Below are 121,221 nucleotides of genomic sequence, written 5' to 3'. Positions count from 1 at the left end.
TTTACTACTTCCAGTGAGCATAGTGTGCCTTGTTGGGCAGAAGGCAGTCAGTTCTTCAGGGGGAGCCAGCAGGTAAGAAACACCTCTCTTTTTCCACGTTCTTATATCTTAATGCAGTTACCCTAGTTCCTGGGCAGCCCATGGTACTCAGCCTTGGTTGCTCTGTAAAGACATACAGCCGACTTCGTAACTAAACCTTAGGAACAGTTGTATAGCACGTGGTTTTCTGCACAGGGATACTTAGCGGTGGGCCCACACTCATGAAGCTGCATGACTCTGCAGCCCCGCTGTGCTGGTAGCCTCTTCTCTGGGCCAGTGCTTCAAGCATTGTACCTGTTCCCTGGGCGCTGCCTCTAGCTGTAGTGCAAGCAGTGCTGCAAGGAAGAGAGCAGCAGGAGAAGAGAGCTCACAGCGAGCTAGGTCAGACTGTGGCCTTCCTTCTGTCAGTCTTTCCTACTACAAAAAAAAAAAAAAGTGAGGAAAAATGGCATTACATTAACTTCCTTCTGGATGCACAGGTCAGAGGAGTTGTATAACCAGACTCAGGAAGAAGCTTCAGCCAGTGCCTCATTTCAAAACAAAACCGAACCCCACACTTTGCTCGGAGAAGCCACTGCATCACAGAACCCAAATTTAAGCAGTGACTGGCTTCTTGCCTCCTGTGCCACAAATTCATGTTCCGTGCAGGTTCCTCAGCAGGTAAGTAGGAGCCCTACCGCTTTCATGACAAAGCGGCCTTTGTGTTATTTCCCCATCCCATGTAGTTCCATAGATGGGTATCTTAGTGGGAGCAAAATAACGTGGGGCACATTTTCTTGCGTAGAAAATACCATTTATTGTGGATATGAAAATAGCAATCTTGATTAAGAGCAGAGATGCAACAGTAGGTGGTACAATACAATTGGTTTGATCATCTACTGCTCAGCAGTAACTTACAGGAAGTTGGGTTTCGCCCATTGTAGATTAACAAATTGGGTATCTGCTGGGTTTTTATTTCTTCCTTCCAAACAAACCAATGCCGTACATTAACAGGTACCATAAAATGTTATATTTGCAAAAGAAAACATTCATATAAATAGGCTTTTTAGTATCAATTGAGGATTGTATTAAAAAAAAAAAGTTACATTAATTCAATACCAATAAAAATAAAACTTAGCTTTGATAGCATATAAAAACGCTTCAAAACAAGCATATATAAATAACTTAATTTGTAAACGTAGAAAAAAAAATTATGTATATATAAAAATAAACATCTGATGCACTGTACAATAAGACATTATCCTTCCTAGGCACTGGCATCGTTGATCAACAGGAGTCCCCCTAGATGTTTTTCCTACAAAACCTGCTTTATCACTAGTGCCATGTCCAAAATAAAAAGGGGAAAAAAAGCAAAGCACTGAGCAGATTTTTTGTGGACTGCACACGGACCTCCCCTACCCTCTTCTGGAACTCCATGGAAGCAGTGCTGGGGACAGAGCCGATATACTGTGCTGCTGCTTCTGCTCATTTTTTCTAGGGCTTTTACGTACTGCCTTGTTCGCTCTTCCTCTTTTCATTCCCACCAAAAGGTGGGGGAGGGGCTGTATGACAAGTTGCAAATCTGCTGCAACTGAGCAAAAAGGCAGATTTCCAAACTGTGAGGGGTTGCCCCTTTTTCCTTGAGGGGCTATGGAAGCTGCATGACACTTGAAGTGAACCATGCCCTGATGAAGTTTGGCAGGCTTTTAAGAAAAGGCTGAGCCTCACCAAAAGAGAACAGTAATAATTGGTGTTAAGTTTGTAACCATGACCACCTAAAGATAAAACAAAGCAAATTTGTAAGTGAAAGGTTTTGTTATCCTACCTGGTATAGTTTAAAGGGAGGGGAAAAAAGCCTTGGGCTGATATGTCTCAAAACTGCTATTTTCTTAAATATCAATTTAAAATAGCTATTACCTTTTCTTTTAAAACTTAGTAGATTAGTAACAGGAAGTAACACAGAAGCCGAGAGCCAAAATTACACCTGTGCAAAGATATAGTAAAAGTAGATCTTGGCTCTTGAACTCAAAGGTGGGGAGTGCAGCTGACTTCACTATATGCAGGGAAAATGCATCTTTTACTGAAAGTAACTGTGTTAAAGTAGCTGATGTTGGTAAGGTGGATGATTGAATACATATTTCTTACTTGACAAATTTAAAGTGCAACAGCTTCTTGAACAACGTGGGCTTTTTTTTGAGCTAAAGAAAGCATATCATAGCATCTTTTATTGCTTAGATAAGATATCTGAAGTGATTCTTTACTATTGTGCTGAAGAACTAAATGAAGTTATTCAGATATTTAAATTGGTTGTGGTTTTGTTTAATTTCAGGAATGTGTGACCAAACTGGGAAGCGTGTTGAACAAACATGTGAAGTGTGACAGCAGGATTGTTGGACTAAGTTCAACAGAAATACCGTGAGGTAATTGAAGGGGAAGAGTCTGCACTGACTGCAGTGAGACAGCTGGTCACCAACGAAGAAGCGCGATAAGACTATGCCAGGCTCGATTTTCAACTCTTGATGCATTTGGGTAAAAGTATAGAAGGACTGATGGAAAAAGTTCTTATTTGCAGGATTTAAATTCTAGAAAGAAGCTGATTACTCAGTACTACTCCCTATTAATGATAAAGTGTCACTGTTTACAACTGTCAGTTTGGTTTCTTTATTTCAAAGCACCTAATTCTGCAGTGCAGTAAAACTGTGTCCTGAGGTGTGGTGGTTTCCACTGATGCTGCATAGTGTAGTGGCAATCTGAAATACCTCACACTGGCTGCAAGTAGTCTGCCAATTACATGAGAAAAATCTATCCAGGGTGCAGGGTGACTAGTGGGTATCGTGCTGCTTTAACTTCCCTTCTCAAGGGGAAGTGTAGCCAGCTAGCTAAGTTAAATTATTTATCTACACCGTTATAAATTCTGCATTTGATACTTAGCTCAACATTAGAAAGTGGCTTCGCAGCTCTACTCGAGAGCTTGTAAAAGGTCTCAAGCCATACGTGTACTGTTTCCAGTTTGTAGTGCATTTCATTGCTTCTGTTGCCTTTTTCTCACTGCTGCCTAAACTTTCTTAAAGAAAGAAGGTTGATCTTTGAAGCGCCTTGGAAACAGAAATTACATAATACACTTCTGCACGTAAGATGCTGGCTATCCTACAGCAAAGTCTCTTCCTCTGCTCTTGATAGAGGCAGTGTGCCTTCCTGCTGCTGTTCCATGGAGGTCGTCCACAGCTGTCTCCCAGAGGACAGGTTCCCCATAAAACTTGCTGGATTTCCTCTGAGCAGTGGTGGCTAAAAGTGATCCTTTTTTCTAACTATACTTTTGTATAGTCCAACATTAGCAGTTAGGCTCCTCAAGCGAGGGTTGGTTGTGACTGTCTCATGAGCCAGCATTTGACATTACCCTTAGAGATGCTTGTGTCTCCTCATGAACTTTCAGCTGTTGTTTCAGTGTCCAGTTTTGTCCCAGACACTAACTCGCAAGAAAGTGTGCCAGCCGAGCAATCACCAGAGGCTGTCGCTTAGCAATGGAACTCAGGAGCCTTGCGGGGATGGCCGGGGCACCGAGATCCACCTGCGGGAATCAGAAGAAAGGCTGCGTGTTGGGGCTTGTACCTGGTTTTGAACAAAACAATTCTCCAGCCTGGAATAGTTCTGATGTTGCAAGTATATGTTTATGTTAAGCACAAAAGTAGTTCACAGCCAAATACTATCATTACTGTGTGGTTTTTATCTTTTGCTTCCCAATAGACTTTCAAAGCTTTGCTATTTGATGAGCTTAGATTAAATATTACTTGTTTGAGACAGATACAGTGTTACTGAAAGTGTATATGCATATACTAAAATGCAATATAAAATACATACAAAACTTTAAAATGGATATACATAGACATGCATTTTAAAATGCATATACTAATTACTACAATTTAAGGAGAATATTTTTTAAATTGTATGCTAAAAATAACTTTTATATAGATAAGTTTAAAGGACTAAAGCATTTCAGCTCTCAGATGAGTACTTTAAACTATACACATTAAAATGTCCAGAAGAAAATACCATAAAGTACTTGGTACCACTGTCTGAGAGCCTAGGGTTCAGATGAGTCTGTAAGAAATGGATGGTAGGATTTTCTTATTCTTAACTGGAATCCTAATCTTAACTTCTCTTTTGTATCTGTTAAGTGTGAAGAATTAACAACTTCAGTTAAAAAAGTTAACAAGTATTTCCATGCATTTTGAAAATAGTATAACCTGAGGTGGACTTCCTTCAGCAAGATGAAATGCAAATGGGACTCTCCATGGTGAACCAGCATGTGAGAACGCAACATATACTAAAATTGCTAATAAACATTTACAGAAGAGTCTCGGTATCTGAGGGAGCAGCTTTAGATACTGTAAAAACTTGTGTTTAAGCACACGATCCCAATGCTAATGAGATTCTCCCTGCATTACTGTACTTCATGCTAGATAAGTGTGAAGTGGAGGTGGCTTTTATAGTCACTTCATAAGCTTCGTGGAGCATAGCATAAGGATTATATTTTTTTGTTACTTACCAGCTCTCAAGTGTTCTAATATCATGGAATCATGGAATTTTCAGAGTTGGAAAGGACCTCTAGAGATCATCTAGTCCAACTCCCCTGCTAAAGCAGGATTGCCCAGAGCACATCACTCAGGACTGCATCCAGGCGGGTCTTGAAAATCTCCAGAGAAGGGGACTCCACAACCTCCCTGGGCAGCCTGTGCCAGTGCTCTGTCACCCTCACCGTAAAGAAGTTTTTCCGTGTATTTGAACGGAACTTCCTATGTAACGGCTTTTTGCCTTCACTGTTGGACATACAGCAAAATCTTACCTGTGCCATGTAAATAACTCTGGTGACATCTCTTCCGTTCACTACATCAGGTTCCAGTATCCAAGCACTTGGCAAAATCTCCCCTCTCACCACTTCTTTACAAGGGTGAGGCATGGATGCGTCATAGACAGACTGAATAGCCAAGACGGACAAGTTCTCCTGCATGTGACAAAGTGTACAGACGACAATTTGAAATTCTTTTTTATGCATCTAGTAATGTTTTCTTTACCATAACATGTATTTCTCATATTACTTACTTAAAAGAGCTTTTAGTAAGAAAGAACATTTCTCATGTTATTTATTAAATAATTTTTGTCATAATCTCGCATGTCTGTAACCAGAATATACTGTATAACACTTGTGTTACTGCCTAGTGGGGCTTGGTTGACAATTGTCATTCACAAGAGGGTTTTATACATAATTCCCTTGTGTCATATCAGCATGGCTTTTCTTCCTAATGCACTGCCACTTCTGGAAATACGAGCATGGACTTTCCTTCTTTCTATCCTTCCTCCTTGAACCATGAGCTCAGAACAACTACTCTTCTATGCTTCAGAGAGAATGGTAACTTTTTACCTCTTTGGCTTCTACAGTAATGCAGCAGAAATCCCGAGGTTGCTTTAGGTAACACAGGGAAGTATCGGTCACTAAATATACTATGGAAAAAAACACCCAAAAACAACAACAACAAAAAAAAAAAAAAAAGGAATTAGACTTCAACAACTTTAACTTGTCACAATTTTCCCCCACCCCTTAAATGCGCATGCAATGTTTTTGGTTTTTTTTTTTGACTTCTTGTTGCCTAAGAGCGGAGCTCTAGTTAATATACTATAATGTGTCACTGAGATGCTTTTTCAAGCCACTTAAGATATATTTTGACTTTCGAAGTGCTGTCTCTAGCTGTACTTCTGCAGTGAGATGTGTTTAATATTATCCTTACTTTGGAAAAATCTTGCAAATATTAAAAAATGAATTTGTTTATTCAAACCTGAAGAAATGAATTAAGATGTCTCTAAGTTTCTTCCTGCCTGACAACCTGAGCTGAGAAAGTACATAATGATACAATGGTGGCCAGTTGTTGCTGTTGACACTCACCCAGCTGAATATGGCTGGTTACCTTCCTGTGTATTCGTGCTGTGTTGATAGTTCTGTCGTACAGGTGCCGTTTGCCAGGATCCCTCACCAGTCCCCACACGTAGGGAAGCGGCCTTTCTATCACTCCTGCTCCCAGAAACCCGTGCCTTGTTGCTGAAGGGAAGACTTTGTAGTAAACCAGCACCTCTTTTTCTGTACATTGGTATCTGTCAAAGACAAACGAAAAGCATTTGCACACAAAAGGGCCAAGTACATAAAAAGCCCTCCCAGCCCAAAGACCTGCCATAAGCTTACTTCCAACCAGCTGCTGCTTGGCAGGTGTAGAGATTCCTCAGGTTGTGAGAGCAGGCTGCCATTACCTTAGAAAACAATGACAAACGTACAAGTAAGAGAGAGTTGTATAAACTATAAATTGTGTTCAGCTTCTACATGCTGCTACGCTTGTCTTCTACTCCAACTACTAAGCTGGCTTTACCACAAATAGTTTTACAGTGCTAGTGATCCTTAGGGAGTATTAACAGCCAGACTGACTTGCCTGTCATATTCTCTGCTGAAGGAGGAGATAGATATCTATATGTTGAAGCCTAAGCCGGTATACCAGTCTAAACTATTGTGAGCAAACAGGAGATGGGAAGAGATCTCCAAACGATGTTGAAGTGATTCTGCCTGTTCTGAAATAGGAAGTTGGTGTACTTTCCTTCTAGCTACACACTCACATCTTGCCATACACAGATACATAGAACTTGCCCTGTAGGAATTCTTGAACACTATAGAAGAGTTCAGCAGTTTCACCAACTTCACTCCAACGTTTCCGCTAACATGCAGCAGTCTCTTCTGAACCCCACTGCTGCAACAGTCCTCACTTTCCCCTGCCATTTAAAAATGGCTCGGTATGTGCCTCTCTCTGATGTATAGGAATAAGTGAAAACTCTGCTTATTTACTTACCTCAGTGGTAGCATTAGCCAAGATATGTTTGGATAAATCTTGGTATCCTTTCGTTGAAGAGGAGCTGACGGAAATAGTTAAGCCATGAGTGAACCTGCAGCTGCTGCTGCTAGAAGGAAGGGGTGGCTGAATGCTGCTGGCTTCTGCAGGAAACAAAAAAGCCATAGGGGAATAAAAAAAGATAAAAAGGAAACCCACCACTATTCTGCAGTTGTAGGGACTTACACCCTCCACTGGAGCACCCAATCCACCCGATCCTCATCAAGAGATGAACGAGATAACATCCCTTGTCTAGGCAGTCTGCATATTGGTAATTACACTGCAGTTACATCTTGCATTACTCAAGTTTAACCATTATTACCACATATAAGCTAATAAAATAACCTAAAGAAGAATAGGCAACATTAGTCTTCAGGATAAAAATAAGAACTTGCGCGTACAATCCTATACTCATTGCAGCTTTAGCCCCCCGCATGCTTCCTTGGTTCATTCAAAGCGTTATCCTCATCGCCTCTCAGAATGCTGTCCTTTGATGTTACCACATCAAAAGACGAGCTTCAGAGGGACCAAATCACCATTTAATTTTTCAAGAAATTCTAAGCAACCTCTGGCTACTGGTTGACAGTATTTTTCTGAAGTCATGGAATGGTAGGGGCATCCTCAAAATACCTAGAATCAAATTAGATTTTGATTTGCATAAATGACAAACATTAGCCAACGTATGTTTTACTTACCAATTGTTGGATCCTTCTGTAGTTGCTCTAACACATAAAGCTGACTATTTCTAACAGCTGAACGACCTCGCGTATCTCTTGAAAGCGAAGCATTTCCAGACAAAACCTGATTTAAGAAAGAGCAGAAGTGGGAGCTTTTGGTGTGAACTGGGAAAAATAAATTATGTACATAGGAAGCAGAATATTTTTAGCAAATCTGCCTTACAAGGTCGGAAGCTTCTCTATGATAAGGTAACTCCTTTGCCTTTCCCCTGGTTATGAAATTATACGTTGACTCAGGAACTATAGCAAACTGAGTGTGAGGAGCTAGCACAGGTGCATACATCAAAAAGTAACTTCAGGAAAGTTCATGTTCACACACACAAACTCTCAAGCCAATGCATGCATCATCAAGGGAGGCACACTGAGAATATCAGATTCTGGTTTATCCCAAGAAAAGGCTTATTGTTTCTAAAACATTTGACAAAGTGGCATTACTGACAATAGCAACACTATCTGTTTTTTATCTAAGAGTTAAAAAAAAAACAACACAAAACACAACACTCAAAAATAAGCGTCACTGTCCTTTGCAATTACATGGTAATGCTCCCTCCACCCCAAGTCACCCCTCTGTGTAGTAGTGACACAAACGCATCCTGCTTGAGAGCTGTGACAGAATACAAACCATCTCAAAAAAGGTTCCTGTTCTCACATTCTCTCTCTGTTATTGTTGAAGCATCAGGAGACATCAGCCTCACAGGCCACTTGTTTCTCACCTGCCCCTCCTGGCTGCTGAGGTTACTTGCAGTATACGTAGCAGTATTGCTGCTGTTGTAGCCAGATGTTGGGCCAGAGGAGAGGCTGAGGCTGGAGTCTGTACATAAAGTGCTTGTACTCGCAAGAGTCTTCAGCCGCGCTTCTTCCTGTAAGAGGTAGCGCAGCGTTACAAACACAAATACCACACAAACCACCTTGCGCAACAGCTAGCCAAATCAGTAACAGCACTGAAGCATGAAAGAGGAATAACCTAAAGAAGTCCAATTTCTTTCACGGAGCGTTGACAGGACAAAGCCGTTGCTTTACAGAAAGTATTAAATAAGGAGGCTCGTTTGAAAGACTAAGCCATAGGGCGAATCCCCTTGTAAAACCTGGCAGTCTGGGAAAATGCAGCGTCTGCTGCTGTTCTTCACATACGATAGTCCAGGCTATCAAACCAATGCTAGGATGTTTTTAAGGGGAAAAATAAGTTTAAAAAAAGACCTCTTTGCAGTCCCATGTGTTGCTCTTTGCCTACTTCTCGAGTAGCCCCTAACTTAACTTGCTGGTCAAATGTAGTTGTTAAAGACTGAAGATTTTATTTTAGCCAATGCAACTACTCAATGCCAGCCCAGAAGATGAAATAAAAGTTACATAATAAGAAAATACCGAGGATTCAAGATGATATATACTTTCAAGGGCAGTTTTAAGTTTGATTTTCCAACTCAAGTGAAGTATGCCTACATTTCACAAGAAAAATACGGCAGCGGATGTGGTAAGATCCAGTCATCCAGTGGAGGTGCCTGAATCTGAGCTGCCTTAATGGGTGCAGAGGAACGACATGAGCGTTCACCACGTTTCAAACCAGTTAAATGCATATGAGGAGAGGAGGTCGGCAGCTACAATGGCAACTGCATTGTCAGGCAGAGACAAAGGTTACTGCGTAAAAGTATAGTCAGAAATCGGGCAGAACAGACACATCCTAGTGAGGTATTCTCCTTGCATCTGGGAGAAAAATGCACACATTTGGACTGTACGAGATGGGTAAACAAAGTGCAGAAGAAAAACAAAAGTACAGGACAAATACACACATGGACGACAATCTAAAAAGAGAAACAGAAAAAAAGAAAAGAATAAAGGCCTTTGTGTTTAAGTACATTCTGAAATAAACTCAGTTTACCTTAGCTGAACTCTTCCCTGGACTGGGCAGATGCCCACCAGGGTGGCTGTGTAAGCTCAATCCAATGAGAAAACATTAGGGGTTTCTCGTACATAAAAAGTGGCTTCAGGAAGACGTAGTTCAGAAGCACGAACAGTATCAGTTCAGTATTACTGAGATTTTTTTAAGCACAAAACTGCATTTAATTCTTTATTTTTCTACGCTGATGTGCATCAAACAGGAGAATTACTTAGCCAGGAAAAAGTTTCTTTAAAAAAAAAAAATGCATTGATGTGAATAATGCATAACGGTTTCCTCTGTAATGCTCACCTTCTGTAACTGAGAAAATATTTGCTCCCGTATACGCCTTTTTTCTTGCTCAGCTCTTTCCCGAAGTTTGTCCCTAGCACGTGCAATTTCAGTTTTGGTTTCCTCTCGTGCCCTCTGGTAGTCTCGGAGCAGCAGTTCAATGTCTGAAGGATGCTGAATGCCTCTTCTTTTTGGTTCTTGAACTCTGTAAGGATACATGAATTGGGGAAAACACACATAATTACTTGAAATCAGCTCACCTGACAAGATACCATGAGAAAATCACCTTTCAACAAGGAACAGGAAAATTTGCCAGAAAAGCAATTAAAACCCACCACATTAGCCTCCAAAAAGTTTCTCTTTGCTCACTAAAGGCTGCATGGACATCAACCTTGGAAAATTATTCAGATTGCAAGTCCAGTTTACCACTGAGATTAATCCAGCAATTGCACTGGTTTCTAAGTCACCTCTCCATATGATCTAAGGTTACCACTTTGGCATATTACATGTAAAATCATTATGTTGGGAAAATAACTGTCTCCTGACAAAGGAAGCAAAAGTCATTTAGGGGATATGGTGGGGGATGAGAAACTCAAATTCTAAATGCTGAAGGGTTGCAGAACTTTTTTGGTATTTAACATGAAACTTAACTATTTCACGTGGCTTTTAAGTTAGCAAAGGAGTAAGAAGACAGATTAGTCTATAATGAGTCAAGTCTAAATACTTGTCTGTCCCCATACGTCGTACACATAAAATAAATTAGACATTTGTTATGGACTGAAATAAACTAGACGGAAGATTTTAATGAATGTTTTCTAAAATCAGGCACACATTTTTCCTGAAAGCACTTTCTATCCCAAAGTTTAACACTTCTGCATGGAGAAGAATTTTTCTGCCACAGAAGTCTCAGATGTCAGTAAGAACCATTAATGTGCATCCATTGTGAACACTGGTAACATACAGCAGGGCAGACGAGAGGCTTCTAATGCCCTACCTGGTATTTTCCACCACATCTCTTCTCAATTGTTGCAGATACTCTCGGCGTCTGCTGGGGAGATCTAGATCCCTCTGACTTGCATCCAGCGTCTGCAACAGACTCAAATGCTTTTGAGGACTCAGACTTCGGCTTCTTTGGTATCTTTGCAGCTTTTTTTCTCTTTCCTTCCTCAAAGTTTCAATAGTCCTCATGTGTCTGTCAGGGAAACATGATTACAGCAACAGAATGCACCCTGCAAAGTTACCCTTTCTGATTTTTTAAAACACTTAAATATTAGTTAGCTTTGTAATGTAAAATTTAGAGGAATCTAATAGCATACACTCCTCTGGCAAATACCCCTTTGGCCACGTGCTGACAGATGATGCTGAAATCCTAAAACTCCACTGCTTTTATAATAGTGGGAAATGCATAAGATGGTCTTGGTTACTGCTTGTAATGGCTGAGAGGTAAATTGAGGACAGAGACTAATGTAGCAACTCCTAGATTTTTTTAGTTACAACAGCTTCCTAAACTGGGGTCCATAATCCAATTGCAAGAATCTAGGATCTTGATTTTTTCATAATTTATTTTGTACAATTATGGAATTTAAAATATTTTTTGGCATATTCATACAGCAGCATTTATTCACAGAAGCACGAATGAGATATGAGAGTCCCATAAATAGGATGTATCGAATTTTTGTATCAAATAAACAAATTAAATATATTCCCATGATTACCAGGTACACATGATCGCTGTCATAGCTGCTAGAAATTTTGAGTGGGGTGACACTAGATTTGAATTACACTGGATCTTACACTTTTCACTATTTTCTTGAAGTAACCCCAAAATTTTGTCTTAAATGCATTACTTAACTGTATACAAAATAAGCTTAATACTATACTCTACACATATAGTTCACTCAGTGTGACTAAGTGATTAAGTGGTCATTATTAAATGTTGTTTATGCTGCATGAAGCGTACATAAAGCGTATACAAAATGCTCAATACAACACTACTTTAAGTAATTTACCTTTCATAAAGTTGCTGCTTCACTGGAATCGCCACCAGGTCATCTGCAGTTCCGCTCTGCAGGACCCTCAGCAGGGCGTCCGTTTCCCCGATGCCATAATTGAGCTTTGCTTCAGTCAGTTCCACAGTGAGGGGATGCTGATGCAGATCCAGGTGAACGCCAGACATGATCTGAGCGCGCTCTCTCTGAAGTCTCTCGATCTCTCTGCTCCTGCTGTCAGAAAGCTGGGCTTTCCCTTCCGTTTCTGTTGCTCGCGTGTTTCTAGATTTCCTTTCCGCCTGACTTCGTAAATCGGTCGCACTGCCGCTCAAGCTGAGTAATGAAGGAGAAGGGCTGCCCTTAACACCACACCAGTTGCTAAATTTGTTGTGTATGGGTAAGTCACGGAGACTGTAGCTCCGAGGCCTGTAAGGCTTTACAAAAGTAGTATTTTTGCCGAGAGGAATTTCAGTGTCACATTCGCTTTCAGTGACAGAATCTGTGTTGTCGTCCTGGAAGGAGGTTTGCACGTCGCTCACATCAGAGAGCGGGGGAGGGCAGCTGTTTTCATTTTTCCAGAAGAAATCATGAAATTGTAGAGAAGATGCTTCTACCAGAGGTTCTGAGGATGTGCCAGCATTTGTCTTATTTGAAGAAGTGGCACTAATTTTTTGATTAAAAAGTAAGTCAGCATTTGGAGGTAAGTAGTTATGAATCAAAGCAGTATCAGAATTACCAACATATTTTTCATGTCCGATTCCAGCCGAAGAGCCTCTTTCTCCCCTTGTGACATACGTACAACGAAGTGAACGTGCCAGTGGACTGTGGTCTCCGAGATCACCTGTTAAAAATTCCCTGTGGCCCGACACTTCCAACATACTACTAGAGTGATACAGTCGTTTTGCACAAATGGTAGTGTGAGTGTCAACCACGAGTCTATGCTGTTGTTCCAAGTCTTTTGAACCATCCTGTCCTAAAAGCTCTTTGGCTGCTTTCTTATTTGAGAAACTTCCGGATTTCTTTCTTATGCCCTTGTTGTCTTTAGAAGTGCTCGATTCACTGTCTGTTTCTGTCTGTGAAAAATTGTCCACATGAGGTTGCATGCTGGACTGCGGGCCTGTCCTCTGCTGTCTCTGGTTGTGAAGGGGACTTGAAGCACCACTGGAATATCCAAGAGTTTCCTTAATAGGGCAGACAGACTTGCTAAAAGCAGTCTGGCTACTGGGACTAGCACTAAGAGTAAGAATAGGGGAAGAGGCCCTATCGACTAGCAGGGTGTTTTTGTAAGAAAATTTTCTTTCTGCTGGAACCTCTAGTTCATTGTCACTTCTTTTATTCTGAGGGTAAGATGCTGGAGATTGAGAGTTACTATTAGTAGGGCTACTAACTACAGTGCATGAAGAACCATCTTGCCCTGAACTCAGCAAGGATGATGTGACAGATGAAACTCTGGTACTAGCAAAAGCAACGTTCTGCTCTGCTTTTAATGATGTTTTTTGAAAATCTAAGACAGGAGTGGAGGTTCTGGGTAAGAGAGGCAGATGCATGAAGGAGTCTTCCAAAATGCTGTCAAGACTGTCATGGAAGTCAGGATTGCCCAGATTTCTCATCCCTGTTCGTTCTTGTGTTCTTTCTTCAAGAGAGAGTGCTTCATCTTTCCGTTTGGGAATCTTACCTACTGCATTTGCACCTCTTCCTTTCCAATCAATGTTTACTACCTGAACTGCCTGCAATTCATTTTCCAGTTTTGCCTCCACTTGTTTTTCTTCCTGTTTGCTTTGATGTTCTTCTAAAATCTCAGTTTGAGTGCCTACATCTGCTGTAGTCTGAGTGCAGCTATCTGATCTAGTAGCCTTTACAGCCTCTTCAGTTCCTCTTTGGCTGATTTTGGCATTCTGCTCATTGTCTTTAACACTCTGTTGGGAGAGGTTTCCCAACAGCTCAGAAGTGTTCTGAAGAAGCTGTGACAGATGCATGGACAGGTTCTGCATGCTTGTCCAAGAAGAAGGTTGATGAAATAGATCTCGGTTTGTTTCCTGCTTTCTTGCAGAAACATCTGTATAGCTCCTCTGATGTCTTCTCTGCCTTTTATACCTTCCTGTAGTTGCTGTTTGTGTTCCCTGCTCACATGTAATCCCTGGTAGTTTTCTGGAAGACTTTTCAGACTCAGAAGGATACAACAGTACAATTTCATCAACCTGCATTGAAGAGTTACCAGTTTGTGCAGAAGGATTCTCAGATTCAACAGTGTTATTTTCTGGATTAGTTTCCAATGTTTCACTGGATACGTTGCTATACCGCTTGGTACTGTCACTTGAGTATGCAGATTGAAAGTCTTGTCTGACATTGTCCCATCCCTGAATACCTTCAATGCTGCTTAAAGTGCTTGATAAGACTTTTGCTGTAGCATATGAACTGAGATGAGAATGAAAAGGAGAATTTTGAGAATTTAATCCGTTATCTACACTGGAACATCTCATAACTTTACGATTTTCCGGGTTTAAAGGAATTTGATTGCAAGAGACATCACTTGCACTTCCAAAAACGTACTGTTTCCAGCCAATCTTGCATGATCCGTCTTGTTGCCATGGATGAATATATGGGTTGATATCACTTGAACTAAAATGCATTGTATCTTTATTGTTGTGCAAAACTAAATCTGTTTCCGGCTGGTATCCAGCTTCTTCAACTTTCCCTTCACTACACTGAACTACAGAACTACTCTTTGAACGGACATTTGCTTCTGCACCCACAGAACTTTGAGCTGTGTGCAGTAAGGATGATGGAGATTGAGTAGTATAGTCTTTTAAAGTCTGGCTGCTTTGGGTTCTCGCTGCAAATTTTTGTAAATTTTGGGGATCGCAGTTTGCAAGCTTCTTAGTTTGTGCCATTCTTTGCTGAAATCTGGGTTTACATTTAACCTGTAGAAAGTTCTTTGATTCCTGCTTTGAAAATCTTTCAATTCCATTAAGATCATCTTCAGTTGGTGATGGAGGCTCTACGCTCATATTTAAATCTTGTAGTGATTTAGATGCAGAATATAACAAAGGATCTGCCTTAGATGAAGCTTCCAAAGCATATTGAGTATCAGAGAAGACAGCAATAGCTGGGGCTGATAGTCTGTGACTTTGTAAATAAGGTCTCTGTTCACTTTGTTTATAGCTCTTCATATTCTGTGTAATAGAATACGACCTTTTGCTCCTGAATTGCACCAATTTGGATTCTTGAGGAAGAAAATCGTGGTTTTCTGGTAAAAACTTTACAGAGGTACTTTCATTATTCATTACAGAAAACTTCATTCTTTCTGATTTCAGAGTCTTATTCCTCATTATAGTGTCTCCTGTTGTTGAAAAATTGTCTGCATCTGCACCATCAGTGGGGCTATCAATGCTTGAACCTGTATTATTTTTGCAAAGTAAAATCTCTTTTCTATCATCTGTATTTGTTCTATCTGGCACCTGTTCTATCCGTTCATCTGTAGGCACATACTGACAATTATCTTGCAGATCTGCAGTGTTTTTTTCAAAACCCAAGACAGTGCGATACAGTTGTCTGGGATCAGTGCTTCTGCTGTATGTGGGATAGGTTGGACTAAGTGAACTGCAGTTGCATTCAGGATCCACACCAACATCTCCTGGATACAGATTTTCCAACACTGTAACTCCTGAGCCTATTAACTCATTTGCAGAATTTGAGGATTCATTAGTTTGCTTTTCAACAGGTTCTCTACTTAATGTTTTTCTCTGCTCTGTCTTTACAGCAAAATGTTCAGTCTCAGTATTCAAATGCAGTTCTTCCTCATTTCTGTTAAGTATTTTACTCATTTGTCCCTCTTTAACAAGGATTGCGCTTCTACTATCCCAAAAAGGTAATGATGGCAATAAAAGAGAATTATCATTTAGTACTTTCTCTAGGTGTTCTGGGCAAGCTTCTTGTGGTGGAGCTTTACCCCAGTGGTGCTGATCAACTTTTAGATCGTTGTCAAATTTTTTATGATCACTTCCATATACAGGTTCCCCATCTACAGCAGAATTTTTATATGAAGTAGAGTCTGTGTCTGATACTGGACAATGCCTGTTTTCTTTTGCAAGAGAAAGTAAAATACTTCCTGAAGCATGTATTGGCTCATCAAATACTACAGCCTTATCAGATTGAGTGTCTTGTACTTGCAAAACAGCAAATGGAGAATGTTTCAGTATATTTGTATGTAAAATATCATATGTACCAGTTTCACCATGGCCTATATCTGCATTTAAATAAGATTCTGAAAACGGTGTTAAGGATGGGTGATTGGCAAATGCTTGGGGAAAATCTTTTACAGAGCACACATCTGCAGAAGTGGAGGACACTTGCTCAGTCAAAAAAGTGTCTTGAAGCGAGTCCTCAAGCTGACCAAATATTAGAGATTTTGAGTCATCAAGTAAACAAGAAGTGTCAAAAGGACTGAAGTTCTTGGAGCTTTGAAATGGTGTATCAGTTGGAGTATCTTCTGCAAAGTAGGATGGAAGAGACTTTGATTCTTTACTGCCAGCCTGTCCTCGGCTCTGAAAAGTAAGCGAACCTGGTTCTGGCACAGTCACACTAGAAGTGTTACTGTAGTGTTCTGAGTACTCATGAACTTTATTTTCTTTTATGTCATTACAATTCTGGAAATAACGTTGAATTTTCTTCTCCTTTTGATCTGTTCCCACAACTTTTTCAGGGAGTTTATTATTCTGAGCATACGTGGCCTCTACAACTGCAGAATTATTTCTCCTTTCATCTCCTTTTTGAGAAACATCAGGAAAAGTTACAGATACACTTAAATCAGTTGATTCACTTTCAAAGTATTTTGTTTCTTCAGTGAGAACAGCATCATTTTCACCTTTGTCTCCATTGCTGGCAATGAAAACATCTGCAGATGATGCTGGACGATTCAGGAGACCAGGAGAACGTTCAGAAGTGCCTGAGGTCCTATTATAATTTAGGAACTCTGTACTATAATGCGTATCTTCCCATGGAGACTTGTTCAGGCCTTCTGAAAGGGTTGAAGCATTCTCAGAAACAGTGCTGCCTGGTTGGTCTACACAGCACTCTTCAGAAGTCCCATGTCCTTGATTTTCTCTGGGCTCATGCTGATATCCAGCTACACCAGCAAACTTTGCATTTTCATTTGTACTGTTTGTTGTAGTATAGCTTGCACTTAGAAAATTCTCCTTCTCATCACACTGTGATAAACTCCCTGAGTGAAGTACTTTCTGAGTTGTATTAATATTGTGAAACATTTTTTGCGAAGAGGTTTCTAGCAAAGAATGCATTTCCCCCTGCCCTGTATCTTCTATCATCTCTTCCTCTGAATAAGAAGGCAGGTTTGAATTATCCAGGAGCAGTGAATCAGGCACAATGGTACCCTTTTCCTTTTGAGCTGTATCTTCTATGGAATTAAGGCAGTCTTTTGATAGTTTATTAACCATTAAATCCACACTGTGATTTTCATAAGCATTGTTAACATCCTGAATTATATCTTCAGAAGAATCTAATTTTTCCAAGGAAAATGAGTTTCCTTTGGCCCCTTGTTGAAGTATCACAGTTTCAGACTCAGGACCACCTGCACTGTAGGGAGTGGAAGAGCTGTTCTCATTGACAGGTTGCCCAGATACGGCATAATCAGGTGCATTGTAAAATACAAAGGATTCTTCCTCCTGCCTGTCCTGTGTGGTCCTGGCTTGCAGAAAAGCTACATTCTTACTTTGCGTTTTATCAGAAAGATGTGTGTCTTCTCTCCCCGTTTTGTTGACTGTAACAGGCATAGCAACACAGACCTCACTCTCCATTAATGTCTCATAGTAAGGCAGAACAGCTCCAGTTCCAACACTGCTGTTAGATGGTTTTGTATGTCCTTTCAATGCAGTCGGAACACCTTGAACAAGATGAGAATCATCACTTACTCCAAGATATAAAAGGTGATTTACAGACTGGCATGGGGAGTCTTTCAGTGAACCTTCTTGGTTTTTTTCAATAGACTTCAGTGTTGCTGGTGGATTTTGTTGCTTGCTGATATCTTCATTATTTCTAGAAAAGCTGGTAGACACCCATTGGCTGTTTCTCAGGATTTCATTTAATCTGCTGTCATCATGTGTCATTTGGCAGCTGTCTTTGTCTTCAGGGAATAGCTCGTTCAGTTCTACCTCCTCTGTGTTTTCTACAAACATCTGCTTTTCTTTGTCTGTTTTGGCCATTTGTGCTAGATTCATCAAATGCACTTTCTCCTCCTCGACTCCGGAGCCTACTGGATCCAACTGACAAATATCAGGTCTTTTTCTAAGAATACTTGCATTCAGGTTTTCTGAAGTGCCATGCTCAGGACATTGCACAGAGCAACTCATATACATATGGCTGTCCTCTTTAACATGGAGACTTTTAAATTCTTGTTCAATTCTATATTGGTCAATACCAGTACTATCATCAACTGAATATTCATATGCATCAATATCTTTCATGACTGCATTTCCTGTATCTGTAACAGAATCCACTGAGACGCCATCTTCACTCATTTCAGAAGGATCATGGTATATTGAATCATCTTCTAACAGTATATTCTGTTCTAGTCCTGAAGCTGTCAGGTATCTTTCAGGGATCCTAAATTGAGTTAAAATTTCCTCTTTGTCCTCTCTGTCACAATACATCTGATGTACAGCTGGAGACTCTTCAGTAAATAAAACATTTTCATCTGTGCGTGTCACTTCTTGCCTTGTAATAATCGGCCCCTCAGTGTTTGTCGTGACAGTTTGTTCTTCACTCCCAGTCACTTCACATTCATTAACCTTGTCTTCCTGGAGCAAACAGTTTGGTACACAATGTTCAATTAAATTGCTAGAATTTACTTGTCCTTCATTTTCAGGTTTTGCTAAAATATTTCCTTGCCTACTTGTGATTAGTACCTTCGCAGCTACGTCCTCTGTATTAAACACATTTTCTATTGTTCTGTTCATCTGTAAAAGCCCCTCACAAGTATCAAGGAAGTGTGAAGTATTTGGAGTCATATCTGTTGTGTGGGAACACACAGCTGAAGGAGTGGTCTTGGGAGCAACAGAAAACTCCGGTGAATAAATACCTATTTCTATTTTCTCGCTTTTTTCTTTTTGGCAAAAGCTGCTTGTTTCAAGTTGGCTGCCAGAATGCACAAGTGCTTTTGATTCCTGAGTGAGTTCTACCCCAGTGTTGGCTACTTGCAGTTCATCTTCCTCCATCTCTTCATGTGTCAGGCACAGATTTGTATAAAACTCACACTGAACTTCACATGCTACAATATCAATAGCGTTCTTTGGATTCTCAGACAGACTAATTCCTTTAAAATCCTCTCCACTCCCATCTTCAGCTACACTTTGGACTTTGGCTACTAGGTAGTCAGGTAAACTTTCAATCTGTCTGGATTTAGTTTCCAATGCATTTTTTTCTAAGTTGATTGCACTATTCATTAATTTTGTTATTTCTTCATTAGTGTTTGCTTTTGTATTCTGATAAGGAACTATAGTTTCTTCTAGATTGGTTTCTGGGTTTCTTAAAAACTTGGATTCTTTATTTATATACAGACTCTCCTCTTGAGAAACAGCAGCTGATGTATTTGTGTTATATTCAAATACTCTTCCTGACTCTGAGTTTACATCATTTTCAACAAGCAAGATATCCTCTGGGCAATCACTTTCAAAAAAGGCTTCTTCCTCTTCTCTTGATTCAAGTAAAGATTTGTTCTGCGTTTCTGTTTCCAAGAGAACGGCTGCATCAAATTCCACAGAAATGTTGGTCATCTCATGCATACTGTTTTTCTGCTCTGTTGATTTTAAAGAGCACGTGCTGCAAAGGCAGCCAGAATGTACATCAGAGCAACTTTCCGTGGCACTGACTTCCACAGTAAGATTAGAGGTAGCATCACAATCTCCTTTCACTATTGTGACATGCTCCAATACTTCATCATAATTTTCAGTCTCAGATGCACTTTGAAAAAGATTAGCTTTTGTTGAAGCTTTGTAAAATATGCTTGAATTGGATTCTGGGAGAAAATCATTTGTACTCTCACAAATAGCAGCAGGGAAGGACTCAGTGTCTTTCCCGTTTACATTCACTATGAGGTAACTTACTTCATTTGCCACTAAGTTTTCATATTTGGATGAAAATTCTTTCTGAACTACAGCTTGAGAATTCAAGTCGTGTTCTTTGCTTTCACTGCTTTCTTCTCTTATATTATCAATGCATAATGTAGAATTTTCTGAAATTTGTTGGGATAAGCAACTTGCCTGACTCTCTGCTAGAGCACGTTCATGGGAATAATTTTTGGAAACAGGTTTGCTTTTGAATTCATAATGACTCAGTGAAGACAAGTCTTCATCCTTTGGTTCATATTCTTCATTACCTCTGAATGAAGGCACCTCTGGCACAATCTCTGCTAAGCTATCTGTGCTTATTTCCATACAGATTATATCTTTTTGAGACATCTCTATTGGTGTTGCAGATTGGTCGTAACTTGCACTGTGAGCAACAACTAAAGGGTTACATCGATATGTTGTCTTCTGTGAGGAAAAATCTGTCTCTGGAGTTATTTCTTCTGCAGATATTTGTTCATGATCTGTTTCTTGCATTGTTTCCAAATTACTCTCCCCAGATCTGAGGAGACCTACCATAACCGCCGATTCTGCTCCTTGTTCAGCCAATGTCTGAAGCTCATAACTGCTTACTACAGAACAGTTCTTATTCATTAAGTCACTGAGAAAGAAACCTTCATCACAACATGTTGGTATTTCCCTTAATGGAAAAAGCTGCCCATGGTTTCCAAATTGGACTTGTTTTACTGCAGTTGTCTGTGTTGAGATCATATTATGAGCAAGTCCTGTAGAAGATTCAGCATCAGGTGCACTGACAGATGCACTTCCACTGCCTGAATCTGTCATACTTGATTTTGTCATCAAGTTATTGTAGTCATTATCAAGGTTATCTTTTCCAAAAGTTCTGAGGAAATCATCCTCTAAGTCTGCATCTACGCAGCCATTTCTCTGCTCCAAAATGTGGACAGGCAATGCAGAAATAAAAGGTGTTTTTTTCAGATTGGGATCTTGTGGCAGTTCTGGATGAGTTGTGGGGAGAGAATCCTCCTCTTTCCTAGATATCAGTGACAAGCAGTCTGTGGTGGAGGTGCTTTCCAAACAGCTGAATGTTTGTGTACATTCGGTGGTAGACCCGTAAGTAGATAATTGTTCTTGTTCAGGATGATTTGACCTTGAATGTTCATAATAATCATGCTTTTCTGAAATAGGAACAAAAGAGGAGCTTGGTCCTACTGAGCTAACAAATGAGGACATTACATCTTGAGATTCCAAGGAAGAATTTTCGTTAGAGTTTGTCCACACCTTAAGAATCTTATTTAATGATCCAGTCTCAGAAACTCTGCTTGCAGTTGTTGTTGTTTCAGGTAAAGGTACTTCTGATGTGTCAGAGGTGAAAACTGTGTTTATTTCATTTATATGATGTGATAAATGAGTAATTCTGTGTATCTGCTTAGAGCCAGAAACAAAAGAAACTTCAGCAGCTGACTGCTTTAGATCATCTTTCTTCAGCCAAAGCTCTGGTTTGCTCAGAGAGCACAGGTGAGCTTCTTGAAATTCCAAATTTTCATGGGAAGAAGGTACTGTTATTCTGGGGCTGCTGATGTCAATCTTTGAGTCACAGGAAGACCAAGCATCAGTAGTAAGCAAAGGATTTCCACTTGCATAATACAGTCTTCTATCAAGAGACCTTTCATGTTCTACAAAGGAGACTTTTGTCCCCTTCAGCAACTGCTTGCAAGCATTACTGGAAGCAGGCTGTGGTTTAGTGTCCAAATAAAAGGAACTGCTCAGCTTCAGATCATAATTTTTCCCTTCTGTATCTCTGTCACAGGTCTTGGTCTCATGGTCTTCCTTACTCTGTAGAGTTGGTGATCTAGGAGTTTGTAACTTCCAAAAAATCTCTGCTGGCACTTCATCAGATGAATCAGATTTGGATTCTTCTACTGGATCTTCTGCTGGCATCTCTTCTCCATCAGCTAAGCTGTCCAGAGAAAAGCTTCTTTCAGGCTTTCCCAGTCTCCTATGAGATACGTATGATGTCACGAAAGATGAAATATGGTGATCAGTTCTGCTTTTGTGAAGCTTAGCTGGTTCATGGCGGGCCTTTGACTCACGAACTCGGCTTTTATTTTGCTTTTTGCCTTTGTTTTCCTTTTCTACCAGAGAGTCTTGTGACATTTGACTGTCATCGCTCTCAGAATCTTCTGCGTTGGCAAGACATTTATTTCTGTCACAATCTTCTTGTTTCAGTTTCTCTGTAAAAGCTTTTGCGTAAGCACAAGAGAGAGAATCAACAGAATAGGAACTGTCAGTATCAGAAATGTCATTTTCGTCATCCTCTTGCCAGTTCCCCAGCACATCTGTGGCTGTTTTGGACACTCCAGCACTTAGCAACTCAGCACTGTGCCACTTTTTTTCAACATAAGACAGCGGTGCCTGCGTGTTCATCTTAGTGAGATTTCCTACTGATGTCGCCACCATCAGAAATTCTTGCTGGTCCACTGATGATTTCTCATGACTTGGCAAGCTTGAGTTTGTCTCTCTCTTCCAGTTCTTTGCTGTTTGGTTTAGGTGCACTGATGGTGGGTTTCCATACACTGTTTTCTTCACTTCTTTAGGAAATTTTTCTGGAGAAGACCTGTGGTCATTTCCATTGATATGCATTCTAGTCTTTTTATTGGATACCTGAGCTCTATTTTGTTCTAGATTGCTACTTGCAGGCTGACTTAAATCTCCTAGCACCTTGGCTTTTGTCATTCTTGCCCCTGTAATAAAGGTTTCAGGCTCATCTTTCTCCTTAAAAAAATCAGGAGAGTCGCCTTTAGAAGTCTGGTTTTGAGATCCAGCTTGCCCTGCATTGTCATCTAACTTTCCAAATTTTTGATCATTTTTATTGATATAAGCCATGATAGCTGAATCATTAAAGTCTCTTTCTGATTCTTTTCTATTTCCAAATGAAGATGGTTTTTGTTTTTCAGTTAGCTGCCTCTGGACTGAAAAGGAGATCCCTTTTTCATCATTAAGGTCATCACTCCCAGAAACATCTTTACCTCTTCTGTAAGGATATTCTACAGATGACAACCTCCCTGTTGTACTGCCTTCACAGCATTGATCAATATTTGGTGAGGTAGATAACTTTGAGACAGTCTCCCTCTTCAACAAAAAGCTGTGGAAATAAAAAAGAAATAAAGCCCAATCCTTGCTTGAATAATATACTTAACAACACTTCCACATCAGTAATGTCTTGTAATTAAGAGTAACGATACATGAAGCAACAATCTTAATGCCTTTCAAAAGCAAATTCGAGCAGAGAGTAAAAAAAATAATAAAAGAAATCTGTCAATAACCACACAGTCCCCTAGGTATCCTGAACACAGGATATCCCCTAGATATTCTGCAACACAAAGGAATAGCTCGATGCTATGCAGTATAGCTTGGTATTCAGCCTCTGTAGGCTCAAGTAGCTGCAAACAGTTAAAAATAAAGGATGGTTTTAACTCACAGAAATCCACTTAGCAGAGTTTAGCTACTTCCAGCCTCCAGGACCAGGCTGTGATAGACACCCTAGCACCCCAACTTTTTACCATTGTGCAGACATGTTTATTTAGCTTGAGAAAGGCTGGCCAAATTAAAAGCCCAATCCAGAACCACCCCAATGATACAGATATTCTGAAGGAAGAGTTTGACCCTAGTCAAGATAAAATGATGCAGAAATAAGTATTTACCAACACTTTGACCACAGTAAGAACAAGCCAGTTCTGGGAAGCATTCACAAAGAGGTAAAAAGTACAGAAAAGGTTCACAGAGGAATTCAAAAAGCAGTAAGAAAGATCACATCAAAGACCTAAGCAGGGAATGCACTGTACAGATCCAAGAAAAAAGGACAAATGGCTGCAGTGTGACATACAATATAGTAAGTTCACTGATAGTGCAAGTTTTGGGATTGTTTCAATACATTGAAAGGCATTCTGGATTACAGGTGGCCACTGAAAATGCCTTGAATTTAAATTACTTTTGAAAATGCACAGGAATTGGCAGATGTTAACTTACCTGGGTACCTGGGGCAGATGTGAGTTACAGAACAAATGCTGCCTCTGCTTCAAGGAACTCGAACCCAATGACTTCCTTCTCTTTTGCAACTGGTGATCCAAAGAGGACCGTACAGCAGTATTTTCGTTTAGGACTTGGGATTGTTTCACACACTCTTCATTGAGCCAGCAGCTAGCTTCCAGCTGCTCTAGGTTTTGCTTGGCTTCCAATAACTTCTGCTTCTTGACTATCCTTTCCAGCTGGAATTTGACCTTTTTCCGTCTTATGTTTCTTTCTGCCCTTTTTAAGGAGTATCTTCGCAAGAGCTCCAGCTGTACCAGCCTTTTCTTGTCCTGCTGTAGCAGGGAAGGGCAGATTTCCAGCCCAATGGTACTCTGCACCTCAGCCTCTGCACACAGTGTAGACTCTGTTTGCACTGCAAACTCCCTCTGCTGTTGCTGAAGGGCAGCCAGTCGTTTATTCTCATTTATAAGCCACTGCTGGTCTGTAAACAAAACAATGATTGATATAAAGTAAAAATCATAGGAAAAACATTGTTCGTTACTATCTTGTTTCTTAATTTAATCAGCCTTGACAGCTCATTTGAGAACAGAATTTCTATGCATGGAGAGCAGAGTCTTACAAATCATTGAGAGAAAAATGTATCATTGCTGCATTTTATTGATAAACTAAAGCCTCTCCATTGGGATTAGGACTTGGGTAACAACTGCAAGATATGAGCAGGAGCTTGACTGATACAGCTAAGGAGACTGGTGGATAAGACCTTGTTTGTAAGCAAAAAGTAGAACACATTTCAATTTCTCAAAGATCACACTCAAATGTCACCTCAATCTTGTGAAAACACAGTGGAAGCATTAAAAGGCCCGAGTTCAATTCATGCACTTTTTGGACATAGGTTACATATTCACAGTAGTGAAATATGATTTCATTAGCTTTTTACTGTGAAATATGCTACTACTTCTGCTTTAATTATTCTGAACTCACATGTTAAACTTTATATGTGTTACTTAGGGAGTGAATGTATGTGCACTGAGAGCAGAGTTAACAAGGGAACTCAAAGAGGAAGCTGTACAGAGCTAAACAGAGCCTCTGTGTTAATGAAGCAAATGGAATTTCATGCACATGCTAATAAGCCTTTGGCTGATAAATGTCTACATTTTGATTTAAAAAAAATAAAGCACTTCTGCAATCTTAAAATGCTACTGACTTCTCATTGCAGCATTTTCATGTTTTACAACTATTCTAAACCAAACATTTCTCTTGGTGTCTTTTGCTCCTATCCTTTCCTCCTTAACTTGACTGAACCAACAAAAACCACCTGCAAACTATTTTCTCTCACTTACCTAGGCATGCTGAAATAAGGGACCCCAGAGTCATGTTGAGGAACTTTGTTTAGCACAGGAAATGGCAATTTTTGTGCTCACCCTTATCAGTGGCAAGTTCAGTAAGCCTGAAGGCTAGACTCCTCTACGCCCCAGTTGGGATATGCCTCATTTGTGGGGAGAGCTGCCAGATGTCAGTCTTGTGGGGACGGGCATGCAACCTTCACACTGGGTTGAAGACAAGGCTATAAAGGAAGCCACAGCTATAAGGAAGCCACTGTATGGACAGTTATGAAATGTCCACCTGCTGGACAGTTCTTCTAGCCTCTCTAAACCCATCAGATGGAAACTCCCAAAGCAACACAAACCCTGCGCAGCACCTGACTGAGGGACAGCAACAACCACAAATTTACTACCTGGTGCAACTGCAGCTGCTTCAACAAGCGTTTGCCAAAACACCCTGATGGGAGCCCACATATCCTGCACATGAGCACTTTAGCATATTATGTACTGGAAATTAATCAAATACCCTCAATGGTAAGGACACAGGTGAAGCCAACACAATCTTTAGCCATCAGGACAAACATAATTCAAAAATGACACGCTCATACCATCAGTCAATGCATATTTTTCTTAAAAATCACCACTCTACTCCACAAAGAGAGTTAGCTTCTCTGCTTTTGTTGATGTCCCCCATATTTCCTAAACGCTAAATATGCTCACAATCCTACCTATTAACCTAAATTGATGTGCTAAATATACTACCTCTGCTTACACACTTATTCTTCTCTAAATATTCAGAACCTGATCTTTGCAGTCAGTGGGTAAGCAGTAGAGAATACAAAACAAACACCAGGTTGATTTATTTTAACCCTGGATGCAAGACTACTTTATTCCATGCAGGGGATGTGCTTAGAGCTTTTTCAGAGTGCACTGGCTTCAATCTGAGCTATGGTGAACTGTAACAATCAAAAGAAGGGATTATTGAGATCACCACTACCAGATTGTGCCTAATGGCTTGGACATGTGCTTTTAATGAAGCAGAGTTTGTTCATTTTTATGCTGCTATAAAAATACACATATTCAGTTGTGCAAAGCAAACAAAATAAAATATCCTCAGCTGAAAAAGCAATGTAAAAATCACAGGCAAGGTTCCTTGACAAGTAGAACATTTCTCAAAGGACCAAAGCTTTTCAAACCACTTCTGTCTTACAAGCAGCAAGTTTGCTGATGATACCAAGCTGTTTGGCGAGGTAGACATGCTGGAGGGGAGGGATGCCATCCAGAGGGACCTGGACAGGCTGCACAGGTGGGCCCAAGCCAACCTCATGCAGTTCAACAAGGCCAAGTGCAAGGTACTACATCTGGGTCGGGGCAATCCCATGCACAAATACAGGATCGGCGGGGAATGGCTGGAGAGCAGCCCTGAGGACAAGGACCTGGGGGTGCTGATTGACGAGAAGCTCAACATGAGCCAGCAGTGTGCGATCACAGCCCAGAAGGCCAACCGTATCCTGGGCTGCATCAGAAGAAGTGTGGCCAGCAGGTCAAAAGAGGTGATTCTGCCCCTCCACTCTCGTAAGACCCCACCTGGAGTACTGCATCCAGCTCTGGAGTCCCCAACACAAGAAGGACATGGACCTGCTGGAGCACATCCAGAGGAGAGCCACGACGATGATCTGAGGGCTGGAGCTCCTCTCCTGTGAGGAGAGGCTGAAAGAGTTGGGGCTGTTCAGCCTGGAGAAGAGAAGGCTCCAGGGAGATCTTATTGCGGCCTGCAGGAGAGCTGGGGAAGGAATTCTTACAAGGGCATCTAGCGATACGACGAGGGGGAATGGCTTTAAACTGGAAGAGGGCAGGTTCAGATTGAACATTAGGAAGAAGTTGTTCACTTTGAGGGTGGTAAGACACTGGAACAGGTTGCCCAGAGAGGTTGTTGAGGCCCCATCCCTGGAGGTGTTCAAGGCCAGGCTGGACGTGGCCTTGGGCAACCTGGTCTAGTGGGAGGTGTCCCTGCCTATGGCAGGGGGGTTGGAACTCAATGATCTTCAAGGTCCTTTCCAACCTAAACCATTCTACGATTCTATGATTTTCTTGGCTGGGCTTACCTTTAATCTGCAGTCCGTTCCTGAATAAACAAACTTTCATTGCTTATTCAGGGGGTTAGGAATTAAGAGGTATTTAGGTCTGATGTGATGAACAAGGGCTACCTGCAGCTCTGCACAGCTGAGGTCCAAGAGAGGAATTTTGGGCTGTAGAAGTTTCCCTAATGTAAGAAATCATTAGTGCATAGGCACTGTCAGCATCATGTGCTTAGTGACTACTGATCTTTGTTTAACATACTTCATTAGTGAATCTGACTGCAGAGAGTCTCCTGTCCTGTTTATGTTGGCAGCTCTGCACACAGCACATGCACAGAAGTAGGAATTCTAACTCTATAGTTACTCTGTGGATAAAAGGGAAGCATTTTACTCATTATTTTAGTTAATTTTTCTTAATAACATTTTTATCTTTCACATGCAAAGCTTTTTTGTCAACTCTTTATTTCCAGATCTATCCTCTTTAGCATGTTTCTACCAAGCAGAATATTTGGCAGATAAGAGTTTCCCTGCAACAGAGCTAGCTGCAAGCTCTAAGATGCTAATTAATCCTGCTCACAAACTTGCCTCTGTCAGGAGCTGAGACACAGAATTTTGGTGGGTTGCCAAGTGAAGAATTGTATTTGGTTGGCAAAACCACCAGCCTGGCTAAGTTTCATGTGAATACAGCAAAACCAGCAGAACTAGATGGAAACAGAGAACAAGTCTACAGAGCCAGGAAATAAAGATATTTTGGGGGAACTTTGCTGGTTCTCTGTACTATCTACATATCCTAAGTCCATTTCTGCACATTCTATCACCTCTATTTCCTTTTAATCTCTTCATTGTGGCTAGCATAATTAAAAGATAGCAGACTGCGTAAGTTTGGGTCTGAGAAGCTTCCAAAAGTTCACAGAAGTTTTCTTCTAGGAGCCAATACCAGGTTTTGCCAAGTGGGAACGGTGCCTTTGTAATAGGCATCCTTTGCTTATCAAGAAACCTGGATCAAATCATTCATCAGAAGACAAACTAGAGAACACTGAAACCACCCAATTTCAGTGGTCAAAAACTTCTCAAGGTTTAAAATGTTCTCAAATCAGTCTATAAACTTGCTAAAGGGCAGCCCAACCCCACCAAGACATCTTGCTGAATATCTCTGCCTGCATGCAAAGCAGCAACTCTGAGGGCCAGGAGTCACTGACCCTAACAAATACCCCTCCAAATACGCTATGGCTCCACCTTCTGACATAGCTATTTACCATTCAAAATCTGATCACTGATCCAGCCTTTAGTACTCTTGCATAACACTGTAGAACTTCCTAGCAATAACTCTTATTTGAACCAAACTATGCCTCTTTTTTAATCCAGTTTTAGTTTAAAACAAATTCAGAAGTGAAGTATGGAATACCACTGATTAATCATCTTTAGGGTTAAAAACCCCTGCATCTTATTTTTGATTTTAATTTGTTGCGCTTAGTTTCTACCACAGAACATCTTCATACATTTTTCTTCATACTATAAAAGGGTGGGTGTATGTGGAAATACTGACTATGTAAAAGCCAGTGAAACTCTCTTTCCCTTAACTGGGGCTGGGATTTTAGCTCTGAACTTCAGTGTCCTACCTACTTCTCAGGTGTGTTTTCTTTGTTTTCATTGTTTAAAACTCACATAGCAACCACAGAAAATTCAGTTTGAGCCGTGGTCTTATGCCATGGCCCTATTTTTGCTAATGAGTGAAATTCATTTAAAGTATGTGAAAATGGTTTCTGTAGTTATAGGTGACATCATCAATGAAGTGTGTAAAAAGAGTACCTCAACTGACACACATCGCTGTCTTGGAAGAGCTGCTTGGTTCCTATCGCATCCTGTTGTTAGAACAGTTTCCCCTGAAAGCTTATGGTAGGAACTATCACAGTCATCTCAATTTCAATCTTTAAGAACAATTCGTTGGATGAAGCACAGGTATGTCACAAGAAAAACTTAAAACATAATAGCAGACTCGGTCAACATTGCAACATAGCAGAGTTGCACTACAGATGTGAGCAGAGCAAAGCTGCAGGGAGTCAGGATGGGGAGCAGCGTGGGAGACAAGAGGCTCAGTGCCACAGGGGAGTAGCACGCTGGTGCTGTCTCTCCCAGCAATGACCCGCAGAACTAATTAAACGGTGCTGCTGGTGCGCTGCGAAGGCGGCCCTTTAGTCCTGTTAATCAAAGCTTAATGACTGTTCTCAAGGGAAAGGTAATTATAAGAGAAAACTTGTAATAAGCCATAATAAAATTTCCACCCATAATATAAAGCATAACTAGGACAAAAACATCAAGAGAATGAAAGAATGCAATAATGGAAGGGAAGTGAGAGAGGGGAAGAGGCAGGTACCCACTTTCTTGGATCTGCTGGTTGATAAGCACTTGGTCATTTTCTAGTTCCTGCTCTGCTCTGATCTGTCCTCTCAGGATCTGCTGCTTTAAATCCTCAACGTAGAGCTGCTGTCGTTGAATTTGTTTTCTGTGGAAAGCTTCCTGGTCTCTCAGTTTCTGCTTGTACTCTTCATGCACAGCATCTATTTCTCTGCTGTTAGAAATGTTGACAGTGAATTTAAACCAGAAACAAATACCAAATATTTTTAAGAAAACAAGTCATGTTGCTAAAGAAAGACAGACAGCGTTCAAGTTACCGTTTTGTTCAATAACAGTGCATTATGCCAAAAAATTGTGATGGTAAAGTTAAAGTGGCTGTGTATATGCATGTCACAGCAGGCTACAATCCTGTAAGTATCATAAATGCCAGCAAACATGAAAGATAAGAACAAAAAGAATTTTAAAAAATCTTCATTTTGCTGTAGATCTTCCAAAAATGGAACTGGGGAGGCGGGTTATTTATATGTTATACAATTTTATAACCACTATATAGTATATTTGTCATCTAAGTACTTCAAAGTGCTTTACAGAAATTACAAACATTCTTCTCTGTTTGCAGATCAAAAATCTCCAACCTAGAAAGGGTTACAGGCATTGTTGAGATTACACTGACAGTTCTCTGGCAGTACCAAGGAAAGAACTTGATCACCCAATTCTCGGTTGGATGCAACAACTATATTAGGTTACTACCTCTATATTTGGAGCAGAATTGTGATCAGAAAAGTGACTAACCTGTGAAAAACTGCCTTACAGTCCCCTCCAAGATGTTTGGTTCCTGACTGTGTGGCAAAATTTTACACGCACACACACAGAGTAACAATCAAAAATAGTACCTATTCTTAGCATGATTCATGATAATATTCAAAATACATTAATCCTATGGAAGGAATACATATTCTGCCTGTCCACACATTATCGTCATAAATTCTTAATGTTAAAGTTATATTATATATAAAGGTGATATGTGATCTTTGCCTGTTTTTTTGCTTCTAAACACCATGTTATTATATGTAACCTCAGAAAATTGGATTTTCGTCTTGAAAGATTTTTAAAAATGTATTTTACTAATGAAATAAATGATTTATTTATTATAATTTTAAAGACAGCAAAGGTATCAAAGCTCTAAAGAGTCCCTGAAGGTCAAAAGAAAACAAAAATATAATTTCAAAGGGAATGCTTTGGAAACATCATGTTGTTTGAAAAATCATTACCAATACAAGGTCATCTGTATGAAAAGAGAATTTGACATTTGCTACGTAGGAATTAATGACAACCTCTATTTAGAACTGTAAGCATGTGTTCAAAGCAACCATTTCTACAGCAACAACTTTGATTCTGTGTGCTAGATTAGCAGACAAAATAGATGAAACAATCAAGCAGTCTACAAATCTTCTGGAGTACCTTTACATGGAACATACATTTAGCTTCCTTAAGAAGCGGTGGGAAAGCCTCTCTACATAAAAGCCTTAAGAGTTGCAGTAATTTATAATATTACTGACTCTCGCTCACCTGAGGAAAACAAAATTCAGTTTGTTTTTAATATTTATCTAAACGTAACACGGGTGAGAATAACTGAAAAGGAACATCATCTGTTCAATTGTCTGGCATGGTGCAAACACAGTACAAACTTCGCTGCTGTCGTTTGCTAAATGGTTTGTGGCTGTTTGGGACCCACAGGAAAAAGCTACAAGAATAAGCAGCTCCAAGATCTATTTGTCCTTGGCTTGACTACAAAGATGCCAACAATCTGTGATTTGTCATTTTTTCCTCTCGGAGAAACTTTAATTGATCCCCAGGAAACAGGAGTGGGATGTTTCATTTCTCATTCAGCTGAAGTAGGTTTGAATTGACGCTTCACTGCAGCACTGAAATGCTCGTATGGCCATTACAAATCTCCAGCTGTTCAGGTATTTGTAATACCACTAACTACTGGGAAACAAACTCAGAGGTTAAAGCTAGAGTAGTTAACTAAAGAAGAATCCCTTTTTGAACAGAGAATTAAATCTGAAGGATCTTGTTTAGGAAAAGCTCCCATGGCTTTAGTGATAACCCTAAGGGACACTTTCCCTGAATGCAGCTTATCTTCCATATTTTGCAAGGGAAATGTAATGAAGCAGCCATATAATCTGGAGGCTAAAGTACTGATCTGAGACAAAACCTCTCTGATTTTGGAGCAGTTGTATCACATCTGCTTTCACATAGTTAGGCTGCAAGGTCTTCAGGGCAAGGACTGCCTCTGGATGCCTATACACTAAACCTAACAGAGCCCTGATGTCCGCTGAAGCCTCTTCTTGCTGATACATTAAAACTAATAAACCCTAATAGCAATTGTAAATCTTAAGTCTCTGTGCATACTCTGATGATGGGGTGGTCTTTAACCTGTTTTGCTAACAGACATATAAAAAGCTCTGATTCCTATGGCGGTATTAAAGTTGAAAAATGTGAGTCTAAATTTGTTACTGGACAATTGTATGACCTTGGGCAAGTCACTTAGTCTGAGACGTGGGAAAGAAGCAAAGCACATTCATCCAAGAGCAGCGATGAGGATCCATTAACATTATCAAATATCAGAAAGTTAAGTATCAGAACAGCTGGTTTCTATTCATTTATCATTATTAGCACCATTCTGTATGAGATTGAGGAAACTTATTGCCAATAAGGCTGAAAAGCGGAGCACGACAGTAAAACAGTAGACAAAGAATTCTTGTTCTGCAACTGTTTACTAAAACTAGATCAAATAAAATTTTTCTTACAAAATGTCTCATATCCTTCCTAACCATGACTTTTAGCTCTCAGCCATCCTTTTCCATAAAATCAACCTATCAGAGTTCAAACTGTTTACAAATTGAAACCCAGAACATTTTAAGTATATGAAACAACTCAGTGTTGCATTTCAATCCAAAGACCTCACAATGCTTGCAGAGGTGGTTAGGTAACATCTGTTTACAGCAGGGAGAGGGTCACAAGTTCTTCCCATACTTTCCAATAATGCTGAAACCATAGACCCCCCCCTGCCCCCATATTATAAAGTATCAGAGAACAAGCAATGCAAACAACGTACATGGAAGAGTGCTGTTTGCTGTTCTCAGCAGCGCTAGCGTATTCCCTCATGTGTGTCGTAATGGCTTTTTGCTGAACTAACATGAAATTGTAAGATCCTTTCCAACAGGCGTGTGTGTTTGCATAGAGAGCAGAACATGATGCAGGCCAAACACATGTTATTAATCACAGTTCCATACTACGACTACTCCCCAAAAAGGCGGACTACAGAGGCATACCCATACTTCACTTTAAACCCTGGAAAAAACAAACACGGCACAGCAACCATTACAGTATTATTACTGCTTTTGTTCTGGTGATGTAGCTAGTTGGTACAATTCTCTCTCCCTCAGGTTAAAGTTTCTGTAATAAAATCCTGCTGCTGAAGGTATATATATGAATTCTGCTGCTATTTCAGTGCCTCTTTTCTTCATCGCCTAATTTTTAATAGTACAAAACAAAAACGAGTCAGGGCAGCAAAGGCAGGTCTGAATACAGAGATTGAACATTAAACACCTTTTCATGAAGTTGCTTCTTAAAGATGGTCTTCTCAAGCAGAACAAAAAGATAATGAAAATTCATGCGGAGCCACTTACATAACACAGGTATGTCAGAAGATGTTTTTCCTCTGGCTGTGAGACTACTGACTGAGCAAAAATGACTGGCTGGTTTGGGATACAGATCTGTCTCTCACAGAAACTGCTGAAACCAAGAACATGAAGTAAGAGTGCTCCCTGACTACATTCGAACATGCTATGTCACATCAATGCACTCCTGCTGATTTGTGGAAATAATATGACAAACGAAACTAAAAAATGAGGTGACATGGCCCAGAAAGAAAATAACAGATTCACACACACACATACTTCATAGCTAAATCACCTAATAGACAATTTAAGGAACAATCAGTTTGGGTAATACGTTTGAATGATTAAACTAAAAGCAAATATCAATATAGTTAACGTAAGAATTTAGCCATATTCTATAATAGGTAGATGAGATCACTCATTTCTTTAATCTAAAACATTTTAAATCAGACTTACTGTTAAATTTAAACTTGAAATACAGGAATAGAATGAGATACAAGAATCAAACACAGACCAATTTCTGCTATTGCTTGTATTCCTGCCTTCCCACATAAGCAATCTACACTCAGTATAGTTCTAGCAGGAAATAATATAACCTCAGGACAAAAATAAGACAAACAGCTTGATTTTTGTAGGTATCAAGACATACATAAAATCTTGGTTTAATGGGACCGGCATACTCTGGCATACAGCATATATAAAAAAAAAAAGCAACCCTGCATAGAATTTCATAAAAGCATGCGGATTTCTAGGTGTACCAAATGCAGCAAGAAGCGTCAACAGTTACCCCTTCTCCAAGTAAACCTTTAAGAACAGCGAGTAAAATTACAACAACAGAAAGACATCAACTTTAAGCTAAAGATAATCACAAATTACCAAGAAAATGTTCATATTCTACCAGTGCTGCCGGATTGTTTTTCCATCTCATTTTTCTCTTCACAAAGTTTGCATGATGCATGTTAAATGAACCATCCGTAAATCCACATTTTTTCCAGCCTGTTTTGTCGTCAGCTCTCCAGGATCCTATTGTGCAATTCTCCTCCCCTCTTCCCCAAACACTTCAACTGCTGATGCAGAAGCTGGCGGCTGCTACAGCATAATGCAGTTTTCAGTAACTATGGCAGCAATAGCTCTGTGGTGAGCCTGAATGCCTTCTGCAATAAAATCTTAAGGCTCAAATAGAGAAACTCAAGTGAAAATAGCTACTGATGCCAAAAGCTGAAATTTGCCAATTTTCACAAAGAAAACATCAGTCACATTAGCATCCCCATCCTTCTGTCTGCCTAGCGTTCAAGTCCGATTTTTCTTCTACAAATGATTTTTTCCAGGGGAAGAAGAGTTAATAAAGCAGAAAAAAAAGATGTTGGCAAGGCATTTTGTGCCCTTGCAAATCCCAGTGCTGAGAGCAATCACAAATCAGGGTTACAAGCCTATCCACTGATATACATCCACCCCCGCTCCGTCCTCCCCCTCCACTCGTGTCCAATCCGGGGCCCTTCCCGCAGGGCCTCAGAGCATCGCACAGCAGCAGGCACCATGCAGCTGCATGGGATCATACATCTGCTTCTGCCTAGCACAGAGGCTCAAACCTCTCCCCCGTCTCCTCCATAAAGCAAAGGAAAGAGTGATGAAGGAGACGGAAAGACACCTCCTCCAGCCTCCTGAAGCAATGCCACTCACACGGTTCAAAGCAAAAGTTAGGGGGTGGCAGGCAAGAGGTGGGAACCAGAAATCATTCAAAACAGCCAGCAGAGTCAGAAACCTTTAGAAATAAGGGACCTTTGGAAATGTACACACAGAGTAATCCCCTTCACAGTAAGTTACCATCCGATGAAGTATCCTTTGGATTTCTGGTCAGCTGGTTTTCTTAGAGAAAAAGCACACTTGTGCATTTTTTTTAGCATGCAAAACCTCATCTTTTCCTTTGCCTAAGCCCCCAAAACAACAGTAAGGCAATGACTTATTTAAGGCACTCCTTTAAATATGCTTCTAAAACAGACCTCTTTTTGGCAAGGAGTCACAGGCACAGGACGCATCCACACACTCCAGTAAAGGTCACTGCTGCCTTGCTAAATTCCAGTTCAGCTGCAACTACAATCTATCACAGGTTTTCCCCTTACGATTTCAGTTATATATAGAATCAGTTAGTTCCCCTGCTAACCCACTACACATGATTCTGCTCTAAGTTGTAGAGTTGCTGTAATTGACACAGTGCATTTCTGTGAAATGAAATATTGGAGCAGTCATTTAAGAAATGCAAAAGATTTCTTTAACTTATATTTGTAGAGCACTTTGAAATTCTCAAATAAAAGCTGTCAGTAAGAACTCAGAGTATTCTTTTTACAAATATTAGTTGGACATGTTAACTACACCTCATTAGAATAATAATTGTGTTGGGTTCTCCAGCATCAGATGCTACATCTACGGGCACTGTTTCCTTCCCAGTTCAGTAGAATTTCACACGTTCTATTAAGATGACTTTCTTTTTTCCCGGTTTAACAATGTTGTTATTTTCAAGGAAAGTGAGCTTAAACATGCTCCAAGCGGCTAAAATTAATTCAGTACACTGCTATACCACTGGACTCTAATGGAACAACTCCTGCTTTTTTTCAAGCTAGCAAGAAAACAGTATCAGGGTTTATATTTATATGCACTACAGTATTAAGGCAATGACAGGACCAAGAACTTCATTATCTACTTATTTGTGGTGATGCGATCATATGATGACTGATGCCAGTCACATGCCTCCTGTGCATTTACTGGCTGACAACAAACATCAGAAGTTTGAAGTGCTGGGACTCTTCTGAGTAGGGTGCATGAGCAAGCAGCCAAGTAAGAGTACAATGAATCACACCCCTTTTCATGGAAAGTTTCATGCCTAAACTTTTAATATTTGGGTGCAATGGTAGAAATTTCTTTTCTCTCTCATTTCTCAAAATATTTTAACATACAGTTAGAGGTTGAACTGGTAACTCAACCCATGAAAAGCAGATGGGAAGAACATCATCTTACTGACAGCATGCGAGACAAGACTAAGTAATCATTACCATAACATATATGTTCATATGCTCTGCAATAAAAAATCCAGAAGAAAGCAAAGTATTATCAGTTCCTGATTAATGAGTACTTAAACCCATGGAAGTTTAACAATTTCAGAATTGTTTTTGTGTGCAGCTGCTTTCATGCTTTTTTGCATGAATGAAGCATGTTCTGTGCTAGGACTTCCTTTTTGGACTCTTCCATAAAGCCATTTTCTTCTCACCGGAAGAGAACCAAATTTGTCCAAGGATTTTTCAATTTACTAATGAGTATTCACAGTACCTACTACTGACATCAAATTTGATATACTTTAAGGTTCTTATATATTGTAAATTGGGGCTGCTTCATCATAAACCCCACTCATGGCTTAAAAGCTGCAAATCATTTGCACGAGACAGTTTGAAGAAAGAACATGGTTGCAGAGACTTGCCTATAACTGAGCTGCAGGTACAGATTCTTGTTTCAATATGATAAAATCAAATTAAAACTTGAAGCCTAGTTTGCCTCTCTTCTTGAGGAAATTAGTGTAGCACAGGACAAAGACAAAGCTAGAGGGGCCAAAAAATTCAGCGTGATTTAGACACATTAATATTCTTACCTTAGTTCAGGACAACATTTGTTTTCTTTACAGCTTCTACATTTTTCACTGTAAAAATAGAAATAGGAAATCATAAAGATGTTCCAAAGGAAGGCAAGATAACTTCACTGAAGCCTATTATACACAGAGATGTTATTGTAATTTTCAGTAGAGGAAGACTCTAAGATGCAGATTGCTAGCAGCTGGGAGAGCATCAAAAACTATCGAGTGAGAGGGGGGAGAGAGAGACACACACATACATAGCTTGCCCTGTTCTTATATTTTCCTCTAAGCATCTCTTTCTGACAGAGGTACGACCCTGCACTGGGTGGACTTTTTACTGATGAACAATAAGCACTCCCTGTAGTCCACTTAGTCCTGTATTACTGTTTGCAAAATAACTCAGACAACCTTTTAGCACTTGACATTGACTCTTCTTCACGAAAGCTGGACATTTGAGAGACCACATACATCTCATTTTATTCTCATGTTATAGATCTTAGGCTGGATGTCTCAATCATAACCCTCTCCATGAGCAAAACTACTTGTCTGGACAGAAACATAGGCTTACTGGTTACTGTAAAGGAAGGCTGAGTGGATCAATTCAGTTTACCTTTGCCAAAAAACTATTCAAGAGAAAAAAAAGACCACTGGACTATGTAAGGTGAAAGACAACTAATATTAGATATAGTTTATAGCTTATTCCTGTAAGAGATGGACATTAATAAAAATCAAGCAAATGCAATACCATAAAGCTTTTCATTTTCACTGAAGTAACCATTTGAAGCACTCTAGATAAGTATGAGGGTAATGCTAAGCAATGTAATATACATAGTCCTATCCAAGCCATTAAGAAATTGATCAACACAAACAAATCTGCTAGCTGAACATGGTCTGGGGGAAAAAAAAAAAAAAAAAAAAAAATCAATCAGAAATGTTCTGCAGTTTTGTCAGGTTAAAAAAGGGAAAACCAAGTGCTATTCTGTGCTAAACTGTTCACAGTGCTTCAGGATTTCTGCAGGTTGTTCTAGGACCATCAACAAATTTCTGTGACAAAAGCTCTACCTCTGATGTTTATACCCATGTAACGAGCAACTCGGTATCTACTTTTGAAGGTCATTAGATGAATGCTTATTTTTAAATTCTTTGTAATTTTTACAAAGAAAATAACACCAGTGATGTGTAAAATGTACCTCAGTAAAGAAACAAAATTAAATACCATTTTGTATAGAAAGGTATCACTGCAGGAAATGAAAAGCAAATGCAGATTAGATACATTAAAGAGAACACATAGAAACACACTATCAAAGGTGGAAAGCAAGCTGTTTGACTAGAAGTATGAAGAGATGTTCAAAAGAGAGATAACATTTTATGCTCATAAAAACCAGATGAGATACTTCCTCTAGAAAGAGATAAAAGATTTCCAGTATGTTACCACACCAAAAACACTAGCAAGAAGCAGAACTACCAACAGATATGAATGAGAAGATGGCTGTTTCTTGCCTTTAACGGGTCAATTGAATGTGCCAGGCTGAGAGGAATTAAAAAAAGAGAAAGAACCCAATTACATTTAATTCTGTGATATTCCGTTTTCAATGTTATGAACTGAAACACAGAAGATATCTTAATTCATTTTCCTGACACATATTAATCACTATCTTCACTACACCAATCCTTTCCCTTTCAGAAAGGCTCTGCCATGAAAAGCATACATTAGACACTGTGAGTAGGAGCAGTTCTTCCACATTTGGGAAGCAGTATACGCCTCATTTACTGCTCAGTTAAAAAAAAAAAAAAAAGGAGAGAATCACGATGTCATAATGGCTTTCTGAGATGAAGGGCTCAATGAGGACTTGAACTAAAGGGAATTTATGAACAAACCAACCTCCTGCTTTCCACAACAAATTAGCGGGGAAAATGAATTGGTAATAATTACCTTGGTTAGATCATATCTAGAAAAGTCCATTCTATGCGCCAAAGTAAGAATATTGTAGAAATCATACATTAGCTCACAAATCAAAACAGCTATAATGCAGATTTGCAAGTGAACTGAATTACGGCTGTCTGACAGTCTCATCCGAGGCATTTTCTTGATTGTGCATCAATAAATAATTTTTCAGGTTTGTTTCTTGGATATTGTAACACTGTATATTAGTTGGCCAATGCATTTTCTCAGACACTTTTATTTGGTCACCTGAAAACATGATGGGACTCATTCTGTATACAACTTAGTTTTGTCTGAACCAAGTCCTGGTTTCAGGCATCATCCCACACGAGTAATTGTTCGTTTGTTTTAACTTACTAGTCAAGAGAAGAAAGAATATAGTGAGGAGAATGGGTGCAATTTCCATCCAAGTTGAGCCAGTCCAAAGCTCCAGAACTCAGAATGCGTGGGGTTTCATTAATCTACAAAAAATACAACATGAGAACGGGAAGAAAAGCTATCACAGCAACCCAGGAACTTCCAAGTTATCATTAAAACCGCCATTGCTAACTACTGTGTGCAATGCTGCATAATACCTCCCATGTGATTTTATAATCCCACTTACACTTCTGCTTAGTCTTTGATAATTTGCAAAATTCCTAAGTATTTGTTACTAAGTACACCTCTTCTTGTAGTTTAATGTACTGCGTTTCATTAATGAAGAAATTAACAATGAATACAAATGGAAATTAAGCCCCTTAACTACAGAAGTGAGTACAAAAGGACAGTTGAGCAGAAATAAGATGTTATTATAAGAAAATTCATTTTAAAAGGTAGATTCTTGCCAATATCATCTGGTAATATGGTTATGTCCTAAACCAGAAAATTGCTTAGGGTTTTTAGTTATATATGTCAGTCATTTTAAGAATTATCTATTTTTTTTGAAACATTATTGAACTAGCTGACCAAAAAATATCTTGCAGTAGTTAGTTCCTGAGATTAACATATCAAGAAATATTTTATCTATTTCTGATATATGCAACAATTAAGTGCTTTCAGAGTCATCAATACTCAAGCATGTAATTCCATAAATTTTCCATTTCTTCTAGTATACCTCATTTGGGATGGTGAAAAGACAGAGAAAGGAGATAAGTCAGAAAATTATCAAATGTGGAAAGATTCTTAACTGATCTTTTCACTGCAGCATTCTGCCTTTGTTTCAATCCTACCATAGCCGTGACTAGAAATAGGAAACACTAAATTATTCAAGGGATCTGCATCATCTTTTGCTAAGCACATCTGAAAGAAGCACTACTGTCCTCCCACAAAAGGTTTAGTGTCATTACAGACCATTAGATAGAGGAAATGAAGCAAGTGAATACGATGATGAGAAGAAATATCATCAGGCTTGCTTTTAAGAGGGAAAATAATTAGGAAAATCAATGAAGAATTAGGAGAGAAAAATACAGTTTTAGAACTTACTGATCTTCTTTGTCTTAAGATAGCAGCTTCTGCTGGGTGATTGAATCTAAACTTATGAGACTTGCCAAGGACAACAAGGGCCCCTGTGAACAAAAATTAGAAATCTACAGAGGCATAATTCATCAAACAGTTGGTCCCTAGACTGTTAGCAGCTTCTTAACTCCAGTATACAGACTACAGCATATACAAACTACTACAGAATAGTAAATATAAAAAAACCAAAAAAACCAACAGTTTTCTGACCATCACAGAGCAGAAGACTATTTTTAAAATTTGCCACTATGGAACAGCAGAGTTATTATTCCATAGTGACAGCATCTGAGCAAACTAATCTTGGATATCTCTGCAAACTCAACATAACAGTAAATTCCCTGTTCATATTAAAGACCAGCCTGACTTCATATCAAAAACATAACCAACCCACTGCTGGAAACTTGCTTTTACACTGTCTTTTAAAGAATCCAGATTACTGCAAACTCCCAGAAATTTATTGGTTTTTTTCATTTTAAACAACCTGAAAATATGGGAGCCAGATCCATTTCATCTGAGCTCATTCACCGTAGCTTATGACTCAGTGGCTAGTACCCTCCACATAGACACACTGTGGAAAAGTTGAAAGTAATTTCAACCATATTACACAAAGGCCAAAAAAACCTACCAGTGGTCAGCTGTCTTAGAACCAGTCTCCACCACTTTCCACAACAGTGCCTCTGACTACGTCTTCCCTTTTCAGAAGGCTACAGACTACTGCTGTCAAAAGCAGTCTTAATATTGACCTATGTCTTTATTTTACTTTCTGTGGAGTACTTAATTTATTTCTCCCAGTCTGGAAGCTCCAGCCATGGATCAAACTTTGTGGTGCTAGGTAGGAGACAGAGATGTATTTCCTAGACCTGCATGAGTTCCATAAATCCTTGTCTCTAAACTCCAGAGGTAAGTTGATTATAATGCAGCATTCACAGAAAAAGCAAGCCTTACCTTGTGACAGACGACACGATCCAGTGACTTCACATCCATTCACAGTGCAGTGTGCGCCCTGAACTGGTCGCAGTGTCACAATCCCACAGTTGTTGTCTATCATACAATGATCCCTTTCAATCCATCGTCCCTGCAAAACTACAACGTATAGATTTGTTTTATCTCATCTATTGAAGGGGTTTGCACTATTTTCCTCAGCATGAAATACCACGCACTGTTTGACACTATGATTACGTACTTCATAGCTCAGAGAACTATGTCATGTGCAGACCAAGGAGATTAAATTGTCTTCTTTGATTGATAGCAAAGTACCTAACCACAGAAAAAAATTTACTTGATTGAAAATAGTGAGATGGCTTTTTAAAAGTATTTCTGGTTCTGGAAAACTAAACGCTACTTTCTGATTTGTGAGCTGATGTACAAATTATTCTATTATGATGAATTTTCTTCTTGCTATGATATCGTTTATTGTTTATATTTAATAACCTACTGGCAGACAATAATCAAACTTAACCAAACTTAGCAGAACTAACCAAAGCTGAGATTCCACAAAGTTTCCAATTTCAGTATAAAGTTTCAGCTATCATAATTCGTAGCTCTTGAGATTGAATGTTAAAATTAAGAGTGCAAATGAAATGAAATTTAAAAAATACTCTGGATAATTTGGATTTTATATCTAAAATACTCTGTCCAAGTAGAGTTGAAAAGGTTTATCAATGGCTCATGATCACTTGTGCCACTAGTTTAGGGTAGAACATACCAAGATTTGGATGTTGGATGAAGATATTTTTAAACTCTAGGGTAGCATGTGAAAAGTGTGAATATATTCTGAAGCGATCTCAATGAAGTCAAGACCATCGAATTTTTGACCCCTTATACAAAAAATAACTGAATTATTTTAGCCAACTTAAACAATTAATCTCTTCTACTTACCTTCTTCTATATAGAAAGCTGACAAACAGAAATATTACTTAGCTATTACACATGACAAATAAAAACCTCTTGGTTTGGCCTGACCATACCATAAAATAATTTGTAATATAATTCTCTTACCAATATCTTGATCTTGGTCTGAATCACTTCTTCCAATTTTGGTTGTTCCTTCCTAAAACAAGAAAAGAAGTCATTTAAAAGTTGGTTACTGAAAGTGGATTATATATAATAATTAAAAAAGCTTTAGTATGGCATTTTAGTAAATACCCAAAATAAACAATCTCTGAATGACTGAATTGTTTAGAGCAAACTCTATCTACTACTTCATAATCCTACAGCCTACTGTCCCCCATAGTGATGCAATTACTTCTTGTCCTGTGGCTATGTCAGCTTCTCCTATTACGACTACAGTAGATGAAGTAACCCTCAGTGGATGATTTTTGGACTGTGCTTGAGACAAATATTTTGAATATGAATACAAGTTTTGATGCTTTGAACTCCTACAGCGAGACTCGTTCTTTGCAGAAATTAGATAATTCTTCTTATAAATATCCATGCAGGATGAAAGAAGCTGCAAAATGGTTATTCATTTAACTAGGCTTTTCAGATATAAAAGTAACAAAATTCCTATTTCATAAGGGAACTTTGTCATAGATTATGAATTCTTCAAACTAACTACTAAAGGAGAACTTTTTTTCCAAAACTTAAGTGACATTTATAAAAAGTCTTCCTGGTTATTATGGTATAAAGGCAAGTTCCCCAACTTGAGGAATCAATAACTTCAAATAAAAGAACTGCCTAGGAACAAAAGTCTCCAGAACAAGCAAATATAAACCATATTATGGGCCAGTGATAGAAGGGAGACAGGATTCTTATGGTACAGTACAAATTTCAATAAAACACAGTAATGTAATCAATATTATGAGAAAAAAACTATGAAAAAAGCAATGAATTCACTACCTGTCTAGTATGTTCCATTCCCAGTTCTATTTTTTTCCTTAGGAAAACAAAGCAAGATCATTTCCCACCTCTGAAGAGACACTATACTTCATTATTGTAAACAGATTAGTGAATGCACTCTAAAACGACTGTAGTGGCAACTTTCAGTCATATTAAAAGTAATTATGGTCATTAAACTACTTGATTTTTGTATTCTAATTAGAATAAGTCAAATATGCTTCCAGCTCCAAGCATATTATAGCCTAGATTTAAAGATGAAGCAAGACATAGTAATCGGAAGTCTGAATACTGGGAAAAGGGAAGCTGTACATTGCTGTAAGACGATGCAGTGATGGGCAATTATGGGTAAATCACAGTGGTTTTGTGCATTGGAAGAGAATGATTATCATTCAGTTCCTCACAGAAGTTGGCTATCTGAACCAACTAACAAAGTCCTCTGCTACAAGCCCTGCTGAGACTCCCTTGCTGGAGAGGCTGAAAGCTGGATTGGGCACAGTGTCCCTGCTTTGGAGTAATTATCAAGTTACATGTCAGCTTAACGTTCAGTGGATTCAACCACAAAACATCCATCTGGCTTGGCCCCAACTTGTAGAAAACTTATTATCCATATGGCCTTTGACTCACCCCCCCAGTCAAGTGAGTTAGCGACATGTATTTTATACAAAGTAAACCAACTCCTAAAAGGCCTCTTTATCAATTATCTTCTTGGCTAAGCAAAGAAATAGTTATTCTAATTCCAAAAGAAACTTTTTACCAATGCGCTGAAATAACTCTCTGGTAATACAGTTTAATACAGGAAAGTATATTAGAGCAGTATTGGCTCATGAAATTCACAACAGTATCCCAGTTAGTGGAATGATTCTGGGTAAGTTTAAGTACAACTAAAAATTGCAGCTGAAAGCAAGGGCACAGATAGGATACAAGCAAACTAACTCAACTTAAAGAAGAAAACAAAACAGAGCCATAACATAGGCCAGGCCCACATTGATTTCATTTTTTTCAAATGCTATTACTGAGCTAATAATTTAAATATTTATACTCTTTTTGAGTATTAAGTATTCTACCTGAAAACGTGAAAGATAGATGATTCGGATGAAATGATCGCACAACTTCACCTTAACATATCAAGGTAAATCTTCATATCTGTTGAAGTGCTTTTACATTGTTACTGTCTTCTGGCAGTGCTTCCTGACTAAGGGTAGAATTCCCAAGCTGCATTATAGAACCATAAAGAGTGAGATTGCTTTCCCCCTTTGGTTTTGGGAGTACTCTAACTTTCAAAAGCGTTTGTGAAGTACATATTTTTCTAAAACAATATTTAAAAAATCCCATATTTTTAAGCTATGCAAAATGTCGGTTAAATTATAGGGAAAACATATTTTTGTTAATGAAAGCCAGAAATAAAAAGAACAGAACCTAAGAAGGAAAAGTTCTTTAAGCATAGGCACACTATTGATTAGTGCAATTCAAGAGACTAAAATAGAGTAATGCCATGTTTATTCCACATGATCTGAAAACTGCTGCCATGACCTCTCTCTAGAAGTACAATGTAAAGTGCTGCTATATGTTGAAGCCCTGCTATGTAAGGAACTGCTAATGTTTTACCTTCTTGCTGTTCAGATGAAGGTAATAGACACCAGAGTCTAAAAGATGCAAAGCACAAAGAAAAGAAAAGGCAGCATCTAGGAGCAAAGAAAGAGGGGACAAAGATGTTAGTGTGACAGAGAGACACTAATGAATTCAGGTGACCCTTCAAACTAGGTTTCTCCATTAAAATTAATATCTTTAAATTACTTTAGGTGTTGTCAAAATTAGTATGTGAAAATATTTACTCTTTCCAAAATGGCACATAATGAAAAAAGATTTAAGTAGTAGCAATTGCTTGTAATAAATATTTAATGTTAATGTAGGATTGAGTAGTTCAAGTTGCATGTTGATCAGCACTGAACTTTATTACTAGGTCCCTAATTATTACCTGGTACAATTTCTTTGTGCTGGCACAAGAAAAATTTGTAAAGTTTCTTTCAACATGATAAAGAACAGCATGATTTCTGTTTCAAATATTTGTTGCAGCTTTTTAACAGGAAAAAAAATAATGCTGTGTCCCTACACTGTATCAAGTAGCACAAACCCTAGATTTGGATTAAGATATTTTTTTAGTAGATAGATACATGATTTTCAACCACATTTAACACATTTTTTGCTAATCATTCCTTTTATGTTAAAGTGTATCAATATTGCAGTAATTTCCATTCATTTAAACAACATTAAAAAGTTAAAGTCCAGCTTAGCACAGACTTACTAAAAACCAAACAAAAAATACCCTAAAACTATTTGACCTAGCCATGCACATCATAAGATGCAATGTGGAGTAACATGCATATGGTGTTATGAAAGTTTCTTGGTGAAAATCTTGCCTTAAACGAGCAGCTACACAACAAAACAATATCTATGAGGCTAGAATATTATCCTGGAAAATTGACACTCAAGTGGGATCACAAGTAATTAGCATTCAAGCTAAACACCTGAAATCTGCTTGGCCAGCAGCATATAGAAGTCATTGCCAAAGTGAGCTGTGCTTGTTAAAGCTTATTTTTACCTTTACTCTACACATGTAGAAGTATTCCAGTGTCAAGGATACAAGTACCAAGTAAAATCTGGACCAGCATGTCTGGTATACTTTAGGCAACATCCTTTCTGTTTACACACACACGCATGCATGCACGCACACACACACACCTGTCCTCATGCTTTGTGGACAAACTACTATTGCCTTTGCTTATGATACATTATCAAATAGTTTGCACATGCATTCATAAGAGGTCAACTTATTATTCCATATATGAATTCTTCTCCTCCTCCATTTTCACATAACCTTTTCTGCTTTTTTCCCCTCAGTTATCTGTGTCTTGTGGGCTGCAGCCTTTTTCATAGCTGTTGCTGTAATGATACCTTAACCACTCTCCATTTACAAAGAAAACAAGTGTTTTCAAATTCAACGCAAAAGTAAGGCAAGTGACAATATCTCACCCTGAGATGATACAGCACCACTCCTGTGCTGAGAATATCATCATCCATGGCCATTAGATGAGGTAAACTAGAATCTATTGTTACTCCAGCTTTTTCTTTGTTGATGTCCACACTGTATTCTTTCATGATGGCTTTCCTGTCTGTCCATTTACTTGTCCAGTCTTTGGTCAATTGCTCAATCTTAAAGAATAGGAGAGGAAACTGTTTGACTGACTAAGCAGGTTAATTTTTCTCATACATAAATTCCTTCAGAAAGAACAGGATTTTTCCCAGTTACTGGATGCAAAATTCTTTTACCAGTTGCAATGCAGGTGTATTTCTAATTGCAGTACATTTCTGTGGCAACAAAAAAATCAGGTAAAAACTATACTACCACCGAGTGAAGTAGGTTTAATCTATTGAAGACTCATCCTCCAAAATGTCAGAAAGATATATGATCATGCTAACTAGTTATTTTGCCTGTTTTTAAGCAAAACTTAAAATTAAGATCTCCAAAACCTTTCCAAGTCACCAGTGACGAAACCTTCTTAGTAATTTGGTGACTGCACAATAATTTCCTTTGATAAATTGAAGGAGTTTAATCTTAGAAGAGAGAGGCTCTGTATAATGAATTACTGTGATATATTGAGACAGCTTTCAAACAAGGAGGAGATTGTGCAGACTTAGTGATATTCAGTGGACAGTATTCCACTAAGGACACAAGACTTTCATCGCAAATTGGTAGAGAGCACCCAACATGCATTATGGATGGCAATTTCCTGCATATTCAGAGAAATCAGGAAAGGATTAGGACAAAAACATTGTCACTGTGGTTTCAGAACTATGGCAATGCTATCCCCCCAGCCCAGTGAAACAGAAGAGAGTTACAGCATCAAATAGATCATACACACCTTCATTTCATTCTGAAGAACCAGCTCAGTCAGATTTCCATCCCTGTCATCGCTCCAAGAAGGACTAGAATTCCTCTGTACAAACGACAGCCACCAAGATCTACATGTTAGTTTCCTTATTCACAACTGCCAGACATGTTCTTTCACTCTCCAGGATTTCAAGGAGGTGAACTCGGGAGAAGGAAAGACAAAATACACAGCCATTTGATGCTGACTTCTTCTAGCATGTAGCCTACATCTCCCTAGCTATTGCATGCAATTTTTTGTGAAGAACTGGTGAAAGAACAGTAACAGGGAGATACTTCTGCGTAAATAATCCTGGACTGTAGTTCCAGTCTCTCCCAGCAAAACATGCTCTCCGTGGCATGGAAAACCAAGATGCTACTATTATTCTGAAGGAGAAAAACACAAAGAGTGTCAACTGTATTGTGAGGGCTCACAGATGTTCACAACTTCTTTTGGGAGACAGAGTGTGCAGGCAGGGTGAAACCTCCAACAGACTGTTGAGGTCTACTAGTTCATTTTTTTGGGAAAGGGGATTGTAACAAGTCTGGCAGGGAAATTACATCAATGATTAATATTTTGTACTGTCTTTGTGCTTCCATATCCCTACAAATAAAATATTTCTATTTCATGGTATTTCTGGACAACAAAACCATCCAACTCCATGAAAGACAGACAAGGAAATCCTTTCTAATCATTACACGACTGCTTATACTTCAGGATTATCAATATAATGCCAGAAAAAGGAGGAATGACAGAAATGTAGCTAGCCGTGTAATCATCATGAAATCACTCAGAGAACAGTTTAATTTCCCCTCAGTTACAATAAACATGGAAAGATAAACAGATAAGATGAAAGCAAACTACTGTAGCTACCTAAAGCACCATCAGAGCTCCAGCTAGGAAGTGTTCCTACATACCAGTTCAAAGCTATTCAGCATAGTCTTCAGCCTATCAATTTCTTCTCGCAGTTCTCTGATCAGTTTTACATTTGCATCCTGAAACATTGAGACACAGATGTTGGAGAAATCATGCTTTAAAAAAATCTAGCTAAAGAAATCAATGCAGAGCTTTTCCAAGACCCAGGAGGAGAGGACAACAGGCACTCTCACAGCAGTACTCCTTGCTCCACTCTGCCAGGCCTCTGGGATATACTGCCTAGGCGTAGATGGTTCCTATGTTTGGTAGGTTCTCTTTTCACATAAACTTTGTTCTATCTTTTTTCTGAACATATACCTACCATAGGATTCTTTTCCCGTTGTGACAATAGCTGGATACCTCACTACTTTTATGGATTTACCTCGAAAATAGTCCCATCAGGTCAGAAAAAAAAGCTGTTATTTCTGTCATGCAGAGGGTTAGAGAAGACTAAGTCAGAAAGTCACCAACCGTCATATTAAAACCCCTTGCAGCTGATACACAAAGCATTTCCAGCCTGCTTGTGTGGAGGCATTTATCTCCCTTTCAGAGCCAGCAACTCTGCACAAGCAGGTTCTGGAAACCAGCTTTTTGCAGACAGTTCAGAGAAACTCTTGGAGTCACGAGTCAACTATCTCTGGGTTACCAGAGACACTTTGGCTCAGGTCAATTTGCAGTGAGGGTAAGAAAGCAGCTAGCTGAAGGGATGGAGCTAAAGGTCTAGCATGGGCTGTGCAAGGGAGTGATGGGCACACAAGTTGGGAGGCTGAGAGGCTCTATGTAACAAGAGGCCAACCCAGGAGGACAGTGTTTGCTTGCTTGTGGCCTGTCACAGAGCTGAGAACAGCTGCTGTGAAAACCAAACACACTATTGCTGCCACTAGTGATGTCTAAAAACTAGTTATAGGCACTGGTAATATGGATGCAAATTAAATTTGGGAAACCTTGGATTAGAAGGGTTTCCTTCTGCCCGAGATTTAACAGAGTATCGTTAAGAAAGCAAGTAAGTGAAGTACCTCTCTAAGATTCTATCCTTTTATCTACAGATAAAATCTTGATACACCCAGGCCAAATCACAAAAGAACACTACTAAAGTTGTAAAGTCAACCGCTCAAAGATTAGGAAATGCTGGAATTAAGACTTTTTTTGAACCTTTAATTCAGTCCTCTTAAATGGATACACTGTGATTCAGTCCTTAAGTTACATGATCACCATAGGACGGCAGCCTCACGCAGAATGCCAGGTAAAGAATGCTCAGTTAAAGAGCAGTAATTCAGGAGTTTTATATTTCTAGTGTGTGATCATAGATCTTGATTACTATGTGCTATTTGAATTTTGCTGTGAAACCAGACAAAATTATGCATTTCCCCATGGATTTTTTTTATGCCAGTTTTCGCCACTATAGTATCTACAACCTCCACAACTGCTAATCAATCTGTTTTAACAGCATGTCTTTGATTGGGACAGTTTACGTTTTTCCCTTTTGATAAATATGGACTGGGGGTTAAGGGTGGAAAATGAGGAACAAGCACAAATTGAAAGTTTGCTTTAAGCCTGTGGACTAGCATTGAACAAGAATGCTGCAGCAGGGGCAGTGACAGAATCCAGTTCCCCAAGACAGCATCAGGCTCCCCCCTTAATATCCTGCCACCTTTAACTTGTGCAGCCTGTGAAGGACCCCTACACAACTGAACAGATGAAACTGCCGTACAGTCAGAGTTCATACCTGGAACAGGCCTATTTAATGCAATGAATGAAACAGGGGTTCTGGGGCAAAAACTGTTCCCATGTATTTAAAAACTTCATCTTGCGCACTGAAAAGATGGCAAATAGAGACTACATAGGCTACCTTAGGCCTGGCGTATTAACTTTTGAATTCTTGACTTTGCAACTTTAACACAGTTCATTTAACATGTCTAAAGGAAGGGTTGCAAGGGTTATGCACTTAAAGTAACAGGTTAAATAGTAGCATATAATCCTAACGGTTCTGTAACTCTGCCAATATTTAGGATAAAGACATATGATAAACACACATATCATAAAAATTGAAAAAGGAGGAGGATTGAAACTCAATGGAAAGAGACGAAGAATATAAAATAGGTGTGAAAATCTAAATGGTTTAAGCTGCACAGGATCAAGGAAATTATTTCTGTAATATCCAGGCTCCTATTTAGTTCTCATTAACATGGGAAAAAGAGGTATGAATTTTATTCAGAGAGCAGATATATTGAATAAACCTTAAATAATGCACACAAAAAAATGGAATAAGAATGAAAAGCAGAACTCAAGGCCTCACCTCATTCACTCTGGGCTTGTTAATAATATTTTTGGCATTTGAAGCATATCTTAAGGTACTCATGGTCTCGTTGTAGCTGGAACTGGCAGGAGAGATAGCTACAGACAGAAAACAAATAGAAAACAATCACTGTTTTAAAAAGTAATACATTTAACCCATCAATTCTCAAAATGGTGGATTTTTTTTAGTCTTGCTTCTTTAAAAAACAAACCCAAAAGTATCCTTAGGGATATTTCATCAAGCTCACGGAGAACGTCTTCTCAAGACTGCATTTATAACTTAATAAATCACTTTAAATCAACTATGACCTTGGAAAAACTCTTAAGTTTAATATCATGCACAATCATCACGCCTTTTCCATTTCCTTGAGTATCCTATGAAGTATTTATGAAAATATTTACAAGGACAGATTCTAAGTGATACAGCTGTCTTCTCACTGCAATAGAGATGTATTTTAAGGGGGTAATGTAGTGCAAAATGTTAACAATTAATAGAAACCAAACTCACTGGCAATCATAATGGTCTTGGAGTTGCCCCCCAGACTGTCCTTCAGAAGCCAGGTGAGGATGGAGTCACGGTATGGGATGTAAGCCGGTCGCCTGGTCCCACTGATGCTGCCTGTGGAAGGACTGTCCGCATGACTGCTCTCCCCTTCACTTGTTATGGTGTTTATGCTCTGGCAGCTGCTGAACATCTGTGAATTTTGTGCTGAAGGAGAAATACCACAGAGCTCAGGAAAGGGGTGACCTTTTTCTGTCATGGCTATTTAATTTTCTCAGATGGCATTACAGTTTATGAAGACACAACACAACTGTTCTGTTCAGTCTTTTGTTGTAAATATTGATAAACATTAAGACACAGGACGTGGTGAGCGAGTCCTATGCTTTTATCACTATGCTTCAATATAAAGAACTACTGTCTTACCTAAAGTTGAGATGACAATTCCAAGTGTAACTAATGACTTGTTAATATTGGCACCTTCGGTAATTCGATCTTTACAGTAACTGGGATCAGCTCTTTCACTGTAGCACAAAAGCATGGAAAAGACAATGCAAACCAAGCAAAAATGCTTCATTATTAACATACAATCAATAAACATCCTGACATACAAGAAAACAGAAATTGCAAGCTTTGCAATTAAAAAAACATATGCTTTGAATACTTTACATTGCTCTCCGGTTCAGAAAGTCCGAACAGCCATGAGCCAAGGCCACTGGCACAAACTACTGCTAAAGACCCATGAAAACATAAATTCTAGACTGAACGGAGCAACCCAATCATAGCGGTTCTGAATTAAAAAAAAAAAAAACAACATACATTTCACAACTCTGCAATGGTAGACTGGCTTAGTGCACAAGTCTGTATATCCCCTCAGTGCTACTTTCTCTGCTCAGACAAGCATGGTGATTCATGTTCTCGAGGAAAAAAAAATGTCCTGTTCTCCAACTGTTCTGTAACTCTTCAGCACAGCTTCCATTTTTCTATTCTCTGTCACATCCAGCATAGCCACGTTTCCCACTGAATGCATAGCTAAGACCAGAGACTTAGGAACTTTTGGAACATGAAAAACATAAGCAGTGAGATACGACTATTTTCCCCTACCCATGCTAGGAAGCCAAGAGGAATATATTCCTTTTGTTTCTTCTGTCTCTTTTCAAGCTCAGATTTGATAATTCCACCAATAGCAACTGGAAAAGCCACTTAATAAGATACGGGGTTGAATGGAATTACCTTAAATGTACGCAACAGCACAGTATTGGATCTGAGGACCCAGGAATTGCCTTCCTCAATGAAATCCAATACCCAACACAGAAGAACAAATGACCGAGACAATATTCCCTCAATATTCCTTGTTATTGTATACAAAAGTCAGGCTTCTTGTTAGTTTAATGAAGTTTTAAAATATTAAATGTCATCTTTTAAGGCAGTACCACCGGCATCTTCAGAGAAAATTACTTTTTTGCCCCTCAGTATATTATTACCTGCCTGCAAGGTCCACTAAGTTGATCTTGCTTGCGATTTCAGAGGGGAGATTGTTCTCCAATATAGCCTGAAGAGAAAAATGTAAACAAGGAAGATTATTCCTTTTCATTAATTAAAAAAAAAACCAAAATAGATGTGCTCTTTTGTTTGAGACTGAGTTTTACACGACTGTCTCACTGCCTTTCTTTGTGACCTTGACCCACTGACTATGTTCAAACCATTAACTCAACAGCTTTCTCACCCAACAGAGAAACTACCCTCTTATGCTGATTTCCTCTTAAAAAAAACCCTTTACTGCCTAGCGACTGTGAAAGGGTTTCTTGTAGATCTTGCAGAGTTATTTTCCGCTAATGTATTCTAAAGGTCTTTTGTGAAACTACTGAAAAATGCCTCAAAATGTTCTGTGATTACAGGATGTTAGAAATGTGAGATAGAAAAGGTCTATTGGATCACTGAACGACTTCCCTGCCAGGGAAGGATATAATTCCTCCAGAGAAAGAGTGCATTGTTTCTGGAAGAGTACTGGATGCCAAATGCTAAAGAGATGAGCACATCTGAAAAGCTGGACAGATACAAAATTTTGGTAAGTGTTAAGCTAATGTTCTATTTCAATTAAGGATCCTAAACAAGTGTGACAAAACATAACTTCAAAAGTATTCACATGTAATTTTCACAGCATCCTAGAAGGGGTATTGCATTTCAAAGGGTTGATTAAAACTTTAAACATTTCTTTTTACAGTGAGTCCTTGGCATCACTTCTGACTATAAGCTTCCACAAAGGAACAAGAACACTTCAGTAAACACTCAACACATCAGGCAGTGTGGGAAGCGTAACACATCTGCAGTGTGATCCAAAGGAAGTAAGTAACAGCTTCCACCAAGATTATTACAAACAGCACAAAACAGTGACAAGTAAACAATGCACAACAACACATTGAACAATGCTTTTTGAGAGAGAAGAGAAAAGGAAGTTAGATTATTTTTAGCTAACCTGAGTGTAGTGGATGGTGAAGATAGCATGGGATCTGCTGCTGGCATTGTGAATATGTGTAGCTGCTGTGATTCTAGAGAGAAGAACAAACCATTCAATTACAAAGGCTTATTTCCCTGTATGCAGGGAAAGCAAAAATAATAAATACAGGAGGTAAATTAAGATGAAGGAATGTAAAACTTGGAGAATATGGTAGGCTGTATTCTTGGATCTGATCACAGACTGTTTCACAGAGGACCTGGAAGGGTGGAAACTGAGAGTCAGTTAGAGGTGTTTTCATTGACCAGTAGCACTCAGAAGAAATATCTTAAATCAGCCTTACAGCACGGGTGTAAGGTGTTGCATAAGGGTAGAATACAGCAGAGAAGTACAGCCAGCAACTGCTTCATACAGCTCATTCCCAACACCGCCGAATGTACTGGCTCAGTACATTTTCTTCATATTGTTCCCATTTTTATTTCTTGGTACTTCAAAGGATCCAAAAAGCTTCATATACCACTTCTGGGGCTCCCTTCTGTCACAGGACTGATACAGTAGTTTTAGTTAGAGGAGTCCAATGAGATTAGCCAGTCTACCCGTATGAGTACCAATGAATACTGTAATTCACTCATGTAGCACTTGCTTGGCTTTAACACGTGGAAAGACTGGTCATCCATCTCTAGCCCTCTGATCCACTGCACTCTGGCTAGCAGGTACCAGGCACAAGAGGAGGAGAAACAGCAGCACTCTCCCACTGTCTCTGTAACGTGAACTTTTGGAAATTCCACTTTCTTTGTTGTTGTTTTGATTAGACAAAGCAAAAGAAAGCAGGGCTTTGCCTAGGGCCAAAGCCAGGTCACAGGTCTTTTCCTTTGTCGCTCTTATAGCCGATAATCAAGGCAAGCTACACATGCAGTGTTTAGCATCAGTTTTGCCAAGCTCACCCTCAACAACAGCAGGCAATTTTTAGTAGTGCAGACAAGGACTGTGGAACCACGTTTTTGTTTGGAACTCAGCTGTCAGAGTACTGCAGAGACCAGTCGCAATAGAGAGCCGCAGCTGTGTGTATGCCCCTGACTGCCTGCTGCAGGAGGCCAAGGGACTCCAAGACTCTCCTCCCTGTTGCTCTCAGCTTCCTACACCTCCACAGCCACGTGAGCAAGCACTGCCAAAAGCTACAGGCAGCGTAGTGCGTCATGGTCGTAAGTGCGCCTAAGCTGAGGAAGCGGGAGAATGTGAACTAGTGTCCAGATGTTGGAAGAGGAAGACAAACAATTAGGTAAAGGGCAGAAGAAAAAACAGCTCTACAGTGGCCAGACAATATAAAGGAACAGCACTGAAGTTTATAAAGCAAAAGAGAAATAGAAAGCGCCCCAGGATTTGGAGGAGGAAGTGTTAGCACTCGCTTCTCACCTCTGACAATGCACAGGGTAATTGGAGGGCAAGTTCACATCTCAAATACTCACAACCCACGTGAGCATTTTTAAGGGAGAATGTATGTGTTAGTTTTTCATATATTCTATTTCATCATGGCACGTAGTGTACATTTTAATATTGTTAACTGTTCAAATACTATTATCTAGATTCATTGTTTGTTTTGCTTTACACAGCACCAGGGTTATGCTTTTGGAAATTTGTATTTCCTGTATTTAAAAAAAATTACTCTTAAGCATTTGAGACTAAGTCTTGCAAAGTGTCAAGAAAAAATAAAATAATAGCATTGAGAGTTACAACAAAAATAATGATTGCATGTTGAAACTTGTATTTGTTAATTTTATAATGGACAGGTGCAGCCAGAGCAGGGCTGGAGATGGCCTGATAAAACCAACCGGTAGTAAAAAGGCCTTCAGTAAACTCTGCTTGTTAGTACAGGAGCTTGCCCTTGAAAGGCACCACCCATGTTCAAGGGGAGCTTCCCCTCCTATCTTTCCTGTATAGTCCGACCTGGAGCCAACATATCACATCTGCTCCTCTCCTACCTCCAGCCATATGGGGTAATTGCAACCTGTTGCCCACATTCTTTATCCCTAAGATCTTGCTGATGTTCTTTTTGCATCATTTCCCAGACTGCAGATGTTTTAAATTAGTTTATTTGCATTTAGAATGTGGTAATAAATACTCTGCAGAATATTTCATAAAAATAAAGATTATAGGTAAATAAGAGTTTCCTGTATATTCCAAATAAGTTTTTGAAAAGTTACTCAGAAAAAGAAGTTGCTTGGTTTCATGCAAGTGACAAGGTTTGAACCTTCAGCATCACAAAAAACACACATAAAATACTGAACCTCTGATTTTGTTTTCTCCACATCTTCTATTTCCTTAACAATGACACAACTGTACGATTACACTAGTAGACAGACTGGAATTTTGTTGTTGTTTTGAAAAAGTCTCTTCTTACCATAGAGTTGCATCTATTGATTGCTACAAGCAGAAGCAGCAAAGCTTCATCCTGCTGTATATTCTTATGTTTTTGTGATAATGCAGCTTTTTATTTACTTCCCAGCATCACTGATATTCTAAAATCTTGTCCTCTCTTATGGTAAGACTTAATATCAATTTTGGGACTGTTATTTATATTTGGAGGATCATTTCAAATATAACTCTTTTGCATCACTGTAACAGCAGTTGCATTGATATCGAAGGCTCCCTGTTGAAAACATAAAAAAGTATCTAGACTAATGAGAGCTGAAATCATTGGCTTCACTGGTGTGCCAATTCCCACAGTTCTCTTGTAAGAAACAGGCATGATTTAGACTAAGAACTTAAAAAAATAGTTCTAAATCTTAAAACAAATAATTATAAAACAAATGCTTTTAGAAATTAAATAAAAATACACTATCTTTTCAGCAGTTTTAAATCACTAAGTTACACTAACAAGTGAGTTGAAAGCTATACAGTCTAAAGGGCCACGAGCAAATGGAGCAGAAAACCAAGTCTGTTTACAGCAAAATGTTTTCCTGGGACGCATTTTTTATCCCAGACAGATGGTTGAATTTTGTGGGTAAGTCAGCATGGGATCAGTTTTGAAGAAACAACTATATGAGCGCTTGTAGCCCTCATTGTGGATAATATGAGGATATGTAACATATGAGTGGTGTTCCTCAGGGGTCGGTACTGGGACCTGGACTGTTCAATATCTTTGTCAGCGACATGGACAGTGGGGTAGAGTGCACTCTCAGCAAGTTTGCCGATGATACCAAACTGTTTGGCGAGGTAGACATGCTGGAGGGGAGGGATGCCATCCAGAGGGACCTGGACAGACTGCAGAGGTGGGCCCAAGCCAACCTCATGCAGTTCAACAAGGCCAAGTGCAAGGTACTACATCTGGGTCAGGGCAATCCCAAGCACAAATACAGGATCGGCGGGGAATGGCTGGAGAGCAGCCCTGAGGACAAGGACCTGGGGGTGCTGATTGACAAGAAGCTCAACATGAGCCAGCAGTGTGCGATCACAGCCCAGAAGGCCAACCGTATCCTGGGCTGCATCAGAAGTGTGGCCAGCAGGTCAAAGGAGGTGATTCTGCCCCTCCACTCCACTCTCGTAAGACCCCACCTGGAGTACTGCATCCAGCTCTGGAGTCCCCAACACAAGAAGGACATGGACCTGCTGGAGCACATCCAGAGGAGAGCCACGAGGATGATCTGAAGGCTAGAGCACCTCTCCTATGAGGAGAGGCTGAAAGAGTTGGAGCTGTTCAGCCTGAAGAAGGCTCCGAGGAGACCTTATTATGGTCTGCCAGTAGAAGGGGGGCCTAAAGGAGAGCTGGGGAAGGACTTCTTACAAGGGCATCTAGCGATACGACAAGGGGGAATGGCTTTAAACTGGAAGAGGGCAGGTTCAGATTGAACATTAGGAAGAAGTTGTTCACTTTGAGGGTGATACAGGTTGCCCAGAGAGGCTGTTGAGGCCCCATCCCTGGAGGTGTTCAAGGCCAGGCTGGACGTGGCCTTAGGCAACCTGGTCTAGTGGGAGGTGTCCGTGCCTATGGCAGGGGGGTTGGAACTCGATGATCTTCAAGGTCCTTTCCAACCTAAACCATTCTATGATTCTATGATTACGTGTACATCGTGCAGGATCAGCAAATCTGACACCCTGTCACAACAAAGCACCGGCAACACTGTCAGTAAAATAAATCAACACATGGAGAAAGAAGTGTTAAATAAAGATGGAATGGGTTTGTTTTATTAAATACCTTTTAGCTATTCCTTCTTCCAGAAGTTCTACCACTTGCTTGTAGTCTGTAACTAAATGCTGAGTCAACCCTGTGAAAGATTTAGAAAGAGTTAAATGAGTATTTTTCTCAGGAAGTTTCAGTCAGTTTACCCAACAATTTACCCAACATCAGGACCATAACGATGTTCTGCTTGGATGCTAGTCCATTCTCCAAGCAGTCTCTCAACTAGAGTAACTATTTTATTTAAAATAAAATAAAAAATTGCAGTCCATCCTTCAGATGCAGGGACATCATATAAAAAAATGTCTTGTACTTTCGAAGTACAGAACTTTTTTCAGCTTGTCCGCAGAACAATGTATAACAAACTCCATAAGAAATTTCCAGCTATGTCACTGTGTCACTGCTACTAATTACATACAGATCCTGCAAAGAGGCTTTTTGCCATTGCCTCTGGATAATGGCTCTGCTCACGCAGCTAACAGAATTAGGAATCAACCCCTGTGAATATTTACCATTTTACTTAACTAGTCTTCAGCCTCCAACACTTGGGAGTCTTCATGCTATTTCTCCCCAGGGGGTACTCAAATAATGGTATCAAACATGTGGTGTTTTTATACCTTCTGCTTTCATGGTTTGGTGGTGGTGGTGTTTGTGTTGGTTTGTGTTTGGTTTTTTTTTTTGTTTGTTTGTTTGGTTTTTTTTATTTGATTTGATTTTTGAAGGGGGACAAAAATCCCACTGAAAACAAATGAAAGAAATGCTGCATTGCAGAGCCTGCTGTGTCGGAGTGATGGTTGTGACTAGCGGGGCCCCGGTGGAGGGCAGTGTGCTGCTGCGCTGTAGAGGCACTGCCAGCCCCTTGCAAAATGCAAATTCCAGCAGACACAAAATTAACCTCAACAGGCTTGTATTTCACATAAATCCAGTTTAATATGCCTCGTTTGCATTTTTAAGGTGATGATTAGTTATCATTTGTACTGCAGTGACTCCTAAAAAAACACCTGAGTTGTGCAGCAAACCTTTGTCATACAATACCTGGTAAAACACCCCTTTACGGAATGTTTTATCTCGGAGATGGAATCTACTTCCTGCCTCACACTGATTTAGGCTTATTTTGTTATACTGAACACCACAAAAGTGTGGATGAAGGCAGAGTACTGAAAGATGTGATTTATTTGCATCAAACAATTTATCTACTGCTAGAATGTAAGTCAAGATGAATATAAAATTCAACAAGATGGAAAAAAGTACTTCTGACATTGTCAAAAAGAATCCATCCTTACATGATAACAGCTTGCTTAACTTTAAATGAAAGCAAAATCTAAGCCAAAGATGGGAATTTAGTCCTTTAGCAAGTGATACACATAAAGGAAAAAAAAAAATACTTGTATCACCCACACTTTTAAAAAAAAAATGTAACTGTAGTGTGCATGCATGCACACTCACAAAGTATAGGATGCTTTTCAAACAAAAGCATCTCATCTGCTCTCTAGTGTCCCTTTACAATACATTCATTCCAGAAGTCATCACATTTTCCATTTGAGAAAGAGGCCCATTATTTTTCCAACAGCACTGGGATCTTCAAAGCTCAGAATATGGAAACTATTATTGTTTTCCCAGACCCTTTTTCAGGGTCTTATTTAACTGAATAAAAATCCAGTTATAAAATGGAGGCATGGAAGAAAATCTTACCTTTTTATAAGTACTGGAACAGTGAATCTAGCACAGAGTTCAAAACATTTAGTTTTTCAATAATGTAAATAAAATATTCTAAATCTTGTTTGAAAAGAAATGACAAAGTGTTCTGTCGGCTGCTAGAACAAGAAGGGTCATTTATAAGTCCTATAGAAAGATCAAAACCACTTGCTCGTCTAGAAGTCTGCCTTGGAGTAAGAAAGGATCTCCCCGAGAAATCTGTCTCAGACTAACAAAATAGATTGCATCATTTCCCGATTTAAGAGAGGCCGATTCCTTAACAGTGCAACCATCTGTGAGGGAGAAGTTTGAAATGATTCCAACCCGAAGCACTAAAACACTTTCAGCATTTTAAAGGCTACAATCTCACAGCCTTTACGTGGAAAAATGATGGGCTGGAAACTATTCAAAATACTTAAGCGTTCAGAGCTGGGACTTCCTGACTGAGCTTGCAAATGGAAAATGCATTGCCCAGAGCATCTAAGCATCCTTAAAGGGGTTACGTTTTCTGATTTTCCTCTCTGTGTGTTCTTCTTCCAGTGCTAACTGCACTCTGGATATTATTGACACCAAGCACACAACTGACAAACTAATGGTACAGTGCAGAGCTCCTGATCAAAGTCAGCAAACCATAAAATTGCTGATGGCTTGCAAGAAGTATGATGCAAATACAGATGCTAGTCCTTAACATACTGCATCTGTGGGAAATAATTGAAAATTTCTAAGCTTTGCTGATGTTCACCATTTTTATTTCTCCCATACAGCAAATTGTCTGGAAGAGGAATACAAAACAAGCTTCCCTTCTAGAAAGCTTGCTAATAATTCTGATTCAGCCATCTAGCTATTGGAAACAATATCCATGTGCTCTGATCCTGCACTGAGAGACTACATATAAAACGGCCAAAGGCTACTTTAGCATGTAGGAGGCCCTAATTACAGAGATCAGCAATTGTTGATTGCAGTAATATATTCTTGCAGTTGAGAAGGGCATTTTGTACCAGTGCTGTGACCACTTCATTTTCTTGAATTTGAAATTATTATGATCAAGCTGGCTGTACTGCTCACCTGCATTCAAAAGACCTCTGGACTTTCTCACTGCTGCTTATTTTTGATGAGAGCTAACAAGCGCAGTTCCAAAAGGAGCTATGTAATCACATCTTCTTTTTTAGTCCCCCGCTCCGAAAGACATTAGGGCTGTCTCGAGTAAAACAAACTGTTACAGTTCCTAATTGTGTAAACTGCAAATATGCATATTTATTTATTAATGCATACTTATATACACATCTAAAAAAACCCCACAACTATGTCATCTGACTGTTGCCCTAAGCCACTGACTCATCAGCCTGAAATCACTTCTGTTCACATGCTCTCAGAACAGCATCTAATTACACCCCATGATGTTTTCAGCAGAGAAATTCATTTTTCATGCATGTGATAATTTCTTCCAAAAATACAAATCACATTTATCATTAAAATTAAAATTTTTCTTATGGCATTAACACAATGATTTTTGGAGGCTGTCCTAAGATACAGAGGGAGAGAATCTTCTAAAATAAAGTACTCATACTGAATTTGCAAACATAGTCAAAGCTGGCAATTATTATTTAGGTTAATCTTTTTCCATTATCCTTTCCTCTTATTTTACAAAATCTAATCAATTGGGAACTTTTATGGGATATTTCAGAACTCTAGCATAAAATTGTTCCACTTAAACACAAGTGAAAATTTTAAGTATAAAAATCCTTATTCAAAAGTGGCAAAAAACCCAAACCAAAATAAAAAAAAAAAAACACACCACCACCCCTAACCCTGAACTACAAAAGAAGTGACAGATTTGGCCTGGAAGATTCCAGATGACGACAAAATAGTGACAAAAGGCAAGCCAGCCCATTGGCAGAAGCTATAACTTCATTTTCTTTTAAAACAAGGAAAATCCATTATCTGCAGCCAAGGAATCACTGGAGATATAAGGCCTGAGAAAAGGGATGGAAATTGCCAAGGAAGGAAGCAGTTTAAAGACCTTTTCTTGTACGGTAAATGAGCAGCTGCTAAAAGAAAATAATTAGTAACTGTACTCCACCAACAATGAAGTTCTCAGATAACAAGCAGGTAGAAAAAGAATCTTGGAAAGACCTAAATAAAGGCCAAATGTCTATGAATTTGCTTTTCAAAGAATGATAAGTTTGCCATACTAATGAGACCATCAATTCATCTATTTTCCAACTCTCCTTAAATAGGATGCTGATGTGCTGGGAAAGCACAGCTGAAATAACCAGAATGCCAGATAGTCCCTTGTGTACAGGACCATGCGATTTCAACACTTCCCACGTGCTTATTTGAAATTTTGAGAGGAGGAACTGGTAACAACTGTTGGTTGTTAGATGTACTATGACCAATACTGCAGGTGCTGGGGGAATGAGAGCTGGGAATTCCAGGCTCCATTCAATCACACGGTCAAGTCACCCTGTCTGTTGTCACATCTTGCCTTAATCTCTGAAGTGAGGATAACAGTCTGATGTGTAATGTGATAAAGAAAAAGAGAGGGAGAAAAGTGAACTAGGGAGAACAGAAGGAATTGACAAAACAGAGACAAGAACTCTATTTAAAAGACAGAACAAATCAGTATTTGATCTGATGTGACAGGACCAACAAAATTCTGCACGACATGCATTTTGCATACTAATTGCACACCCCCCAGGTGTTACTACCCACTTGGTGGCCAGCCAAGCAGTTGCAGAGTCAGTGATACCAGAGGCAACTTTGGAATTCTGCCCACTAGATATAAGGCACAATGAAAAGGAAACATATGCATTTACTTTTGAAACAAACTCAGTAATTTTTGAAACTTGCATCAGTTTGGAAAAGGCTCTTCATTCTGCTCTCCACTGTAAAGCTACTCTGTATGTTTTTGCACTGGTGCACTAATTTTGAGAGACATTCCTTTTGTTGGTTGTTGGTCAGATAAACAGAAATGTAGCAGGCAAACTTTACATCAGGAGCTAATCAATTTACAGGTACCAATGGCCAAACTCCAATTTAAAGCTATGTAAGGCACCAATCAAAATTGAAAATGAACTGGAAGTACCACAACAATGAGAGAGAAGATAAGAACTGAAATAAGACAGACAACTGAAACGGAAAAAAATACATGTGGTTTTTCTTTCCGTTTGTTCTGTGTCACCTTATTTGAAACCTATGATTCACTAGAAAACACAAAACCACCTGCTGCTGTTGCAAGTGGGAATTAAAAAGCGTGTGATGTTTTTAATCATGTAATGCACCTGTGTTACCTATCCTATGCTTTATCAGTTTAGTGAAGGAAAACAAAGCTTATCAGTTTCTCACTTGGGTAACAGATTTTAATCACTTCTCATGGCCTGGCCTGTAACATCAAACAGTTGAATTTATCTAGTTCTTTATTATTGTTATTTTGTATATATACTGCTGCCAAGGTCAGAAACAGGTATGGAGGGACCTGAGGCTGGTCTGGAGAACTCGTTTAGAGCCAACGTTGGTGGATTTCTTGATTAAGTTAAGATTTCTTTAAAGCAAAAGAAAGCAAAACACTATGGCTCACACACAACCTATGCCTGGAAACGCAAACAGAAAAGTGCAGGATATCTAGCCAGTGGGATAACAGAGGCAAAATTTTCAGTGTATTATACGTTCATATTAACAAGCCAAATATCTGAGGAAAGTAACTCTTGAAGAGTAGAAGCAATTACAATCATGCCAGGAACATATGCAAAGACACATACAGACCTAATACACGTTTACTTGAAATTCTGATGCTAGTTGTGAAGCATACTCTCACCTTGCACATAAGGTCCTGTTTCAGGGTGTTCACGGACTCGAAGTGTATAAGGTTTCTTTCTGTCTGATTGTTTTAACAAATCTCGGACACGCTCATTATAGATTTCAAGAAAACTGAAATGAAAAAAAAAAAAAGAAAGGAACATTAAATGCACGCAATTAAAAAAAGCAAAAGCATATATTTGGACAATGTAACTACCCAAATCTTACACAGATCATGATAAAGTTAATGAATTAATTTTCATTATCTCTGTTACTGCCCCTTCCCATGCAGTGCAGGTAGAAACAACTCATAGTAGCAATTTTCCAAGAAAGAAGAGGCGTTCAGTATTTTATTTAAAAATTCTTAAAATATCCTTTTTTAACACTAGTGAGTTCAAGTCCCCAGATTTCAAAACATATTGCTTCATTAGATCAATGGTAACGATGAATAAGAAAGGAATGTAGGATTATGGCTCTTAGGAGCCCACTAAAAATTTATTTCCTGTTTGTTTAACTCTTATTTCAGCTGTCAATACAAAACAGCATCCAAAGAACTATACTGAGATGGAAAACTAAAACCAACACTTTCTCATCCTTCCTCTGTGTTCTCCCCCTTGTTCCAAAATGATTATCATCTGAGAAAACAGAAACAAAATAAACTAGTCTTTATTTTGTTTGATTACAGGAACATGTTCTTGAAAGCATTCATAGCACTGCCCAAAACAGTGACACACTTACCTGACCTTTACTCTGCAAGATGCTGTCTGGTCTGAGTAATCATCTTTCCTTGAAAAGAGCCCCTGCGCACACCAGAAGTTTAGGTAAATTTTAAATCCATCAAGAAAATCTAACTGCTTAAACAAATGCAAGTGAAATAAAAAAAGAAGTACCTCACATATACGAGGTGTCAGCCCAATGGATGCCTTCAAATAATAAACAAAAAAAAATTTAAACAATATACTTGCTATCACTCTTGTAAAACTTATTTTTAAATAAAAGCCAAATTATAAGAAAAGGACAGAATCATGGTGCAGCATTAAAGTAATGACAGTATGGTGGCTTACAACACGAACCACCCTGGAACGTAGTTCAGAACAGCATGGCAATGCTCTACTACTCCAGCTGAAGCATCTTGCACGTAAAAAACTGCTGGAACTCGTGTGCTGTGTAATGTCAGCTGTCTTAGCTTCAGCTTATACCAAAAGCTATTTTAGAGCAACTTATACAGCATCGATGAGAAGTTTGGAGGCTTGGGTTAAATCCAAGAGCTGTTTGATGTAAAGATACTGGACATGCCCGTGTCAGAGGTGTTACAGTCTAGATGAAGTCAGGCCAACACTGAAACTAGCTTGACATCATAAATATTTTCTTTATTCCTTAGTCTACTTTTATTTCTTTATGCTATGGCATCACAAAACAGGCTTGGAACAACTTTATACTCTAGATTTATAAATCTGATCTCTCAGAGAGAATGGGATATGGGCTGCTAACAGTACCCAAACTAGCTGATTTAAACTTTGCCAAAATACTCTACACAGCACTGAACTAACAGTGTGTTTATGTGTGATGAACTGTTCTTAGGACATGATTGCTCACACTTCAGTGACTGCAGTGCCAACACACCCTGAGCAAGACTATAAGGCTTAGATGGAATCTGCTTGCTGAATAGCATGAAAGGGTTTTAGAAGGCACACTTGAAATGTTGTTGGGGGAGAAAGTCCAGGTTCATGAAGTGGACCACCATGGACAAAAGTTCAGTTTATACCAAACACTTGTTTCTTCCTAGTTTTGGACACTGTTTCACAGTGAATACACGTTATTAAAGATCAGGTCAAAGCAGGATTCCATTGGAGAACGAAATCACTTTATGAGCCAGAAATCTCTTGGAATTCTGCACCTGAAAATTTCCTTGGAAATAATGTTAATTTCAAGATGTATCCATACTGAATTGCTAAGATATTTTCAAAATAATGTAATACAAATACACTAGTTTGTCACCTATTAACCCCAATTTTAACAATTCTTCAGGCTTTCACGGAGTTAAGCTTGATTTTGCACAAAATGAATGGAGAATCAGGTCGTGGTTTAACAAAATCCTATTACTGATGTCCGTGGGGCAAATAAAATTTTAAAAATCCAAACTCTTGTCAAGAGCACAAACCATGCCAGAATGATCTTTTTCTTATCTTCAGGGTTTGAACAAATGTTATGCTTATTTCACCTTATAATCTGAATCCCATGGGTATAGAAAATAGTGGTCCACTAACACAAACTGTTAAATAAAATTTTTCTTTTTTAGGTGTATGTCTCACCAACAGTCCAGAATATTTATGGAGAGAGATCAAATTGCCTTGTGTTGCAGCGGAACGCAAGAAATCCTCAACTGACTCCATCAATCTGAGTACCGAGATTAAAATGCACTTTAAGTGGTCCCTGGTAGACAAAAATCTTAAAATATAACAGCTTCTGCAAATACTATTCAAATACATTCTAAAACTGGAAGCGAAGAAAGTATTAGTTCCCACAAACCAAAGGATAACTTCTGCAACAGACAAATGTCCCAAGTAGGTAATGAAGCCAGTTACAAAAGTATTCCCGTGAATTGTACCCAGTTTTATTTGTGAGAGTAATTTAATTTCAGCGTATCTCAGACTGCCAAAAAATTCCATGAGAATTAATAGTTTGTATTATCTTGACCTATATGTTTCTAAAAACAAGATCTATTCAGGGGTATAGATTTTTTTTTTGTTCTCTAACATGGCAGTAAGATTCATACATAGTAAGATGAAGGTTATCTAAAATAAATATTTACTCTATGCCATATTTTCTAGTATTTTTAGATGATGCTACACCATTTGCCTAAATGTAAAGGCTTAACTCTCATTTTATATATGTAAAAAACATATAAAATATGTGTAAGCATTCTACTCAACAAGCACCATAATCACAGTTTAAAAATAAAGCGAAGTTTCTGCTGGACATCCCATCCTCAACCCTAAGTGTAAAATGAATGGTGTAACTCACAGGTGTTCCCATCATTGTGTAAGTTTTTCCTGAACCCGTTTGTCCATATGCAAAGAGGCAGATGTTGTACCCTCTAAATGCACCTGACAACACAGAAGTGCCAAGGTCCTGGAACACCTGAAAAGACCAAAAGAACAAAACAGTCCATGAATAATACCTCCCTATAAACATTCTGCATGACTTGTGGATCTCGCAGCTTTAATAATGCCATGGGAACAAGGATCTTCACAGTATTTGTCTTTCTAATTTATCAGAGACAATGCTAAGTGCCCGGCATTCACTTGTTAGATCTTCCTCCAGACGCTCAGCATAAATTTGACAGAAAGTCATGATCAAGGCTCTTTGAGGCAAGGACATTAATAGGACCATTAGAGATCTGAATTATGGTTCAAAAGCAAAGTCAAGTCTAACCCACAACCTCCAAGCAGACCTCACCCAAGAAATACTTTTATCTGACACATTTGGTCAGTAAACGACACCACCAAAGGCTAAATCCTTTATTTTCTGTTCATGCCACATGCACAGCGACGTGCCACCTTTTGCTCATTGTAACAGAGAGCCAAGAACTGTTACCACCAAATCAGTGTCAGCCTCTAGGAGCTCCAAAGCTTACACTAGTGCCACTGTGGCTGCAGAAGTTGGACCATCACAACCAGACTACCCATACAGCAAGATCTGAACAGTCATTCCTTCTGCTTTCCCTGTTCCTTTTTTGGAGACACAGCTGCCCCACATTGTGACCATGTTCTCAGCACATCAAAGCCTTGCCACAGACCAGCTGAAAGGACACCTGGTAAGGTTTGCTAGGAAGTGCATCATGGATCAAAAGGTTCCAATAGGTAGGCTGCCAACCCCTTAGCACAGCTTTGGCCTTTCAAAAGAAATGTTACAAGTATTAATGGCTTTGCCATTCAGGTAGAAAACTAGCTAGTACACGTAGAAAGATGCATACAATTTCAGTGTTTCACTGCTCATCCACTACCAGGTCCTTTGCTTCTCCAATAGACAGGTAAATGTACTGAATCCAATATAAAAATCAATAATACAGCATATTTCATAGATATCACCACTTTACCTAAACTGCCCAGAAAAGAGATTAAAAACTCTCTCCTGAGACTTTTATTTTCAGATCATATTTCAACTCAAACTGAGACAAGATGCTAATTTCTAGCTGAAAAATCAGTAACATTCCTATTTGGCAGAATTTGGCTACTCCTGCCCCTATTTGTAAGGGTACGTGGCATATCAGAGCATCTGCTTCATTAGGATTATCAGATCAAGGGACTTTTCCATTCAAAGAGTAACAGAGAAAGTCATAAACAAAGCACATGGATACAAATGTAATAGACAAGGGATAACAAAGATAGCGACAAACTCTCCAGTCACTACTGGACGGGTCACTAAGAAACTGAAGCATAGCTTTGGAGAGGACCAACATGGACTTCATAACAAACAAGCTGGGGGAAACAAGAGGAACAGGAGGATTTGAGGTACGTGGGGCAGGGGCTCTGCAAAACTTATTAAGGAATGTTTAAGGTCAGGGGAATCAGGAAGGAGAAGGGGGTATAAAAGGGGCTAGTCCCATGTAAGCAGATCAGTACACTTGTCTGACTGAGCCCTGTGCCTAATCACCACAGTCTGTCCTATTTTCTTATTAAATCCTTTCTTGATGATCTTTCCACATAACCACGCTCTCTGTCCCATAGGTGAGTGCTATAAGGACTAGATGCCAGCAGCTGGAGGGACTGAAGTGAATTTGTGCCAGCAATGGAGTTAGAAGACCTCAGGTGATAGGGCCATGACATCAGTGGTACCAGCAAACGAAGCCAGTGAGAGTCTCAGCGTTGGTAGGCAGCATGGACATGGACCTAAGGAGCATGGGTCCAGGATGCCAGCTACTGGGGAGACTGGTTGGAGTAAATTTAGGTCAGCAACTGAAGTCAACCTCAGGCAACATGTCCCCCACAACTATGGTGCCAGCAACTGGAGCAAGTAGGAGTCTAAGTGCCAGAAATTAGAGCGGGATTGTATCACAGAGTCTAGGCCCCCAGCTCCTAGAGAACCTGGAGCGGTGTGAGGGTCTCCATCAGCAGCTGGAGAGGGGACCATGGGTCCCAGGGCCTGTGTTCCAGGTGCCAGCTACAGGGGTGGCGGAGGTGAAGCAAATGAGGGTCTCAGCATCAGCACCTGGAGCAGGGAAGCATCACCCACAGGGCCTGTGTGCCAGCTACTGGCTTGAAGGGTGGGGGGCAGAGAGAGGGCTGGAGTGCTGATACACATTAGTGTTGGAGTGTGCAATTTGCTAGCAAACTTCAAACTGGATGAGCCAGTGAACAGGAGGTCGAGAGTCCAGGCAGGAACATTAAATGGGAGTTGAGCCAATGCTGATAGTAAAGGGATTCAGAGCAGGGGTGCTTGTGAGCATAGGCACATTTGCTAGTGAGCAGCAAGCTGGACCATCAGGCAAGTAGAAGACCTGTAGAGCAGTTAAGAGGGCTCAGTGTCCAGGCAATGTTAGACAGGCAGCGAGCCCATGCTGGTATTTGAGAGATCTGCTCTCCAGACCTGGAGACCAGAGGGGTGTGTGTTTTCACTAGCAAACTTCAGTCCTGATCAGTTGGATAGGAAGAAGGGGACATGGCTGTCTATGCTTATGTATCATGTGCGTGCTGGCAGTGTTATATGTGGGTGTTGAAGGCAGTGCCTTCTGGAGCCATCTGCATAGCTGGCTGCATCAGTGTCCTGCATCCTCTGTTCTTGTCGGTGTTTGTGCTTTTGGCGTATGCACTGAGGCTCACTATGGCTTGAGCTTGCAAAGGGGAAAGCAGCTGCCCCAACCATCAATGTCGGGTGGAGAGACCTCCAGGTGGCCAGGCACATAGGGCTGGCCTCCAGGGGCTGGGCAAGAGGAATCCCCAGGTCCTGAAGTCCACAGGGGGACAGTGGCCTTATACTTCCTTTAACTGTATCAAGTTTACTATTAGGAACAACTTATCTATGGTCTTGAATAATTTGATCAAAGCCAAATGTCCAGAACATACACTGAGAACTAGTAGTTCACTTGCAGCACATCTGGCTAGTAATTCCTTACCAAGGACAATATGCCATAAACCAGCAAATTTTTATGGACAGGAAGGGAAAAAACAGTAATACTATTAGCAAAATAAATCTATGGTGCATAGTTGATGAATGAGTAAACAAATAACCATCATGCTAATGTGTCAGTTAAAAGTTATGCTGAAGAGGCCAATATACCACTTTTACCTAATAAATAAACACTGCCCAAATTAAAAAAAAAATTATCATCACACTATTTTTACAAATATCAGAATATAGAGAGACATGGATATACATTATTTGCCATCACAAATGTTTAGAATCTGTGTAAAGAACCCAAAAGTGCACAAAAAGACACAGTAAAGGCTTAAGAAATGAATAGTAGAGAAGAAAGCTTCTGAGGAGCACTTGAGAATGTCAATTTTAAGGTGACACTATGAAAGGAAAGTGCACAGTTTAAGAGAAGAGGAAAAGAGGGAAGTTTACCCCAGGGATTTTAATAGCCTGAGTGTTAGCATCAAAGGGAGCTTAAAAAAGGGCTAGGCAAAAAATTGAAGGACAGCTAAGAAAACTATACATTCAAAGCACCAGACAAAAGAAAGATAAAGAAACAGAGCAACAATTACAAAGCAGTTTCTGAACCTTGTAGGCAAGGAGGAAAAGTTGCATTTGATACATATAGTAGGGTGAAAAGGAAGTTTCTTCCTTCCAGTGGCAGAATGGCGTTATCACTAGAAACCTCTCAGAGCTATTACAAAAGCAGTGCTTCTGTTACCCACTTCAGATATGAATATTTCCTGATTCCACACCAGAACTGAGAGAACACTGTTCCTTATGCTTTCCAGTATGTACTCAATTTATAAAAAAAAGATCACAAGCAGCACTTTGTCCACGAGACTTGCTTTCCCATTTGTGGGAAAATGTAACTGCAGGGATTAGGCTGAGGGTTGGGTTTTCTGGACATTGCATATAAAAGCTTTCCAATATCTGTTTTCATATCCCTTCATCTATGGGAGCCCCACTTAAAACAGTAATTGAATAAATGTGTGAAACTGCAATTAGCTCTGGTGCTTTTATTTACTTGATCAGTGGAATTCAGCGGGTATGACTGCAATGGGATTTCTTACATGATGAAGGTCTGCAGAAATTGGCCTTGAGATCATTTTTATGACAGGTTCCAAGCTTTTGATTGCATTTGGCCACATGCAGACAGTATGCAATGTATCCCTGTACCGTCCCAGCATAGCTCCTGCTTCTGAACTGAGAATCTGTTTGTTCCAGTGATTTAGTAATAGTCGTGTTAATCTTCTAACTAAAGAGGCAGCCACAGGTAACAGCCAGAGCTGAACAGCACACTAAATTTGACCATAAGCATGCCACTGCTTTAGAGCACGGTAATAAACATAGAGCAAGCTACGTGCTAAACATGATGATGCTGATGTGTCTCCTTTCAGTAATACTGATGCACTCCCTCTAGGCTCAGTGAAGAAAGCAGTCAGCCCCATATTTACAACATCGCTATAACAGATTAATTTGTTTTTCTTCAATAAAGATATTTGGGAAAGCATCTGAGCATTAACAACAGCAATGCAAATCACTGTCACTGATTCTTGGCAGAAGTCATCAATCAACGCAGGATGTAAGACAAGTTCCTGCAATTCTCTCACAGATACTTCAGCACCCACCACCTCTCCACTGCTTCCTGCCATCCTCTCATGTCTCTTCACATCCACTCTCAGCTGTCCTTGGTCCAGAGCTGGGACACAAGATATACTGCTTTGGGGAAGACAATATGACTGACCAGTCAGAACACGGGACACTGCCAACTGCTCCAGCATCTGCCAGCTACCAGTGGAGATGCATACAAGCCTTGCACCAAATACCACTGACTGATTCTCAGCCCTGGCAGGCCACAAATAAATCCCCTGTAATTTAAATCCGTGTCGTGAACTGCATATCACACAGCCTTTTAAAAGATGGAAGAATGGCACCCTCTTCCACTTTTCTTTTGTGCTACTAAACAGTCATTGTCCTCCTCCTGCCCACTCTGCCTGCCCTCTGCATCCTAACTTCTAGAATTCTCCTCCTCTATGCACTCTCCATATTTCTACTTTGCTGCTTAGTATTCACTTAGATGTCAGAATTCCCCAAGACTGCAAAGCAAAATAGACATAACATAAATCTTGAGCCACCTAACCTGTCTGCCTAAGGCCTTCCTCTTCAGGCTGTGCTCCCATGTGAATTCTCAAGTGAACACTGAACCTTCCCTCAGTAGAGGCACCATTAGGAACTCTTCCCTACCTGGTTGGCACACAAAACTTTTAGGAACCTAATATCAGACATCTCTACTCCTTTTTCAAATTTGGTTCAAAAAACAGCCATTTTTTTTCAAGAATTATCGGGAAACATGGGATAAAAACAGGCAGCCACTGTAAAACTATTTCTTCAGAAAATCATGATAAGAGATTGCAGTTACTACCTATTCAGTAGATTACTAAGATTTCACCAGACAATTTTCCTGTAGATTCTGCCTGCTCCAGACATGCTCCAGCTCACAAGGTGACGACTTTCACTGAGATACCCAACTGGACTGCCATGGGCCAGGACATCTCTAAGCCAGAACACTTACATTCAGAGCAGAAGAAAGAGAAAGTTCCTCCTGTGTGAGTGGCTCGATGATTTTCAGCAGCTGGGAATGCAAACATAAGGAGGAAGAACAAATCTGATCTACGTTCAAGATGGCAAAGGCCAGTTCTGAAGATTGATAGAAGGCTGGGGAACAACTGGGTAAAACAACAAACACTGAGAACCAGTAATACTGAAAGGAAGGAATAAGAAGAGACTGGGACAAATAAGAGGGGCTGAATAAGAGGGTGATGGAATCAAACTGGACAGAGTTAAGGGAGGAAAGGTGGAAATAGTATCCATTGGGAACAACAAATCAGTGGGAAAGAGACTGCATTTGGAAGCCAAAGTGCAGGAAACTGTTTGGTTGATATGGAGGACAAAGAACAGGGACAAGTACGAAACACAGATGTTTGTAGATCTGGAGTCCAGAGGATAGGATTTTGGGGCAAACCGAATGGGATTAGAGCCAAAGTAGTATAAGGAAAAGGACTAAGAAATGACAGGATGTGTTATCTTGAAGTAATAGGAGCAAGGCGAGTCTGTCCACACTTCCCCTCAGAGTATCAACATTGAATAAATTCAGGAATTTTGCATGGCTCATTGTACACAGAAGTAGCCTAAAACCAGCTTGTGTACTCCGTATCAGTTTAGAAATCTGTACTTCACATGGTAGAACCTCTTACAACAGGGATAAATGCAGCCTATAGAAGCATCTTGCTTCTATGATAGTTTCCTCATTAAGAACTGTCTTTCTTTCTGAAGGTTCATAATGGATCTTTGAGAATTATTAGTTGCTCTAAGTATAATAAAACAAAAGCTTGAAAAAGTGGCAATCCTTCAGGATAGCGATGCTAGCCATGTCATCTGGACATTGAAGTTGGAATTTCAGAAGAACTGCATTTTACTTCTAGGTCTGTTATTGAAACTTCTGTACGACTGCACAATTCATTTAACATTTTAATGGTTCGATTTTCCTACAGATAAAGTAAGAACACTGATATCCATTAGCAGAAAACTGTGGGATGTTCTCATTAGTGTTAATAAAACTCCTTGTGATCTTGGCTTTAATTGCTCTGGACGTTCTAACTGAGCAAATGCTTGTGCTCGTTCTCTCTCCACATACATTGGACTCTGAAAGAAGAACATTTAACTCCAAAGTCCCAGTTAAACAAAGCTTTGTTACATTTACTCTCTATTAAATACACATGGCTACTAAGATGCTTCAATTCAAATGTTTCAAATCAGTCTTCTTTGAATTAGGCCTTGAGAGAAGATGTATTATTACAAACAAAATTGGATAACTCTGAAAACAATGTCATAATCCTATGATGATAATGAATGAGAATTTCAAAAATTATTTACTGAAATCCTGTTAAAAGCTGATTTGTACTGTTTTGTGTTTATTCTTTCTGGTAAATTACCCTCTCTTCTTTTGTGAAGATAAGTTACAATTAATTTAATTGAATATAGTCTCAATTTAGTCAGAAAAGCCTCTTTGTTTTGGTGTACTGCAGGAAAAAAAAATGGAGAAGTGAAGCACAGCAATGAATTTATGGCTTGTTTAAAAATAAAGGAGGGTAACTGAAATCAAAGCTTTTTCTGTGCTAATATCAGAGGCATTACTCCAAATGCCCATCAGCATCAACAGCTGCGGATCATACAAAAAGTACTACAATTAATCATTCTGGACATATGTACTAACATATTTCATGATATAATGGATTGAATCATGTTTTTTGTTGATCATGAGGAAAACAAAAAAAGAAAGAAAGAAAAAAGGATTCTTCTGGGATTCTTCCAAGTCTCACTTTTGAAATGAAACTTCAGGAAGATGAGGTTTTTCAAAGAACATGAGTTGGATATGGCTTCCTGCAGAGTACACGCTATTTGGCTGAGTCGACTATGCCTTCCTTGCATGGCTGCTCTACGTGATTGGCACTGTTCTGTTTGTTCCATGTAAGAATGCTTCTTTCAACAAAGCCTTAACTGGCTTTGCTATGCCTTGTTCCTGCACTTGCCCAGCAGTATCTGGTCCATATCCCATGGTGATCTGTGAAACGTTCCACAATTTATTACCTGTCAGCTGTCCTAATAGTGGAAAAAACGTGCCTGTCTGAAGAAGTTATGAGAGGGCATTAAGACAACTGTTATCATTCAAGGTCCTCTGCTGGCGTGCTCGCTACAAAGTGGCCAGGTTCCAGCTCAAATCCAACAAATCCTGAATCATACAAGTTAGCCCTCATTACAGGACTCTCAGTACAGATGAGAAAAAGGGGAAGTTTTGGTTTATAATGCAGTTAAAATGTCCTAATCATACACTCGGGCATATCAAAACGCTGTCCAAGTTGTTGCAATATGAACATATTTGGGGATGAAACTGTTAGTTGAAACTATATTAGATAAGAATCATATAGTTCAAGTAGAACAAAAGATCACTTAAACATTTCACAACCTATTTCAATGCACCATTAGAAGATACAAGAAATAGTTCAGAGAGTCTAAATATTTGCAGAACAGGTAAGTTAAGCTGCCCACTGTGAAATCTTACAAAAGAAGCTGTACAGTTGGGTACATACATTCTAACTAATTAACATACATACATTCTAACTGCATTTTAGAAGCATACAGAAAGACTGCAACAGGAATCCTGCCCTTAAGAAACCATAGTGGAACGTATGAAAAAAGAAGACTTAAGTATATATTAAGGTACAAGGCTTACCAACTCTTAAGTAGCAACCTAAGTGTTATGACTCAGTCCTTACTCAGACAAAGAATCACAGAACTTAATTTCTGAAAATGACAGTATTAGTAATTTGCTCTTGTCCATACTAGAAAACCAGACGATTTTAACTGGAATGTGTTTTTTAAAAAGATTTTAAGGTTTACAGATTTATGCACCAGGGAGGCTACTTCTATCATTCAGTTAAAAATATAATTATATTCAGTTTGATCTTATCTGTTTTCTTGATGATTTTTTGAAGCCATTTGTACAATTGATATGCTTATACTCTTTAAACATGTATAAACTTTTTCAATCCTCGTTGGTTATATTACCAGACTGAAATATAAATTGCGCTTGGGCACATCAGATATGCAATTGCTACTCATGCGAAGTTCAAAGCCTTGGGCAGTATAAGCATGAGCTGCATCACTTCATGCAAAAGTCTTAGAAGATCCTGGCCCAGCAGTGCAGAAGGACCCTGTGATCATCAATGGCTTGAATGATGTTATACCATCTTTCTGAAGCAGAGAAACAATTTCCTAAATGCATAGCTAGTACACTGGAGTACTGGTGACTTGCTCAACATCTTACTCCTCTTTCTGTCTTTACCTCTCCCTCAATTAGTATCATTTCTTTTCAGATAAGTTCTTTCACCAAACCTCCAGTGGAAATCTTGGAGTCTTACAAAATTCCGCATCACCCAAGGAAAACTACTGCTCTAGTAAAGAATAACAGACTCCAATCAAATGCTCCATAAGCCTGGGGCTGGTATTAACATCCCTGACAAATGCCTTTTAAGTGTCTATTAGATCACAGAATCATAGAATTGTTGAGGTTGGAAGAGACCTTTAAGATCATCAAGTCCAACCGTTAACCTAACCCGACAAAACCACTTCTAAGCCATGTCCCCAAGTACCACACCTACCCTTTTTTTAAACACCCCCAGGGATGCTGAATCCACCACCTCCCTGGGCAGCCTTATGTTTAATAACCCTTTCTGTGAAAAAAAAATTCCTAGTATCCAATCTAAACCGTCTGACATAACTTAAACCCATTTCCTCTCATTCTATCACTTGTCACCAGGGAGAAGAGGTCAGCCCCCACCTCTCTACAACCTCCTTTCAGGTAGTTGTAGAGAGTGATAAGGTCTCCCCTCAGCCTCCTCTTCTCCAGGCTAAACAACCCCAGTTCCCTCAGTCATTCCTCATAAGACTTGTCCTCCAGACCCCTCACCAGCTTTGTAGCTCTTCTCTGGACACGCTCCAACACCTCAATATCCTTCTTGTAGTGAGGGGCCCAAAACTGAACACAGTACTCGAGGTGGGGTCTCATCAGTGCCAAGTACAGGGGGGTGATCACTTCCCTAGTCCTGCTCACCACACTATTCCTGATACAGGCCAGGATGCCGTTGGCCTTCTTGGCCACCTGGGCACACTGCTGGCTCACATTCAGCCGGCTGTCCACCAACACCCCCAGGTCCCTTTCTGCCAGGCAGCTTTCCAGCCACTCTGCCCCAAGCCTGTAGCACTGCATGGAGTTGTTGTGACCCAAGTGCAGGACCCGACACTTGGCCTTGTTGAACTTCATACCATTGGCCTCAGCCCATCAGTCCAGCCTGTCCAGATCCCTCTGTAGGGCCATTCTACCCTCCAGCAGATCAACGCACCCGCCTAGCTTAGTGTAACCTGTGAACGTACTGAGGGTGCATTTGATCCCTTCATCATTGATAAAGACATTAAAGAGATGGTAGACTATTTAATGACAACAAATTGAATTCCTTGCCTCCCTCTTCAAATACATTAATTTTTCAAATTAAAAATGTTCTTAAATCATTTTAGGATTCTATTCTCATTCAAAATTGTTTTAAAGACAAAAAAGTAACTCTTAAAAGCACCTCAAGTCCAGCACCTTGAGTCTAGAATTACAAGGTCAAATTTACCATTGGCAATCATACCAAAATGAATGCTTCTGTGGGGGTTAAGCATGCCCGCTTCCCATCAACTTTTGCTTCTTTCCCTTTTCTCCTCTGATTTGCACATCAGCTCTTTTAATGTGGTCACTACGTATTACCTGTGAGCATCAACAGGATATTTTTAGCCAATGCTAAAACATGCTGTTTAGACCTGGACTGTAGAACTTTGAAGGCACAAACAGAAAACACTTCAAGATGAAGTCTCACTACAGTGTATGTTTTTCATATATTTATGCGAATGACAGATTCTGAGGCCATCTAAATCCTAAGAATCCAGTTTCATATAACCAAATAAATATATCAAAGACAAAATAATTTTCATATGGCATATGAGAAAAACATTAAAATGAGGACAAATTCAGGTTCTAATTGCTGTTATGTATGGAAACTGAAAAAGAAAAAGAAGTAGTCATTTAGTGCAGCCTAGTTATCACTATTGAGTTAATCTCCTATTTAAAATCAAAAACTAGAAAGACTGACTATATATTTTCTTTGGAGTCCAAATGTATTAGAGGTCAAATGAATGTGCCACTCTGCAAACAACCTCTGAAACTCTATTGGAAGTGAAAATCATGAAGTGCAAATTGCAGTCAGCTTGGAACACAAAAGTAAAAAACCCACCAAAAACTTGCAGTTTGTACGAGGTCACCCTTGATAAGAAGGTCTGGATTCACTACCCGTTTCAAAACAGAATAAAAATCAATAAAACAGAACAGACAGACACATTTTTGGGTTGTTTTTTCAAGTATACTAGAGAATTTTAACCTTTCCACGCAAACCATTTTTAAAATGACATATGAAGAATATTAACTGGAAATGTATCTTGCATTCCTAAAAGATAAAAAAATTGAAGGAGTCCAAGAAATTTCAATGAAAGCATACCATTTAGCCAAAGAAAAAATAACTAAGTGACAGATATTTTTTCTCTCTGTTGAATGAACCTTTATGAAAACAGTTTCACAGCACTAAAATAGTAAAATTCTCCCTTTTTAGAATTTGGGAGTACGCTTTGCCAATAGATTTGTGGGTAATAAGCAAAGCAACCTTTTCCACTACTAGGAGATTTATAATAGAGAAGCAATATCCTAGTCATATCCTTTCCCATTTGGACAGCAGAATCAGAAATCTTCTAAAGCTAAAAATCTCAGCTCTCTCTTTTGCTGGCTTAAAAGTCAAAATTTATAGCAGCTTTTCTACATGTTTCTTAAATAATGAGTTTTCAAGATATTGAAAAATACCCTATTTATTAGCCTGAGATTATATCACATTTAATCACTTTAGACCTGCGTGCCTGTGTATAAATACACATAGCAGACAGATGACTATATTTTTTTCTGGAATGAAAACACTTTTTTTTTTGTCTGCTAGTGCCAAGAAGAAATAAAATATGGCATGGAATACATCCAATCAGACACCATAAGTCACAGACATTTATTATTAACAGTGATGGTTTGGGACTATGTTATTTTACACTGAAATCTTTAGGTATTTAAATAGTGGAATTTTTCAGTTTTGAATTCTTCAATATGCAACTAGGACAGCTGATGACAGCAAATATATTTTTTTTACATTTTAACTGCAATAGCCTCTCTTTATTCTGTGATAATGTCCCTCATAGTAATAAATGCTTTAATTTCGAAGATAATGGGGGCATTCTATCAGAAATTAAGTTTTGACAATATGAATTTCAAAAGTATAACACTTCATTTCCTTAATCCAATCAGAACCTGAATTGCAGAAGGAAACAAAAAGCAGTGGTTTTAACCTGCAGTAAATTGTCTGTTATGCTTTGGGCTTTAATAATTTCGGAAACCGAAAGTTTTCCCAAGTCACTCAAGCCAAGTCTCACAGTAACATGGAGAAAAAAAAAAAAAAAAAAAAAAAATCCAGTAAAGGTCCAGGGACAGCATGTAATGCCAAGTTTGCAAATTTAAGGGAACAATATTGATAAATAAGGGCTTTTTTTTTTTTTTTTTTTTAAAAAAAACCTGGATAATTCCGGGTAAATAATACTTGCATTTTGCTTAGACTACAATGACCAAACTAGGACCAACTCTGACTGAGGCAGAGATGAAGGGAGGAGAAAGCGGAAAGAGTAGGAGAGAGGGAGCTACAACTTTTAGGAGTAACAAGCTAATAGACTAGTTTATCAAGCCTTATTCATACAGTAACTTTTCTTATTTGCAATTGTCTGAAATGGTCAATATTTAACATTATCATTAGGAAACTAAACTAATCTTGAAAACTTCAGAAATTTCGAAGGAGTTTATTTGGTCAAGACAAAAAAACCCAGACATGAATAAAAACTTCTGGTAATTTTTTAAAAAGTTTTTGAATAAATAAAATTGCTACTTGTTACACACATACTCCACAAACATCAACAAACAACTCACTCAAAGGAAACCACTTGTACTGTAAAACATTAGGTTAAAGTTAGAATACTAAGATAAATTCCCACACATTAATAACTAGGATAAAAAAACAGAAGAAAATTATCTGATTGCACTGCACAATTTAAAAATAGCCTTTAAAATACTGCTGATTTAATGAAAGAGGAAAAGACTGAACTTAAGTAAGACATACTGCTAACAGGAGTTTTCCACCATAGACCCAACAAATGACTTTATAAATGCTGAAAAAACTCAGTGGCTTAATTTCTGTTAAAGATATGCCATGCAAACAAGAAAATAGAAAAATGCCTCATCAGTAGATATAAAGCTTTAGAGCATCAAGAAAATTGCAGCATATGCAGGTACAAAATGAACTGACTATAAAAAAGGTGCTGTTATTTACTATGCAAACAAAATTGCTCTCAACCGATAGGTCAGGACAGTTTAAGCAACCACATAAAACATAAAAGGCTCAGTCCTGCAGTATTTGCCACCACCTCTACTATGAACTACAGGTACGCAGTATCTCATATTTGGTGTGTTTTCCTTACAGAATCTTGACTTCCTCACGCTGTTACTGTTTGGGTTATGACCAAATTCTGTTTAATTAAATTGCTGCTCCATCTCAGACAGAGCATCCAAGACCCAGATTTAAGATGATAAAATATTTCATGAAATAGAATTATACAGGACTAAATGTTTCCTGCCAAAATAATGAAAGCCTTGGTTCCAAAACCTTCACAAAATCCCAAAGATTAATTTAAATAAAAAAGGCTTCTGCAAGGAAGATGCAGGAGGATGCAAGGAAGGACTAACTGAAAAAAAAAAAAACAAAAAAAACCTAGGGGTTTGTTCCAATAACGCAAGGCTTTTTCTGCACAAGTTTTCTCTTAAAGAATATCAAACAAGTGTCAGCTAAAGGGCTTTCTCTACATGGCCAGAGAAAGCACAAGCAAAGGGAAGTGCATTATGCTGATCAGCTGCACAGAACCCTGTACTATGACATTAGGATTTATTCAGCAACATTACTTTTTGGTTTGAATGGGATAAAGAAGGGAAAGAAAAAAAAAAACCACACACACACACAAAATAAAAAGGTATTGGTTGGTTAGTTTGGGAACATTTCTCTCTTGTTAAGAGGCCACAGCTTCACAACTAGGATTACTTCTTTTCCTTCTATCTAGCCTTTTCAGTTTCTATTCCCAGTGGAACCGGAAGCAGGGGAGTGAAAGGGACGGCTTCTCTCCGGCTCAAGAAGCTTGGCCCGTGGCAGAGGCATTTGCACCAGAACTTGAGAGACAGTTCAATTTTGGCTCTGCCAACATACTTCCTGCGTGTCCTTAAATCCCTTTGTGCTTTAATTCTCCCTGTGAGAGACGACAATTGTTTCTTTGTTCATCTTATCAGCTGTAATTTTTTTTTCAGTGGAAAAACTGTCTGCTCTGTGTGATAATGTACATACACACACTATATTTAACAGCTTGAAAGTTCAATCTTGATTAGGGTATTTAGGAGGAATTGTAAAATACTAGAAAAAGTCACAGATAATATATGACAAATATATACTGTTCCTCTAGGGGATCGGAGGCAGAATCGAGAAACACTGCCTAGGCTGAGTGGTAGCTTTATATTCCTGTCATTTTATCACTGAATTATACAATTATGAAAATACACCTTATCTACTCATCAGAAGTCTATCTCATTTTGAAAAAGAAGAAAACTCTGTGCTTATCACATCAATCTAATTTATAAGTGTTCTGATAGAAATCTTGAACATTCAAAAGTGCTAAAATCACCAAAGGCACAACTCCACACACCCCTTTACCCTCTTTTTTCTTTTTATTAAATTGCTGGTATTCTGCTGCAAACACCAAACTGAAAGACCAGACAACCATTGCAAAAATTCCACCTGGTATTTTCATCTACCTGCACAAAACCACATTCTTTACAGACCCCTCTTTTCTTGCTTGACAGGGATTCATATTGTGTTATCACTGGATTATAGAAGAACAATTTAAATGCAACAGCCACACAGTCCAAACCCCACAGATATTGATAACAGTGTCAAATTCTGACTTAGCTCAGTCCAGCTACACTTGTCATAATAAAGCTTTCTACACAGGAAAAAAAAAAAACCAACAAACTTACATAAGTTTTGACTTTATTAATGAATACTTTAAGATTTACACATTATATTTTGTGGTTTATTTAAGTTTTATTCTGGTATTTCATCTACCCATCAAATCAACATACACCAATCCTATCCATTAAGGACTGAATGAAAACCCTTTCACTTCGTGAATTGTGAAGTAGATATTAGGCTCGGTAATTCTCTCCAGCAGAACAGCAAATATTTGTTAGGGAGACAATGAAAACATCCTCCATTTTTCCTCAAAAGTTAATGGTTACCAACTGTTATTATTTAAGAGGAACGACAGGAAAACGAGTTTGTCTTGGGGAGCTGTTTCTTTTTCCGATCTAAACCTGTGGATCACCTGGCAGAAGTCCAACTTCAAGCTTGAATCCTCTTTCCGTACAGTTATTCTGTAAAACAGAATCATCACAGGTGCTCTATTTTTTCCAAGATCCCTTGTTCAATCTACGTAAAACAGCCCTTACAGATACAGATACTTACATGCATATCAAAGGAAAATTCTGATCAGTTGTATAATCCTGGATCTCCTGCCTAGGCTTCAGGAATACATGCTGCTTACATTCGCAGCTGAAGAACACTCCTTTTCCGATTTTGAGCAATTCTTCCCTTCGTATGAGAACTTCTGCCATGGTACAATTGCAATAGAAGACAGGGGCGGGGTGGAGTGGGGTGTGTGTGTCAAACTGATCATGTGTTAAGAATAAATTACATATCAATAAATTAGATATGCTCAAAAAACAGAGGATTTTTGATTATGCCTACCTTCTGCAAAAGGGTGAATCACTCTTTTGCAGAAGGCAATTAAAGACTATTCTGTAGCATCATTGTTTTATCTAGCTCTTCAAAACTAGACAACAACTTCAATAAATACCCTTAGGGAAAGGAAGGAGTAAATATGTAGCTACACACAACCTGCAACACTGTGTATACAAACAACTTAATGAGCGGATGAGCAACTAAGTGTTTTTGTTTCTCTGTTGCAGGAACCTGGGGTTGTAGGTTTCAGTGCTGCTCTATCCATATGGGTGCTTGTTTGCCAGGATGCACGTCAGAGGAACAGATTTCACTTTTGTTCTGTACATCTTCACCAGGAGAATGGTAACACACTGACTTACACTAGTGCCAGCAATACACAGCAAAGGAGGATTTTTCCCTGAGTGAATTCCAGGCCAGACCATGCAAGAATGGAACCACAGGGGAAACTAAAAACTTCAGCTTTTCTAAAGGTCTATCAAAGGCTAATGTCACAGCTGGAAGAAGCAGCACAATGTTCTCTACAGTCATACTGTTTTACTCCACCAGGACCAGAAAAGGTTTTAGACATCCCACTCCCCTGGCGCAGATGTTACTTCAGGCCAGAAAAATCATGCAATTTGTCACTTTAAATGTTGTGATACCATCATTATCTGTGCCTGAATGTCTACCAGAAGTAAAAAAAAAAACCCAACAAAAAACAACCAAACACAAAACAAAATCAAAAAAGTGAGGCAGTTTTACCATTACCCTCTTAAAATGAGCAAAATAAATGTTAGGTTGTTTTGGTTGGGGTTTTCTGGTTTATAGTTTTTTTGTTGTTGTTTTTTATTTTTTTTTATTATACTGAATTATATCTCTCTTGCAATGAAAAGAGCACGGAATAAATAAGGGACTATAATGAAGTTATAAATATCCTGCATTTTCTCCCACCACTGCTAGCTCTTGGCTAGGATCCCAGGTCATTAGCGGATGTCTGTGATTTCATGTGAAAGGAAAGTAAAGAACAACAACATAAAATTAGTAAGTTTTATTGTTTAAGGCAGCAGGGACAAATATCAATTTTCAGCTGTGTCTCTGAAAATAACTGTCCATTAATTTTGTGAGAAGACAGAGTATGAAGATGGAAAAAAGATTGTTTCTTGACGTTATTATAAGGAGGTGGGAGGAAAAAGTAGTGATCCAAATTTTTCAGTAATTTAGTAAGGGCTAACAATCGTCTGTAATACTCAGACAACAGTACAATGACATTATCAAGATTAGATTTCTGCTTTTGGTATTCTCCTTTCAGGTATCAGCTAATTCAAGTTGATATTTTCGCTATTAGATCATCAGATCTTAAAATTACTACCCTGGAAAACAATTCTTAAGCATATAAAATGTACTTTCTTAGCAAAAAGCTCATTTCTCTACCTTCATACAAAAGACAGCATTGCCAAAATAAAGTAAAAATGAAGCAAAAGAGATGTTGAAACATCAACATTACTAATTTATATCAACAATTCTTTTAAAATACCAGCAGAAATTCTACAGGGCAGATTCCATTTGTAAAACTATCATCAACAACTGAATTTCACCAGTACCCAAATGTGATAAGCTTCACTTCATGCTGCTGAAATTAAATTTCCTATATTTAGCATTGTTTAATCTGTGTGAACCTTGCAAGTGGTCACAGAGTTCACCATTGCTGGGTCTCAACGGCACCTCAAATTTCAGTTTTTGACAACTGCAATTATGACAGCTGTTGCAAAGATATAAAGTAACTGTTTCAATAAAGTGTGTCTTGAGTTTCATCTACATGAATACTATATGCTAATAAAAAGCCAAATCTTCTTGAAAAACTGGAAATCCCAAAGTACTGGTTTTAAGAGTTCCACTGAAAACTGACACATAAAAAATATTCCCTGTAGGCTGTAAAAGACTTTAAAAGGCACAAAAATGCAGGAATGACAGTTACTTGAACACAGTTTCATTTTTAAACTGATTTTTCACTGTCCAAGCTCAGAACATTAAAATCAAATAAAAAGCAGCTATTACAAAATTTTCCACTTTATACTTAGTTGTATTATTAACAGCATAGGTAAGATGAGGCTTCAGATGTATTGCAATAATTTGCTTCCCATTAAGTGTACAAGTAAATGCAGTCTTATCTGCCAAGGTTGGTACTAAAGAATCTATATTTTGCCTGCAGCAATCAGTGGAAAACAAATCCTTTGACTCAAGTTGTTACAGACGTATTAAAGGAAGAACCAACTTCTGATTCTACAATACAATATAGATGAATATTCTGTTTATAATTTGGGATATTAAGCAAGCTGTAGCAGTATTTTTTGTTAATAAAGCAATTCAGATCATCTATAAACAACTCTTTTTATGTTAGTATACAAACCAGAAGTGTTGGCACTTCAAGACAGAAGTCTGCATTAAAAAGAAATTATGGCTTCATAATTGGAGGGATGAGAAGTTTTAAAGGACACTTATTAGTAATGCACAGCAGTCACTTCCACTTCTGTCTTTCACAGGAAAGAGAAAAAAAAAAAAAAGTAGATTAATGTATTCCTGCTAGTTTCAAGCAATAGACTTAGGACTAAATCTGTTTTAATCATTAGAGGTATTTTTTTTTATTGTTGCTTGTTTCCTTAAAATAAAGACATAAAAGTGCATGCCTTCTGATACGAAAGTTTGGCCAGCTTTTAGAATATATGCAGGGCTTATTGCCAAAAGAACAGCTTGAGAAACAACCCCTATCAACCCTACTTGCATACACATAGATTTCATCCCACACTTACATGAAGGCCCAAGTATCTTCATTAAGTACGGTTCACAAGGGAGGGATCTGCTATTACTATTCTCACAGGCAGGGAGACATATGATAGTAATGCTTCCACTGAATAAAGCCCCTTACAGCAATGGGACTATTTTTACACCTGTGTTTTGAAACACCTACTCAACTGCTTAGAATACTAACTGTGCAACTGACTTACATGAAAAGGATGTGAAGAAAAAAATGTACAGTTTTGTATGAATTCAGATACCACTTCAATGTTTATCAAGAAGATCAAGAACCAGAAGTGAAATCTCCAAGCAAGTTTCTTGACTTTGGTTCAGGTCTTCGAAGATTCTTGCAGCACTAAAGCTTCATGGGGTTTTTTAATTTCATAAAAAGAACGCTGTCTATAGTATGTCTCAACTCTGAGGAAAAAAAAAAAAAAAAAGTGTGGTTTGGAGCTTTACAAAATCCTCAGGAAAAGAAGTCCTTTCTAAATTTATATTGTTTTAGCAGTTTCTAGGAGAATCCACACAACAGGAGGTAATTTAAGGTCACTTATGAGTTCAGAGAGAGAGCTCTTGGCATCTTATTCTCAACAATATATTAACAACAATGTTTGCCAGGACTAGTGGTTGAGTAAATTGTTAATTCCGCTCTTTTGTCAGGCCAGTGGCCTCTGTTCATTTCCAGTTTACAAGTACTGCAGGCAGCATATTAGCAGCCAAAGGTGCAATGAGCAGTCACAGCTCACCTAATTAGAAATGTTACATTAAAAAGGCAGCAGAGACTATCAGTTTCTTCTGGTTTTGCTCCCCTAGTGATAGCAACTACTTAGGCTGGGCATAACTACTTCTTTATACTGTCCTTCTCTCTTCTCCACTTACTTCAGACCACATCAACCTCAAAACCAGGCAAGGCATGCTGTGAAGATACCTCAGTACTTCATACTACACTTTGCTAATGTAGACAGAAAGCAAAAAGCAAGCTGGTTTGCAGCACCTGTAAAACATCTAAAAAGTAGATGTAAAATACCTAAGAAATCAACCATCCCAAAACTTCCATAAAGCTAGAGGTAACACCACACATTTTCAAAAAGAAAACTGTGCAGATCTGCTATAGATCAGAGAACAAACAGGCAGCAGAACCAGGGAATTCTTATGTCCCAATTAAGGTCACATATTTCTGCATCATTACAAGCCCAGTAATAAACCAAATCTTTGGTATTACCAAGAGGAACAAAGACCCTTTGGCAGACTGTCAAAAAAAACTTCTTCATAATATTATGACAAGACATTTCCTGTGAAGACAATACTGGAGTTTCCCTCTCAGACATGATGCTTTTTGGGACAAAAAAAAAAAAAAAAAAACCAAACCCTAATAGTATTCAGAGGAACACATTTGATTGTCTAAGAAAAACAGCATAATTTTACTCATGACTAATAAAATACATGAAGGGTTTGGTTTTGGTTTTTGTTTTTTTTTTTTTTTTTTTTTTTTTTTTCTTTTTAAAATGAGACAGCAGGAAGAAATTTCATCAGCATTTAAAGTTTTTCCAAGTTGAAGATGCATTCCATTTCATTTCTTTATAAATTAAAATTTTGTAAGAGAGCATTTGTCATTTGTTTTAGTGACCAGCCGAGCCCAAACCACAACAGCTATGCAGCACATTAAAATGGCCAAGCAATGGGCAAACTAAGTGATTTGAAAAAGGACTGAAATGCAAGACACTTATGTACTTATGCCAGGTTTAAGTAACCATCCAGCCTTCTACATAAACTTTCCAATACTTTATCAATGAGGTATAAATTTTGTCACTTATACTTTGCAACTTACATTGTCAGTTCTATCCCAAAATGAGTTTACTGTATTGAGCACATGTTAAATTAATACATTTTAAATACATGTCCCTTAACTCTTTTTTAATCTATCTGTTTTACTACGACAAAATGTTTCAGAAAAAGACAGGTTCGCACACAACCTGAGGATGTACTGGAATATGACAACCTAATTATCTATATTTCTACTTCCATTATATTCTCTTTTAGATAGAGAACAGCTGCATCATTGACCTAACTAGAAATTCAGGTATTAGGGAGTACTTTTTCAGCTTCAAGAATATTGGATATAATGCCCACGTGTCAAAGTTGCTGGTGGATTTTTAGACAACCATGCTGTTTAAGACAATCATCTATCTCAATAGAATTCAACTCATGCTTTTCTCTTTCCAGCGTAACAACTTACAGCAGAAAAATCAGCTGTTTCTTACATTCAACATCTGTATAGTCTGCTCTCCTCAAACAAAAAAGGCCTCAGTGTCTGCAAATTCTTTTTTTTAAAACATAGCTGCCAGCTTCGATCAAAGCTGCACAAACAGGTCAAAGTAGCACAGTGCTCCATACAAATTTCACTTGTAACACTTCATTTTTTTATTAGTCACTCAACCATTTTTTAAAATTTAAAGCCTGGCTTGAAAAGGATTTTTAAAAGCATACTTTAAAAAAAAAAAAAAAAAAAATTATTCTATGTACATCATTGTTTCCTCCAGATTTCCTTTACCAAATAATTTCTCTTCCTGGGTCCTTTTCCTAATTTTTTAGAAATTATCTTCTGTTAAGTGTGCTTTTATCCTAAGGTATGTAACAACAGAAAAAACCTGTTCAGATTACGGAAAAATATTTTTAAATTCCATTATTTCATGCCATTATTTTAAATTACATTAATAATTTCATTATTTCAAGATGCTTCCTTATTCACTAATTTTCTTTAGGCAAAAAAAGAGTCTGAGAAATACTTCTGCATCTAACAGTAGCAAAATCAATTATCAGGAGGATGGAACAATACAGAAGGAAGGTAGAAAACTGTAGAAATTTTCAGAGATCTCTGACGTACAGATATGTTAAAGAATGTGTCCTCGTGTTCTGGGATGTGGTGTCAGGTGCCTGAATCAGTGCATAAATGTACAAAACTGCACAGTGTAGAAGGTGTGCTGTGCAGAACCAGCTCAAATGGTAAATCCATCTTTACAACAAAAGCTGTAGGGAGTCTCAAAGGCTGGCCTACAGATGTGGGGAAAGGATTTATACAGAGTCTAGCTGTAAGAAGGGCACCAGACTTTCCCAAATGTATCAGCCCCAGAATAATATTACAATGTGCATGCTGCTAGAAATCTTGTAGACAGCATATTAAAAAAAAAAAAAAAAAGTTCTTGATGCTTAGTATGAAGCATAGCCATTAAAACAAAGGTGCTACACTGTGTGCAACAAATTTCCACCCCCATAATTAACACTCCAACCCTAATCCCTCTGCTAGGAATAGAGCTCTTCAGCCTGCTCCCATCACAGCTTTAGGTCCACTGCTGGTTACACTCTGCAGGCTACCTTCTACCCCATAAAGATGCAGTTAGGTATAGTGCCAACATAAAACGTCATTTATTTTTTTCTTGTCCCACAAAGCTAGGAAGAGAGAACCAGAGGCATATGTGTGAAAAACATTCTCCCTTCTCCAAGCGATAACTTCTATTCACTTGCAAAAGCACTTCGGTATCACTTCCCCAAAAGGGCTACAAGCACTTCTGACAGGACCATGCAATTACAGCTGCAACACTAGTGATTTAAACATGCCCAGCCCATACGGCACAGAACAACCTGCGTTCATACTATCAAGTATTCTTAGCTTCCAGAGCTGGGTGGCCACACGCAAACCGCCAGTCAGGAATGGTCATGGGCCCTGCCAGTTCCTGGATTGTGCCTAGGAACTGTTACAAGCAGCACCAGCTATCCCAGCCCAAACAGTACCAGGGATGACTCTAATAATTTAGCAGTATAAATGACCAAGCTGTGGTGCTCAGAGAATATTCCCTGGCATTAAATGGGGCCATTTTATTTACTTGTACAGATACAGCCTCAGTTTGCTATGAGGAAAAAAAGTATCAACTCCAGGTTAATAAAACAAGGAGCAAAAGATGACCTGATCTCCTTCGCTCTCTCTTTCAACTCAACATGCTAATGACACTCAGTTGTAGAAAGCCACTTACGTTCATAATAAATGGAACTGAAAAAGATAACATTCCATATACTGTAATAAGCAATAAATTTATGCAAATGACATGCAGTAGGATGTGAGACAATAAAAGCATTATGCTGTACCAAGCAGTCAAACACACAGAAATGATGTAAGAGGACAACGTGAAGAGCTGCAAGCAAATTTCTGTCCTCTGAAATTTTCATATTTTCAGACTAAATGTATTTTTAAGGTGTTGGCAGTTCTTTTGAGTTTCTGCCAAATCTGAGTTCACGTTAAAAATATCAAAAGCTACTTAATCCCAGGCTTTAAATTATCTCATTCTCCATATAAAGGAATCAAGAAGGTTGTTAATTTTCTGAACGTGAGCTGAAAACGCAGTGTTAATTTCTTGATTTAGAGTTACAAGACACATTAAAAATAACTACAAGATATAACAATGATAGCTGTCAAAAAATGAAAAAGGAACAAGTAACAGCCTCAGATTGTGGACTAGAACATTTCCCAATCATTACAGAAGTGAGATGATTTTTGGCTTTAAAATGCTAACTAGCTCCACCAAAACCTTTCACTTGATTGGAATTTAAAAGTAAGTGCTGAAATATGAGAAAAACTCACTGCTTCAATGATAAATTCATATCAATTCTCTGTCTAGATCTTTAACATGATTCCACCTTCTCCTCCTATTTCAAAGCAGCTATGAGAAATGCTCTTGGTTCTAATCAAAATCAAAAGGAAAACCACAACAAAAAAGAAAAAACGACAAAAGCAAGTAGGTTTCACGTTTTGTTTAGCTAATGAAAAGGTCAGTGAATTCAGACACACATTTCAAAGCAGAACTTGTGTTCTATTAGAAAACAGGTTACAACACGCAGCAATAATATATGTATATGTATTAGTTATTCATTAACTACTCTGGCCATTACTTTCAGTCATTAAGAAACATGATGTAACTAAGGGCATCACAATAAGATAGACTGGAAAAGAAAATGGCCTTAGAGCACTGTCACTTATAGAGCAGCATGATGACTTCATGCATGACGCAGGGTAACCTGAGTTACTCACCACCAACAACAACGTTGCCTACGTACAAGAAGGTCCTGGAAATGATGTGTGAGAGGGAGTGCAGAATTCCAAAGCCCAGGTGAGGCAAGCCCAAACACATGGGTCCCAACACCAACAGATAAAGGAGCACTCTTCTGTTCTGCAGATGGAATTTGTAGATGCACCTCTCCTCTCCCAAGGGATACGTCCTTTCAGGGCACTATATAAGGAAGCACTTTTGATCATACTTCCAAGCGCTCAGGTTACGTTTATTGGTCATGTGGCAAAGTGATTATTGTGGTCTTTACTGTGAAGGTCACAGACAGCTCTGATAGTTCTTGCTTCAAAAGACTAGGAATCATCGCTCCAAAAGATTTTTGTCTTTTAAAATCCAGCAGGTAACCTCACTCTTCCACAGCAAGGATAAGAAAAAGTGTTATCCACGAAGCTTTCAACATCATTGTTCTAGCCAAAAAAAAAAAAAGTTTATCTATTCCTAAGTCTATGAGCAGTTACTCAAATCCATTTTCTGCTATCACAACAGAACACACTCAGCAAAACCTAACACAAGACAACACATCTCCTTCTGTTCTATTCTCCTTCAAAGCAATGAGTTCTTTCCTGGACATTGCTTTGCTGAAGCCCAATTTAAACATAGCTTGAAAGACCTTTTACTAAAATCAACAGATCTGGGCAAAACTTGCAAAACATTTATGGTCTCAGAAAACTTAAGCTACCGAAACAAAAGGCATAAAACACTCTTGCACCAGTAATTTGAGGTTCTCTTCTTTTTAGTCATATTCCAAATGAAACAAAATCCTGAAGAGGTGCACAGTTCTTTTTCAAAACCACATCCAAAGTACAAATATAACCTTCCTGAAAGTATGCCTACTTTAAATTGAATAAAAAATCCCCTGCAATTTTCTATCTCTGCTTCTCTCATGCTAAATAGAGAAGGCTTTTCTTACCCACTGATGCCAAGCTACCCACCTCTGTCTATGAAATAATAATAAAATTTCTTAAAAAATATCTATACAGAAAAATTAGGTAAGCCAAATTAATTAATTCTGGGCTGGATCCTCAGTTCCTTAGACTAATTTTTCAGACCTTATGTTTTATATGTAGGTCTGTCACAGGGGATGAGGCACAAACTCTATAGAGACTGACTTTTTACTTCATAAGAAAATCTGCCAATAATACTGTAAAGGCACACAATATTGATGATATAATCCATGTATACGCTCTTAAAGACGTATGTTTGTGCGGGAAAGGGATGTCTGAAAATTCGGAATGGATAACACTTGCAATAACAGTACAGCAGAAGTTGAGACTTATCTTGAAATTAACAGATGTAATTTGAAATCAAGTCAATCCTTACAGGCACAAAAAAAATCCAGGAAAACATTCATTGCCATTCAGCATCTCGGGAATATAACCTATCCAGCAAGGTTTGATTCAAATGGTCCATTCCAAGACTTATTAATCAATTATTTCATGTGACAGTGATAGAGTCTGGCAAGACAGACCTCAAAATACATTTGCCAATCTAAGATACAGAACATTACCTCCCCTGCTTCAGCTGAGAATGTCCTGACATTGTAACACTGAAGTTATAAAGAGTGAGAACATATCCGTAATAGCACGTACGTCTTAGGGTAAGGAATCCTAAGATGACACTCAGAATTTTGATTTTGATGTGCTGAGGCTACTGTAAATGTTTCTATACTGAATTAATTATATACATCTTCACTCTTTCCGATGCAATTTAGGAGCACTACCAACAGAATTTACTTTAGCAGAAAAGCCAAAGCTGAACAGAGATGTTAATTTTGCTTTTCACATATGAGCTGTCAAGGGCAGACTTTTTGTTGATTAAAACAAAAACAGAATTGGGAGTCAACATGCAGGTGGTCAGATACAGCCAAAAGGATGATTCATTCAATTTGTGCTCAAGGCCACACACACATCTCTGAGGCATATCATCTTTGTTAACAGAAAAATGTAAAAGTTAGCTACTAGTAAAGATAAGTAAATAAAGCAAGCACAAAACTAAAAAAAAAGGAAGGGCTGTTTTTTCCTATAATATAAAAAAACAATTGCTGTCCATACCAAACACTTTAATAAACAGTGATACAGGACACATGTATATTATTTAAGTTTTTCAGGCTTTAGCTGCTTACACATGCAAGTCCAAACTCATGGCTGCAACACATCAGAAACATGGCACATTTTCAGAAATAAACAAAATGGCTGTGTTGAACTCAATCACAGCTGCTGCAATAAGTGTATTTATCTCACTATTCAATGCTAGCACAGTCCTGCCCAACAAAATCTTTCATAAGCCAGCTGCCTGCTAAAACCTAATAAAACCCCAAACACATAAAATAAAACCCTCAAACCTGGCCCAGTCCCCTACTAAAAGTCTATCAGCATCCTTCCACCCAGTGACTACAGAACTTGCAGACCAACATGATTTTGGAGACTCAGTTGAAGTTCAGACTCATTTTTCAGTAATTTCAGTTCCCAGAAGACCAGTCTAACCAGAGTTATTCACACAACATTGCTAAGGTTAGTTTTTAACCTGAAGCATTTTTTCTCCAATCTTGGATGAATCTGCTACCTTGGAAGTGCCTTGAACATGACCTTCCATTCCATGTCCATTTCCGTGCTGTGGAAATACTCGCAGATGAAAAAGGGAAGCTGTTCATTAAGCACAATGAGTAAGGAATGGTCCTCATATTACATAGAAAGAAGAAAAAAAAACCAACTCACTACTTTATGAGCATGGAGGAAAGACTGTGGTGTGATGATACAGAGGAATTTAAACTGTGAATGTTCATCTACAAGCAAGAAAGAACAATAAACATCTGCATACAGCTTATCTATATAACAGATATTTTTTAAAATACATCTCCATCACTAGAAGTTAATTTAAAAAAATAATCATCCTTCCAAATAACCACATGATGTCAAGTTACTTCAGAAAGTTTGCAGGTCACCAGTACCAAGCTTTTGGTTTTACTTGTAAGACATGCAAAAATCACAAGGTTGATAGAAGTAAAGCAGATTGTGAACGGGCAGGTTCACTGCAACATGCCCAACAACTGGCAACCCAAAGAACTTGTTATTCTCTTTTTCTTCTATGTTGCGGAATGCACTTACAGATCCTTTCAATATTATTTAGTAAATTATACCGTCTGCCTATTGTAAAGAATGTGCTTTGCGCATCTAGTAAGCAACGGTGAGTGCCTATCAGAGTGAGTGAGTACAAGCACTAGCAGATTGAACAGTTAAAAAACATCTGATTTCACTGTTTGTGAAACAGTTTGATTTCCCTTAACTTCTTACCAATACTCATCTTAATCCTTTCTTGTGTACTCCTGTTTAGGCTTTATATTTGAAATGTATCTGTATTAAATGTATTTGGAGGACAAACCTTATGAGGAACGACTGAGGGATCTGGGGTCGTTTAGCCTGGAGAAGAGGAGGCTGAGGGGAGACCTTATCACCCTCTACAACTACCTGAAAGGAGGTTTTAGAGAGATGGGAGCTGACCTCTTCTCCCTGGTGACAAGTGATAGGACAAGAGGAAACGGGTTCAAGTTATGTCAGGGCAGGTTTAGATTGGATATTAGGAAGCATTTTTTCACTGAAAGGGTTATTAAACATTGGAATAAGCTGCCCAGAGAGGTGGTGGATTCACCATCCCTGGAGGTGTTTAAGAAAAGGGTAGATGAGGTGCTTAGGGACATGGTTTAGAAGTGGTGGTGTTCTTATCAGGGTAGGTTAATGGTTGGACTTGATGATCTTAAAGGTCCCTTCCAACCTCACTAATTCTATGATTCTAAATTATAGTTGCATATGAAAATATAACACAGAACCACAGAATGACTATATAATTATTTCTATCAATTAAATCAATGCCTCAGTTCTTTAAAACTAATTTTTGTCTCCCCAAAATACCATTTTTTAGTGATATGCATGGTAAATTGAAAGTCAACTTGATTCTTTTTTGTCTCCCAATAAAGCCTGCTTTGAAGTTTGCAATTATTCATGATAATTCCCAGAGAAGTTTTCTGCAAAAAGTCTTGGTATAGCCAGAAAGAATGACCTTATTTGATCCAAACTGAACGCAGCAGCTGTGTTGCTGCCAGAAAATATATAGCATGCACTCATGGTGGTTTCCCTCCCTCCACCATAATCCATTATATACTGATCCAATTATTGCACAAAAAGCCTTTTTCTTATAGCACGCTCTGCTTTTCACTTCTGTTTCACTCTGAGTTGGAGAAAAAAAATATCTTGTGGATGGAATGCTTACTGCTTTTCAAGTATTTCATGCAAAAAATGCCATTTACACCCACAGCCACTGCCTCCTTCTCTTTCTCCCTCATTTTACACCAAGACAAGGTGGGGGGGAAGGGCGGAGAGGGAGAGAGATGGAGAAAGAGAAAACAAACTGAAGGATTTTTCAAGATATTTAAATTAGAGCTTTATTATGTTATATTTTTTAAAAGTAAGCACGTATGCCAGATAACAACTTTTGAATTTGTCTTGAGAATTCTCAAGGCAATTGGAAAACTTGAATCTCACAGGGAATGCATGGAGGCATGAAAGTGTCACAAACGCAGCTTAGAAAGGAAAGGTGTCTCAGTTAAAGTTCTTCAGAAGTGCGACTGCATTTGCATAAAAAAAAAAAAAAAAAAAAAAAGAGGAGCAAGTACAGTGACTTAGTTTGCAAAGGGCTGGAAAGCATGTTGCAATCTTTTGCTTCCAAACAATACTGTTGTGTAACTTTTACATGTTAATTGAAAAAGTTTAGAAAAACAAACCAACCCCTTCAAAACAAAACAAAAAACCTAGTGCCTATTGAAGCTCTTGTATATTAAATCAAACATATTTGTTTTTTCTTCTATTTGCTTTTCAGTTACCTCCTTGTCAGAGTGTAAGAAAATCATCTGCCTGTCTTCCCCTTTCCCCAAATACTTTTCTTTGCTGGAAGTAGTATAAAACCCAACTATGCTGAGAAGGAAAATGTGATGAAAAGCAATGATGGTACTTTTAAAACAAATAAGAAATGGTAAAATCTGTTTACAGGTTTCACGTACATTCACTCACGAGCCATTAGCAACCCCCATTTCTCCCTTCAGAGCACAGAATAAAACCCAATCCCCCTAGTGAATATTTATAAACAAAGATAGAAATAATCAGATAATGTGTTTGAATGGAAAGGAGTTCTTCCCAGCACACACTTGCAATGGACAGACAGGCAGAGAACCTGTGTCACTTGTTATATACAGTTTAGAAATACACAACCTTTAATTCAACATACTGTCTTGCTTCTGAACAGTCTAGTAAAAACCCTCAATGGTTCAAGGGTACAGCAAAAATGCACCAAAAAAGGAATCGCAGTTATTCTTTCACTTAAGTTAGTAAGCCAGTGCTGAAGAATGGGGGGCGAGGAGAAGGTCAAGAAATTAGAAGCAGTTACTGACATTTGTGATAAGACTTATTTTCATACTCTTACTGCTTTCTCACTGTAAAACCATCCTGATTCGTTACAATAATACTTTTCACATGTGACATCACAGCGCAATCTCCACATACAGGGAAATCCATATGAAACCTTGAAACCAAGATTTTGGGGTTTTTGTTTTGTTTTGTTTTTTTGATAGGCAGACACTTTTCATCAAAAAGAATGTAATCTTTCAGGGGAAAAGATGCCAGAGTATATCATCACTCAGCTGTTTACAATAACCTCAGTGCACTCTCATATTTCTTAAATTTACCTCAAAGACAGTCATCTTTTTGTTTGCTCATGGCCTTTTTGGTCGAGTGCTTTTATGATTGCATCTTAGAAGGTCCAATGAGGGTCACAGCATTACTGAAAGTGATAATATTCAGAGAGACACTGAACGAATATTCATACGTGTGTAAACCAAATACACTATGCCAAACCAAAACAAAACCCTTATCAAGTCAAGCCCAGAAGCGTGAAACTCCTTGACCAACATAAATATCATTTATTTCATACTTTCGAAAGCCTGAGGTAAAAATTCTAAAGTCTATATTATGATTTCCCTTACAAACATTATCATCTCCATGCACCAAGATATAGAAACTAAGATTGAGATCTGCAAAAAATGTTTCAAGAAAACCCAGTTGGAGATTTGGATCCCACGGAAATCACTGCAAGTTGGGCACTTAACCACTCTTCTGGATTTCACTCTTTCTACCATTCAAAGCCTATTAGTCACGGGATGTATTCCTCTTATCAAAGGGAACAGATTGCTACACATCAGCTATCTATGGCAGCTGCTGTGTGTAAATACCTGCTTGTACATCCTGTGGGTCAGTCTGCCCACCACGGTTACTGTGCACGCACAATAACCGGATGGGCAGGATGGCTGGAGGGAAGCTGAGGACTGAAGCTATAACAACCAGCTACAGGAATACTTAAGGTTAGAGGAACACATGCAAGCGTTAAGAATACTCTTGTGTAGAATATTCTTAAGATTTTGTTTAACTGCGCTGGCATTAGATCAAGCTGAATTTATTTTTTTTCCAGTAGGATTTCAATGGATATTTACTTAAGTTCTACAACTGTTTTAAATATTTTCCATTGCTTGGTGGAACTAAAGCAAACTTGAGGAAAGATTCATTAAGAACTATTTTAGGTTTTACAAAGAAAGCTCAAAAGATTGAAACAGACTTTCCTATGCCAGACAAAAAAATAAATTTAAATAAGTTTAAATTTATATGTTTGCAGGACAACTATAAAGGTCTCAAAGCACCTACATATTAACTATCATATTTAACCAGGAGAATAAATCAGCAAGCCTGAATCTGCTTATAAGAATAAAAATTATAATGTGAAATATCATCACAATATCATTATCACACATTATTTTTACTGCAAAATGGAAATGTGCCATGAATATCTATTAAAGGATAATTCCATAGTTACACAATGGCCAGAGTGATAGATTTCCAACATTGTCTTCGGAAAACAATCCTGAATTACACAGAGCTTCCTGAAGACATCTATGGAAGAAAGGGGCAGGGGGAGAAGGAAGCAATACTTACTTTTACACAAAATGTCCCCCTTTAGTAAAGAAGGTTTTATATAGTACCAAACTCACCTCCCAAAAAAGCTTTAATACAAGAATGCAGGGAAACATGGTGAAACTACCTCATTGTATGCAAGCGGTAAAGCCCAGGTGCAGACACTCAGCATTCTACCTCTCCAAGACTAAACTAATTCTGCAGCACATGCCACAGGGGAAAATGAACAGTTTATCTCAAAAATGGCAGAAAAAGGAACATCACACCAGAAGTATTAAATTTTCTTGTGTGGGTTTTTTTTTTTTTTTTTTTTTTTTTTTTTTTAATTGGTTGGTTTTGGTAACTATATCTTGACAGTGATGGCTTGGAAAACCATCCCCTTGTTTACAGCCATGAAAAATGCCTGTAACAAATTGCAGAGTTAAGATCAGAAAAACCATGCAGGACCTTTTTCGCTTAAATGCCTATAGTCTTTTAGAATTTCCTTTTGTTGCTCATTTCATATTTTGCCCATCAAATGTTTTGTTCCTGTCCTGAATTAATATTTATTTGTTACCTGTTCTTTCTCTGGTCACACACAAGTTTTTGATACTCTCTTTTTTTCTCTCTACCATGTAGCCCTAGGGCCTGGTCCACCTCTCTGTACTTAGCAGGATTGAGCACATCTGCTTCCTTTCCTTGTTCCTTTAGTGTCTGGTAACTCCGGTTGATTTGGCCAGTGACTCTTCTCTTAGGATATTTCTTTATTCATCTATTCTGTTCATGCACCAACAAATCCACTTAGAAAAAAAAGTTGTCATTAAAAAGAGAAGGTAGACTCCCCTTTGGAAAGTACCGCACATCTGTAAAAGTAGATGAAAATCTCAGCTTAATATCAATGCGAAGTATTCAACTGCCCAGTAAGAAAACAAAAGCAACAGGCTCAAGGATCTGGGCCTGACCAGAGGTCCCATTGTAAAATGTAGCATTCAGCTTATTTGGAAGATGAACGTGATACTTGCAGAGATGAACTATTTTAAAAAAAAAAAATCTTACATTTTGTTAAGAATTTATGTAACTTCTAAAGGAAGACTAAGAATTCAGACCACTACTATTAGACTTCTAAATTAAACTTCTAAATTACTTAATCATCATTAGAAACACTGTATAGCTTCATATTTCACCACAGTTCAGAGGGAAATAAAGAAAACAGAACTCTGGCTGATATATAGTTCCTCAAATGTTTTAAATGAGAGAATAATCTTGAATAACAGTCAAAGACAATCCACTTGTACCTGAAACCATCTTCTGAAACCAACCACTATCCAGCCAGTTATCTCTGCTAAGAAGCTTATTTCCCAGACATCAATAGCAATAAGTTCTTCTTTCAATAGCCAAAAATCAGTTTTGTTTTTAATTTAGCAAACTTTCCTCTTTTCAGAGATATGAGGACGATTACTTATGTAATGCCAATCAAGAAAGCTTGTACATATCATTAGAAGAGAATGATTTTTTTAAATTCAGCCTTAAAAAAAAAAAAAAATGTAGACAGTAACACTTCTTAAAAAAAAAAATTATATTTTTGACTCTGTGTCAGCTTTTTGAAAGGAAAAGCACTTGCAGTTTCAGTGCTTTTAAAAATTAAAAAAAAAAATAGTAAAGGCATATAATCTGTTACATGGGCACTGCACATTTTACTAATTTGGATCAGTTCCTCTTCAGTGTACTGACTTGCAAGGTCTGTGCTCCCCAAATTAAAATGAAAAAAATGCCTTCCCATTTTTTTTAAATTAAAAAAAGGCAATAGAAAAAATAATAACATGAATGTACTAGGAAAAATAAACAAGGTGGGCAATGTGTATTCCCGTTTTGGCAAATAGAAGTAGAATACAGATGGGAGAGAAAGCACGATTTTTATAAATGGAACAATAAATTTGAACTTTTAATCCAAACATCTGAAAGTACTTATACATGTGTGATTTAAGCCTGTTACAAGTATTGTGAAGTATATGATCAAAATATACAAGGAATAAAATGCAATATGTGTAGTCATCTCTGGAATGCAAGGGACCAGAACCTAAAGTGAGCAATATTAACACCAAGAAGAAGTGGCAAGAATTATTTGGAGAACTAGATTTGTATCTTTAAAATCATATTTTTACCTATACACTACAACTTGCAGCCCTCTCACTATTGTTTTATAGTTACAGAACCCTTAACTACCGAAGAAACTGTTAGGACTTCAATTCTTATGTCCATCCAGAGGACAAACAAAGGACAGTTTACTAAAAGACATTTACAAAAATGGACCTGAAGGAAGATACTTCACTCTACTTTTCATCCTCAACCAATACACCAATCATGTATGATAACAGTTGGCAGGACATCTTCAAGGAAAAAATAATCCAAGGTCAGCTCATGAAAGAAAGCTTTTACTGGACGACAGTGTTACCAAGCCTCCTTTGGCTGCTGATAGCATCATTGCTGTAAGGAAGCTCAGAAACTTCAAGCTCAGCACTGAAGTAATGATTCAAAACATGGAATTAGTACAATAAACTTCATTCATACAGTGTAAGGAGGCAGATAAATGCACAAAAGCATGGTACAATTGCAGGATTCCAGCAGCCCTCTTCTCAAGGACATTTAAAGTATGCTTTACTGGTTCTACAATCACCAAGACAGGTAAAAACGCCAAAGAAGTCACTTGTGACTCCAGGCCTTTCAAAGCACCAGTCCATCTTTAAACGTTTCTTAACTTGTGAAAGAGGTCTATCAGACGCTCAAGAATCCAATGGTCACACGAACCAGCACTGGAAGTCAACCCCAGCAAGGAAGCTGCACTGTTTATATTGCATTTTATATTCTTTTTCAATTGCACTTGTATTTAATAACAACAAGAACAAAAAAAATACACTTTGTAGCCAATATTTATATTTTCCATTTGGCAGTTCTGATAATTTTTCATACCGAGTAAAGATAAAGCTGACTTGGCAGACTGTATTTATCGACATTTCATCTGCTAAACCATTTCAGCAAACCATACTGTCAACAGTTCCAAGAAGCACACTCCTAAGTGTATTATGAGAAAAACTAATAAAGAACATAAAATCCAAATAAGCAAGTAAGATAATATAAAGGGGGGGAGGGAACCACAAACTCAACCCATCATTTAAAGATTTGTTATTTGTAATCCCTAAAATGGAAGTTTATCTAGTGCTGAGTACTTTAGAAAGACAACTTTCTTTTTTAAACACTAAATACATACTTCCTGAGTTCCTCAAATCTCTTTCACGCTACTGCACCAAGTAGAAAACGTAGCACAATCAAAGATTTGATCTAATTTTTTGGTAAACTGCCAAATTTGATAATATTTCAAATATTGTCTCCCAAAAGTAAAATAATCCCATCCTCATCACCACTAGAAATACGTATTTCACAGGACTATCTCAGTGATAGTGATAGAAAGTGATGCTTTCTGTGAAAAACAACAAATTATACAGGTTGGAATTTCAGAAGCAATTGCACTGACAACATACAAAAATGAAATAAGATACAATTCTGAAGACAAAAGAGGAGTAAAAACTTATTTTAATGCTAACAGACATATGTAATTGTATACAAGGACAGAGAAGTCTTTGGATAGCTTTGCCACGCATGATATTTATTTATTTGTACTAGATTTAATAATACCTTCTTTATCAACAAAAAATTGCAGTTGTATCCTGTTTTAATACCAAATCCTTCAACTTTCTTTCTTAATCAAACCTTGGATCTTCAAACTAGGAGTCTCAATTAGTTATACGAGATTTCTGATGCTTTAGCAAGGAAAAGTGCTCAGAACAATATACTGTTAGTAAAATTTACTACAGTTAAAGATGTCATTACTTCACTGTTAACCCTTTCAGCAGCATCACCTCAACACTTTTCCTTTCACCTCAGAGCTTTCTCCCTCTAGGACCTGATTCCCATCCTCCCCCACCAAAATTCTCATTGCTATGCTAAAGTTCTCAGATCATCGCAATTAATAATCACTACCAAAACTGACAGATCTAATGAAGGTGTGCATCAGTTGACGAACAAAGGTATTGCAGTCCTACAGCTCCTACTTAAGGCCAAAGGACTGAGCACTGTGCTACTACAAACAAATAGAAAAAGACGGAGGCAGAAAAGAAAATGAAATTTTGTCTACCCTATGTCTCAATCTCTTCCTGTGGATGTGAATAGAAAGGACAAAACAGGATAGAAACAGAGACACAAAGAACAGGATTGCTTACCATTTCCTGAGATGCATACTTTGGATCTTCAGGATCAACTGACCAGTAGCAGTAATCAAAGCTGAAGGCCACAGTCTTTTCTCTTGAGTCCCAAGTGCCATCAAGCCTACTGTCAACCTGACAACAGAAAGAAAAAAGACAGAAAGACCAATTTACTTTGAAGCTGACCAAAAAATTAAGTATTTAAAAACTAACAGGAACTTTATCTAAGATCTGAATTGTGGAAAAGTACAAATACTTTATCCTCTTTATTCAATTTTCTTTGGTGCTGAGAGGTGGAGATGTTCATGACAGATCTGCTGAAGGGTTTTTGCTGAAGGGTTCATTTATTACAGCTAAGGTCCCCCAGGCTATATACAACAAATGCAATTTAGTGACCCTTCACAACATCTGTATTAGCAGAAAAGCTCTATATTTTTCTGTCATTTTTTGGCTTCATTGAGAACTGCATGACAGAAATGATGTTCAAAGTGAGAAAATAAAACCAATTTTCTCACTGCATACTTGAACATACAGCTCTTTTCCCCCATTTCCCTTTTGCTTTGTCATGGCTGCAAGCTAATGCTTCTGTCACCGGGACTGCACACTACAAACCTAACCTTTACGGGTTAGTAATAATGACAGTGAAGCCTTTCCAGCATAAGAGTCAGAAATGGCGACTGAAATATTAAGGGAGTCGTGTAAGTCTTTCTGTATAATCTTGCCCAACTGATTCGTAATAAAACAGATAAGCTTGTGAACAAGGAACTACATGTTGTTGTTCTGGTCATCCAAGGAGTGTAACAAGCCAAAACATTACACAAAACTAACACCATCCACATGTAATTTTGACCTAACTGGTAACTTCATTGTAACCTTGACTTCTGCAACAACATAAGCAGAAGAAAAGGTTCGTTATAATTCAGTGCCTAAACAAACCACTTCACTAATGGTCCCAAAAACCAGGGGTGACAGTCTGCCCAATTACTGGATAAAGGGCACTCTGAGCACTGAACTCTGCTACCAGACACGAGGTTTACAGGGAAAATTAATTTACAGGCCCATCTGTAGTTTTGAGGGTTTGTTGTTTTTTTTAAATGAAGAAATAGCAAAGCAAAAGAAGACAGAAATTTAAGTCAACTTTGAAGTAAAGAGGTTTCACGTATCTTAAACCCCACATGACTCTAAATGTTGTCACATTGAATTAAGTACAACCAAGGTTTCCTCTAGGCAGGATTAACACCTCAACAAGCCTACTGATCATCTTCAATAACAACATTTTCGACATGTTGCAATTCAGAGATTTTTAGGCAACTACCTTGTATTTTCTTAGGTTTTCTACTGCAATAGGCAGAAGATAGCCTGGAGCACTGCAATATGTAAAAATAAAAAAATACCCCTCCACCTCAGGAAATGCAGCCCCTGACCACAGAGGTGATGACCCTTCTGGTGAGAAGGGGTTTGCTCCAAACTACAAAGCGCACCTACCCCATATACAACAATGTGAACATTGGCATATAAATATTAATTTATACACTAACATGAATTCACCAAAGACTATCTAACCTTAGTTTATGCATAAAGCAAAATCACTCCCTTTACAAAACTCACCAATTACGAAGCCTCAAGAAAGAAAACATCCACAAGCCAGCCCTAGCATCTCCAAATAACCCTCCTCGGCCTGCTACCAGGCAGTCTGCCCCACCCCTGTGGTTTCCCCAGGCAGCCCACAGCTCCTCTTTAAACAAATAAAATGAAAAAAAAAAAAAAAAAGCCAACCCTCTAGGTCTAACGAGAATCAGCTGGACCCAGTTAGGCAGCTGCATGACCAAGGCCTCCACCTGCTGAGGGAGGCTCCCCCGACATGGCAGGCAGCCTCAGAGGCCCAGGTCCTCACAGCCCACCCTGTCACGGGGACCAAACCAGAGAGTAAGCATCTCTTTGTAGACCTTTATCACGCGTTTAAGGAGTTGGGGAAAACTACTTCAGAAAGTAGTAAGTCTCAGACCCTGCAAATACAGCCTTTGAGAAGGAAACATGCAGAAAATAAGCAACGTTTTACATCCATGAGACCTCTCATACCACTAGTATTTTTCCCCTCTTCTTTCTTTAAAAAAAGAACACTTGTAGTCATACAAAAATAAGTATAATGGAAACAAGATAAGTAGTTCAAATATTTTAATTCCATTTTTTGCCACAGTTTCTCTTCAAAACCTAATAAATTCTCTCTCTTGAACCAACAATCCAGAATAACTGGGTTGCTTGCAGATATAAAAAAAAGGAGACAAGAAATACAAAATGCATCCGTCTTTTAGGATCCCACAGTAATCGCAGTTATCCCACAGTGCATTTATTTGCCTTTCAAGCAGAAACATGTCTGACAACATAAAATTGATTTACTCCCATTCTATTAATTTAGTGAAGGACCGTATCAGTTCAAGAGTCTAAACCAGAGGGTTGATTCCCATGCACGCCAGCTCCAGAGCTTTCACAGAGGATGACAGCTACATTCAGTTTATTCTTATAGCTCTTGGTCCTTTACCAAGGCCTGAAGTGTAGCCGAACACGTTTTGCTCCATTTCATGCAAGTCAGTTCCACTCCAAGTGCAAATATGAGAGTCAGAGACACACAGGGAAAGAAACTATCCAGATGTTAGCAACAGTAAGATAAGCATAAAACCCTAAACAATTTACTAACAGCTTTGAATGATGGCATGCAGCCAGACTGCAGCAGCTTTGACAAATACAAAATATGCAGCTACATGTTATATCCCCTGTCTAAAAAAAAAAACCAAAACCCACAACCCCAAACCAAAACAACCCCTGCCACACACACTTTTGCTGCATTTATTCTATTGCTGTGCCAGTTTAAACATCTCCCTTTGATGTTTCCATTAGAATGATACAATAGCCAAGCAAGCATAGAAAAGCATCAGGGTATCAGGATCATTATTTAAGAAAGAGAAGATGACAAAAAGCATACCTTTACATTTCTGACTTTTGCCACTTTGTCATCAACTTCTACGATCACTCTTCCTCCTTCTGCACTCTCTCTGGAAACAGAACACATTCAAAAAAACATTTAAAATATAAAGACACAGAAAGATGCATGTCAAATTCGTAAAGCCCAGAAACTTGTGTGTACTTTAACAAATCGGAGATCAGAAAGAGCTATAAAACAGCTACTCATCAGACACACTGTGAGAGGAAGCAGCATTTGCAGATCAGCAGCCAGGTATCTCAATAATAAAAGAACAAAACAGGACTGCCGTCATTAAACAGTTTCCAAGAGCTTGTCCTAAATACTTTGTAAGGATTTTATTTCAAGTTTAGAGTCGTTGTTTTAAATTGTGTTTGCAAAGAAGTAGAGTGCAGCACAGGTAGACTGGCTGTGCTTTGTGGATCCATGTCACAGACCTATGAGCCACAAGTGTTGTCAAGTCTACTGTCTGATTTTTACCACATAATCCAAAGTATTATTTACTCCCCCACCGATTACTATCTCCTTTCACAAACAGCTCTAACTTCCAGGCAGCAAGTAGCCCAACATGCCTTGCCTCTGGGGTCTCTCCCCTCCAGTTCTCAGTTTTTAGCCACACTTCCCATAACAAAACAACATTTAAAACAATACCTTAGAGCACTTAAGGCTTCCACAGAGGCAATCACTGTAGCATTTGAGCTTTACAAACATAAAGAAGTTTAAAGCACATTTCTGAGCATAGTCTGTCCCTCTTTTGCAGACAGAAAATAATGCTTTACCTTAAAGTCTCTGTGCTTCACTTTACTAATTTTGAGCACCTGCCTTGAGATAGACTGAACTTAGTACTTTCTGTAACACATACGTGGCGCTTCACCTAGAAAATACAACCACAGCTCCCAGAGGTTTTAGTTAAGTGTGAGTATTCAGAAGTTCAACACACCAACAACCAGAACCCTGTGTTAGACCCCAGGAGAAAGAGGAACACTCACAGGAGAATTTGCGTTATGTACAGCTGGGTACCAAATGTGGCATTATGTACAGCTGAGTACTGAACGGAGGCCACATAAGGTTCCCTGAAGAACAAATGAAGAAGGACCAGTGCCTAAGGATAGAGTCTGTGAGTATCTAAGGTAGAAATTTGCAACTGATGTGTTTAATCTATACATGTGCAATTTCTTAAATGTTTTGAAAAGCAAGTGTTTTCCAATACAAGTAAGTTTGGGAACTTGCATGTCCACATACAAACCTCTGCCAGGTGAGCTAATGGACAAAGCTGACAGTTATCCCCTACACCAGACCAGCTATAAGAGGAAATGGGACATTTTGACAGAGAATTTCAGAAGAATTTAAGAACAGCAGAAGGCACAGAAAACTGGAGGGATCCTTTAGGAAGGAGCTTGCTTCTGTTACACACATTCTTTTCTCCATTGCCCCAGTATGATCTTGGCTCAATCCTGCTTCCTAATCCCAAGAGCATTCCCTATTTTCCATCCTACTGTTAACCCTCCAGTCCTAACACCCCAGCTACACTTCACTGAATTCCCATCCTCCTCCCCCTATACTGACACATCATCCCTTACAGGTACCTGCTATCTGTTCTCTCTGGCATCTTGTCCACCAGCCCACATTCAATTTTAGTGTCTTCAACTGCTCTGGAGATCTCAGATCCCTTCTCCTACTGCACTGTAGCTGGTTTTAGGCCAATGTCTCGGCTCCAAAGCTACGTGGTCCAACTCTCCTTGTCAGCTCTTCCAGTCTCTATCTCAAGTTTACTTGTGCACTCCACAACTGAATTGGTTTCTTCCTGGACACCAGCTGTGGTCAGCAAACAGATTATTTCGATTAAATGGGACAGAAGACCTTGCTCTCAGTTCCTGTACCCAGGCTTCAATTGTTACTTGGACAACACTAAGGTCAATTTATCAAGGCGGGGCTCAACTGATGAGTTTTTTGACTTACGGGGATGGTGCAAGAACAATTTGGTCAACACTAGAGAATACAAGCTCTGATGCACTCATAGAAAACAGATCCCTTAAAACTTTTACCTGCTATGTTCTTAGGAGCCTTCACTGAGCATATTGAAGAGTTTTAGTTGTTTAGAACTTGCGCAGAAATAGGTGGATTCAGATGGAGAATTCACCAAATGCACACCAGATTTCCAATTTTAAATCAATTGGAAATTCAAATAAAAGGTCACCCTAAGTTGCTTTTAAGTATTTTAAAACTTAATTTTCCCTTAACCTCATCTTCTGTAGAAGCTGAACTGTTCGGGACAAAGCTTAAAATTAACTACAAATATCTAGCCCAAGGCAGGTATTTATGCATGGAAGATTTCTACCTAAATGGTTGAAATCTGGGAAAGCTCTTAATAGTTTTAAATGCTAAGGTACTCTAATAAGACAACCTCAACAACAAGCAGTGCTCCCAAACCCACCTATAATAATTACATGAAACTCACTGCCTTCAGTCCACATGCACTATACACAACCCTATGAACAAATGACTTCATGCTGTGGGCTCTCAGCACCTGATGTTCTCCCAGGTCACAGTCATTATTGAAGACTCAAGATAAAGAAGAAATTCCAAACACAAAAACTTTGAAGTACAAACATTTTTCATATATATATAAGTTCATATACTTATATTTATATTCTTATATTAAAATAAATATAAAACCAGTAAGATACAACCAATACAAAATAAAATTACCACACCACCTTTTACCACAGGGTTAACATGACTCCTCACTATGCTGACAAAAGGTGTATGCGGCAGTCAAGTAGCTTTGTTCAAATCTCACACAGCAAGAAAGCCACCAGCAAAGAGGGATAGAAATAAAGTCTCTCCTTGCTCTGGGTGCAGATTCACAGCATATTTTATCTATCTTAACTGTGGGCTGTTGCTGCAAGGGGCAACTTCTCTTCTCTGCTCCAACACCCCACACGTGTTCCCACTTCTTTTCTTGCATCTGATCTAGCACCCATGCAATGGCTCAGATCAGCTGTGATCAGAAAACAAACACACCAAAATAAATAATCAAGGTGCCACAGGGCCAGCGAACCCTTCCAGAGCACGGAGCACAGTGGTGGCACGGTTGCTATGCCAAAGCAAGAGAAAGGGCAGGAACACGCAGTGGTGGGAATGGAGACCCCTCCCTTCTGCAGCAGCTTACAGCCAGACAGCATTGAGCATAAACAAAACTGGACCTGCAGCGTTCCCAGCTCTACAAACCGTACATTCAGCCTCCATGAAAACACATGTTTATTTCATTCTTCTTTTAGGTACAAACCAGAGAATTTTGGGAAAGAAAGCACAGTTTAATATATAAAGCCCAGGAGGCAAAGCAGACTCACAGCTGGTCCAGATGTTCTGACCTTAACTCCAGATTGCAAACACTACAAAAGCGCTCTCAGCAAGAACTGTGTTTGTCAGTACAATCTTACACATGTGCACCACAGTTTGCATTTGACTGATAAAACAATCAGTCATCCTTAGGAATAGGTGCTCTGCTCCACAGGTGTAAAACCTGTATTCCTCGTACCAATAAAATTGATTCCAATGTACATGAAACACATTTGACTTCCCCTGCTCAGAATTCACAGTGATTTTAATGTTTAATTTCCCCATCCTCCCTTCTTCCCCACTTGTTGAAAAAATCACGCTATGTCTGGGAAGTGCCTCTTTTCTTCTAAATTCCTTTGTACGGACAATTCATTTTCATGCAAAGACAGAGCTGTAGAAATACCACTTAATGGTACACGTCCCAGGAAAGACCTGGATCTTCTCAGACACAAAAAGTTTTAGAGAAATGCAGACCCAGCAACAGAACAGAGACACAAGTACAGAACGCAGCGGCAGGGCTGTAACGGGGAACTACAAGAGAGACCTGACAGAAGCAAAGCTGCTGTGGCAGTCCATAAAACAGGGGCAGCCCAAAGAAAAATCTCCTCATAACGTTTGCTGTTCCTATGACAAACCATTTCTGCAGCCAACATGTTGCTAATGCAACCCCAGAGGGACAACAGACACTCTGCAAGAGCTGGAAGAACGAGCCAGTGGAAAAGAATCATGGGAGGATCGAGACCCCCGAGAGGGACATTTCCACAGCTTGCTGGACCTCACTGATCCAAGTTCACACACCAAGTACAGAAGTGCAAGTAGGTATACAGAGCTGGAGGAAGAAGTGGGTGGAAAGAAAGGGGGCAGATGTTTATTTTAGACTTCATAAAATTTGCCCCACTTCTCCACCCTCTCAAATAACAGTCAGGCACTCGGAGAACAAAGGAGCTGACTCTTAAAAGTTGCCTGTTTATTTTAAAAACAGGCACATGCAGTAAAGCAAGAATATTGGAGTCATTAGCAGTAGTCATGTCATACAACAAAACAGCTTCTACAAATGCAGACCACTAAATGCTCACCAAAGTAATCAAACATACTAAAGCCAATATATACCACTCAAGTACATAAGAAATCTTAAATCATTTTTGGAAGAACTGAGTATGCATCTACTCATACAAAATTTGAAAATAACCCTACAATGTAATTGTTGCAAGTACTTATGCTTTCCTACTCATTTCCATCACCCAAGTTAACTCCGAACCCAATCCCAACCTGTACTGAGACAAGACCTCAAAAGCAGTATGGCAACACTATCAATCCCTCCCCTCTTGCAGAGATTTTTGCAGATCTGGGCAATCGTGTCAGTTCTGGTTTTTGGCACAATTCGCTTTAATCATTTTTCTAGACTTTTCTAGACAAAAAGTAGCCTTCTGTGGCCTACTGTGACAGACATTGTCACACTCTGCTTACAAACACAACCAAAAGCACACCCATAGCAAGCTTGGCAGGATGCATGCTAGCGGTCACTGCTGCTGTCTCTGGGACTCTGTCACTTCCCAGGATGTGACCCATAGCCATGATAGCCTATAAGTAAGGTACATTTACCAAATTACCTCCACTTCTACCTGGGACGCTTTGTGCCATCTAATGGCACCCTTATGAAATCACCATGCCAGCAGCTGCAGTATAATCCTGAGGCAAATCTAACCCAAGCTTTTTCTTGGTTAAAGTCCAAAGGCTTTATGGAGAAAAGCTCAGGGAGTATTCAGATTTATCTTTTCCGTTCCATTAACAGTATATTGTAAAGTGTCTCTGCCTCCTTTTTATTGGTGGCCTTGGCAGAGGTATCTTTGAGAAGCTGTCATCTTTGCACCTCCTGGGTGACTGACCTTGGCCACAGAAGCAATGAAACAAACAATGCAAGGTGTATTGTCTGTTGTGGTAGTCTTCAGACAAAATGGTTTGCCCCAGACAAAATGGGTTGAGAAGACATCTGTGCTAAGACCAAGGGTGCAATGAGAAGCGCACTAAGACTCCACGCTGGTCCATCAGAAATTGTGGAGAAGAATGTCAAAGCCTTCAGCCATTAGAGCTTCCGCATTCTACTGCCAAGTTAAGATACCTACAACCACAACTTTCCCAAACACAGCAAACACAACACCAGCATAATCTGTATCTGCATCCCTACTGATGTAAGCTCTGAAAGCCAAGAGCTTTTAACAGTATGAACAACCTCACTTTGGCTAATGCAGATGTATTTTTTTAAAGTATTAATAATAAATAAATTTACTTAAAGTTTGTTTTTAATATTTTTCATTATTTATTACTACTCAATACTGTTTTGGATATTTCTCTTTAAGTCATAATTGTTTTACTGTGTCTTGCAAAAGAGGAGTGCACACCCAGTCAGCAATCCTCCTACCAAATTCAGAACAGATGTTTATAAATAATTTAAAAATCTATATTGAAGCCAAGTACACAGAGTTCACCAAGACAGCACGCTGCTATACTAGACACGCTGCTCAAGTTATGTTTCAAGGCTAGTCCTCACTGCATAGAGCTGTATTGGCTCTGATAACAGCTAATACAATCTGATAGTCAAAAATCAGCATTCCTAGTGATCACCATCATCCTCGTGCGGCTTCCGCCTATTCTTCTTTGAAAATATTATATAGCAACAAGAATAGGAATATTTGGTGCAGAGATAAACATTTGGCATTGTCAGCGCTCTTTTCAGATACAGGCTTGCTCAAACAGCTAAAGTCTTTACTTAATCTTACCAGACTTTTGATGTATATTTTCATGAGCAAGGAGAAGCAGCACAGGAGATGGCCTCCTTCGGTCAAAGTAAGCTCTGCAATGCTGCCCACGTGATGGCACAATACAAGAGCGTTCCTGTCTGCACTATCTCTGAAGTCTTGTACTGCTAGAACAAGAGCGTCAAGGCATCTTCCTTGAGCAATCCAAGTCAGAAATACTCCTTATGACCCACCAGTGCTTTGAACAGCTGTGGAGTAACACTGCTTTCTCTTTCATACAGAGGCATTGAGGGGAGGAGGGAAAAGGAGAGTGAAAAGTCTTTTCATCTGTCATACCACCAGCATTTAAGGAAGCATGAAATAAGGAGGATTTAAAAGAAAGCTACAGGCCAGTCAGTCCAGTTTCATCCACCCTTGATTTCCCAACTGTTTACTGAGTAAGGAGACAGCGTAATTCATGGACTTTTGTATCAAAGAAATTCTGTGCAAATGCTGTGATTTCCATGCAAACCAGAATTTTGATACAGTGGTCAGTTTTCACTCCACCAGGACAGAACTTCAATCTGCAATCATAGTTAAATAAATTATCTGACACTGAATGCTCCAACGCACTGTCTTCTACTGAATGCTGCGACGCACTTCTTCCTTCTTGCTATTTCATTGCATCAAAAGTGCATAAAACCCCTTAAATTAAAAAATAGAGGTGCAAAAGTCTGTTATTTTGTTTAAAAGCTACACTACAGCTAGAAAGATGGCAGAAAAAAAAAATAAAAGTGCCCTGCTATTGAAAGTTCACATAAAGCCTCAGACTAAAACAAAAGGAAATTGGGGAAAAACCTCACATAAATTCTCTGTGCACAGTGGTGGTGTCTCACCATGCACTGCACAAAGGTCCCACAAGAGTAGCATCCCACCTCTGCACCATTCCGCAAGGGAGATGGGCAGCGATCTCTAGGCATGCAGGCATGTCATCTTACATTACTACAACTTCTCTCAGATAGAGTATGCGGACTTAAGGAAGGGAACTGCCCAGCAAAAACATGGCTCTAGCCAAGTTAATTAATGACGTTGTGCCCCATTTTTCTTTGATGCATACAAAAAAAATCTGATCCCTGCTCCAAAACATTCTGACACTCATCAAATATTTTTAGGACTTGGGAGGAAAAGTGTTCTATGAAAATGAAAAATAATAGTTGGAGGGCTTTCAAAAGCTTCTTTTGCTTTTATTGGTTCAGGACATTTTTGTAGCTGCTTTTGCACAGGCAACAAGGGAAGTGGAAGAAGAGAAGAAAAGACAGTCAGGCTCTTACTCGGGAAGTAAACTATCTTGTGCTCCTGGCTTAAACGAGTACAGGCTTAAATGAAGCATCATCATCAGTGGAATGGGTAGCGGTGGCCACTCAGGACATGCAGAGTCCTGCCCTTTAAAAAAGCTAGAAAGTCCGCCCTTTACCAAAGTTAGAAAACCTGTTTCATGTTACCTCAAGAAGAATACATTTGGGAAAGGGTACTGGTGCAGTACCCTTATAAAAACACAGATGTGACTTATGAAAACCATCTGCTAGTGACAAGTACAGACACGAAGAGAAAAGACCAGCCACCTCAATGATAGTTTACATGAAACTTTAAATAATAGACTAGGCAATGGAAAATAACTAATTTGAGAGAGAGGGGGGAGAAAAGATGTCAAGATAAACTTAAAAATAGGCTAGGTTACAAAACAGGACACACAAATATTAAAATACATTTGTTTGAGAGAGTGACCTCCTTTATAAACACAAAATTAGAATCTCAACTTTTCTTTTAAAAATCCCAGCTCTTCTGTGGGAAAAAAAGCTTGAAATCATGAGCAATGCATAAACAACGCAGCTTTTGCACATTTTCAGACAGCAACTTTTGGAGGCCTGAGACAGCTCTTTCCCACCATCAGGTACCAATCCCAAAATCCACAGCTTTTGGGACAGCATTCAACCACCATCACCTGAAGAAAGGAGCTGTCGTGTAACAGAGGGACGCAGAGCAACAACACTCACTCAGCTATCACAGTATATAAAAGTAGATAAAAACTTGCCATTTCTCTTGGTGTGAGAGGAGATGACAGCACCAAGGTAGCAAGGAATATATATCCTAAACTATACAATTGACAAGGGGGAGAAAAAACAAGGTCAGGGTAGAAGAAAAACACTTCACTATAATGTGTTCAACGGCCCGCCTTAGTCCAAATCTTAGAATAGTATGAGAAGTATCTAATAGTCCTAAGCAAGCTAAAAGGTGTATTCTGCTCTTGCATGTTACCTGTTTTCTTTTTTCTATATTTGTACCTTTTCTTTTCACAGAGACATTCTGGTCCCTTTGAAATCAAAGACAATTTTGTCATTTTCTTCAAAGAAAGCAGCATTTTGTCTTGTATTTGAAAATTACATCAATATGGAACATATGTTGAATACCTATAAAACCAAATTACACTACATCTATTTTCCAGAGAATTTTTGAATGTGATATATTTCTTGTGCTAATGTAAAATATATACAGATTTCTAAGGAAGTTATTTCCAATTACATCCAGTAAAGCAGTTAATGCAGATTATAGCAATATTCCATTAACAGAGAGCTCATTTATCCAACACACACTTGGGTCACAGAGCAAAGTTTAAGTCAGCTTAAGAAAAGTACCAAAAAGAAGAAAAGAATCCTCACATCTACTTTTAGAAATATAAAGGAAAATAAACATTCTCTCCTTGCAAATACTGCTGGGTTTTTTTTTCAAGAAAGTTAAATACAAACACTTTTTAAACACTATCCAAAAAGCAGAGAAAAGCTAACTTAAGTAGAAGTAAAAAAAATAAACTGTATGAATACTAATGATGCCAATATCTTGTGTTATCATACACTTGCACTTGCATCAAATACATTTGGAGTAGTGTATCACAACAACAGTTAGAATAAAGTAAGGTCATGTGTTGGGGGGGTTGTTTGTTTTTGAGGGTTTTTTTGTTTGTTGCTTTCTTTTTTAAGTTTATAAGTGGAAAGTCTTTTGAAATGTTAACTTAAACATCGGTGGCTCTCTTCCCCCAGAATACATTCCTCTTAACACTGGCATTGTGAAGTTTTAAGACAGAGAGAACAACTGAACAGGAATGGTTCAAAGAGTGTTTAAAACGGGCAGCACTGAGCAATTAGTCAAGAATAAACATTTTAAAAGGAATATGCTTGAGTAAATAAAACAATCACATTTGTTTTGATGGGTAAGAGGGAAAAAACCGATAGCCTCCAATCTGCTGTTTCTTTAATTTTATTTAAACAGAGCATTTAACATCTGTTATGCATAAGATTCAAAGAATGTTTTCTACAAAAGTTGTTACAAGTTATCGCTCTTGTCAGCAGTAGGCAATATTGCTCTATCTAAGTTCTTGTGGTTATACACAAGCATGTAAAACAACTAATATCACAGTCTATAAAACAGCAACAAGTCTTTACTTACAAAATAATCCTTCCTTTGACTTACCACCATGTGATTAGGAAGAACAAAGAAGGTGGACCATAGCACGGAGACTAGTTAATGAAGCTGACCCCGCAGCAGATTAATAAAGGCATACCCAGCACAAATCAACAGTGATTGACTTTGCATAACTTCCAGAATTATTTTTAAAGTCATTTTATTTTTCTGTAACTTTTCCATTAACTTTCCTTTTAAATAGAAATGAATTTTACATGTTTACATCATAACGCACCAATCAGCTGAACTCCTCCCTTACCTATTCACCGCAGCTACACCCAACGCACTGCCTAGGTCAGCCCCACACACCAAGCATGTTTCTGGAAACTGTAAGCGAGAAACTTTCGCTACTACCAGAGACAATTCTGCCCCCAGCCTTGGCCTTGCTCACGTGCATCACCGGTGTTCTTAGGAGCTCAAAGTTAACTCTCCCACCTGCTGCCATTGGAAGACTGTGCCACACAGAGCAGCAGGAATGAGGAAAACAGCTGCTGCAGTTCAGACTGTGATAGCAAACACCTGCACAGCTGGAAGTGCGGTTCCGCTTTGTCACTTGGAACGACCCAGATATTTCTTTGATGCTCTCATTTGCCAGAGTGTGGAGGACAGGCTCAGGGCTCGGGAAATAACCAGCTGGCCAGGAGGAATGCAAAGCAGAAAAAGGCAAAGGGCAGCTTTTGGGGTAATTAATCTGTTTAGCAACTCTTTCAGGTGACATGTCTATGATGTTCACAGAGGATGGGAGGGTTCATTTATGAGTTATTAAAGACACCAGGAAAGACCCTTTCAAATAAGAGCTTTTCCTTTCCCAGGCCACAGAGGCAGCTAAAAAGTGGAGAAGATACTTTCAACAGCAGAATATGTCTTCTGTTTTGCTGGGTCCTGTACAAGTAGCTCCCAAACTTCAGGGCCCAGCAGAGTACGTCAAACTCTCAAAAAGTGTCACAGGGCAACTTGCATGCCCTTGCGTCAAATTTTTAACTAACACCACTATAATTTTACAATTGAATTAAACAAACTTGCTGTGAATTATTTCACCCAGGCCTCAATCCACAATCCATGAAGGAATGCAATGTCTTCTAGTCACTGGTGCGTGCTAAAAAAAGAATCCTATAGTAATGCATGAGGCTTTCCATTGTCGTGTACAGCACTGTTTTTTTACAGTCCTTTCCCATCTTTAAGGCTACTTACGTAGCAGCTCTCAAACTACACCGTGACAAGGGAATACATCCCGGGTATGCACAAGTGAAGTGAGACCAGCTGGATGCAGAGCAGAAGTTGCAGCAGAAGTGGATCACGGAGGAGAAGGCATGAGGCTGCTGTGCTCCATCCTGGTCCCAACGATACTGTCCTGGGCACGCTGAGCGCTCCCCTCCAGAGTGCCTCCCATGCACCAACACAGCCCTCCCTTCCTCCCCCCGTATAACACATGGCTGAGGTTCACCGTAAGAGCAACCAGCAGCCACAACCAGGTACTGGAATTGTGATGGGATATCGCAGGGACAAATATTTTTGAAACTAGCAGCACATAAAAATTGGCATTGGTTTCTGCTGGCCTACGTAAGTAGTAAAAGGGCACGTCTAACGCTGCACGTGTTCCTGTAACAGACAAACACCCAACACGGCTTTCAGCGAGCTACCCAGGCAGGCGGAGAGCCCCAGACACGGTACTGAAACACTCGAAAGGTCATGTACCCTCTTTCTTAGGCAGTCACACTATTTCCAGGTCTGGAGGGTCAGATCTGCTACCACAGCACCCCGCCGCAGACCGTGGTGTTGGCATACTCCACAGCAGAAATCAAGAAAGAGAAAGAAACAGCATTCTTAGTTCACATAGTTACGTGCTCGCATTGAAAGTGTTTCCACCAACAGCTTCTGACTGTCAGCCAAAGATAACATCACACTTTCCTTACAAAAGTCTAATATCTAATAGACTAAGCATTAAGATGTCCGGAAATAAACCATAAAGGGATTTCATCAGTTCCTGGCTCCTATTTAATACCTGATTATTTACCTATCACTATAGTCAATTTATAGCACCCATTCAAGCTTCCATATTTCATTCTGATGGGGAAATGTTATTTATACAGAACAAGTATCCATGTAACCACAAAGTAACAAATCTTTTTTAGTATGTAGAATAGTAAATGTGTAATAAAGACTTTTTTAAAGCAATGTCACTCCAGGGAACACATTTGAGGGAATTTACTCCCAGGACAACGTTTTGGTGATAAAAAAATCATTTAGGCCATTACAGAATGACTGATGGCATTGTGGAGGACGTTGGCTACAAGCTATTTAAAGTTTAGGCAAAGGAAAAACTTCTGTATTCAGTATAACTGTACTCGCTTTATAACCATCAAGGATTATTTGTGCATAGGAGCTTTCTTGTCAAAGAATGCATTGTGATGGGTGCTGTACAGGCACAAAACAAAAAGACCACTCTTTGCCTTATGCTAAATAACAAGCTGCAGATGTGATTAATATGGTTTATAAAAAACTGAAACTTTAAACAGAAAGCAGGGTTTTATAAACTTCCGTATTAACATCTTTTAATATCAGAATATTCTGTAAATTTTAAGATGCAAACCCAACGTTCATCTGCCATTATAAATTAATTGAAAAAAAGCAATGAGCAAGTAAAGTTTGTATGACAGTCTAGAAACAACCAACTAACTCTCTAGTTCTAGCCTTTGCCCGCAGCTTTTCAGTTTTTGGGACTCTTAAAAAGCAAAGTTTAATATTTTTGGCTGGAACTGCGATTGTACACATTACAGTACTTCAGTTGAATTTTTTCTGTAGGAAGTTTTTCTTTTTAAAGCACCAAAGAGATTCTAGGAGCTTTGGCAACATGGGTACCTCTTAGAGGCCAATCACGGCATGTGTATGTAGAGAGGGTGAGAGGTTTGTGTGATCACAATATGGAAGTGATATAAGAAGCTGGAATAGAAAGAGCAGGCCTTTATCCTCACTGAGAGCTTTAGTCCTTTCAATGTCTATCAAGGTTACTTTAAGCCCTCATATATTTGGTATTTGCCTCAAAGTCATTACATGTGGACAATTTTGCTCAAGGCTAGAAAGCAACTTCTCACGTCAGAGCCTTCACAGAGAATATCCAATCACTTCCTTTTCCCATTTATAAAATATAAGAATCCATCTTGAAGTGCTTTTGCTGACCTCAGCTGTGGCAACACAGTACAAGCAACAAATGACCTTTGGGGTCAAATACCACAAGATTGGTGTCTGCCTCCCCATCCCATCAGTTACACAGCCACAGGCTGAGTACATAGAATTACTTAAATCTCTTCCCACACAACCCTGTGGGTTTCAACTTTCGCCTTCATACAAACATTTTTGTTTCAGCACCTGATAAGCTTCTCCCATGTGCAGGAGGCTGTCCCACCTTTCTGATCCTACCCTCCTCTCCAAACTACATTCCCTACCAAACAGCTGACCCACACTGACTATATCAAAGGTCTTCTTGTTTATCACACCTTATCTGACAGAGGTATACGCACTGTTTAATGCTATAATGATATATGCACTGTTACAGACTATTTAATGCAACCCATAAGGGAAAAAACATTAAGAGAGACATAGTGCAAAGCTCCTCACCAAGGAGCATCTGGTGAGAGGGAAGATGACACCCCTGCCAATTCAGTCTTTGGCCTCTCTTCCCCAACTGCTAAGAAACACTCATTTTAACTTATGTCTACAGGAGACCTTACTAAGTCCACTATGTAATTGCAATAGGCAGCCAAATGCTATTACAGGAGAAAGAAATATGTCATTGACTACACAATGAAATACATCGCCAAGCCAGACTTTTAAGTACTTTCAATCTCCAGTGAACTCTGCAGGACTGAAACAAAAGGGTCCTATGATCCAGATAACTTAGTATCATTACCAAATTGCCATTTAATGTTAATACTTAGCACTTGTATGTTTTTTATTTCTAGAGAGCATAATGGCAATTTATTTAACCAGTAAATGCTAAAAATGACTAACAATGTGGAAGAGAGTAAAAATCAAGGAATATCTCCAACACTAAAGCAAACACTAAAGCAATGAAAGGTTAATCTTAGCTTACTTCAATGCTGCAACTCTTCTCACAATATGCCAGTATCTATTAAAATCTGTTCCACTCATAGCTGTACAACAAATCAGAACTGTATTATCCAAAGATGGGTTTAAATGAAATTCTGGACAGAGTATTGTTTTAAATCAGTTAGCTTTGAGTTAAAGGTAAATATATAGAAAATCTGTAAATTACTTTCCACCTTTCCCTTTTCTATTAAGACTAGCAGGTTTGTTTTAGGTAGTTTTTAAATTTTATTTTATTCAACACTCTCTGGTATCTTTTCTTGAAAAAAAAAAAAGAAAAAAGAAAAAAGAAATCCATAGACAAATAAGAACTTAAGAGTCCAAAATATGCCAGTATACTGCCGGCTAAATGAGTAGGCTAGTTTTCTGGCTGGGCAACTCTTCAAGAATCATTTTCTCTACTACATGAAAGAGTTATTTATCACAGAAGTCCATGCAGTCAGAAGACAAGGTGAGGGACTCCTGCTAAAAAGGCAGGCAGCATCAAATCAAAGACTGGCCCTCCGAGCTCATACTACATTTCAAACCGTTTCTGCCTGAAGTGCTATAGCATTTCTCTAACAGGAGGCGTTACAGAAGCAGACACCGAAATTTTGGCTGTTTGCTTTTTCACTTTCTTTTCCTCCCCGAATTTCCAAAGTCTGCAAGGTTTTAATTACGTATTATACCCAAACAACACCAGAGCACTGTGCTCCTTGTTTGTGGGAGTTGTCTTCAAGCCCTCTCCCTTAGCTTTTGGGATTTCTATTGGAGCCAAGCAAGCCGGGGAGGGAGCGGAGCTGAGCGACAATGGGAATATCCGGCTCTGCCTCCCGCTGGAAAAAACAGCAACAACAGAAGGGGAAGAGAAGATTCCCTCACACTGGATGACAATTGTCCTATTTTGGGGAGCTCAGGAAGAGGGAAGCCAGCCTAACAGCTCCGGCGGGCGACTTTTCCAAGAAAACTTTCCAAGCTATGTAGTGACCCGCAGAGAGAAGCCCTGCCACTCCTCGTACCTCACCGTGAAGTCCCGTCCCCCCCCAGCACCCCGCTGTCCCCCCCTCAGCCCCAGCTAAGCCACTCCGCAGCGGCGACCCCCTCCCCGTCCCCGTCCCCGGTGACGGGACCAGCGGCACCCGATCATCCCTCGCAGCCGCCCAGCGGCCACCGGGATCTCCCCGTCCTCTGTCCCCTGTCCCCTGTCCCCTTCCCTCCGCGCCCCGCCGCACCTTTTGCTCAGAGGCCGGACCCGCACGGCCACCTTGACGTTAGCCATGGCTCGGCTCACGCCCAGCAGCCGCGGCCGCCCGCGCCCCGGCCCCGCCGCGGCGCCCCAGCGCCCGGGGAGGGGAAGGGACGGGAGAGGAGGGGACGGGGAGGAGCGGAGCCGCCCCGGAGGGGAGGGCTCGGCCCGGGCAGCCCCAGCGTGGGAGGGAGGGAGGGAGGGAAACCTCCCCGGGGGGAGAGGAGGGGTTTCGGGGAAACGTCGAGGGCCGACGGCGCGATGAGGTGGGCGCTGCCATGGAGATAAATCGTTCGGGACTACCGGGAGAAGCCAACCGGTCTCAGAAGGGAAAAAAAAAAAAAAAAAAAATCCTGTCAGTTTAATCCTTGGTAGGTTTGATGGCATTTTTTCTTCCGTAGAACGTGCAGGCAATCAGCAAGCCAGCACTGTTTAAAGTGCAAAGCACTCCGCATTTAATTAGTTCGACAGTAATTTAAGGAAGGGAGGTATCCCTTCCTTACTAGCGCTAAAGGGAAAGTCTCAAGTGTTTTAAATTCCTCTGAAAGCCTCCAATCTTTATGCGGGTTAGATTTATTGTGTAAAATAACATTTTGAAACTTGAAAGGACTATAACCGAAATCAACATCAAACAGTTGCATTGGTAAAGGTGTTGCACTTGGACTAATATAAAAACCACCAAAAGCTTCTAAAAAGCTGCTTGTAGAATATTGTCCTGCCAGCTACCACCATCATTGTGAAGCTGCGAGAGCAGGTAGCATCGGCTGCATGCATAAACAAGGTGGCAGGCTCAAGAGACAAGTCCTGTCTGTTTGGGTTTTGGGTGTTTTTTTTTTTTTTTTTGCCAACGTCATTACTCATTTTTAACTGGACTTCCTCCTGGTTTTGCATTTCAAAATATGAGAAATTAAGCTGTATCCGGGTATCACACAGGAGTGCTTTACAGTCCCTTTAAACGACTTCTGTTTAAATTGCCTTTTAACTGTACTATTTATTTGTACTTTAACTACAGTTGTCCTCAAGTGACAATTTGCCTTAAGATCCAGAAACATTAAATCTAAATGAAAAAGATACCACAATACAGAAACCTTCCAGAGTGAAGTATGGGATGGATCCTTTGGACCCAACACTGTTCCTAATTCACGACCCACCACAGAGCTGCTAAAACGAATGCCTACAAGCTGTGAATTGCCGTTTACTTCAACAGATTTATCCCTTTAATCATACTAAAGAATGAATTCGTACGTGAATGGCAAACGGTATTAGCTAAACTCTACTACCATCTCCACAGTCAACTCTCCAATAACAGATACAGTAAAAGAAGAAAATAGGCTTGACTCTTTGGGATATGGCAAACACACATACTTGTCCTCACTTCAAAGAATTACAGTGAACAAACTAACTAGAAATGTTTTCATCCTACTTCTGGAAGCATTGAATTACAACAGCTTTAATTTGCCTGGCCTAAATCATTGCTGTAAGACAATGAGAGAGAGGTTAAGCCTGTGATAGATGCGCAGGACGATGATTCCAGAAGCCTGGATTCTGTTTCTTCCCATTTCAGAGAATGTGCAAAGCATTTTCAGTAAAAATGCCAGCTCCTCCGCAACTGTGTGGAAGTCCTTCATTTGCACATCTGAAACAACAGTGATGTGGGACTTTGGACTCAAAGCCTGCAGCGACATATAGCAAGTGTTCACACAAAGATCCCATTCAAGTTTATGGGACTCAAATGCCAGTTTATATTCCCAGATCCTATCTACTAACATTCTGCTCGAGTTAATCCAAATTGTTTCTATCCTCTTAACTAGCAACACAGAAGAACATCATCTACACTAACATAGTATACTAGAGAATTGTTAAGCTATACACCTTGTCATCATCACACCCAGCAGAATGACATAGTCTACAAAAATTAAAATGGGATACTCCGAAAATTTCAAATATAGAGTAGACCAAGTGCAAGTAAGTCAGACCACTGTGCTCAACAAAGAACCAAAGATTTCTTCCTTAATTCAAGTTTTTATGCAATAATCGGATAAACTACAGAGAAATGTGTGATACTGAGCCACCTAGTGGTTACTTTCAAAAAATAAATGGCTCATTTGCAGAAATGGCCATCAACAAGTTGGATGTACGAAGAATTCAGGTAACATAAACAATACAACGGTAGAAAGGAATACATCTGCTCCACTTCCAGTTTGCTCCATATCCTGAATACAAAACTGGACATCCTCCAGAGACAACCAACCGTCCTGGTTTATAGATGTCCTGCCGGTAACATTTTACTCACAAGTCTTTCCACAATGTAAAAGTCGCTAAGCTTACAAACTGGAACAATCAATGCTTTTGCTAAGTTGTCAGTCGTACTCATGGAACAAGAGTTTTATTCTAAGAGGGGCACTGAAGATGGGGCAAGCAACAGAAAAGGAGAGACTGAA

General features: G+C 39.0%; 1 protein-coding gene and 1 long non-coding RNA gene across 2 annotated transcripts; one reads left to right on the top strand and one right to left on the bottom strand.

Annotated features, from left to right (window-relative positions):
- Nucleotides 1-659: 659 nt before the first annotated feature.
- Nucleotides 660-3,507, top strand: LOC309673513. Its single transcript, XR_014269321.1, has 3 exons — nucleotides 660-699; nucleotides 2,348-2,547; nucleotides 3,452-3,507. It is a non-coding gene; the product is annotated as an uncharacterized lncRNA (long non-coding RNA).
- Nucleotides 3,464-118,813, bottom strand: STARD9 (StAR related lipid transfer domain containing 9; the record flags this gene model as incomplete). Its single annotated transcript, XM_082485299.1, has 34 exons — nucleotides 3,464-3,586; nucleotides 4,862-5,020; nucleotides 5,438-5,517; nucleotides 5,957-6,162; nucleotides 6,251-6,315; nucleotides 6,903-7,045; nucleotides 7,637-7,742; nucleotides 8,392-8,538; nucleotides 9,861-10,044; nucleotides 10,834-11,031; nucleotides 11,849-23,071; nucleotides 23,956-24,439; nucleotides 29,737-29,927; nucleotides 37,037-37,084; nucleotides 39,318-39,421; nucleotides 40,422-40,504; nucleotides 41,400-41,537; nucleotides 42,453-42,504; nucleotides 46,323-46,502; nucleotides 47,213-47,287; nucleotides 48,136-48,213; nucleotides 50,430-50,527; nucleotides 50,937-51,137; nucleotides 51,354-51,451; nucleotides 52,412-52,479; nucleotides 53,404-53,476; nucleotides 57,575-57,644; nucleotides 63,066-63,178; nucleotides 63,785-63,846; nucleotides 63,937-63,969; nucleotides 66,071-66,187; nucleotides 100,900-101,016; nucleotides 103,862-103,931; nucleotides 118,767-118,813. The coding sequence occupies 34 exons, from the start codon at nucleotides 118,811-118,813 to the stop codon at nucleotides 3,485-3,487; spliced, it is 15,213 nt and encodes a 5,070-aa protein (XP_082341425.1). The 3' UTR covers nucleotides 3,464-3,484.
- Nucleotides 118,814-121,221: the final 2,408 nt, after the last annotated feature.

The sequence above is a fragment of the Vanellus vanellus genome (assembly GCF_965231255.1).
Source record: "Vanellus vanellus genome assembly, chromosome: 6".
NCBI lineage: Eukaryota > Metazoa > Chordata > Aves > Charadriiformes > Charadriidae > Vanellus > Vanellus vanellus.
Note: the sequence above shows the minus strand (reverse complement) of the source record. Positions and strands in the feature narration are given on the sequence as shown.